The sequence below is a fragment of the Actinia tenebrosa genome, unplaced genomic scaffold (genome assembly GCF_029948245.1).
Source record: "Actinia tenebrosa isolate PJP-AT-01 unplaced genomic scaffold, QUT_ActTen_1.0 PGA_scaffold13__45_contigs__length_12533684, whole genome shotgun sequence".
NCBI lineage: Eukaryota > Metazoa > Cnidaria > Anthozoa > Actiniaria > Actiniidae > Actinia > Actinia tenebrosa.
Window position 1 is genome coordinate 11,203,466 of NW_028292573.1, and position 143,820 is coordinate 11,347,285.

The window sequence follows — 143,820 nt, forward strand, 5'->3', positions numbered from 1 at the left end:
GTTTCTTCCTTAATGTTGTCAATTGAGTCACTTACCCGAAGGAGCTGAATCAAGGATCCGCAGATCATACTTTTCATCCAGTCCAAGTCGATAATAGGCTTCTTGTCCTGCGTCCCAGCAAACAACAACTGTTTGGTTTTTCAGTGGGCTACCATCGGAGAAGGTATCGGTGCTAAAGATTGTTCCAACACCTCCTCCTCCATCTTGGTCGCCCCACGTCCAGTCTGGTCCTCGAACAACTCGACATCCTACTAGTAACGGATCCACTAAGTAGTCAAGTCCTTAAAAGACTCCTCAAAGCGAAATATATTTTATTTACAGTGTGTTCAGAAGCAATTCAGTTTTCGGCTCAAAAGCTTCTAGCACAAGTTCCTAACACTAACAACAAGAGGTCTGAAAATAATCTAGGGAAAATTACCTAATTAAGGTAAGCCAATCGCATATGCATAATCGAATCCAATGAAAACAGATCATATTTCTGCCAATTTGACCCGAATTCTGGGAAATATTGCTAATGATGAATACCAATAACACTATAGATCCATGGAAAAGACAAAAGACAGATCAAAATACCCAAAACAATCACTTTACTCACGATTAGAACATTGTTTTAACTTCTCAATTTCTAAATATCGACGTATTATTTTATATAGCACATGGTTTAAATATTTTTTGAAAGTTCTTTATAGTTGATGACGTGCCAAAGTAACTTGGTAATAAAAAATTTTCGCCAACATAAATTTATTGGAAAATAATAAAATTTCACAGATTTAAAGCCAAGACAATGTTAAAAAAAGTTTTTCAACAATCAAGTCCATACACATTTTGCAAAGGCACGCGAGGCACTCGAAGTTGGATGATATTTTGGCTCTCTCAGAGGGTCAATTTGCTCAAATTGGTTTTCCTCGTTTTTCTCGGAAATAAAGCGATATTTTGGCAAATGAAGTATACCACGGTTTATATCGTATCAAGGTCTTCCTCATACTAAAATGTGAGCAAATTCGATTTTTCGACTGTTGCAGGCGTATGTTCGATTTTTGCATGGCTGACATTCTCTCTTAACTGTATTTTTCATATAATGTGCTTGGATTATCCTGAATTCTAACAGTGTATTTTATCTTAAGATTTTTTAAATGTTTAGCCTATTACGGCCAAAAATCAAACAGTGCTATTTTTAGTTTTTGGCTTTTTTCTCCTCATCCTTGACTCGGAACCATCCTTGACCTTTTATCTTGTTATTCCTATTTAACTGGAAAGAAATAAAGTATGCTTGGCTGATCCATGCATGCATGATGCGTTGCTGAAACAGAGTACTAGTTTGAGAAGATAAATCGATAACTGAATGAATGAACTTTGTTATGTAGTTTGGGCTACCTGTGGTGGTCACGTGATTGCGGTGTGTGACCACATGGCGGGGAGCAACGTATGTAAAACGTTTTAGTTATAATAAAATAAGTTGGATAACACCACGATTACCGTTGAACCCTTAAACATAACATTGGCGACGAGGAGCGGAGTAATCGATTGGTAGAAATGAACGATAAAGCGACGGCAAGTGCCGAAAATCAACCTGGAATAAGCAGTCTTGGCCCAGCAATGGCGAGTTGTTTTGGAAGAATGAACGAGTTCAATCCCGACAACGAAGATTGGTTGACGTATGTGGAGCGGTTGGAAATGTTTTTCATAGTCAATAATGTCCCAGAGGGCAAAAAAGTCGCAAGTTTAGTTACCTTAATGGGAGGTAAGATGTATTCGTTGTTAAAGAATTTAACAGCCCCAACCAAGCCAACCGAGAAGTCCTATAAAGAAATAGTGGAAATCATGGCGAGACACTTGACGCCCAAACCCATTGTCACTGCTGAGAGGTATAAGTTTCACAAGTATGAGCAAGAGGAAGGCCAGTCTGTAAGAGATTTTCTAGCTAAGATTCAGAAACTAGCAGAAACTTGTGCTTTTGGAGCGTTTCGTGACGAAGCCCTGCGAGACAAGTTAGTTTGTGGTCTGAGAGACAGGTCCATCAAAAGGAAATTGCTGGGCGAAGAAGAGTTACCTCTCAAGAAAGCCATAGAAATTGCTGTGGGAATGGAATTGGCAAATAAAGAAATGAATCAATTTCGCACTGAATCATCCCCAGTAAATTATATCCAAAGGGAAGAGTGTTTTAGATGTGGAAGAAGTAACCATTCCCCAGAGAAATGCGTTTTCAAAGATGCAGAATGTCATGCCTGCAAAAGAAAGGGGCACATTAAGCCAAAATGCCCTGAAAAAGGCAAGAAGGGAACAAGAGTCAAAACACAAGATCTGAGGAAGCCAGTGGAGTTGAAAAAGAAGAAGAAAAAAAATTCTAGGATCAAGTTGGTTGGCCACCAAGAACAAAGTAGTGAGTCTAGTGAGTCTGAAAGTGGTGATAGTGACCAATATAATCCCGATGAACGGCCCATGTGGAACCTCAGTCTAGATAAAACCAGAAAACCTGATGCAATTATGGTCCCAATTACTATCAATGACACTCCCTGCGAGCTAGAATTAGACACGGGAGCTGCAGCCACTGTAATACCAGAGAAGATGTGGAAAGATCAGTTCGGAGCAAAACCACTACAGAGATCAGCTGTTATTTTAAAAAGCTACTCAGGTCATATCATACCAGTAGTAGGGGAGACCCTAGTTCATGTCAAGTATTCTGGTCAAGAAGCTGATTTGCCAGTAATCATTACTAGAGGTAAGGGAACAGCATTAATGGGGAGAGACTGGCTGGCAAAAGTGAGATTAAACTGGGAAGAGATAAGTAATATCTATCGAGTCAATTGTCCAAAGCCTACATTAGCTGATTTAAAGAAACAGTACCCAACCTTGTTTGATGGGAAACTGGGCACCATCAAAGGAGTTACTGCCAAACTCCAATTGAAAGAAAAGGCAACACCTCAATATTTCAAGCCACGCCCCGTACCCTATGCTCTCAAGGATAAGGTGGCTGAAGAGCTAAGTCGGTTAGAAAAAGAGGGAGTTCTGAAGAAAGTTGAAAGTTCTGACTGGGCTACACCAATAGTACCAGTATTGAAACCTGATGGTTCAGTCAGAATTTGTGGAGACTTTAAGGTAACATTAAACCTATACCTGGATGTACCTGAATACCCAATGCCTACCCCTGAAGAACTGTTTACTAAGTTGAATGGGGGTGAGCTTTTCACCAAGCTAGACCTCAGTAATGCCTATCAGCAGGTTCTTTTACATGAAGAATCACAGCCCTATGTGACAATCACTACTCACTTAGGACTGTACCGATACACAAGGCTTCCTTTTGGCGTAGCAGCGGCACCGGCATTATTTCAACAGATCATGGATAAGCTACTAGATGGTTTGAGTCACACTGGAGGGATCCTAGATGACTTGATAGTCACAGGAGAGAACACTCCCCAGCATACAAAAAATTTGCATGCAGCTCTGAAAAGAATGGAATCACGTGGAGTGAAACTGAAGACATCCAAGTGTAGTATCATGCAGCCCAAGATCGAGTATTTTGCTTTCGTAGTTGACAGAGAGGGAATCCACCCCTCGCCAGAAAAGGTACGAGCGGTGCAGAGGGTGCCAGAACCTAAGAACAAAACTGAACTGCAATCTTTTTTAGGATTAGTTAATTATTACAGAAAGTTTATTCCTAACATGTCCTCGCTGTCAGCCCCACTCAACCAGCTGTTGGCTAAGGATGTTCCCTGGGTTTGGAGTGAAGAATGCCTGCAAGCTTTTCAAGCCTTAAAGGACACGTTAACGTCATCCAAAGTGTTAGTCCATTACAACCCAGCACTGGAAGTACAATTAGCAGCAGATGCCTCTCCTTTTGGCCTAGGGGCGGTGATTTCTCATGTCAGTCAAGAAGGTGTGGAACGTCCAATTGCTTACGCCTCTAGAGCATTAACATCAGCAGAAAGGAACTATTCAGTGATAGAGAAGGAAGCCTTGGCCATAATCTTTGGCATAAGGAAGTTCCAACAGTTCTTGTATGGGCGTAGGTTCACACTTGTGACCGACCACCAACCCCTCACATTATTGTTCGGTCCAAAAAAGGGAATCCCAGCTATTGCAGCATCAAGATTACAGCGATGGGCGATACAACTGTCAGCCTATCAATATGATATCAAGTATAGGTCCTCCAAGAAGAATGCAAACGCCGATGCATTGTCAAGGCTGCCAGAAACAGAGTCAACCGAACTGGATTTCGAATTCGATGAAGCTGGAGCAGTCAACAAAGTACAGATTGAAAGAGTACCAATTGATGTCAACCTCCTACGCACAGAAACAGCTAGGGATCCTCTACTATCCCGAGTCCTGTATTGGACATTGCATGGATGGCCAGAGAAACATGAAGTGCCAGACAATCTGAAAAGTTATTTCACCAAGATAGAGGAGCTCAGTGTAGAAGATGGATGCCTGTTGCGCGGGACACGGGTGGTGATACCAGCAAAATGCAGAGATCGGGTGTTAGCTGAATTACACTTGAACCACCCAGGAATTGTACGCATGAAAGCTTTGGCCCGGATACATGTTTGGTGGCCAGGCCTAGAAACAGACATTGAACAGCTAGTTCGAAGTTGTGAGCAGTGTCAAAGCTCAAATAGTAGGGCACCAACTACCGCAGATAATCCCTGGATATGGCCCCATAAACCCTGGCAGCGACTTCACATTGATTATTGTGGTCCATTTCTTGGGGAGTCCTTCCTGATTGTGATTGATGCTAAAAGTAAATGGTTAGAGGTCCTACGTATGTCTAGCACTACTGCTGAAGCAACCATTGCTGCAATGCGTATGGTGTTTGCAACACATGGTTTACCTGAAGAACTAGTTTCAGACAACGGTCCACAGTTTATTGCTCAAGAATTCAAGGAGTTTCTGAAATGTAACAAGATCAAACACATCTTAAGTGCCCCATACCATCCCGCCTCTAATGGGGAAGCGGAAAGAGCGGTTCGAACCTTTAAACAAGCAATGAAAACTGTTAGAAAGGAGCCAGGAACACTAAATCAGAAGATAGCCTCTTTTCTTTTGAGTTACCGAACCACACCCCACACGGCTACTGGATATACCCCAGCTGAACTGCTAATGGGTAGGCGTATACGCACTAGACTAGATGTGCTACACCCTGACATGGCAAAGAAGGTTGCAAGGCCACAAAAAGGGCTTTGCAGTACAACACCAAAAAGACATTTTAGTGTTGGAGATCCAGTTTTAGTTCAAGATTACCGATCTAATACTAAGGAATCCTGGAGTCAAGGCGTTGTTCTGACCAAGCTAGGCCCAGTAACCTATCAAGTCCAAGTGGGAGAGTTCATTTGGAAACGCCACATTGACCAACTTAAAGAATTTACAGAAAATGTGTGGCCACCCAGGAGAGAAGAGTTCCCGGAGACGTTGGGAAACTCTTTGTCACCTGTACCTCAAAGGGATGTCAACCCATCTGTACCACAGGGGTATGTAAACTCACCAACACAACAGCTGCCAGTACCCCAAAGAGATAGAGCTCTGCCAATCCCACCTATACCAGTCCAACCTGAAGCGAAAGGGCAGACCCTCCAAGAAACCCCCTCAGAGGTGATATCAACAAGAGATGCAGCAGGGAAACCAAGTCCTAAACCACCTTCATCAGGTCGACGTTACCCACTACGAGCGAGGAAACCACCTCAGCGTTTGATCACAGAGTCATAGGAACATTTGACATTATGATTTAATTTGTTTATATTATTGGAACAGTTGTTGATTGTTTAGAACATTGACTTTCATAAGGAAGGAAGGAGTGTTATGTAGTTTGGGCTACCTGTGGTGGTCACGTGATTGCGGTGTGTGACCACATGGCGGGGAGCAACGTATGTAAAACGTTTTAGTTATAATAAAATAAGTTGGATAACACCACGATTACCGTTGAACCCTTAAACATAACAAACTTTATTTCATCAAGAGGGTAACACACCCGGGGGGGGGGGGGGGGGGGGGTACTCCCCTATATTTGCTATACGGGTATGTGCCGCCCTATAGGGTATGGTTTTTCGGCTTTTGGGTCTGAGGTAGGGTATCATTTTTTGACATTTTGTCTGGGATAGGGTGTCATTTTAGTCTGGGATAGGGTTAACGATTTGGTCGTTTTTGTCTGGCGAATACGCTACGCTTTCTGCCGACACAAAAACAATAAAAACGTTAGTAAATATTGATTGCAATCGATTGTAAAACCGTATTTTCCGTCTTTTAGTCTGGGATAGGGTGTACAATTCTTAGTTTTAGTCTGGGGTAGGGTATGTAAAATCAAAATTTTAGGTCTGGGATAGGGTCAGGGTTTTGAGGTCCTGGCGGCACACCCCTACCCAAGTTGGGGTGGTAGTACCCCCCCCCCCCCCCCGGGGTAACACACGACAGTTATACTCTTTAACAAAATAATTTTGATAACCCAGTGGCCCTAAACCTTCTTTACCATCTCCACTTATTTCATTGTTTAGCTTTTCCTTAATTTAACTAAGGATAAATCGAATTCCGAGCTACGAACAAATCAGTAGTCATGTCAAGTATTTAGTGAAATTTGGGCACTTATAGTTCAACAAGGTTTGATTCTCACGTTCAACTAGTGAAACATTTGGAATTCGCCACTTTAGAAATGAGCGGTAACCTGGGTCGAGTTTAGGCACGCCAAGGCGCTTGGGATCGTTACAAGGGACACCTGCATACAAACAAACATGGCAGAGTGCGCAAAAAATATATATAACACATAAAAATTGAAATAACTGTCACTGAGAATGATATACCTGGCGCAAAGCTCCTCAAAAGTGTTGAAGATTGTATCTCTGTACCCTGTAACAATCCCAAGCGTCATTGCGTGCCTTAACTCGACCCAGGCTACTACTCGTTTTTAAAGTGGCGAATGGTTTGCTTTGGCACGGGATCTTGACGAGATATTAATCGAGCAATTATTTTTTTCAACACGTTACGTCTAAGAGCAAATTAAAGCTAGTTAAAATACACCGATCAGGAATCAAAATAAAAACTTTAAAATGAGGAGTCAATAGACCAGTTTCGAATTCCAAATTACCGCTGTCTTCCTTGATTACAGACTCATTTGCACAGGGTTAGCCTCGTATCAGTGTTTAAATATTCACAAATACCAACGGTAAAGTAAAGAATGCACAACTTCAACAATACAAACACTTTGAAACTCGACGGACCTTGACTTGAACACGTGAATATTCTGCACAAACTCGAGGCTAACCCTGTGCAAATGAGTCTGTAATCAAGAAACACAGCGGTAATTTGGAATTCGAAACGGGTCTATTGAGAGAAAATCACAAGTGATCAGCTATCGCATTCGCTCCGATACGAACGAGAAGTTTATAAAGTTGATTAACTGTCAAGTGCGCTCCGTACTCTTTTAAAATAGCCATGGAATGGTTTGAAGTTTTGGCTTCGAAAAACTGGATATCAATGGGAGTTGCTCCCAGTTCTTGTGCAAGGGGTTTCCACTTCTCTGTCACTAAAATAAAGGAAAAGAATACGAAATAATGAAGCAGTAACTTTATAGTGCAGTTTTCGTACGACTATGAAAAGCTCAGTACGGCGTATGACTGTGAAAAATTCACGGCACGAGCACGGCCATGACACGGCAAGGGATACGCCAGGCCAATCACATTGCACGAGAATTTACTCTCAATCCAATCAAATACCCGGAACACGGCATAAACACGGCGCGGACACGGTCACGCCAAGGTCACGGCAATGCCAGACCAATCATATTACGCGTGAAAAAATCAGCCAATTAAAATTTTAGAAAGCGTCACGGTCACGGCACCTCTTGCTTACGGCACTGAGCTTTCACAGTCATACGAAAACTGCACTATATGTTCATCTTACAGTTAAGGATTATACTTGATTACCAATCAAAGCACGCAAGCTACCCACGAGGAATTAAGACAAAAGGAAAAAGAGAAAGAAAGTACGCAGTACTGTTTCAGGTATTTTTGCTAAAGATTACCTGAAAGGTGGCGAGTTAATCTACTCTTTCTATCGAGCTCCAAGTCCTTTACTAAAGTATTGCCATCAGACACAGGACCTGGAGAACATGTTATAAAAACCGATAAAATTAATGAAAAATAAATAAGATACGACACCCTGTGTTGTGGAATTCCATCGATTGAATTCAGTTCAAACGCCCTGATGGTCACGTGATTATGAAAAAAGGGTGGGTGATTATCTTGGGCTTTCTTTGTTTCTCATTTAGTATAGCCTTTTCAAAAAGGATGAATGAATAGGAATTTGGGGTGTTGCGGAGGGTGGAAGTGAACCGGAAAAAAACCCTCGAATCAAGGGAGAAAACCCAGCAGCTCTACTCACCTTTGATATCCAGTGGAGAAATCTAACCCGAGACCCCAGAGGGAGAAGCGAGTACCGTTGACTCCAACCCAAAGGGTTAAGTAATATGTAAATATTGATGATGGTGCTACTTGACAAACATTATGTTACACAAATATCGATAACTGATAGTACAGTATGTCAATAAAACAAAGAATTTGATGCCTATTACACCTATTTTCAAAATTACGCGACCAGCGCTGCTCACGACTCGTCTCGTTTTCTGTGTTTTCGCTGCCGTCAATCAAATATGAAAACGGCTTGCTCTTGCAAAATCCTTCCTTGGTAAGTTCTGAAACGAAGCAAACTTGTCTTTCTTTCTGTAATATTCAAACGGTTGAAACTTTGAGATCATTTTAAGGCTTTTTTGAATGAAAGCTAATCGTGCGAAGTTTGATTGACGGCAGCCAAAACACAAGAAATACCTTTTAAGTGCCAACTACACAGGTCGCGTAGTTTTGAAGATAGGTGTAAACAGAGCGTAGCACTTTTAGTGCAAGTTAGTGCAACCAATCAACTCCAGGCTTACCGGTCATGCCCTCAGGTAGTACCATTCTTAGAGCATCTACAATATCTGTTCTACCAAGTTCCTTAAGCATGCGACAGAATATGCGGCACTGCTTCATGACGTCTGGAGGAGGGTCTCCTTGATTTACTGATCTCATCACATTCAAAATGCTGGGTAATTTATCGGCTACTTCTTCGGCACTAATCGTTAGTAGCCTCTCTTCCGGGCCGAAGGATGAGATAATATGGGTTATCTGGTTTTCTGAATGTAGAAAAGACACATTAAACGACCGCTGTTGCTGCTGTTAAAACTTTTTCTGCTGTTACTGCTGTTTCTTCTAGCATCAATGCTTCTGCTTCTGCTTCTGCTTCTGCTTCTGCTTCTGCTCCTGCTTCTTCTACTTCTACTGTTACTGCTACTACTGCTGATGCTGGTGTTTGTGCTGCTACTGCTACTACTGCTGATGATGGTGCTACTGCTACTGCTACTGCTACCACTGCTGCTGCTACTGATTCTGCTTTTTCTACTGCTACTACTGTCCTTTATGCTACTATTATTGCTGCTGCTGCTGCTACTGTTTCACATTCTGCTTCTGTTTCTTCTACTACTGCTGCTACTTCTTCTGTTCCTTCTACTGCTACTGTTGCTGCTTCTGTCCCTTTTACTACTACTCCTGTCGCTGTTATTCCTCCTTTTCCTTGTACTGCTACTGCTGCTGCTATTTTTCCTACTGCTCCCTTCTTCTTTGTAATCTTTTATTGTATATACCTTGTCCTTCATCGCTGTCCTCTTCATTATATGATTGCTGCAGCGACAAACTTGCAAAATCATCTGAAAAATCAACAAGAGGTGTCAAAACAATATATTCAACCTAGTATTCACTCGCTACTTTGACTATATATAAAATATAAATATATCTCCATAAATGATTAAGTTTATTTAAAGAAAATATGGTTACTACACAATTTGAGTATATAAAACGCGCGCGCGTGCGTCTGTACAGTGATATAAACAGGCCTGGCGCTGCAGAGCACGAGAGAAGCAAGCTTAGAAAAACGAGGCGTACCCAATTGTTTCCCTTGCTTTTCGAGCGCTCTACAGCTCCCAAAGAGTTTATATCACAATACAGAGAAATAGATAGAAAAGCAGCCGTTTTATATTGCTTTTATAAAATACTTTTAAAGAATTTTGTGCGAGCGTGTCTCTGTCTTCTGATACGAACACGGCAGGCAGGCAATCAGCGTGCGCGTTATATATTCCCAAATATTTGAAAAATTAGGTATAATTTATCAAGTACGTAACCTTTATTATTCTAAATTATACAGTGGCGGATGGCTGCGGGCCGGGGTGTAAGAACCCTTTGTTAATCCGAGGATATTATTTAAGCGCAAACACAAAGTGCTAATTTAAATTGAACTTTAGAATTTGTTCGCTTAATTATCCTATAGTAAACTGGTTGATTATTTGTTAAATAGTTGTGTGTTTTCTTTGTCTTTAGAGATCAAGGGTTGACGCTCGCTGTTTAAAAATCCTAGATTTGTTGTTGTTGTAAATTTGTTGCATTAGATATTTTTCTCTTATTCTCTCTATTTCATTACACACACCGAACACATAATTTATTACTACTATACTAGATTTGTTGTTGTCGCTCTCTCGGCTAAAAATGCAATCCTCAATAACGTCTGATGTGCACTAGATAGGACGAACAATTATTATCTGTACGGCTTCCTTAGTCTGAGTCTAACCTGATTAAACACATCCACAGTTATTGCTTATTCTTACTTTTCATAAATAAGGCGAAATGCATGCTTTGACACGCTTCACTTCATGTGGCAGTACATACCTTCTATACAAGCAAGTTCCCTCATAAATCTAAGGAGTTCCAGACGGTAGTTCTGTTATTAATAAAATTCAAATTCATCTTAAAGCATTTAAACTGGAGACAAGAGGGAGAGAAAAGGGGAGTCGAAGAGCGTTGAGGGGACGAGCTAAGAAAAAGCAGAGACGACGACAGAAGAGGAGAGTAGAGGCGAGGTTAGACGAGGCAAGGCAGGGTTGAGGTGAGGCAAGGCAAGATGATGTGAGGCAAGATGAGGCAAGATGAGACGAGGTGAGGCAAGATGAGACGAGGTGAGGCAAGATGAGATGAGACGAGGTGAGGTGAGGCAAGATGATGCGAGGTGATCTGAGGTGAGGCAAGATGAGGCGAGGCAAGGTAAGATGACGAGAGGTGAGGTGAGGCAAGATGAGACAATGCAATGTGAGGTGAGGTAAACCGAGTTCAAGTGAGGTGAGATGAAGCAAGCTGGCGAGAAGACAAGACAAGAATGGACGGAGAAAAGTAAACACAGGAGAAGACAAGACAAGAGGAGAGGATAAGGGACGTTAATAAAGGAGAGGAGAGGAGAGAAGATAATAGGAGACGAGATAAAGCGAGATGAGATGAGACATTTTTACCTCTGTTGTTATGTTTTCCTGAACATCTAGCTTACAAATGAGGTCATTTTCAGCAAACTCATTGTTGGGGTAGAACGAAACTAGGAGGACTGCATTGTCAACATCAGCCTGAATTGTTTCTTGTTTTCTTTCGATACTTAATTCTCTTATGTAAGATTCGTTGTATAGAAATCTGAGGTGAAAGTAAACACAGGAGAATTAGTGAGTGAGTGGGTGAGTGATCATGGTGGACGGATGTGAAGGGGGGTTGGAGAGTGAGAAAGCGAGGAAGGGAGTGTGGGAGGTATAGGAAGAGGGTGGGTAAGTTAGTGTGTGGACACGGACAAAATGGACAAGGGGCTTGAATATGTGTCATGGGTTGATGAGTCAAAAAGGGGGGTGAATACGTAAGAGGTGAGTTGGTGAGTGGTCATGGTTGGGTGGGTGAGTGAGAAAGTGAGTAAGGAATAGATAGATAGTAGGTGAGTGATCATGGCAACCCGATTAGCTCAGTTGGTAAGAGCGTCGGTCTGTTGTGCGGGAGGTCGTGGTTCAAGCCTCGGCCGGACCAACACTCAGTGTCTTAAAATAACTGAGGAGAAGGTGCTGCCTTTGTAATTATATCTGCAAATGGTAAGACCTTCAAGTCTTCTCGGACACGGCCCTGTCTGTCTTCACTATATAACCCTGTATAAGGCGGACGTAAAAGATCCGTGACAACCATATTCAGTGCCCGTGCTAAAACTCTACAGGGTCCACTGTAATTGGCTATGCTGTTGTGGGGTCCCTGCCCTCATGGGGAAAAGCTAATTAAATTATGGGTGGGCGAGAACGCAAGAGTGGAAAAAGGTAGGAAGTAGATAGGTGAGTGGTCCTGGGTTGGTAAGATAGTGAGTAAGTGGATGGGCAGTTACACTGTGGGTGGATGGGTGAGAAAGTGAATAACTGAGAGAGTTGGTTATCACCAACAAGGGAGAGGAATAGAGGAAGGGAGAGGGTAAGAATTAGGGTTTTTTTTTTGTAAAAGAAAGAAAACTGATACAAGCAAATGGAGTGAAAAGACAGCAAAGAAAAAATTTGAAAAAAGCTTCATTATTTACAGAAGTAACAAACAATTATTAGGAATGCAAAAAACTTTACAATCTCTTTCAACTTGCTGACTTACTGCAAGAAAATATCCTGGTCTTCCCGGCGTGCCTGATATTTTCCGTCCAGCTTTACGAACGCATTGTCATTGGGTCTCATTTTCTTTCTTGCAGTAGTACAAGCCAGTATTCCGTAACCTTTATCTGGAATGGAAAAGTCGGGAAGCTTAATGTTTTAATGGCATCACTGCCTATGAGGGGCTCCACACACACACACACACCTATCATTACATATAACACCTAACTCACAAGTTTTTTGATGTGTTGTTCTCTCCTATGCTACAAGGTTTTTCTCCGGGTTATGCGGTTTTCCTCAACATGTCAACAAGTTAGTCGAGTGTTGTATGTTGTAAATATAGAATGTAGTGGTAGTGCATGTTGAGCAAACCTCACGAAAGAGACCCGTACGTTGAGTGATGGCTGTAAACATAAAACTTCATACTATATGACTGATATATGTGCCAAAATATCATACTCTTTCTTGCAGCTGAATAATCTTACGGCAGGAGTATTTAGTCTCCTGAGAAGGTAGGGATGCCTATTTGTCACTCCTCTCTCTATATGGGTGTACCTTTTGAAGAAAATCAGATACAAGCAGTCCATTATTTTATACCTCTCATTTTTATTATTCTTTCGTCGTCGTGATTTGCCACACATAACAAGGTTATTTTGGGCGCAAGACTTGACTGATACTTCTGTTTGAATGCCGCAAAACAGACAGCTTGTGGACTTTGACACAAATATCGGAATAGTTCGATAAAATTACAGGGAACTGCGAGAAGCCATGGCCATAAACTACGATACAACCAAAAATAGTCACAGTTATTGGCGGCCTGAGCTGGTTTTAAATTTAGTTTTGTTTGGTTTGAGTTTGGAATGTGGATGGATATGTTTTAGTTTTCAGAGAATAAGTTGGGTTAAGTTAGGATTTCTAAGGGTTTGGATTTTGCCTGACTTGGATAATGTACGATTGCTTTGAGTTGTGTTAAGGGATAAGGACATGAAAAGGGATAGGGATAGGGATAGTGATAGGGAAGAGAAGGGATGGGGGATTGGGGATAGATTTTTCAAGTTACTAAGGGTTGAGGGTTTACTTGTATGCAACTATAGCATTAGTTTGAGGCCATTACATTCCTGGGAACTAAATATGAAGGGAGAAATGAAGAGCAGGACTTAAAGTTTAGCCAAACCACAAAAGTACCCCAGTATACGTACCCTGAAAAATGTTGCACATGAAGTTCTATGTAGTGTTGCTGCTCCACACAAATAACATGATCAGTTTGGTCTGTAATGTTCGTCCACTGGTTTTGTTTCAAACACATCAGGTTTATCTGTCCAACAGGGTATTTTGAAGGGCATGGGTGCGGTATTCTTACCAACACGTAATTACGAAAGTTGATGCCTTCAAACCCATTGACGAAAACTATTGGGCAGGGGTAGCCATTAGTGGTGATCTCCTTGGGTATCATTAGTACCTGTCAAAAAAAAAAATCAGATATTACACACTTTTTCTTAAAAGATGAAAGGCGGTACTTCGGCAATATGAAGTAAGGACCACTTTCAGAGACACTATATCCCGCGTTATAGACCATCTTTACAACCAGAAGAGTCGTCTACGTATCTTCTAAAGCTTTTCCTGTCATTGCTTTAATGCAAAATCTTGAGCACTTGGCTGGTTGGCGGGAAAACGTCATTCCTCTAGTCCTTCCTTTTCCTTTCCTAAAGTACCTGACGTTAAATTTGCGCTATGTTGATGTGGTGCAAATAAATCTTGGACACTTGAAATTAGCGAGAACAAATCATACCCGTAGCCTTCCTCGGCCTAAGTAACTAAAGTTACACTTGACATTGCACGTCCTTGATGTGGTGTGAAATCTCAGACACTTGAGTATCGAGAGAATTTGAAGGTAAAATCAAATAAATGCTTGATTTATTTTACCTGCAGACTACCATTGACATTCCTTGTCACAGCTCCTTCAGGAAACTGTAGTATGATATCTTCACAGACAGAAGATCTCAACAAACCTCCTTTTGGCGTTAATTCAAATTGATCTGTAATCAGCCTGCTCACCACTGCAAGGACAGTCAGTTTGGTAATCTTCGCTCGTATGTAGTCTATCGATTGGGTCGCCGTACTTTTGCATTCTGCATGGAAACAAAGTTTGTAGTCATCAGTGCTATTCAAAAGGTTGCCTTGAGCGATCGAGATGATCAGTTGGTTGAGTATCGGACTTTCGTGCGGGAGGTTGTGGTCCCGGCTGGACCAACACTCAGGGTCTTAAAATAACTGAGGAGAATTAGAAAGTACTATCTTCGTAATTACATCTGCAAATGGTTAGACTTTCAAGTGGCTCGAATAGCCACTTTAAATGGCGGTCCCGTCTTCAGCATATACCAACTTGTGTACAGAGTAACTTATTTTATATGAATAATTCAATAAAAACAAACAAACAGAAACTTTTAGCAAAACTTTTAGGCCACACTTCGTTGCCTTTTTAGTATTGATAGGAATGGCACTTACTTTCATTTTTTAAATTTCCTCATGGAAATTGTAGCAAAACGATTGCCTGCAGATGCCGTTTTGCTGCTGACTCCATATTCCGAGATTCAGAGGTGAATATCGTACAAATTCACCTCCAATTAACCAATGAGCACGCGCGTTCTTAGGAAGTACGCAAGTTGGTGTATGCTAAGTATGAATGTATTTGGTTGTATGCTTGGTTTAATGGATGGATGAATGAGTGTTGTATAGGTAGATAGACAGGGTTGGATGTGTGGGTGAACATGTATGAATGTATGTGATTGAATAACTTATTCAAAGGTGGAAAACTAGTGAAAACTAGTGTAAACTGCGTCGGTGTTTTCAGTAAAACAGTTGATAGATAGATAATTTGTAACACCGTATGGTTTACTCCGATGAAGGACTAACGTCCGAAACGTCAGTTTCATTTTTACATACCATACGGTGTTACAAATTATCTATCTATCAACTGTTTATGTGATTGAATGGTTGGTTTAATGGACGGATGAATGAGTGTTGTATAGGTAGATAGACAGGGTTTGATAGATATATGGCTGTATGACTTATGCCATTCATTACCTTCTAATTCTTCCCAGACGAGCTGTTCTTGATTAAATGCTTTCACGATCGTTTCATACCCATACTCTCGTCCTGGCCCAGAATGCAGCAGTGTCGCAACAATAGGTTGTTGAAGGCGAAGACTTTGTGGCCTCAGTTCCACAATATGACTGACAACAGTTTCCATTTCCCCAGCAGGGGAGGACAAAAATTGTTTAGACCTTGCTTTGCACGTTATATTTGTCTGTTGACTTACAGTATTGGGTGGTATATGAAGGAAAAGTCCAAGGTTCAAAAATTCACAAAAAACTCCATTCTCATCGCTGTTGGAAGAAAAGAAAAATTATTCTAAACAAGAAAACAGATTTTATAATTGGTACATAAAGTTAAGAAATTCGACGGGGGGGGGGGGGGGGGGGGGGGGGGGGGGGAGGGGGGGGGGGTTGGCTATAAACTTACAGGGGCTTGAACCACTCTTTAAGGTGGAAGTCAACACGTGATATGTTCCAAATTACCCTTGAATTGTGGATTAGATGTAGCATCAAATATGTTAGTATAACGTCGATACTGACGCTTTTATTTGTTATTTTTAACTTGTTTTATTGTTGTTATTTCGAATTCTTGCCGGCTTGTTTGTGGGGTGTTTAAAATTGAAGGAATTATTCCTGTCGTTTATTGTTGATGGTTTATATGGCTGTCTGTTATTTTATCTCTGATTTTTTATTTATTTATTTAATTTATTTTTATTCTTTTATGGCCATGTTTTAGTTTTCTTTTCTTATTTCTTTGTGAATCTTGTTTGTTCTTCGTTATCGTTGTTTTCGATGCTTTTGTTTCGTAAAATGAATGGTCAATGATGACGGTGCTAGGACTGATTTCAAGGTTATGGCTATCACCTATAGCGTCCTTATTTAGATATTACATTACTCTATATACACCTATTTCAGAAATCGTTGTCGCACCAAAAGCCTCAAGCAACAAGTCAAGACCGCAGAGAACGCCGGTACTTTTAGCTGTAATTAGTTTATTCATGGTGTATTTTCATTTATTGACTTCACAAATTGCTCCAAGCAAGGCTGCTTCAGATGATAATTAGTGGAGAGCTATAGCCACTTGCATGAACCATGAATAAATGAATTATAATTAAAAGTACCGACGTTCTCTGGAGCCTTGGCTTGTTACTTGAGGCTCTTGGTGCGACAACGATCTTCGAAATAGGTGTATATTCTATCATTCTTAAAACTCCAAAGAGGGTGGACCCGCCCTTTCTGGTTTTGTCAGAATGTTTACCTCCGTAACAACCTTAGGTCTATTGATAGCCAGTACAAATAGAATAGATATGAGTGTGAAAGACTACAGAACCAGGCATATCCATTGTACCCTTGGCACTGATGAGCCATCACAGACCGTGAATTTCTCATCAATGAAAATACTCGGACACAGATATATGAGTTCTATTTGTCTCTAATATTTACATTGTAATAACTGCTTCTTTGGGTCCAGTCAACGAGGAAGATCTTTCAAGTGCTACCGCTGAAAAAGAGAGATTGCAAAATATATCATGATTCTTGAAGTTGTGACATTGATTCAAATTTGTATTTAATCAAAAGTAATTGCAATCGTTCATGTTCCTATTCTAGAGATAGAACCGACTATGCTGATACACGCGCAACAGAGACGCGCGGAGTATCGGAGAGAGACCGGCAAGCATTGTCTGTGCGCGCGCCGTTTTTCCTTTTATTCATGACAAAGGTGGGTCCATGTGCTCATGAGCTTGGAATTCTACTAGGATTTTCGAAAAGATTGTAAAGGGGTACCACAATCATTTATGTGATCACTGACAAGTTATTTTACCTTTAACAGGAACGCCTGGAGCTGGTGCCATCGCAGCTCCTCCTTGAGCTGCTGCCATCGCAGCTCCTCCTTGAGCTGTTTTTATTTCCTGAGAAAAAAAATTAATATCAACATTAACATCGTCATCAACATCGTCGTCAACTTCATCAACGTTGTCGTCTTTATCAACGTCGTGTCCAATCCTCATTTTTATTATCATTATTAACGTCGTCATGATCAGCTCTCCTTCATCTTCATCGTCTTTATCATCAACGTGGTCATCAACATTGTCGTCAACTTCATCAACGTTGTCTTTATCAACGTCGTGTCCAATCCTCATTTTTATTATCATTATTAACGTCGTCATGATCAACTCCCCATTATCTTTATCATCAACGGTGCCATGATCAACTCTTCATCATCGTCATCATCAGTGTCATCCTCATCATGCATTATCCTCATCAAAGCTGTCATTATCAACTCGTCATCGTGTCTTCATCAACTTGTCATCGTTTATATAATCAAATCTTCTGTCATAAAGTACTTACCGCAGAACGCCAAGTCCGTTTTACGGCATTAGCTTGTTCTTCGAGTTGATCGAGTTCCTACAAACAATCAATCAATAAATCTAAACAGACACACAGTAATAGGGCGTAACTTTCAAAACTTTAACGTTCAATACAGAGCTCTCAATGAAAAGAGGGTAAAAAAACACACACTCGTTTGCCTCATTGATGAGCAACTTCTTTAGATAAATTATAGGAGCTCATAACTGAGGAAAATAACTACTTTTCCACGAAGGTTACTAACATGTTTTGTTTCTGCACATTTTTTATACTTCAAAACTTCAATATGAAATTTCTCGAAAATGCTCATACAGATTTTCTTCAAATTTTCTGAACTTTGAGCAAATTACTTATTCTCCAATATTTCAAAAGCAATTAAGAAACGTTAGGTCAAAAAATGGAGAAAATAGACAATAAAGTAAACGCACCAACGCTTAACAGCGATCTTATATCAATTCCGATTTCAGTAAAAACATGCTTATTCAAAAATTTCATCTTTCCCTTGAAACTTCTAAAAATAATTTTGAGATTTGCATTGTTTGCGTCCGCGTATTTGCGATTTGAAGTTGAATGGTAGCGCGCGGATAAAACCCTATGGAGCCACCTTAAGTATAATCCAGGTCTCTTTGTGTACAATTTGATAACTTACAGAAAGGAGCTCCGAGTAGAACATCATCAGGTTGACTAGTAGATCATCGAGTTCTTCCCAATCCTGTAAAATACGTGTTTGTTAACATCGATCTGCTATGCCAATGGACTAATATGTGTTGCTTAATTCACTACTAGGCAAAACAAAGTTACACTCGTTCTCGCCAAAGACTCGCTCGAAATTGTACGATTTGCCTTTGTAAGAGAGTGAGTTTGGTGGACGTCAATCAAAGTGTTTTCAAGACATTGATGGTAAAAGGAATATCAAGGACACATTCCTATGGAATGTGATTGAAACGTCTTGAGTGAGTGTTGGCTCTTTTTCAGTATTCTTTGACAATAAATTACGAAAATTAGACAATCCCTTCTATAACATTGTACTATAAATTACCATTCGTGAAGTTGCAATCCTTGGGTCTTCAATCTCTTCAATTTTCTAATTAAAAAAGAAAACAAATGACCCTATATTTAATTTCGTAAAGCACAAGAGAAAACCAAAATGCATTTGTACTCGCAAACACTGGGAGATGAACGCTGGGAATGACTGCTGTCTTCAAATCCCAGACTTAGAACAACCTCACACGCGGGAGAAAGGGCGTCAAACGATTGTTAGCTAACGGTATTTTATATTTGAAATCCGTGCGCAAGCCATCATTCTTACTGATGAAGGACATTGGTAAATGGTCGAAACGTTTACTTAACAATAATAATTAATCAGAGACAAACGAATATCATTGATATTAATAAATGATTTAATGCACTTGAAATCAGACCCACCTTGAGTAATCTACCAAACGTTTCTTCACTAGATTGATTTACTTTTTGCACACCCTATCAATCGATACATTGAGCGAGATAAAGAAGAATAATAAAAATGAATAAAAAAATATAGAAACGTTACTTGTATTATTTTAACAACAGCAAGGTCGATTCAGCTATTTCAAAAACGGTTGGCGAAGATTCTATTGCATGTTGCTTACTAAGCTAAGAACACTTTATATTTATATGTAAATAATGTCAGCACAGAAGAAAATATGCCAGACAAAGTTTAGGAAAATGTCATATCCCGGACAATGATTAGGAAAGTTCATATTGTTGTGTAATTCGGGCGTGGCATGCAACTTGCAGAAAAACCTTCATCAGCCTTTCCAAATAGCTTTATACCGTCTTTAGCACTGTGTCACCAAAGGGAATAACATATTTTTTTTCTTATTCGATCCCGTAATAGTATAATATTCTCTCTATATATAATAATATAATAACTTATTCAGTGTTTATTCAGTGCTGTCAAATGGTTTCTTGGGTGGGCATATGGCAGTGCGTTCAGAACAACAGACAAACATGACTATACGAGATGTCAGTAAATATTTAAAATCATTGGCAGGATCACTATGAGCATACAAAGTTTCATAGTTCATGATTTTAAAAAAATGTAAAATTAAGGATGAATAAAAAGGTAGACTTACTCGGTTTGATCGGACTTTGAGGTGGCGTACCGGTGATTGGATATGAATTTGCGAATTTGGGTATTTTGTTTTGATAAGCAATTATCTCGCGCGTGTTGATTGTTTCAAATTTTATCAGCAATCCCGTACAATGAATAGCATGGCTGGCTTATCTATTCTGATGGTCGTGGGGCAATTATCTCTTTGATCGCAAACGATCACTGAAGATGTGATTCCATATGATCGCTGCGATAGCTGAAAAACGTTTTTTGGCGGGTTTTTTTTTCGTGGTGAACATAAATGGAAACCAGGATACATCATTTTCCCCCATTTCGTCTCTGCTATTTTCTACCAGATGTACTTACTTCTAAAAAATGTGCCTTGGCTTTTCTTACATTTCTTTCCATCTCTTGTTTCTTAACCTACGTTCGAGCACAGAGGACATAAAGCCAAATTATGATTCAGGAATGTAACATGTCTGCGCGTGACTATACATAGATGCGCATCTGGCGTTATCTAGCTACACTTTAGCTTTGCAAACCCTTTAACAAAAGAAGCTTCGCCTCTGAAAAGTTTGAAGGAACATGGATTGAACTATTGTCGAATATTTCATTCGAACTCCACCATTTCATTGCAAGAGCTATACGCAGCCTAATTTTGCTATGATGTTCATTGACACGTCATGACCTCTGCGGGGTTTCTGTTCTTGATGGCTACAACTTATTCAGGTGCAAGCATGTTGCTAGTCATAACATATGGGACACATCTGCCGGTATTTTTCCTCCAACGGGTAGGAACGAAGGCGAGGAGCTCTGGGTACGAGAATTTATTTTCATTTGGAATTGTTTTTTGTTTGTTTGTGAGTGTGACACAAGCATAAGCGTAACGACCTCAGCATCTAGGCTTAAACTTTCTAAAATGTATATCGTTATATATGTACTTGTGTGATAGTACATTTTGTCTACTTACATGAGAAATTGGAAGAGGGTTGAGGGCTTGTATTTCATTCTCAACTGCTACCATTTTCTTAATTGAAAAAACAGCAACACACGTTTAAGACTTAAGTTAGATTTAGTTTCCGAAACGTGTAAGTCATGGCTTTTTTTAAAATTATGTTCTTGTGAAATATTTTATTATAAATTACAGCACCCAGGCCAATGCAATAGTAGCCCTTGGGTCATATTGCCGTTATGCAACAAAATGTTTCATTCGAGTTTGTTTGTTTGCAAGCAAGGATAGGTGGGTGGGTGGTGGGGTAGGTGATTTGTTGGGTGGACGATTGTATGTATGGGTGGATGGGTGTTTAGTTGGATGGTTTGTTGGATGAATGGATGGATTCAAGGGTGGATATATAGACCTATGGGTAGGTGGGTAGATTTTTGGGTAAAAGGTTTGAGGATAAATGGACGGTCGTAGGGCTGGACGGATGGATGGATGAATAGATAAATTACTATATACGAGATCGTAAAGGTTTTTGTAGGTTGGATTCATATTATGAAACTCAAATTGACTCATCAACCTTTAAAATAAAAAATATAATATATATATATATACGAGATGTTAGTAAATATCACTGGTAGGACCATGATCATACAAAGTTTGATACTTCATATCTTTTTTCAATATAAAATATCAGGTCAATAAGAAACTTACTCGATTCAACCGAGCCTTGGCGTCTTCAATTTGTCCTTCAATAGTGTTCCTTTCCTTAAAAAAAACACACAAATCAAATAGATCATTTCTCAAGCTACAAAACAACAGGTCAAAGACATCGAAGGTACAGAAGTGTCTAGGAACTTTTGAATCGGATATTTAATAAATAGTAAAGCATCGTATCTTACACGTAATAGTCGTTCTCTGTTGGTCTCCCTCTTTGCTCCAGTTGGTCGAGTTCTCGATTCCTAGAAAAATAAAAAAAATATTTGTGAGTGACAATTGAGTCATCTGTATGTGCCTTGACAATAGTGCACACCACAATCCCTGGAAAAAGTGCTACAATTTATAGGTCAAATCCAACTAGTTTTCTTTCATCCATGCTGCATTCTGATTGGATGAGCTACTACTAGGCTACGAGTAATATCCTACTAGAAGCGAAAAGTGATGATGATTTATGAATATATATAATCGAAGGCGCTTTACATTGAGAAGTGAATGACAAGTGCCGTCTTTGAAAACCAAAACATTAAATTAAACTTTCAAAACTTAAACTTGTTTTTTGCCATCTATATATTTGACTGACTCGTTAGATTTGACTTAAACAATTAGCTCTTTCGCCCTCGATCATGGCCTACGAGTCAATAGCCCATTCATTTTTGAGGACTAATTGCTAATTAGTAATACGGTGTGCAGAAGCCTTTGCTTTTTCATTATTTGAATAGAGGCATTTAGCACCAAGTTCTTTTTTTCATAGGTTTAGAGTGCATAGTATTAATTTAGTAATCCGTTAAAAAAGGAGTTACAAAATTGAAAAAGACTAAGAACATTATCTTGAGGGAGATTTTAAACTAAAAAGATTTTAATCCTCTAATAATCTCTAAAATCTCTGTCCAAAATTTTTGATTGACGGTCGTTGAAATGCTAGTCGGCGAACAACTCATCAAACTTTGCGGGTCGCATTTCAACGTTAATGGTAGTAACAAGTAAGTTTGTTTAAAGGGTCAAATAAAATCACTCGTTCGCCTTCGCGTGCCTTCTATCTAACTTAAATTTTAAGCAACTTTTTGCTTACACCAGAAGTTCCAGTGCCTGGAATTGTCCCCCTTGGTTCTCCAGGTATCTGCCCTGTTCCTATGACCTCTCTTCCTGGCCGCATTATCTCCCATGGTCTTCCAGTACCAGGTATCTGCCCTGCTTCTGCACTACTTGTCACCTCTTTTCCTGGCATTCTCTTCCATGGTCTTCCAGTACCAGGTATCTGCCCTGCCTCTGCACTCCTTGTCATCTCTTTTCCTGGCATTGTCTCCCATGGTCTTCCAGTACCAGGTGTCTGCCTTGCTTCTGCACTCCTTGTCACCTCTCTTCCTGGCATTGTTTCCCATGGTCTTCCAGTACCAGGTATCTGCCCTGTTCCACTACTCCTTGCTGGTGCAAGACCTTGGATGGTTTCCACAGGCCGTCCAAATGGTGACGGTGGCTCTCTTGTTCTTGACTGTCTTTCCCAAGGCTGTCCTGTATCTCTTGGCAACACTCCTACATCTCGTCCGAGATGTTCCCTTCCAGCCTGAAGAAAGCACATTAGCAAAAATTTTTATAATCTTAATATGAACGTCTTAAGGCTGATTCACACTAGTGTCGTAAGTGCCTGCAGCATTGGACTCGTTTTCTGCGCCAAATGGCCTGGGGATGAGCTCTGTCATTGGTCAAAGCTTCCGATTCCGATTCTTTGGTTCACACTTGACCATAAGTATCATATTCGGAATCGGAGTCGTCAGAAAAAGAAAACCTTTGATTCTTCCGATTCCGATTCCGTCGCCCTTCTGCTTCCGATTCCAACTCCGATTATTGGATCACACTAGATCATAAGCTCCTCTTACAACTCCGCTTCTGATTCCACTTCCGATTCCGTCGCTAGTGCGAACCAGCCTTTACGGAGGAAAGGGGAGAGAGTATGGAAAGGGTTCACCCTCTAAAAATGAGACGCAAGAATGAAGAGAAGGAAAATTAACATAGAAAAGTATGAATTTGGTTAAACTCTGATACAATTTCTGGGCTCATCTAGTCAGGGCACGGCTAGCTCAAAGATCAATCCCTGAAACAACCTCTGTGCTGATCAAAGCCAGCGCATGGCTAACCGGCACAGATTGAACCCTGAAACAACCCCTGGGCTGATCTAAAGCTGATGTTACACGGGACGATTCGGCAACGATTTTTCGCGATACGCCGTTGCGCGAAAAACTGATGCCGCGTAACATGCCATCTACAACGATTTTCAGATTCAGCAACAAGTTGCAAGTTTTTGATTTAGCTTCACAAAACTCGCAACGCTGAATGGCGAATTTTATGCCAGCTGATTCGTGTAACAGCTTCAACGCATACCCAACATGCAGTTCAATGCTCTCAAGGAAGTGAAGCGATGTCAACAAACAAGATGGCGGCTTTAAAATCGCTAAGAAAATTTCCGTGTAACATGTTGATTTTCGAACGAACGTTGCGCGAAAAGTTGACTCGTGTAACATGTATTAAAAATCGACGAGTCGCATCCCATGCAGCATCAGCTTAAGTCAGAAAACGGCTAATAGCTCACAGATCGAGCACTGAAACTGCCTCTGAGCTCAGTGGTCAAAGTCTGAGCACGGCCAACTCACAGATCGAACCATGAAGCAACTTCGAATTGGACTTCAGCTAGTTAGGTTTTGTGGATGGAATCAAAACCGAAACCCATAGGTGAGAGGCAAGTGGAGCTACCACGCCACTATGCCAATTTTGACCCCTTATAAAAGGAAAACTATATATAGGAAGAAACTTACGTATGGAACAGCAGGTCTCTCTCTGTTTCTCTCTGTTTCACTGGGCTGCACCTGTTCGTCCTGAAATAAAACATTGTCCTCAAATATTAGTAAAATAAATACGAATCTGGCTTTCAGACAGACCGACAGACAGACAGACATACCTACAGACAGGAAGACATACAGACGGACATACAGACATACAGACAGCAGATAAAGAATTGAAGCAGAGAACCCATAGGTGAGGGGCGAGTGAACTACTGCTACTGATCACCCTTGATTAATGGTTCAGGTCCTTACTATTGCCCCGTTCACTTCGAGTGTAAAACATAGTTAAAAGTGGTGTAACTAAACGGGTTTAGAAGATTATTAACAAGCGCAACGCAACCTTTGACGCGTAACGACTTGCCTTTATGTTGCTAACAACCATAACGACTTTTTGGTGTGAATGGGGTATACGTTATGATCAGTATTTTACTTACATCGCCAGGCTCACGAACGCTATGTCTAGTTTCCTCTGCACCCATTTTCTATCCCAAAACATAAAAAATAGAATCATTAGTATTTATAACAAAATAAAAAACATAGAATAAAAGCTGCAAATTTGGCGTAAAAAACCGTCTATGTTCCGTACGATCCAGCCAACCGAAGTCCAGTCCATTCCATCTATGTACGGTTCCTGATTTTCCAAAATTAAAAAACACTCAACTTTCGGGTATTTAGAAGAGGAAAACAAGTTTTAGAAGTTGGGCATGTTTTTGCTACACATTAAGATTATCCATGGCCTTTCTGTGGCAGCCCAGTCATAAAATATTTTTGTTTTTTACATGGTTGACTGTGGCAGACCAGTCGTAGAATACCTTTGTTGTTTTTTGTTTTTGTTTTTTTGTAGTGTCCTCGCGAAATGTTCATTCTTGGATTTGAATGACGTGTTCATAGATAAATGGCTTATAGATTGGCCTAGCAGCTGAGGATGTAGTCCGGGCTTTAGAAGTAATATAATTAGAAGATATAACTAGCTAAAAACTAGTGTGTAATATAATTGAGCGGTAAAAGAAGATTTCTAGGATTGTAATTCAGATATTTATTAGTATTAATACAGCTACTCAGTCTGCAGTATTCTGGCTTCAATCGCGTGGATTAGTAGAGCCTAAATGAGAATGCGGCTTTCAGTTTTTAGGCATGAAATGAATATATCGTTAAATACTACTTACTTTGGCCGTAAGTACTTTTCGCTTAGTTTTGAATCCTTTTACTAACCGAGTTTCATTCCACTTCACTGTTTTGGATATTCAAAAAATATATATATTCAATAATGGAGAGATCGAGAACTTCAGAACAGTTAGCGAAAAACAAATAACCATTTCAACACATTTCTAAACGAATTTAGAGTACCTGAAATAAATATATTTATGTCGTCAACGAGTCTTAGTCAGGTCAAAGTCAGGTCAAGAATCTTGTGTATTTCAAGAGAGAGCATATTGAAATTTAGTGACGTCAGTAACGCAACGTTGTTTTCTGTCTACAAAACCGCATCAGTAGTATTCGGAAGTTCTAAAAAATATGCACCTAAAATGCTCCAATAGTACCCCCTCCTCTAAAATAGCGGTACACAACAAAGATTAGGTGTTAAATAAGCTCCAGCATACCAGCACATTGGGCAACCCAGTGCACGCTTCAAGAGCGTCTTGTTTTACTCTAAGCTATCTATTATCAGTTGGACATCTTGATAGTAGCCCGAGTGAACGCACCGACCAAAGTGCGTCTAGTTAACTTTAGACTTCAGACTTGTATAAATGCAGGCTAATTAAAAAATCCTTTGTCGGTCGCATGAGAGTAATAGCAAATATCGTCACGCAGGTCACGACAAGACAAGTCACGCGAAACGTAAGTAATAAAAATGTTTGCCAGCTGAACAATTTTTTTTGAACGCTTGGTCTAACATACTATGCTAATTCTTTATGTTTCATAATCTAAAATCAAAATACAAGCGTAATCAAAAGTTTGAGTAAGTTTACTATGTAGCTACATTTAAAAAATAAACTAGAAAATGACCAATCATAGCGCGCGACACTATTCTTCGTTTGCAATAGACGTCATAGCCGCCATGTTGGAAGAATTTGACAAAAGATTTTTCAATGAATTCTTTTGTTATATCTTCCAACATGGCGGACATCCCTTTTGTTATTGTGCTCTCTTGGGATCGATTGCAAACCAAGAATAATTCAAGTCTAAAATTTTACTAAACTTCCTTTTTAAAACATTATAGATTGCAAACAATATAACCGTGAAACTTTAGTAATACTAAATAGCACAATTTCATGTAAATTCCATTGTTTTCTATTGTTTAATTAGCACTATTTTATACTATTTAGTAATTAGTGTTTTACGGATTAATTGTTTGCACTCTATAAGCATTATATTAAAATATGGATCAAAACACAATTTGTTTCTATCACGCGAACACGATAGACAATCAGATCTAAAAAACTCGTTTTTATAAGGTATATTTGATTCCTCTAGTATGTTATGCTTACGTAACGTGCATTTCTCGAGAATTTCTTTTATGAAGAGGAATAGTGTTAAAAATAATCTGAGAAGTAGCGCTTATTGTATAGACAAATCGACCTCATGACTTTTCGAATTGTGATGTTCAGCTTTTTCACACAAACCAAAGTATTTACTTGACTTTATCCAAAGAGTAAAACTATTCAATCAGTAATAATCATAACATAGACGTCTGAAGCATAATTCATGAAGTCAGAACATAAAACAATTATAATATGAGGTCGACTTTGTATATATTACTGAGAGACTAAGATAGTATTACTGGAGATGGAAGTGGAATAAACTGTCTTATAGAAAATCATCAAGCTACTTGACTAATGCTAAATGACGCTCTTATCTTAAGACTTTGCAGATATATCTAAATTATATAAACAAGAAAAGATTTGACGATGAAAAAACAAAGAATTAGATAATGCTCACCTGTCATGGCGTCTTGGCTTACTTCCTAGAAACATCACCACAGGTCACCCATAAAATGAAATTCAAAATTCACTTACCACAGGGAACCCAGGTAGGGGTCAAATGTTTTTAAGTTATTCTGTTTGCTCGTAAGTGATAGGAACTATTCCCTATTTCTTTTTCCTTTGCATGTCTGCCTGTCAGACAGTCAGTGGGCTGCTAATTTATCATGAAGTACTTCAACTTTTCTTTTTTTCTTTCTTTTTTTCTCTCTCTCTCTCTTTCTTTTCTTTGCCTTCTTCTTTGTTAAAGGGCTTTGAGGAGAGGGGAGAGATCGAAAGAGAGAGAGGGGGGGAGTTGTTTCTCTTATCTCTCTCTCTTCTCTTCTTTCTCTCTTTTCTTTCTTTCTTTTTTCTTTCTTTCTCTCTTTCTTTCTTTCTTTCTTTCTTTCTTCCTTTCTTTTTTTCTTTCTTTCTTTCTTTCTCTCTCTCTCTCTCTTCTCTCTCTCTCTCTTTCTTCCTTCCTTCCTTCCTTCCTAACTTGTCAGTGGTTATTTTCTGGTCTTTTTTTGGTCTCAGTTATAGATAAATGCTAAATATGAAACAAACTGGAGATTGTTGCTTTTATGATATCACTTTAATTATTTTGCGAGCTTATGTAGCTTCCAATTACAGTGTGCCTAATACAAATGTATATTCTACTGGTTTCTTTACTGCAGCTTGAATGCACCAAAGATATTTGACACTCTTGCAACGTAAATCCTGAGACTGTCGTGTGCCTGCAACCATATCTTGTCACCCTTTTCGAGTTAGTACGAAGCCATTACAGGTGCAGTACCACCATCAGCAGGGACAGACAAAGCACCATCAAGACGTGAAACCTTGATGTAAAACCGACTTCGAGAGCTGTGGATCCTCAGTTGAGCATGAATGTAATACACGCCTTTCTCAGGGACAGTTATGTAGCCATTTCTGTAATCCATGCCACCAGATGCGTGACCATTGTTCTCAAGTGTTGGCTCGCCAAAGATATCGATATTTTTCCAGTGAAACTTGCCTTACATGCATCAGGCAATGTATCAGTGGTTCAAAAATAGCCAATCAGTAGCAACGGTTAGCGTGTAGCGGTTGCCTTGGAAACAATTTCACGTTTTTGATTCATATCTAGTCAGAGGGGAGGGGTTGGGGGGGGGGAGGGGGGGGGGCTTGGGGCGGGGGAGGGGGAGCACACTCGAGACAAATTTAAAATTCCAAATCTTTATTTGATATTGTATCAGTCAAATGTGATATTATTTTTCCAAGGCATTTTTATTCTTACAGGAGCGGGCACGAATGGGCACCAAGTAAAACTCCCTAGCACCATCACTGCATATGTATTCAGCTATTGCAAAAAACGTTGGCGAGAAAAGATTTCTTGCATGTTACCTATCAAGAATGAAACTGTATTAAATGCGCAGGCAAAGTTTGGAAAATTCCATATTAAATCAAAGAGTTCCTTGTTGGTTGTTGTTGAATTCATAATAGTTTGTTTTATCAACCATAAATTTAATAAATGTTAAATAAATGTTTAATAAATATGATCCGAGCTTTCCATATTGTTGAGAGCTTAATCGCTGATTGAATCATATTGCCCATAGTGCATCTCGGGCTTTGTATGCAAAGTGAAACAAAATCTTCACCAAAAACTTTATCGAAGAAGACGTAGTTCATCCTTGTTTGCCTTTTTTTGGCCACTTAGTTCAGATTTTTTTTGACAATTTTTGACACATACCTGATCCTCCTTTGAAATGTCGATAACGGTGTTCGTTCTTTGCCTGCAAGTTGATCGACTTGGTACACTGCAGAAAAAGAGTAACAACAAAGGAAAGTCGTGCACAATGTATTTTAGTTGGACATTTTATCTCATTCTATTAAAAATGCAGCCAATCAAAATGCCGAAAAGCCAGTGTCGTATATTTGCCGGTATTCTACGATTTCTAGATTTACGTTCACGGCAAACGTGAAACGTCAGTTGACCAGTAAAAAATCTTTTAAATGACTGAAAAAGAATCGCAAAAAAGTCCAAGTAGTAGAAAAACAAAAGAGTATTTGCACTTGGTGAGAAGGTTTGTAAAAGGTAAAGTTAAATACAGGAAAACTATGAAAACGTGGTCACGTTTGCCGTTTGCGGGGAGAAAAAAAGTCCATCTAAAACTCTCTATTCTACGATTTCTTCCCATCAGGCGTACGGGTTTCTTGACTAAATGCTACTTGTCATTTTTATTTTCTTAGTACTAACGTAACTTGACTGAAGGCTCGAACGTATAGTAGAAAAAGGTGAGTTGTGGGATTATCATATTCAAGAGTGTTCCACGTGAAAACAAGGAAAACCACACAGGGCAATATATCGTTGACAAATATTTACATAACGCGCCAATTTCCAAGTGTAAATAAAGACTTTTTCTTATTTCGCAATACAAATATGGGCCTAAATAATACCAATCGATAGATATTTCGGGCATTAATATCTGGAGGCTACGACGTTGGACTTGATAAAAATACTGTAAATGCATGAATACGTCATATCCAATACCATAACTGGGAGCCATTGTAGTAACACAAGTGACTACGGAAAGGAATACTGAGGGTGGGCTTCGCCAGTTTAGATTGCTAACAAGTTAGTTACTAAATGCTTAGCTGTCCATTGAGCTCCTGGAAATGGCGCTATATAAATTCATCATCCCTTTATCCCTCTCTTTTATTTCAAAGTCAAATATGAAACTTACCGTTGCACAACCGTAGTGTTGGTGGCCGTCTGTACGACGCGATGCACACTACGAAAAAAGAATCAATTAAAAAAAGGGCAAAAAGGGAGGGAAGAGGGAGAGAAAAGGGAACAAAGGAACAAAGGCAGGAAGTAGGGAAGACAGAAAGCAAAAAAATAAGTAAATAAAGCTGAGAAAAAGGATAAATGGAAGGAAAAAAAGAAAGGAATAAAAAATTATAAAGCTATGAAGGATTGAATCGACGGGCTGAAGGAAGGAAAAAAGGTAGGAAAGCAATGTAAAACAAACGAAAAAAATGACATTCGCAACAACAACAACAACAACAACAACAAAAAAAAAAAAAAAAAACCAAACAAAAAACAAAAAACAAAAAAAATCATTAACTATCTAGCTTTGTATAGGATTAGAGCTGATAGCTTTGGGGCGATCGTGTTCTTACCCTTTACTTGCTCCACACCATATTCAATTGAATATTCACAAACACACAACTTAAATTATAAAATACATACGCACCTCCATAGCAAATAGAGAGAGCACAGCAAAAACTCTGAGGCCCAGAGAATTTATGTCGAATGTTCAATTCCTTAAGCAATCACAACTCTGTTAAAACTGTAATTTTTTAAACGATTAAGTAGTTGCAAGGCAGTGCATACGGGAGATATGACAAATAAAGGCAAGCAAACTGAACAAGAAACGAAGGAAGGAAGGAAGGAAGGAAGGAAGGAAGGAGGGAACAAAGAAAGAAAGAAATTAAGGCGGAAGTAGGAACGAAGAGAAAAAACGAATGCACCGGTAAATATGCACCTACTAAACTTGATAGTAAAAATACGTACCTTTTCTATATCAGTACGCGCCTACACTCTTTACTGGTACAATGTTGGGCTCTGATGTTAACTTATATATCATCATCTTAACACAACCGCGATGTCAACAATCTTTTCAAAGAGATGCGGTACATTTCTATTGGTTGATAATATAATAGATTTGTTCAATTTCTCTAACTCTCATATTTGAACTTCGAAAAGGCAAACCGGTACGTTGAACAAACTTTGTCACATACTCCAAACTCTTCTATGATACCATCTCATTTTAAATTTGTTATTGCTTGTTTGTTTTAATGTTAACCATGTGCTACACCTTTTTAGCATACATCATTCGATCATCCATCGATTGACCGACTATTTGCAGCAAACAATAACGTCCCAATGCATCCCCTGAGCAACAAACAGTGAAATTTGATGACTAACACTTGGCGCACTTTTGGGCAATGAGAGGAGTTAAATGGATTTTGGGACTTTCGTATGTAACGAAATTGGTCGAATTTGAATTCGAATTGGAATTAAGTTTCATATATGGTCAGTATTTTCCTTTTTTAGCTCGTGAAGAGCTATTTGGGTGGCTAGATTTCGCATTTTTCGGATAACGCTTCTCAGCCAATCGTTTTGGGTAAATCCCGTAACCATGGAATCCATCGTATTCGCCAAGTGACGTCACTGGAAGAATCCACGCATGTTGTTTGCAGAGGGAGCCATTTTAGATTTTCGATCACTTCATAATCAGCAGCATATTTTGAGCATTCTTAGTTTACTTTATGCTCTTTTAATTGGACCTTGAGATATAAGATTGTCGTATGTATCATTAAGTTGGAAGAAGAATCCGAAAACAGCCTGGTTTGTCATATATTGAATCGATTAGACTCGGTCCAGGCAATGTGAATCGTAGAAAAATTTCGTAACTAGAAATCGGAAAAGAAAGGATTCTAGCCAATCAGAAGCCAATAATCTAATTGATAAAGACAACAGTTTGTTATATTCGCCTTAATCGGGTCATAATACCCTCAATGAAATGAGTCACCAAGAGTCATTTGTTATAATCTATAGTTCATTGGTGCTCAAAAAGCTTCACGAGCTTAACATGGGTTACCTTTGGACCGAATGCATCCATACATGTGTGGCCAATCTCTCACGGCCAAGAAACAACAGGAACCCCGTAACCCTTTCGAGATTAGTTTCGCTGCTCGCTTCGCTCGCATCAACAAAATAGCAATGACATGACACAGTTGTACTGCACTGATTTATCGATTCTTCTTTTCAAAACTAATACATAATATGGAAACTAAAATATTACTGATTCCGCTCCCCTATGCCACTGAGCTAAAATTTTTCCCATTTCAGACCACGTATCCTTCCCTAGAGTATAATTTTTTGTTTAACAGTTGCGCATGATAGACACATTAATATGGATATAACTCAAACAAAGAATCTTATTCTCAAGAGAATGAAACGTGGTCTGAAATAGGAAAACATTACGCCTGAGGTAAATAGGTCTATTGAAATATGCCGCTGAACTGGGAAAAACGCCCCTACTTTTACATCAGGAGTTCAAATCATTAAGAAAATGTTGGGAGACAAGAATGCGATTTCCTCATTAGCAAACACTTTAAAAGCGTTAAAAATATTTCTAAGGACCAACAACAATTTATCGTCCTCATCTGAGAAGACGTGAGGGTGTATTAATTTTCTGATACATTTATAATTAGCAACCGAGCTCTCTAAGAGCCCATCATCTTCCGCAGAACAGACAAATGTTCAATCAAGCCAATCGGGCACTGAAAAATATGAACTGGATAGCCAAATACCAATACAACCAGGCCAAGCAAATTTCAATGTCGAACATCCCCTGATTTAGAACGTCTTGGATTACATAACCGATTGTCTTTGGTAACACTCTCCTCTATTTTTACTACAGCAGCCACTGAATGCTTCCGCCACACCGTCAAAGGATATCAGCGATAGCGTTTGCCTCACTTTCAACAAGAAGTCTGTACAGTGTGTCAATGTTCATGTAAGCACAATTATCGTCCAGTATCTTCAAAACAGGGTTAGTTACTCTTTCTGAGTAAAATCGAATATCAGTATATGTTATTCCGATTTTTTCTGCAAAAGTTTGCCATTGATCGGTTACTGAAATAAAAAAGTTAATAACTTAAATAAAGATAATCGCGCAATTTTTCCAATCGATTGCAGAACGGGGAAAATTGGAGAAATTGGAGTATGGAGATGGTAGATGAGTATGACAGACAATCAGAAAGAAAAAAAAGTACTAACTGGTTATTAGAGACCTTACACATCTTCAAGCATCGAGGACGGCGACGCGAAAACCATGACGCAAGCATGTCCTCAAAACGGTCTTTCACGTGCGCGCCGTCATTCTTGTCGTTGCAATAGCCCACTTCCCAGATATGCTGCGCTTGTCACGCACAAAGGTTTCAGTATGAGGCTACGTGCTAAATGTTCAGTCATTCGTGACAGGCGGTAAGAATTAATTTAATTTAGCACGTAGCCATATACTGAAACCTTTGTGCGTGACAAGCGAAGCATATCTCGGAAGTGGGCTATTGCTGTTTGCTGCAAGGGTGTAAGGCAGAAATGAATTTGCTTATTGGTCTTCCTATGGTACATAATTTAATTTATAGGTCTTACTTGTGGTATGGACGCGCATGCGGTGTTATGATGCTTTGTCTGGGTGGTCAGTCAAATAAAAGGCTTTTTCTTCAGTTAGTATTGGATTTATTGTGCATTATATCACATGAAATGCGAGCCTTCAAAACTTTTTTTATTGAAGGAAATTCTAAGAGGAGAGAAAGAAAGGAAATCACTTTACATTCATTTTTTGGCATTCCTACCAAAAAAATCCAACACGGAATAATTTTTGCCTTGAAATTTAATAAAGAGGCCGTAAGAAGCATTTCCGTGTGTTGGTTACTGATGACAAAATTACAATCGATTTTTCGTAAACCTTGTTTTTATCTAGTGTAAAAGGCAACAACAAGCCTTTAACTTTTGACGACTAAAGATGACTACAATTACAATTATAAAGGTAGACTTTAATACATGTATAAACGATATTCTTCTGGCAATTATTCAAACGGCCTTACTATAGGCTTACTAAAAAAGCCATAAAGCTAAGGCAAACAAATAGATGCAAATAGAAAAAAACAACGAAGCACTATAAGTACTAGATCGATCAATCAATGATTTAAATTATTCCGCTTTTAAGAATTCAAATATTTATTGGAATTGCATATTTAAACCAAATACTTTTCGAATTGGATCCAGAATTTACAGAGTTATGAGAGTAACTTATCCTTCTGCTGTGATGAAATCGTTTTCGAAATTGTAGATTTGATGAGTTTTTGAAGCTACATTATTATTAGCTTGAAAGATCGCTAATCAATTCACTTTGAAGTCCCAACATTCGTACCAAGATGGAAACTTGCGGTTAACAAATCGTTGAAATTTCGTAAAATCAAAGAATGAATTTATAATCACTCAAGTAATAAATCAAAGATGACGGTGTATATAAAATACTCATAAAAATGGCTGCCGCTCGGACGAGAAATGGAGCGAGCACCGGAGAGAGGAATTTTAGGATACAAAACATGGCGTCTTCTGCGAAACTTTACGAGTGTGATATTCCTGGCGCTTCTTTGGAAGGTCGAAAGCCATCGCTCTTAAAGTGTATATGACACGAAAAAATTTTAATGTTAAGAATGTGTAGTTTATTGGCATTAATAAGAATATCACGGTTAAATTTGTTCCAAAAACGTATTTCTCTAGAAATTCAAAAATTTTTAGCACGAGTTGTGACGTCATTTTGTTTACAAGTCTCCAGATTTAGTTGCAAATACATGAAATATGTTTGAATATAGAATCTTAATTTCAAGTAGTACACTTTTCAATTTCCCAACATTGGAAGAGTACTACGTAAGCTATCAAATGAAGCTGACTAAAATATGTCTTTTGTTGTTAATTTATATGAATTACAATTTATATTTAGTACATTACTACTGAATCTAGAGTACGTGTCAACAAAATGACATCACAAATTGGGATTAACTTTCGCAAATATCTCAAGAAATAAGCTTTTGAAACAAATTTTGTTACGATATATTTATTATTACTAACAAACTATACATTTTAAATGATGGAATGTTTTCGTGTCATATACACTTTAAAAAACGACGAATTAAGATTTTGGCTTAAGTGTCGGGGTGATCGTGCAAAAGGTTTGAATACGAAAGCACAACTTGTTAAACGGTAAGTTTAATTTTATGTAGCCTTTTGTTTGTCACGACTAAACTTTAATAAACAAAGCCTGTTACTAAGTCCGAATATTTCGGTTATTTTTTAGTGTGGAGGAGTATATTTCCCAAGGAAAAGATGGAGATATTATTGATCCAGATCCAAACCAAATACTCACAAAGAGAAAGTTGAGCAAAGAAGAGGTTCTATGCTTTAAATTCTCAACGATAGCCCAACCTGGGCTTTCTACAACGGCGCTGCTTGTTGCTGTCCTTGGAGAAGGAGCTGGCCGTTTTCTTGGTGAAGTACGCCAGTTAAACTTCGTAGAGAAGACTTCATTGCGTCTTTTCAAAGACATTTCCCCACCATATCCTTTCTGGATCTCGCTTGGTTCGAAGTGCAATGAGCATACTTTAGTGTTGTTGTTTACGATGAAATTTTTGCCAAGATCTCTTCTGATCTTCGCAAACCAAACCTTCTTTAGCGGTGCTTCTTTTGGGAAACTAAAAGTAGTTCCCTTTTGAGTGCAAAGAGGAACGCAGCAATTTATGTCCGATCACGAAGCCATGTTAATTATGTGGCTAGCCGAGTCCTAAAATGCCTCGCTCCGGTGCTCGCTCCATTCCTCTTCCGAGCGGCAGCCATTTTTATGACATCAGTGTATACATTTGCAATAAATTAGCTCATTAACTGGCCCTGGCAATCTGACGTAGCATTGTCGAAAGGTTTGAAAAAGTTTCATTCCCGCGTCAATTTATGTACGCCACCATCCTTGATATTTACTTGCTATTTTTACACGCTATTTTTCGCGGAAAACTGTATTCGTCAGCACACGTCAATACCACAGGAAGACCAATCAACAAATTTATGTCTGCTGTAGAACGTTAGTTGGTGCTTTTTCACGTCCTAAAGAGAACGGCAATGGCAAGGACGACGGCGCGCATGAAAACCGTTTTGACATGTACTCGCGTCATCATCCTAGCGTCGCCGTCTCTTGCCGTCCTCATGCTGACGGCAACAAGTCTTGGAGTCTACATATCCAACACTGTAGTCTTACCTGATAAAGCTCTAGACAATGTTAATTTTGTTCCATGGTCCAGATTCTTGACAAAGGTTTTTCCATCCATAAGTGGACCTGTGACGGCATATTTCAATGAGCGTGTTAAATAATATGGGCGAAAAGGAAAATCAAGCAAAACTGCGTGCAATTTTCATTTGCTCGTCGGTCTTGGTCATTATAAAAGTGTGATGTGGGGTGGGAAGGGAGTGAGTTGATCGGGTAACAATTCTTCAATCACATGCCCAAATATTTTAGGGGGGAAAAACAGAGTAATAATTAAAAAAGGGCTGATCATAGAGAGGTGTGACATATATAAATTTCCTTTATATCTACTCTCACCTGTCATCCCACTAGGTAATTCATCTCTAAGGGCTTCAACGATATCTTTTCTTCGATTATCTTTTAGAAAACGGCAAAATTGTTGACATTTTTGAATAATTTCGTACGGAGGGTCGGCAATTAAGGTTCTGTCAAGGCCTAAATACTGACGCAATCCTTCTGCCACTTCTGCTGCGCCGAGAGTAGCCAATGATGCTTTGCTAAAACGCGAAACAAGGTCTCGAATTCCTGGGGGATAAATACCAACACTACTATTAAAGTGAATGTTGCACAATGGATTCTACCCTTTTTGTACTCGGTTCGCTGCATTCTATTTCTTGAACTCCGAAGGTACGCCGAGGGAATATTACTACCTCCCCACCGCTTTGTCGGTTTCCATCCTATCCCCCCTTCTACCCCTCCAAACATCGAGACTAGGACCCGCTCCCCTTCCTATCTCATTCAACCGAGACTCAGCAGTCTCTTTGTTTCTGGAGCCATGCAAGGCATACCAGGCCCTTAACCCTAAAACGTTGAGAATCTTTGAGAAAACTGTTGTTACGTACAAATGCCGTAACTTATACGATATTTCAGAAACTGAATGGCCCCTTCTCAAAATTATGTCATAATGCGAAGATAACAATACAAAATTTTTATATTCATGTTACTGAGCTAAGGCTGTGTTCATAATATATGGCAAGAGGGGGGGGGGTTAGGGGGGCAGGTGAAATCTTTAAATGACATAGAAAATTTTAAAGACCCTCCGACCCTCCCTGAAGTCCCCCCAAAAATAGCTCCCCCCCCGGGCAATCTCTTTTAACTTCTTCTAAAAAGTGAAAACATGTTCCATATCCATTCCAATTTATCAATATTTTTGTCAGCCGGGTACGCAAATGACTCCATTGGCAATAAAACTGGATGACGCAGTTTAGGAAGGGGTTGCCGAGAACGGACAAACGCCCTATTCCCCGTGCTAATATTTGGGAGACCCTCCCTGAAGTCCCCCCAAAAATAGCTCCCCCCCCGGGCAATCTCTTTTAGCTTCTTCTAAAAAGTTTGCATCCCCCAATTCTATGATGAAAATTTTCAATCCCACCATTTTACTGGTAAAAGATTTTCCCGTCCGCCCTTAATTTCACCTGCCCAACACCCTCTGCCATACATTATGAAAGCAGCCTAAACCCCCAATCCTAAACCTAAATTCCTTCTATTCAACGCTGATTTATATTAGTGCCTTGTGAGTTTTGCAGCCCGATCTAACTCTATAACAACTATTTTTTCCAAGGTTTTCGTTTCTATTATAACATTTTTTAATTGGTAGGCTTTCATTTATCAATCATCGCTACTATGACTAAAATAATGTTTGAAGTCAGTAGAAATGCTTTCGAGCAGCACGATAACATACCTTCTTCTTCTTCTTCCGACGACACCGATGGCAGATTTGCCACTGCACCTACAAAAATAATGAATAATTTTATCCACCATTTTAGTTTTTCTTCCATTTGACCCCCGCGCTATCCAGGTGATCTCGCGCACGCATTTCCGGTTACTATTAACCAATTAGAAGCATTTTTGTTGCATCGCCAAAAGTTCCATGATGAATTTCAAAATGGAGTCGTATTTCGAGTTAACCTTTTTAAAATACGTCCTGAAATAGAACTTTACATTGAATAATGTTATGTTACATGTACCAAAAAAGCTTCCTCTTGCCCTATCAGCAATTAAAATTAATTAGGGATTGTTCGATTTGATAAATAATCCTTTGCGCGCTTCGAGGCGAGATCTCCTGGATGTTGGTTGATCTTAAAATCAGGGGATATTTTTTGCTGCATCAACTATACATGTCCTCTGTTATTTTAGTCATCATCTGAAATATGATCATAATAAAGCTATATATATATATATATACAAGAACTATTATTTCATTTCTTCTATATTCAGCAGTCCTCAGTTTGGATAATATCTATAATACTAACAACATGTTATTATTTAATATTCGAAACTAACTTTTGCATGATACTTCAAAAACTCGAATTATTTTCACTGCATATTTATTTCAGTTTTTAAACGTAGCGATCTCCATCATATATATGCGTCAGTATCTACAATTAACGGATAAAAGTTCTGTTCCTGCTACAAAAGAGAAACTAGAATGGAAATAGAAATGTAAAACCTTCTAATGGCTGAGCTTGTTCTTCAACTTCCTGTTGATGAGCCTAAGAATTTAGGAAGATATATACATTTGGTTAACCACAATACATGAGCGTTCTTAGAAGATGAAGGGTAAAATATGGTGGAAATATATGAAATGAAATTATTCATGACAACCATCTGAAATAGAGCTCAGGAAAATCATATCTGGAGCTCAGATTTTTCCTAAGCTCTTCATATGGTTATATAAGTAAATATCAGCCTCTAAGTAAATATATTAGTATCAGCATAAGCTATACTTTACTACAGTCGTTTTTGCAAATCTTCCATTTACAATTGTGAAATACGTTTTCCAGCTGATTTCCAAACAATCTAAAGAAGAGTTGGAGTTGTCTTCGGATGCCACACTTGATGGCTCGTGAATGTACGCAGTAAGTTATCATGACTAACACTTGAAAACATGTTCCATACCCATTCCAATTTATTAATATTTTTGTTAGCCGGGTACGGAAACGACTTTCATGGCAATAAAACTGGATGACGCACAACAGTTTATGAAGGGTTTGCCGAGAACGGACAAACGCCTTATTCCATGTGCTAATGTTTGGGAACCCATTTTATTTTTTATTTTTTGATAAATTCTAAATTGCATACTGAAAAATAGAATAAATAATTATTATCAATCCTACTTTAGACAATGTCAATATGACCCACAATGCACTTCGGTCTGGAATGCACTATTCAGTATGCAGTATTCAGTATTCAACCTTTTTTGAAATAGCTGTATGTTCTGATAACAAAAGAGTTGTTTCTGACTAATTAAAATGGTTTTCATCCATTATAGTGGTTTTTAAAAAAATATTTTTAGACTTTTTAAAATATATTTTTACTACATTGTTGCAGTTTCTGTGATTTAGCGGATCCTAGAATTTACAACTCACCAGTGGGGTTCTTTGTCTCTCTATGCCTCTACGCAAAAACACCAAGTTCTTGCTTATTTGGAGAGAAACCAAAAGTACGTCGAAGGGTTCTTCAGGGTTCGGGAAAAAATTAAGGACCAGTTCTTCATGGTTCTCGGCTTGATCAAGTAAACGTAGCTCCTTTCTACAGACTTCATCTTTCAAGAACCTTCAAAAATCAATACGCCATTTAATAGTAACGATTTTGTTTAAATCTGCATAACATGAGCTTTAGTACATTTTTCTAAGTAATACTTGACAGAATGTGATTATCTGGGATACCAATTTGCAAGGCAATGTGAATATCAAGAACAGCCGACAACTTCATCTACAGTAATACAAACAACAACAAGAGCAATATCAACATCGTCAGTAGCATCATTAGCAGAATCAAACAACAGCGAGAACATAAGCTGTAACAAAGGACGTCTAGTTAAAAAAGAAACTACGAAATAAATTCGCAGCGCAAGGGTTGACTGTGACAGCGCATAATTGTACTAACCTTAAAAAAAAAAATTCAATTCTCATGTCAGCACCATTGACCTTCAGGTAGGCTTTATCATCTGGTCTCATTTTTCGATCGGCAGTAGCTAATGCAAGTCTGAAATAGCCCTCACCTTAAAATAAATAAGCCCTTTTTATAAGTCTTGGATAGAGAACCACCACTAGCCCTTCGGTCTGTCTTCTGTCAGTGTGTCACTCGTTCAGTCAGTCAGTTGGTAGGTCGAGGTCAGTCGATCAGTTAGTCTGTCACTTAGACTTTCGCAATGTCCGCTGCCCTCCGCTCGTTCGCCGCGTTCGACAAGTTATCGATTCGCTCCAATAACAAACTCTTTGGGAGACAAGAGAGTGGAATTGGGGCGGGTCTATCGGTCACTCGGCCAGTCGGTTGATCACTCAGTCAGTGGGTCAGTTAATCGTTAGGTCGGTCAATCAGTCAGTCAATCAGTCAGTCGGTCGACTAAATCAACTTGACAAGACCAAGAGTATTCAAGGAAGTCCATATTATATCTACGCCTCTTTCAATAAATAATAAATATATATGTTAAATTCTAAAGTGACAATTTTCTTTCAAAACTTTGAATATATTACTTTACCTTTCATCTTAGATACAGTTTCATACTGCTCATGGTTTGCAACACACACTAACGTTAACTTTGGTGACAGACTTGCGTCTTCGTTAGTGTCCTTGAAGGCGGCGAAACAGACAGCTCGTGGCGGCGAACGTAAATACCGAAATATCGTAGAAGCAAATCGGATTCTTGTCTTAGACATCCACGGCCACAAACTTAAAGACAAAAAGTAATAGAGGTGATTTAAGTAATGAATCAAAGGTTCTCAAACTGAAACCAATTCCAGTTATGCGAAATAAGTTTCGTTACAAAGATAACCTTGTTCTTCAGACATACATAAAATTGAATCCAGGATTAACCCCTCCGGAAGCATCAATGATTCCATAAGTTGGTTCTTTATCAACCGAATTCAATTGGGGCTTTATTACTAAAATAGTAATGGTAAAATAGTTATACAATGTTTTCTTGAGACAAATCATGAAATATCTTACTCAGTGTCATTTCGTTACATACTAACTTGCTTGAAGGCTTGTATATTTAGCAATTATTCGCCGAAGGCGAAGTGAATATCGGGGAATATTTACCGAGACGCGAGTCTTCGAGTGGCGAGGTAAACATTCTCCATATTCACTGAGCCTGAGGTGAATAATTGTTTTAGCATATACCAACTTGTGTACAGAGTACAAATTCACGCAAAACTTTTAGCAAAACTTTCAGGCCATACTTCGTCATACAAAAATTTCCGGATATGTGTGGACGGGGCCTTATACTTGAAAATAAAAGTGACTCGTGGGAACCATTGTCCGGTAAAACTGGAATGTTTTTGAGTTTTTCAGTTATTTCACTGGATAAAACAAAACTAGTTTGAATTTTACAATTCATTTATTTTGATGTAGTCTTTCTCAAGTGAACGTCTTTCATGGAAGCAATTTTGGATGTAAGTCCAAGTCCCAGTATTACCAAATTGCCAAAAAAAAAATCATGCGAAACATTTAAGACAATAAAAATCAAAGCATCGACTTACCAGGAGAAGTGATTTACGTGAAATTCTGTGTGGGTCTTAAACTTTACAATTTTTACTTGATCTGTTACATCTTTCCATTCTTTATATTCCCATGTGTAATCGTCCAAACGAAGAAGCTGGATGTCTTTTGTTGAGTATTCTGCTGTGTTGTTTGGCAAGGGCATCTTTACGATAACAGACTTTAAAAAGGCAGTACTTGAAAAACCATCCGTACAGAGTATTGGACAAGCATCTTTGCTATCGTGGATGTTTTCAGGCATTAGCATTAGCTTTAAAATTAAAAAAAGACTGAGATTAGATTTATTATCACTGTTTTCATAGCTACGCGATGTTCCAGACAAAAGTCGCGACGGGTAAATGCGTATAATACTGTTAGTAGACCACTGTCCATCAAAATAAATCATGTCCATGTATCTTCCCATATGGTTCCCATGTACCTTTTCGTACTCTAACGATTTTTTTTGATTGACTGCAGTCCATTTCCCATTACTCTGTCGCTTAGAGCTGTCATGCTATGTCAAACGTGAAATGATATATGTGTTATCCAAACCTTCATGGTTCCTTCCACGGTCTTGTCTACAGCTCCTTGAGGGAACTCAATCGTGACATCATCGCACACAGAAGACCTGACAACACATCCTTTGGGTGTGACTTGGAATCGATCTGTGATGAGTCTGGTTACAACTGCTAAAATAGTCGGTATATTTACAAGTACTTGGATAGAATTAGTCCCTTTATATTGTTTTGTCCTAAGAAGCCGCATACGTTCTAAAAGAGAGGGGGAAAGTATTAATTATCATTGGAATAATAAAAGTTGGAACGAAAAACTACAAAATTACTTTTAGACATTCTTACGATATACATATATTACATATATTCGTTTGTAATACGATACAAGTACATTGCTTGGGCTTCCTGTGCTTTTTCCACTTCAAGTATCTAACGTAGCGGCGCTATTAGTGTCGATAGTATCAGTCTCTCTCCCTACTAGGTGGCCCGGTGAGGATACGCGACAAACAGCTATTGACGAACTGCAAGGGAGACTACTGACTCGGGTCACTCGTATTCATATAAACGATCTCAATTAGGATATTTAATTCCTGAGTAATGTAAGAGAAAACAAAATACTGATAGCAGGTTTTATGTTTGTAAGTTGTTTGACAATAGGTCCAGGGCCGTAGCCGCTACTTAAGCATTGATTCACTAACTGGCAGCTTTGGCAGTAATACGGCTGGAAAATCCGAAACTTGGGAGTGGTCTGTTTGAAAACCTCTTAACATCAGAATCTGTCCAGCTGAGAAAGTTCCTATGTCAGCGATTCTTCATCAAAACAAATTAAACCGTAAAAGTTGCATGGTGTTCCAAAAAGTGGGTTGGTTTAAACCAAACAACCGGCGGCGGATGCTACAACTCTGAGCTCCGCATTGTATTATCCCATTCACTTCGTTTATATAACTTTAAAATAAAAGAGCGTTTGACTGAAGACTATACTGTAATGAATAATGACGTGTACAATATTCAATAATTCGGACTGCAACAATTAATAAATGTACCTTCACGCCATAACATTTTGTCTTCATCGAAAACTTTCATAACGTTTTCATAGCCAAGTGTTTTGTCAGCGCCAGAATGTACTAGAGTAACAATAACTTGCTGTATTCTTTTCAGTGTGTATGTTGGTGATTCCAACTTCACTATGTAACTGACAAGAGTTTCGTTTTTGCCAACAGGAGAAGGTATGGATTTCGCAATTTCAAAAGGTACAATGCACTTCAAAGTGAAGGGAATAAACGGACGTTTTGGCGGAAGTTCAAGGAAAATACCGGTTTCAGATACATCAAAAGACTGCCCACAAAGATCATCATAGTCACTGAAAAGAAATGCTGTTAGAGGTGAAAACATGAATTGGCATTGGTGGCCGGCCGGTGTAGCGGTAGTGCATTCGCATCTCACCTCCGGGGCCAAAGGTTCAATTGCATCAAGTCGGCATCACATGAGGGCAGAGTTTGTTAGGCCTCCCCCCCCCCCCCCCTTCCTTGATTCTCTGGATTTCCTCCAGATTCTCTAGTTTTTCTCCGTCAAAAAACAAGTCAAACAGTGATTTGACCTGTGATTTAGCCCTGCTTATATCAAATTAAATCGGGGTTGTATGGGTTGTTTCAGGAGTTTGCTTGGTTTGTTATGACAAAATAAGTGCTTTATACACGCAACGGAATGCATGTAGAACCGGCAATCGGTTTTTTTTATCTTCTTCCTTTTTTTGTACAAGAAAAGCCGTATTGCTTTTTGTGAGGAATCCAAATTAAACATTTCAATTAACCCGCAATTAATTAAAGGTTTTAGAAAAGTATTACGTATTTGAACAATGTCCATGGCAACAATGTTGGATCGGATGAGGTGGCCAAAATCTTTAGCTGTTTTTATTCGGCCGGTTAGGATTTGATTTACTTACCTAACATGAAATATGTATTCATTTTTATTTTTCTTGTATGGCAATGGAACTACAAAAGATATAAAATAGCAACTATTATAATTATAATAATAATAATAATAATAATAATAATAATAATAATAATAATAATAATAATAAACTTTGTTTATAGAGGATAACACTTGACAGTAATTCAACTGATAAACTCGTGGTCCTCTGTTAACGTCTCTAGTTAATTAGGGACGGGACCGCCATTAACGTGATCATCCGAGCCACGTGAAGGTCTAACCATTTGCAGATGTAATTACAAAGGCAGCACCTTCTCCTCAGTTGTTTTAAGACCCTGAGTGTTGGTCCGGCCGAGGCTTGAACCACGACCTCCCGCACAACAGACCGACGCTCTTACCAACTGAGCTAGCCGGGTGGCGGTAACTATAAGGCTATTTGCAGACACTGATTTCACTCTGCGGATCAATCCAACCGGGACCACTCTTTTGAAACAGAAACCCTACATAAAACGCTTTTCATTGTGAACAAGAGGCAAGCCTCACAAAAATCAACTTCACACTGAATTCTTTCCCGATAATGTCTGTAAAGTAGTCAATATCTTTTTAATACCTAAATTTCCCCAGTCAATCCCTCTAACACTGAGCCAAGAGGAGAGGAAAAAAATATATAGGGTCATACACTATCAAAACGACCTCTTGAAATAATGAAATAATAAAACTTTAAAAACGACTCTCAAAGTACTCTCAAAAAACGAAATAAATAAGAAGGGTCACCAACTTTGTTTCAGAGCTTTAAGAATTTGTATAGGAAATCGCACGATCTCGAGTACAATTTGGAAATTAATAGACACGAGTAATGTTTTGAAAGTTCTTGTAATTGCACGAGCCTTTAGGCGAGTACAATTAAAGAACTTTCAAAACATTACGAGTGTCTATTAATTCCAAATTGTACGAGAAGATCGTGCGATTTTTTGTTTATAGTTCACTCAACAAAATTTCAGTAAAAAATGCGAAGCGACGCCGTTCATCTTTGTCTATTTGGCGGCCGATTTCCAGTGCATAGTGCAACTGAAATGCATAAAAAAGATTAGTTCTTACAGCTTTAAAATTTTATTTATGCTTTTTAAGTACAAAAAGATAGAAAATAATTGTTTTGACATTGTTTTGGCCGTGTTGCCATAGCGAGTTAATTCGGTACTCCTACGGAGTACAATTAACGCTATAATTGTACTCCTCTCGACCAATCAGAGTCGAGTAATTTTGTTGAGCGTACTATAAAAGCAGTAACGGAAAATTTTGTTTTCTTGATATTTTTTTCCTATTAAAACATTCAATGAGCGGACGTGCAGTAAACCGTGAGCAGAACGGATGCTCGCAAGCTAGCCCATGAAGGATGTCTTTAAAATTACTTAGAGAAGAAAAAGGGAGACGGAAGGAGAGGAAAAGAGCAGACAAAGAAAATTCTGAAAATATAGGTAAAAACCCTTCACCGTACAAACGGCCAATCATGAACAACAATTCATAACCTCTACTGTGATACCTTTTAATGGGCGAACAGTAATCCCTTCTGAATATGACTGAGGCATATGAAGAGGCATATGACCTAACAAGAAATCCAAAGTTTGAAGAAGAAAATTAGTTTGTCGTGATCGATAAGAATATTTTGAAATACCTTTGGATGGGGGCTTTGGCGTGTAGTCCTAGTACGATGTACCACAAAATGTGATTTTTCGTTATTTCCAATCTTCAAATCATTTGAAATTTTCCATAAGGTATTGATATGCATTTGAATGACCGTCACCAAGGTAAGTGCACGCGCACTAAACACCTGCATAGAAAGGATGCGCGCGATAATCTATTAGAAATGTAGTAGTAGTAGATGTGTGTCTGTAGAGTATGTCTATAGTCTCTAGTTAGAGAGACTTGGTAACGACTCCCCGTATCATTTAGTAATGAGGAAATTTATTTAAGATCTAAAATATACCGCAACGACCAGAATCTTTTGCGAACTTTCTTGTCTGCTATCTGTGCCAATCTCTAATCTTATCACGTGATAACATTTTGGAGGAAAAAAAATGCACGGAACATTTTGGCTTTGGTAGTAATGTGTAAATAAGAAAATGTAAACTTATTCATCTACGAGTGGCCCTGCTAAATATGGCGTCATCGTGCAAATAGTGTTCACTTACTTGAGCCTGATTCGGCTACAAACGATTGCTCGCCAATATCAATATCTTCTGCAATACAAAGTATAAACAGTTACGGATGCCAAAGTGAACGTTTCATTACTCGCACTTAATATATTCTACTGAAAGTTCTTTTCCGGAAAGCCTGATGTTGGCAAAGAACCAGAAAAATTACAAAAGACAAACAAACAAACAACTACGAGTGGCCCTGCTAAATATGGCGTCATCGTGCAAATAGTGTTCACTTACGTGAGCCTGATTGGGCTACAAACAATTGCTCGCCAATATCAATATCTTCTGCAATACAAAGTATAAACAGTTACGGATGCCAAACTGAACAAAATTCATATGCAAAATTTCTTTGCTGTATTATCTAGCCCTACATGGCCGCCGAAAACAGGTGAATGACACTCCTCAAAGACCCTTTGCTTCTCTTCACGTCCTCTGATTACCACTCTCTTTTCCCCTTCTTTTTCTACGTACCATAGTACTACGCGATGCTAGTGAGTTTCTTCGTGCCCAATTATTTCGAGCGAGAACTTCTTGTAGATTCTCCGTAAAACATATTTTTCTTTATTCACAAAATCAGGAGGATATTCCTTTCGGCATAAATAGTTAAAAACATTATCATACTGTGAAGCTTCCATGATTTTTTGAATTCGTTCGTTGAATTTAGATTTGAAGAAAATTCTAAGATTTAGCCGGTTTGTAAACCGAAAACCAATCATTTATAGAGATTCCTTGACCTGGGGGAGAGAATCGTGTCAAAAGATGTTTCATAGGGAGGGGAGGGGGGAACACAAAACACTAGTGCTCAGTGTTGGGGGAACACATAACTCGGGGGAACACAAATCCCTGTGACACCGTAACGAGCGAGCGAGCGAACGAACGAACGAACGAACAAAACAAGAAAACCGGTCTAACTAACCAATTAAATAAAGGAAGATCAACTTTTGCTAACAGAATCAAGTACCTTCGCTCGAACTAGAAGCATGTAGACTACAAGGTTTTGCTGAAATTTAAATGACAAGTTAGTCTTCTTTTTAACAACTCGTTGCGCAATCGAAAGAACAAAGATGGAAGAGGAAGGGCAGCTCGGTTTACTAAAGATATTAAACATGCTAACATTTTGACTTCCCCTTGAGGGTGTTACGCCATTTGAAACTGAATATCATCAAACAACCCTCACACGCACACACAAAACCGCAAACAAAAACAAAAACAAAAACAAACAAAACAAAAACAAAACAAAACAAAAAACAAAAACAAAAACAAAACAAAAACAAAAAAAAAACAAAAACAAAACAAAACAAAAAACGATCTTTTTACAGTGAGGCCACTGGAACCGTGAATCTTCAAGGTTGCTTTCAAAAAATAAAATAAATAAGAGGGGTCACCAACTTTGTTTCAGAGCTTTAAGAATTTAAGCAGTGACGGAAAAATTTGTTTTCTCGATATTTTGCCTATCAAAATATTCAGTGAGCGGACGTGCAGTAAACCGTGAGCAGAACGGATGCTCGCAAGCTAGCCCATGAAGGATGTCTTTAAAATTACTTAGAGAAGAAAAAGGGAGACGGAAGGAGAGGAAAAGAGCAGACAAAGAAAATTCTGAAAATATAGGTAAAAACCCTTCACCGTACAAATAGCCAGTCATGGACAACAATTCATAACCTCTACTGTAATACCTTTTAATGGGCGACCAGCAATTGAAGCAGAAAATGTTTCATGACGGAAAATTTATTTTATCTCATCTTAGAGATATTGATCAAAAGCTTTCAACTTTCTTGACTGTTTTACTGACAATATTTACCTGCTAGATTGATAGGAGTAATTCGTCCAATAATGTATTTAACACCTTCATCTGCAATCGAATCAAAGAATCAAATACCTTTGATTAAATTGAAACGTTGTTGGAAATGACATGTAGACAAACAACCTGGGAAGTGCCACTGACCTTTCTATGTAAACTTGTAATTAAAACATAATGATTAGCCTTCTTTTAGTTTACAGCTCATTGCGCAATCAGAAGAACAAATATGGAAGAGGAAGCGCTGCTCAGTGAAAACCAATTTTACCAATAACATAAAATGTTGCCAACATTTTTACTTCACCTTGATGGTATAACAATATATCTGAATCTAAATTCCAGTAACATCTGATAATATTGCAGTATTCTAATTTGAGTATTGTATTAGCGCCGTAATCTTTGCGCAATTCTTTGCGCATAACTATCATCACAAAACAGTACAAAACAAAAGAGGAAAATGATCGTTTTAAGTCTATCTATCGAAATACTGTGGAAACAGTATAATACACCCGTTCACTGATAAATGATAAAGAATGTGATCGAGACTGCGCGAGGCCATACAAGAATATAAATACGAATATTCCTTTGAAACTATCTAGAGAAGAAGAAGGGAGAGGAGACGAGAGGAGACGAAAGCAAAGGAGCAGACAGGAGCCGAGAAGATGCATGGAGACCAGAGAAGGAGAAAAAAGGTAGGGAATAAATACAATACCTTTAAGTGGAGTATATTCTGCTGATTGACAACGAACAGCTGATAACGAAAAATAGCAGAAGATCAGATACAAACATGCATCTCAAATAAAAGTCAGACAATATTCACCAACCCGGGTTCTTTTCTGGTTTCAATTATAAAAGATGTGCTTGCTGTCGTAATAACATACATGAAAAAAAACTACTCAATTCTGATTGGCTTAGAGCAGTATTGTTCAAGCGTAATACCGTAGTGCAAAAAAGCGTAATTCAATGCAGAAAGGTGTATTATGAGATAACTGCTCTAAACCCGCGTACTGATTGGTTGGGAGCGCGTGCTTTAGGATAACACACAGGACGCGCGCGCACTTTCAGCTTCGTCATTCATGTAATTTATATTTTATAAAAGAAATTAAAAACTTGCTTGCAGTACGCGCGCGCGTTTTCTACTTCTTCAATACAGTGCAGAAAAGTGAAACACAGTGCAAATTACAAACGGAATTCTCGCTTTTGATTAGATACTAAAACAATAGGAAATGATTTTAGCCAATAAGATGACAGATTATTGTGACGAAAAAGCAAATCGAGGGAAAAATGGCAGTCATTTCATTTTAGGCAAAAGTAATCAAAGATTTTGCGGATTTTACTATCAAACAACTAAAAAATAGTTCAAAAAAGAAAACGCAAGTAAAAGTACATCGTTTTGGCTGAATATATGGAAGAAATAGTGTAAGAAGGAAACAAACTATGACATGAATTGAGGGAAATGAGCCAGCCGATCTAAAGAAAATACTCGAGCGATTCTTTGCTGAAGTAAAACCTGTGACTTTGTCTGTGACTCTAGGACTGTTTTTGACTATCGAAATGCCGACTGGATAAGTCTTGATTTGAAGTCCTAACCCTAGCCGATCTTTCACCCTCGCCTATCTCTAATCAAGATGTCGACACAGACTGGCAACGCTGGAGTGACACATTTCTTGCCGCTGCCTCTGAACACATTCCATCGAAGACTCTTAGACGACGCAACTCTCCCCCGTGGATTGACAATGACGTTAGGCATCTATTAAAGAAAAAAGAGACAGCTCGGAGAAAAACTAAAGCTAAAACCAACTCTTCCAACTTATGGGGAAAATTTCGCATGTTTCGTCGGCGATCAAAGGCACTTATTGCCTCCAAACGCAGAGAATTCTATCAAACTCTGCCAACGTTGCTCAAATCAAGCACAAAGAAATTCTGGTCGGTATTCAAATCAGCTTCTAAGCACTCAAACGTACCTTGCACAATGGTTTGGATACGTGATGATAAGACTACTACAGCTGCTAACAACCCTACCGAAGTTGCAAACCTATTGAATAGTTACTAATAGTCATCTACCACCTCGCGGAGACCATAGTGTGCCTTCAGCCAGCACCATAAACGATATCACTCTCGTCAACTGATGTATGTGACATTCTACTATCTCTAGATGTTAACAAAGCTACTGACCCTGACAAGATTCCAGCTCAGTTGTTGAGGAGCTGTGCTCCTTATATTTGCTCGTCCCCGTGTAACCTCTTCGACAAATGTTTGACTCTAGGGAAGGTCCCATCGGAATGGAAACTTTCTAACATCGTACCAATCCTAAAAGATGGACCTACTAAAGAGGTTTCCAACTACAGGCCGATCTCCTTATTACCCATCGTCTCAAAAGTAAATGAATGTTGTGTCTATAACAAACTCATCGATCACATCTCCCCCCAGCTTCATGAGCTTCAATTTGGCTTTTTAAAGGGGAAATCTACGAGTACCAGCTTCTACGAGTCCGAGTCCTCTATGAAATTGGTGAACAACTCGACAAGAGAGTGCAGACCGACGCTATCTATCTGGACTTTGCCAAAGCCTTTGATAGGGTTGACCACCAACTGCTTCTCAGGAAACTACAAAGCTTCGGGATAGATGGAAATTTTTTGAAATGGTTTGAAAACTATCTGACAGATCGACTCCAAGGAGTCACCGTCCTTGGTGAAACATCTCCACCACTCCGAGTTATATCTGGCGTGCCTCAAGGATCGATCCTCGGTCCTCTTCTATTCCTGTTGTATGTGAACGATTTGCCCCAAGTGGTAATGTCATCCGTTGCCCTGTTTGCAGACGACACAAATTGCTATTGTGAAATAAAAAAACTCTGAGAATGGGGACAGCCTTCAGCATGACCTTGACCAAATATGTGAATGGTGCAAGGTATGGCGTATGGATCTCAACCTTTCCAAGTTGCTGCCTTTTCTCTATAACGAGGAACGTTTCGCCTATCTGCGTATTCTACCACCTAATGGATTCCACAGTGAAGACAATCATGGGGTCCTTGTCTCCACCGACCTCAAGTGGAACTTACATGTGAGTTACGCAACAGCTAAAGCCAACAAAATGCTCGGCTTTGTGAGAAGATCTCAGCGATCTGCGTGTACGAACTGCATTGTACTCTTCTCTTGTCCGTAGCAATTTTGCTTATTGCTCGCAAGTCTGGGCCCCGCAAACAGTTTCTCTGATCCTCACAATGGAAAGAGTGCAATGTCGAGCAACCAAATTCATCTATCGCTTCTATTCAGAACAGAGGTAACCTACAAAGATCGCCTTCTTAAGGTCGGGCCGTTACCAGTAACATACTGGCTTGAAATTTTTGGCTTGGTCCATCTATACAAATGTCTGACTTCAAACAGCGATCCCAATATTTCTATCAAGACATCCAGAAGAGTCACCAGAAGTACATCCAATTGCGTGTTACTAAATGTGCCAAAATGCAGTACTGTAACTTTCTACAACAGCTTCTATTGTAGAGCCACAAGAGTTTGGAACATTCTACAAGTACAACTCGGAAACATTACAACAGTAAATCAATTCAAGAAGGAACTTTTCGATCACTATATGCAATTAACCAAACAGTTTTATAACTTCGATCTCCCACAATCATCATCATCCCTTCAATCTGCATCAAATGCCACTCGAGCCGTCCAATATGTACTCTCAATGATCGTATGTGTTGTAATTTCATATATTTATATTATTATTATTATTATTATCTTTATTTTTGGGTCCCCGTAGTGGAGCTTTGCTCTTTGGGGTTTCCCTGCCCTTGTGGCGAAGCTTATAAAATAAAAATAAATAAAATGAAATATAAAACAAAAACGAAAACAGAAACGAAAAAGACTATGAGCAAGACCACTATACACGATGTGGTAAGTGCTTATATTTTGGTCTACCAGATTTCAAGACTGAGCCGCAAAGTTTTCTTAACAAGTTCAAAAACAGTCAGGTATAATTTTTTTCAATACTACTCCAGTTAGCTGCAAAGTCAGCCAATCCAAATGTCTTCATTTATAGTGATTCTTATTTAATTAACAGTAAAAAAACTTTTTACATTAGACAAATAGCCAAATTTTGGTTTAAAATGGGTAAAAAAACTCTTTGAATTACATGCATTTGACACCAAAATCGCTTCGACAGCAGTTTTTTGTGTCTGTCCTCGATAAATTGCGTCATCACATTGTCAAAGTAGTGTGGATCCACGAGGCGTAGCCGAAAAGCCATGAACACCACATTATAAACATTAATTTTGTATAGTGTTTTCATATTGTTAAAAAAGTAAGTGACCTCAAAATGGGGGGAAATATTTGTCTTTGCATCACAATAACCATCATGCCATCACAACCACCATCACCATCGTGCTATCCTTATCATGGTGTCACCATCATCATCGTAGCATCACCATCACCATCACCACCACCACCACCACCACCATCCCCACTGATCACCATAATGAATGACAGCAACATATTTTATAATAATTCACCTACCACACCGATGTAAAGTTGGTAATATTTCCAGAATGTCTTTCTCGTGCGAGGCGACGTTTCTCAACAATGGATAAAGCTGACCCCAATTCTGTTTCATATCTAAATGAAAAAGGATGAATAGTTACTACTGCTTTTACTCGGGTATTTTTTTGAGTTCCAAGGCTCGGTCTGACTTTGTAAGATTTAGTTCTAACGCTCTTGTTGGTCGAAATACCATATGATTTTAGAAGAGAGTATCTAAATTGGTAACGTCATTTCTTTTTCGGGCTTAAGAAAATTCGCACTTTCATTTAAAAAATTTTTTTACGCTTGTTCTTTTATAAAGGAGATATAAAACAGTTTTACATTCCACATACTCTGATCTATACCCAGTAAACACTTGGATAATTAGACAAAACGAGAGACGTTTCGCGCCGTGGTATCCTACGCTTCTCTCATGTTCTCTCAGTATCCTAGCGTTTAAATTATAGTATTTAAAATGGAAAACTGTTTTATATCTCATTCATAAAAGAACAAGCGTACAAAGTAACAAGACATACTGTTTTATTTTTACTTTATTTTTCGCATAAAGGTGATGCACAGTGATGTGTACTGTACAACGGTTTACTGAACAAATATATAAATTAGGGAATTTGGTTTTGCAATGATCTTCGTCCCGCACCACTCACCTCTCTTGGTTTCCATAAAATCACTTGACCTCGCCCCAAACAAGCTCAACGCATTACACGCATCATTCCACTTAATCTCGAACTCAGCTTCTCCAATTTCCGTTTCAAGTTTACGGCCAACCTCTTCACGCAATTCACCTAAATACTTTAGAGCCTTGATTTTGCCTCTTCTAATAAATAATGGCTTTTCTAAATGTAAAAGAACTTTAATGACAAGTGAAAGGCTCCATTCTAGTGTGTTGCCAGACTTTATTGCGTCAAGCTCATGTGCAAGGGGATTGGTAAACAGTCGTAGCAAATCCTCTCCATTTTTTTCGCAATCAGTCCAGCGTTTATGGCCTTTAACGGCTTTCCATTTGTTGATGAAGAATTGACGAAGCTTGGGTTTTCCAACTTTCAAGAGAAGAAGGACCAGTCTACAAAAATTCCTATTAAAATCGAAAAAAGGAAAGTGGTATGATATATCAGTTATATTCAGATTATAACAAATTACGAATTTTGATCTCCACATGCACTAATAGCATAACCCTCCAACCTTCGTCCGGAACGATACGGCAGTTGCATGTTTTAATGTTCTATTCGTAACTGTCCCACTGTACCCTTGCTTGATAATTGCATAGGCAAACCTTTCAGATCTCTCCAAAGATCCAATTCAAAACAGCGCAAGGGAAGAAAACCAGGGAGAGAAACGCAGATCAGGAAAGAGAGTACCAAATCGACATTCGACCTCATTTTTATTTATATTCTATTTATACCTTATTTATATATTAAATGTTAATTAATTAGGAAACTTTCTTAGAAAGATAATTGTTACAGAATTTAACGCTGATTCCAAAAATGAAAAGAAAAATGGGGTGTGCCCAGCTTGTTTTCGAGATATTAAATTTTGAATATTACCATCTTGACAAGTTTTCGAAAGCTAAGAAAAATGGCGGAAACCACAATAAAAATATGATTCAGAACTCAAAAAATAGAAAAGCTACGGCAGTAGTTTTCTCAGGATACTAATCTATTTTAAACACTATTTTCGATAACTAGATTAAAATATCTTAAGAAAGTTTTAAGAATAAGCTCCAAATTCAGCATTATGTTCTGTGCTTCATGAATCGAAAATCGCAACAAAAACAAACACAACGGTTTTTCTATAAGTTCTAACTCTCTTGGTTCTAATAATTACGTTCTTTGAAACTTTGACAAAATTTCGCTTTTTAGGAAATTCAAAGAAAAATATAGAGTCCCGTGCAAAATTTTAGCTAGGGTTTTGCCCTTTTGTCATGTATGGTTCCTCAATACAATTTTGAAGGTTATTTAGCGGTTTTGAGCTGTATTTGTGTGTACGCACACCGTGGGCTCAAACGGAACCCCAGGCAGTCATCTTAAAGTGATTATGGCCTAAAGTGATTATGCTAATCAGTGACTTCTCATACATGCATACTAGTGAGGCCATTGTGAATAGAAAAGTTAATTGAAGATGTACTTCTTGTTTACCTCGTATCTGCTTGAAGGTCCATTTATCTCTGTCCTGATGAAGTCTATTTGAGACAATTGCACATTGATGTAATGACTTTGCTATTTTGTTTTTTCTCATTGTTAATTAATGGATAAAGTAACAAGTGACAAATGTAGAACACGATCGAATGGAATAGAATAAAATAGAATAAAATGGAATGGAGTGGAGAGGAGTGGAGTGGAGTGGAGTGGAGTGGAGTGGAGTGGAGTGGAGTGGAGTGGAGTGGAGTGGAGTGGAGTGGAGTGGAGTGGAGTGGAGTGGAGTGGAGTGGAGTGGAGTGGAGTGGAGTGGAGTGGAGTGGAGTAGAATAGAATTGCAGAGCAGAATGGAATAAGATAAAATGGAATAGAATTGAATCAAATAGAAAAAAAGTAAAGAAAAGAAAATATAATGGCTTGAGGTGCATGGAAATTGGATAAATATACAATAAAATTAAATGGAATAGACATATTGAAAACGATGAAAATTTTAAAAAACCACACTATTTTATGGGTATGTTTATACGTCACTCACCTTTGAGCCTTGAATACCAATAATACAGAGCACTGAGAAGAATTTGAATTAATTTTCATCTGATTTTAAGTATAAAGAATGCCAAAAGCTTCAAGGAAAGCCTTGTTGATAACATTGGCTATTTCCAGGGTAGACAAACCATCAACTTCATCAACTTCAGAAACTCCATACATACAAGGTCTCCCCTTAAGCTTCCTTGGCAGGACCAGCTCACCTCTCTCTTGTAAGAATTAGAAATTAATGCTCTCTAGGTGAAAGAATAGACCTCTTTAGCTTGAGTGTAATGTTTTACCCATTTCAGATCATGTGTCATTCCCTTAAGTATTATTTCTTTGTTTGGATGCAAATTAAATAAGTAACCTATTCAAAGGATTGACAATTGTGGTCTTAAATGGGCAAATTACAAATGCCCAAGCAATTAATAAAAATTATATTTTATGTTATAAAAGCACAAGAAATCTTGGAGGAATTTTTCCTACACACCTTTCTGCTGTTACACCGTGCAATTTTTAAGTAAGCTTGAACTGGTTTATGATTATTGCTTTTATTGTGTTTTTATTGTGCTTTACAAAACTTGCATTTCTTCATGCTTTTTTAGGTACTATTTTTATGTATTTTATACTTTCAGGATCTTTTTGTGACTTTAATGTCTCTTAAAGTGTATATGACATGAAAACATTTCATCGTTTAAAATGTATAGTTTGTTAATAATAATAAATATATCCTAATGAAATGTTTATTTTTTGAGATATGTGAGAAAATTAAGCCCAATTTGTGATGTCATTTTGTTGACACGTACTCTAGATTCAGTAGTAATGTACTAAATATAAATTGTAATTCGTATAAAATAACAACAAAAGGTATATTCTATTCTGCTTCAGTTGATAGCTTACGTAGTACTCTTCAAATATTAGGAAACTGAAAAGTGTACTACCTGAAATTAAGATTTTACATTCAAACATATTTCGTGTATTTGCAACTAAATCTGGAGACTTGTAAACAAAATGACGTCACAACTTGTGCTAAATTTTCTTGAATTTCTAGAGAAATATGTTTTTGAAACAAATTTAACCGTTATATTCTTATTAATGCCAATATACTACACATTTCCAACATGTAAATTTTTTCGTGTCATATGCACTTTAAGGTTGTTTGTACCATTTTTAAAGTTCAGTTTGGTTTAATCTTAAGAATCATGGTTAAAACATGTTAAAGTAAGCTTTATTAACCTATGGAAACCCCTTACATTTTAAAATATCCTGATTCACTTAAATGATCATCAAACAAAGATGGTTTTAATGGGGGTTTGACAATAATGTCCAGTAGTTGTATGAAAATATCAAACGTCAAGCCTGAATTAAAATCACTTTAAATATTGTTTGCATTTATTTAAGAAAATTTTTATAAATTTATGTGTTTTGCCCTGTTTATTGAGAGAAAAGCTGTCTCAGGGACCTGAGACAGCCCTCTCCCATGGGAGAGCATTTATATAGTTTCAATTCTTCAGAAAAACTTGGCTTTCAAAGTCACAGAAAGCCTCCAGAATACCCAAATGGCATGTTACTCTAGGTCAGATTACATATTATGTGCACACATATTTCATGTTTTGAGCGGTCTCACCTCAATTACGCTAGTTAAGTGATTATATAAGAAAAAGTTGTCTCGCCTCACAGGGTTACTCTACCAGCCTGGATAAATGGGGTCCTGGTCTTAGTCCTGAGACAACACTGCTCCATATACACTCATTTAATAAAGTTAGTCACCAAAAACCTAGAAAGTTAAGATCACTGAGGATCATGGGAAACAATTCATTTCAAACAAGTAAAGCTTTTTTGATACAGACTGCAGCTTGAGGATGCTCAGGAGAGGTGAGACTATAACTGGTAAAAGATGTGCAAGTCCATCAATTGTTATCAAGCAGTTGAAACATGTAAAATGTATCTACCCATAATCCTTGTCGGCCTCAGCTTTATAGCTTTTCAGGTGCCTAACTTTATTGAAATAAGTATATAAATATCAATTATAGCAAATCTGAAAAAGTACACATTGGTACTCTAAATTAGATGATCTTTAATGGATATTTCAATATAGTCTAGTTCATTTAAGCATTACAAAGTCAACGATGTCTTCATATAAGCGGTTTTGAACAAGATCCAAATTTTAATAATAGTTTGACTCGTACACAGACCAATTCGGCTATTTATAACGCAATGCTTTAATTAACTCAAATCTACTGGGAATACTTTTCTTTGTCTATAATATTTACATATATGCATAACAGTACTTTATTGTCATTTAAGACTTAAATATAATGTACAAAGTAAAGTATTCCCAGTAGATTTGAGTTGGGTAAAGCATTGCGTTTAAGACGAATATTGCTCTTACCATGGATGTTCCGATGAAAGCCAAATTCTTATACAGTTATGTACTGACTCATTTGAAAATAAATAAGAATTCATGAAAGCTACAAAATTGGTTAAATAATGTTCTACTTACCAATCACTATAACATTAGGATCAAAACAGTCTTTTTTACAAATTGATGATTATGATAACGTGTTTATATGAGTTTCCATATCTCGAGATGAGTCTTCACGATAACAAAGCAGGAAGGCGTTGGAGCGGAGGACTCTGGGAAAGTTCTGAACGGAAGATTACATTGCTTACTATCAATCACGTGACTTTTTTGGAGTTGACTGGGGGGCAAACAAGCGGTTGACTTGGGGGCAACTAGCGGATGCTAAGTCAAAACATATCAAAATAAGTCCTCAAACTATTGTATTTGACTATTTTCACGACATCAAACCAGAAAACAAGAGATCAAAACAACCTCCAGGATTCTACAAGCCATCAAAAAAGAGCTATTACCGGAAGTGACGTCTATTGATAGCAACCTATTGCAATCAGTTGATGTAACGTATTTAGAAAATCTATTGTATTTTGTCGTTGTTTTATCTATTGTATTAGTATAATTGTATAATTATAATTTTAGTGCTAATTATTGCTATAATTGTGCAAAGAGACCGCGGAGCGAACTTTTGATTGGGAGGGGGGATTATGTTTTAGAAATCGCTCCCAATTACTGAATTTTATGTCAAATTACATTGAAAATGAGCAAATAAAAAAAAAATAAATAAATAAAAAAAAAATAAACTGAATGGCGGCAAGATTGTTTAGGGGGAGGGAGGGAGGGGGGCTATGATTTATTTGGGGGGTCCCTTTCGCAGCAAAGTCAACTTTCACCGTTTTAATTTTCTGCGAACAGCACGTAGAGACTATTCAGATTACAATTCATGAAGCCCATTAGTAGCGCATAAACGTTTAAGGGTTGCTATTTGTGAATATTGGATACTGATACGAGACTCGAGTCTCAATAATGAGTAAATGAGTCTGTGATCAAGAAATTAAACACAGCGGTAATTTGGAACTTGAAAAAGTGGTTCGTAATCGTACTAAAAATGTTCGATAAAAAGGAGACTGATAATCAGTAAGTATTACATTTAGTGTTTCGATTCATATTCAGCTAATTCATGACTGTTCTTCTCCCCATTCCCTGTTTTAGTAACATCCTGACGATCTCATACTGCTGCAATCAATATATATTCCTATGGATTTGACATAAGTAGTTTGCAGCATATTTTGGTATCTCAGTAGTGCGAACAGACAGGTTTTGTGCGAACAGGCCCAATTTCACGCGGCTTGACCGCTGTTTTAAAGACAAGACAAAATCCTGGCTACATCCCTGCCTATTCATTGGCTCGAGAGCCAAAGGCTAAAACATCGTGATCTTAGCATCATCATTAATTCTAGTACTTAATGTGTATTTTTTTATTAGTAGCTTTTAGTTAATGGGATCCCTTCGTGCTCTAAATATTCTAAACCCAGATCGAAGTCCTTTTGTATGGATTATAGTTGCATGTAGAAGAACAGAAAATTTCCGCAAGTCTTCTCACTTGTGTACGCCCACATATAATACACAATTCTAAAAACTAAGCGCGTTCTCTGATGCTGTTGTACTGGAAAAGCGGGGAAAACAAACAAACAAACAAACAAACAAACAAAAAACACACATACACACGCACGCACGCACGCACGCACACACGCGCGCGCGCGCGCGCACACACACACACACACACAACACACATACACACATACACACACATACACAACAACACACATACACACAACACAAATACACACAACACACACACACACATACACACATACACACATACACACATACACACATACACACATACACACATACACACATACACACATACACACATACACACATACACACATACACACATACACACATACACACATAACATACACACATACACACACACACACAAACACACATACACACATACACACACACACATACACACACACATACACACACACACACATACACACATACACACATACACACATACACACATACACACATACACACATACACACATACACACATACACACATACACACATACACACACAAAAGACTTTTTTTGGTAGAGAATAAGAGAAAAATATCAAATACCCTTTGCGGGAATCGAACCCAAGTCTTCGGTATTCTAGTCCGATGTGTTAACCACTACACCACAAGGACCAACCACGCTGGTAACGCAGCCGGAATATTAAATGTGGTGTACCCGTGAGGATCCCAGGGCAATATTTTTTCTCTATAGGTAAGTTGAACACCGTAAATATATACGCAAAGAATGGACATAGTATAGTAGTAATAAATTATTCGTTCGGTTCTTTTTTTTTACATGATTTTGTAATAATCGCCGAAAGTCCTCAAATTTTTTTATATCAGTTACAAAAACAACAGAGGTACAGAGGCTAATGTGAGGAGCTAAGAGGGTCGCTTGTGAATTCAATGCATACCAATATCTAAATTTGTGCGTGATCGCAGGCGTGCTGAAACATTGTATCGGTATTTTTATCTAATAGCTATTGGACTGGAGATTGATAATTATTATCTTGTTTTCATGAGATAAGTAGTGGTAATTTGAAGACGGATGTCTTGCTTAGTTCGTCTTTTATTAGAACATTCATTCGCTCTCTCATAACAACATTAAACCTAGGGATTTACCACGTAGCGCTTTGGAGAGTTGAGGTGATTGACGCATTAGTATCGCATGCCAGCCGTGCTCGCTTAAAAATTTGAAATGATGAGAACACAGCGTTGGCAGGCAAACATGAGAGTATAATCGATATATATAGCAGTAATAACGATCCTAAGCTTTCGCCCTCTTTTCAACGATACACAGCGCATGGTAGCACTCATTTTGTTCCAATTTCAAATGAATAATTCCTTTCATGAATCATGCCAGGTAGGGGGTGCACTACAATTATTGCATCAGTATTCATCATTTATTGATATTCACCATAGCACGCGCGTATCACCAAGCTAAGTTAACAAGTTTTCTATGACACGAAAAATATATCTCGACGTGACTTGTGAGATCCTTCCTCTCTGGCCGATTATTGAAATTTGTAATTAGTGTTTTTTTTACTTTCACCACTTTCATAATTCAGTTTTTTCTGATAGAGAAAATGAAGTCTGTTTACCAGAAACTATAATCAATGCTATTTGAGAAAATACTTCATGAAAACCATTTCCAGAAAATTTTGTAAAATTTGACTGAATACCAAAGAAGTTATGAAAGAAAGAAAATAGAGAGTTTTGTATGTATTTATCACTGGAGGCCTAAGTGACCTTGTTTTGGTGCATTTTCAAAACATCAAATACTCACATCTTGCCAAGGATTTATTACCTTCATTAGAAACTCACACACATTATCTAAATCAACAAGATCAATGATTCAAAACGGTTTTCACTCCAAAAACATTGATTTTTAATGTTTATGTAAATTAGCAGCAGCCAGTTATGAAAGTGGTGTATAGGGGTGTTTTCAGGGTTTTTGGATTAAGATTTACGTTTGAGAACACTATCGCTATATAACGGTAACTAAAGAAACACTAAAACCAATTAACGAAAAGAAAGCTTCAGAATCATGCTTCAAATGTTTACTTTCAATAACAAGCCTGCACTAAATAATGTTTTTTTATTGAACTAGACGTGTTTACCTTTTCTACTCAAGTCTGTTATAAAAAATAAAATCAGGTAATCTAGTTTCAATGAAAATTGAATACAAACTTTATTGAAGAAAACTATCAAACGCTTTCGCCTCTTTATTCCTAAAATTGACTGGGGAAAAAAAAACTGTCGAAAACTGGTTTGAGTGTACGTACTGTTGATTTGACTGCAGTATACACCTATTTCAAAGAACGTTGTCATCGCCAAAGGCGATAGGCGCTAGGTCATTCCGACATGGAAGTGGTTTTGTCGACTACAGACAACATTGCATCAGTATCAACACTAGGGTCCATGCTCTCGATGAGAATAAGAAGCAGAAACAAGAGTCATTCCAGCTATTCTTGGATCTTGGAATGACCTATCTCCTATCGCTTTTCGCCTATCGCTTATTACCTATCGCCTTTGGCGATGACAACGTTTATTGAAATAAGTATATGAATAATAGTGGAGGTAAAAGACCTTGAATAGACATTCCAAACAGTGTGACGAATGAATGAAGTTATTGGAAACGTTACTGAAAAATTCTTGATTTTGACAAGGCTATAAATCAAAACTCGAAACAACGAACGTTTAGCTGATGAAGGAATAGAGAATGGTAAATTCGCTTTTTTAACCAGTGATCAGCAATGAAAATCTTGACGGTAAATAAAAAAATTATGGGAATAAAATAATTGAAAAGCAAAGTTTGAAAAAAAACTCACCGATTTCGCACTTTTCTCCTGTAAAGCCTCTTTTGCACAAACAGTTGTAGTTTTGTGTGTTACCCTGAACTGTACAGACAGTGAAGTTTGGGCAAGGCCCTTCTTCACAAGGGTTCTAGAAAGAAAGTAAGGAATTGTGTTAAAACCTAGTTGTAGTTATATAAGACTCTAATGATCTGGGATGATTATTACATGAGGGAGCATTCATTTTTTAGGAGGGGAGGGGGAGGGGGTTTGGCCGGAGGAATTCAGGGGATGGCCATTAAATTTCTACTCAGTCCAAAAGGGGTCATCAAATATTTTATACAACATGAAGGGGAGGAACAAGAATTCAAAAAATTTCAGGGGGAGGGTACTTTTATACAGAAAGAAGAAAGGGAGCCTAAAGATTTTAGGTTACTGTTTATAGGGATTCCTGCGGCCCACCCCATCCTTAAACAAGAATGCTCCCTAATGATGAAATAATTCTATCATTGGTCTCTCAAAAAGAACTCGGAAAAAATCAGAGTCCGTGATACAGGAATCGAAATTATATAATTGTGACCTTCTCGATGGCGGTCGGATGCTCTAACCACTGCGAAGCAAAAGAAAGACTCATGATGAGCCGTCATTTCTTGGGTTCATATTATAATATACGTCCTGCATACTTCTAGGTTTACTGTAATATGTCCACATTCAGTTCAGAATCCGTCTAATTGTATCTATATTTAATCTGGGATGAGTTCCCTGACTCCAAATGCCAAATTTCTGAAAATTTATTGATAAAAAAGCTAGCAACATTTAATAAACAATTAAAAATTACCTTGATGCTGTAATGAATATAATTGGCGTCTCGCTTGAGGCCTTCCTTGTTGGCGTACTTATCAACAGATATCTGTTCACACACGTGAAGGCCATCGCTCTCAGGTGTGATCTTAACATTGACTGATCGACACCAAGGCACATCGGTGCACGAAACGACACAATCCTTTTTATCACGGACTTTGATGGTGTTTTGGGACACTCCACTTGTATTGACAGAGAGTATCTGACCTGGTAAAATATGGAACTTGATTTCTTCGAATTCCTTGCCATTTTTAACATCATCAAGTATGTTACTTGTACTATAGTGAACAAGCCATAATAGCACAGTTATTGGATTTAGTAGGAACAGTTTCATCTTATAAGTAGACTATAAGTAGACTACAACTGTTGAAGCTACCACAGGAATGATTATTAAAGCTTGGCTAATGATAAACACATTCTATTTAAATACCCTTAAACACCCCACCAATTAATAATTGATAATTTAGGCGTCAGTAGGATGGCTAACTTTTCGCATTTTAAATTAGAGTGGTTTTCAAAAACCCGTGAAACAAAGTGTAATAACTAGGGCGTAATAAATTGTAATACACCGAAAACACAATAAAGAAAATCAAAAGAAAAAGTTGACAATAAAGTGTATTAAAGTGTAATACGCTAAAGTGTATTTCACGGGTTTTTAAAAACCACTCTAAGAATTCCTAATATGTAATTTAAAAAATATTGAAATTAATTGCCCTATTTCACTATGACGTCACTGCTTGTTTATGTGGGGGATAGAATCGCCAAATCCAATAGAAAATTCAACAACATTTGCTCCTATTGAAACAGTTTAATCTAAAATGGCCTGGTTTTCAGATATAATATGTGTTAATATGTACTAAAAAATATTCTGAGCATTTGCTGGCTATTCTACTTCTCTTCGTGGATTGATACGGGTTTTAGAACAATTTTCGGTGAATTTGCGTTGCTTTGATCCCCACCGACGACCATGATCCCTTGCGTTGAAATAATAGATTGTTTTGATGTGACGTCATAGTGAAATAGGGCAATTGTCTCATTATTTTTCTAACGAAAAATGGTGATACAAAGCGAAACAAAACAAAACCGGCTAAATCGGCGGCAGATGCCCTTGAAATGACGTCTTGTTTTTCTCGAGTTTTTATCAAATCTCGAATGATGGACGATGTTTACCGTGACACTCAATAGAAAATTCCAGACTCTAGACTCACTTACGCTGTTATTGATCTCCCGCTGTGGCTGGTGGGTTGGATTTAGTGAGTTCGCGAAGTATCGAGAGAATTCGAAGGATATTTTTGAATTTTTTTTTGGACGATTTTGTGCGAGCGTCTAGGTCTTCTTATTCAAACACGGTAGCCAGCCAATCAGTGCGCTCGTTATATTTTAAATATTTTAAAACCAGTTGATCTAAGAAAATTTTTTACCCAAGAAACTTTTGATCCAAAAATTTAAATGATTCCTCATTGGTACTAATTTTTGCGGGACTTAATTTTAGAGATTCAGTCAAAAAGATAAAAAGGATAAATTATCTCACAATGCGACATTTATTTTCCTGCTTTTAAACCGTTTCTTAACTTTGTCGTGCCTTTACATATAACTATAACGAGACGGTGCAATTTAAATATAAATGCTTAATGCATTTTAGGCATAGATATATCGTACCCAAAACTAAACAAAGCACCGCTAACGTTAACGCGGCAATCGAGAAACATCCATATTGTGCTGCCAGTTAAGCCTGGTTCACACGAGCCTGTACTTCAAACAAGTTAAAAAGTAAGACAGCAAACAAATAAATAAACAAGCAAACGACTAAGCAAAGCGTATTAAGTAAATACTGAAAACAAACACAAGAAAAGCAAGGATCCGGAAACAATATACGTAATTTAACAAAACCAAAAGCAAAATACTAAACATGATAAAGGCTTTAACAACAGTAGGCCGATAATGACCATTCTCTATTGACGATTATTATAAACTAATCTAAACTACTTATCTAATTGGCTGTCCCATACTTGCATTGAGCAGTTTTATCTACATCTTTCCTAGTCACCGGATTTCTCTAGTCTCTCCTTGTGGAGGAATGGGTGAAATTAGTATCGGTATTTGGTAGGGTTCGTTTTAAAAGAACTTAAAGTGCCTATTACCCTTCTGACAATATTCTCAGTATTAATTTTACATGGGGTAAGATGTTGAATATTCAACATCTTACCTCATGTAGAATCAATACTGAGAATATTGTCAGAAGGGTGATAGGCACTTTGAAAAGGTTTGGCATTTGAAATCTCCAGAAACAGGGTAAGCAGGAGCAGGAGATGACAAAGTAAGTTAAATAATAAATAGTACTCTGTCGGCAGTTTCTGGGAATCAAAAAATGAGTTTTTGAAAGTCGATCTTGGAAGCACAACACCATTCCAACTGACTTGTGTTCTTGAGTATCTTTCGCAGAACTCTGCCAATTTTAAAAGAAAAACGTCCTGAGAATTATCAGCTTCAACATCATCATCAACTTCATCACTACCTTGTCACAACCATTATCATCAGAAATATATTCAGAATCACTGCCTTATTATCATCATTATTGTCAGAATAAACAGTATCATATCTACCTCGGCAGGACCCTATTGTAAAACACATTATGTGAAGTAGGCTTCCTGAATAAAGATTGATTATTATTACCTTAACACCACCGTCATCATCAGAATTATTAGCATCATCTCCACCTTGTCATCACCTTTATCATCATCATCATCATCTCCACTTTATCACCATCATCATCATCTCCACTTTATCACCATCATCATCATCAGAATTATCATTATCGCCAACGTCATGCTCATTATTACTAGCATCACTAATTTATCATCATCAGCATCAGCATCAGCATCACCATCACCATCACCATCACCATCACCACCACCATCACCATCACCATCACCATCACCATCAGCAGCAATAGCAGGATATATTTACCAGTTTAGGAGGCATGCAACTCCATTTGCATAAATGCAAAAATACTTGACCCAGAATCCATCAACACCAATGTAAGCACAGCTTTCGGAATCATATGGTTGCTGTGCACTCCAGTTAGTGTAGTTAACTGGCGTCCCATCTATCCACACGAAGTTGCCATCTTGATTGGGTGCATGAAGTCCCAGCCACAAGTAATAATTGGAAATGCCGGTTATCTCCCTTAGAATCTCGTTCTGCTCCGCGGAATGAATCGATGGGAGATCCACTCCGAGCCCTTGGCATACTGCTCTACCATCTTGCATGTTATAAATTTTGATTTCATAGCGATATTCTACAATAAGAGAAAACACCATTGGCTATAAAATCGGTGGGAAGATATCACAAAGAAAGAAAGCAAAAGGAAAGGAAATAAAAGAAGAAAAGGAAGAAATCCAGGTAGGATCGGAAGGTAACGGAGGAAAGTAGGAGAGGGAGGGAGGGAGGAATGAATGCATGCAAAAAGGCAGTGACGGAAGGAAGAAGGGAGGGAGGGAGGGAGGGACGGAGGAAGGAAGGAAAGAAGGAAGCAAGGAAGCAAGGAAGGAAGGAAGGAAGGAAGGAAGCAAGGAAGGAAGGAAGGAAGGAAGGAAGGAAGGAAGGAAGGAAGGAAGGAAGGAAGCAATGAAGCAAGGAAGCAAGGAAGGATGAGATAGATAGATGGATGGATAGAATGAAGGATAGAAGAGTGAAAGGTATTAAAAATTGGAAGAATGAAAAGGAGGAAAAGAAGGAAAATTGAAAGAAATGAAGAATGGAAGGATTGAAGGACTAAATGTAAGAACGCAGAATCAAAGGAAGGTAGGAAGGACGAGGAGAAGGAAGGTAATGCAATATATTTTCATACTTGTTTGGCAGTTTTTCCCCAAGTATCCGCTTGTTCCATTTTTAGTACAATTACACTGATACAGGTTCATGTCCAGATCATTTATGCATGTAGCATTGTTCTGACAAGGGTTGGACTTGCAGTAATCAATCTCTGGAACAAAATCAAAATCAAACATTTACATGATATACTCTTCAGTAAATTTTCTACCGTGCTTTCTTAGCTTGAAAACCAACATCTGCACAATACACATCGTTTATTTACCGAAAGGAGATGCGGATAGGGAAACACTGTGCCAAGGACTCGAATAAACGTTCTAAGGTCGTTAGATCGACTTTAAGACGGTAAATAACATTTCTCTTCCCCCATTTTATTTTTCGACTTGTTTAGCAATTGCATCCGTTATCCCATGCGCGCGAGTGGACCGCGGACAGATCGACTGACAAAATACGCGGGCCCGCTACAGACAGCCAATCAAGATTTTTAGGATACTGCTTTTTAGGATAAAGATAAATTATAGTCGATGATACTCACCAATTTCGCACTTTTCTCCTGTAAAGCCTCTCTTGCACAAACAGGTGTAGTTTTGTCTGTTACCCTGAACTGTACAGACAGTGAAGTTTGGGCAAGGCCCTTCTTCACAAGGGTTCTAGAAAGAAAGCGGGGGAAAAATGCGTTAAAACATGCAGTAGATCGGCCCTAAACTCCATTGACTGGATATTGATGGTTTTCAACCATTCCCAAGAGAATTAAATAACAAAAGAGACGGCGGCCATGTTGGAGGATATAAAAAAAGAACTCATTGACAATTCTTTTGTTAAGTTCATCCAACATGGCCGCCATGAAAACCATCAATAGTCGCGTCGTCACGTAACGCTTAGCTTGTCTTCCCAAAAAGACAAACGTTGCGTGATTACGTGACAGGCTGGTTGGCTTTAGTCCATCTGAACAATAATCCTAAATTACAAGCAAGAGATGTAATTAATAGAACGCTCCAGAAAACAAAAATTACCAAAACTAATTCCAACTTGTGAAAGCTACAATGATGCGTGCGACCCACTAACTCCCGCTCAATCAACCAACACAAAATTAAATGTGGAAGAAAAGAAATGGAAGAGAAAGCTTGCTAAAAAAAGGAAAAGCGTTTTTTTATCGGCAAACATTTCGAAAAGCATAATGTTACGGGGACACCATTATCAAACTTGCAGGAAAGGACGCAAAGCGTTTTCTTTTTCGGAAAAAAAAGCAAGCGTATGTCACCACCTAAAAATAAAAAGTTTGAAAAAACACGCGATTGCACCCAACGACCATTACCGGGACTTTGCTAATACCCTGATATCCTTACGAAAACCTATCCAATAGTTGGATCATGCATCTTTTTTTCTTAATACAAAATTTCAAAATTGAATTGAGAATGAAAACCGAAAACAATTTACCTTGATGCTGTAATGGATAAAATTCCCGTCTTGCTTGAGGTCTTCCTTGTTGGCGTACTTATCAACAGATATCTGTTCACACACGTGAAGGCCATCGCTCTCAGGTGTGATCTTAACATTGACTGATCGACACCAAGGCACATCGGTGCACGAAACGACACAATCCTTTTTATCACGGACTTTGATGGTGTTTTGGGACACTCCACTTGTATTGACAGAGAGTATCTGACCTGGTAAAACATCGAACTTGATTTCTTCGAATTTCTTGCCAGCATCATGTATGGGTATGGTACTTGTACAATAGTGTACGAAACATAGCAAAAAAGTTACTGGACCTAGTAGAACGGAATATTTCATGGCAAGTAGGTCAGAAGCACTAATTTGAAGCAGATCCCAGAGTAAGGCTGGCTTAGGTCTGGCGGTCTGAGAGATGCGGAGAGATTAATAATCCAGGATTGCAATAAGTGAGTTTTAGCATGATTTTAGACTTGAGTTTCTCGAGCTGTGATTGGTCGAGCGACCGGTGTTTTTCTTAGACGATAATCATCACTGGAGCGGTGATTATGAGATTTTCCAAAGTTTATTGAGTCTACAAACAAACAATCTTATGTTTCAACGGTCAAAACTCAGACTAATTTCTACGTTCAAAATTGCAGTATTTTCCCATTGTATTTTCTTTGCATTTGAGACAATACTTTAAGAATAATTTTAGTCGGACCAAGAGAGTAAAATCCTGCTTTCATTGAATATCTGCTCTCTCTCCAAATCATTTAGTACATAAACGATATACTTAAAATTGTATGGAGGAACTTCCTTTCCAGTTTTTTTAGATTGAAATATAGAAAAGACGTATTGTCACGCCTCTTGTGGTTGGCTTCCGGTTTTCACAGTAAACACTAATTCATCATCCTTAATTATCCATGCGGAAAAAAAAAATCTAGATTATCAGCAAAACGTTTGTCGCATTGGAATGGAATTTTAGTTTCATTACATTTTAATATCGCCTAGATTTTTTTCCTCGTGTAAAGTTTGCATTTAAAAAAAAAAACTTGTTATTATTATTATTACTGCATTTTAAGAGTATTTATATTTATGTAGATGCTAATAACTGGGTGATATTAATTTTAGGTTCGGGTAATTTTTATCGTTCAATTTCGATATTGCAACAAATTTTTTTATTTCAAAACTCGTGTCATTCCCTTGAGTATGTTTCCTTTGCTTGTGATCTAGATCGAATATGTCTTCGTGAGTGCACACGGAATGATAAAAAAGAAAAAACAAACAAAAAACACGACACTAAACCGGGAAGACATTGAGATTGAAAACTATGATTTCCTTTGTCTCCAAGGTGTCCGTGAGTCATCCAAAATTACCATTTAATGTGATTCGACTAAATACTACTCACTAGGGGGTAGAACGACGACGAACAGTTCGATAAAGTTAAGTGAAAACTAAAACGTAGCATACAAAAGGAAACAGCTGTGACGTTAAACTCAACAAAGCCTTCAATAGACTTAATGACAAGAGGGGTGGATTCAGAAGATTTAGTTGGCAGTTCTCGGATGCTGAGTATCTACCCTGCTAGCAATACCACTGTTTTATCCTTTTCGTTTAGAAAGAGAGGAAATTACCTAAATAAAATATAGCTATTCATTTAGAAAAGAAACGGTTGTGCTGTTAGGTTGCGTTCATAATGTGTGGCAGAGGGGGGGCAGGTGAAAATTTGAAATATCCAGAATAATTCTTAACACCCCCCTTAAAGTCATATGCAAAAAAAATATGATCCCCCCATTTTTCTGATAACATTTTGCCCATCCCCTCTTTTTCCTACCAAAATTTTCCCGGTCTCCCCTCAATTTCACGTGCCCCCTCCCTCTGCCATACATTATGAACGCAGCCTTGTTTGGACTTATAATTCGAAAACTTTTTTTTCTACCTTGTTCTACCCTGATGGCAATCTTAGATAAAGTTCTTCATCAAGGATGCTCGTGATTTTCACAAAGTTAATGTCTAATGGCGGGCTTAACTGCAATCGTGCAGTTTGCGCATGTGAAATCAAATAAGTATTTCTTGTTCAAACTGGTTTAAAAACAGGTTTCATTTGTTCAAAATTAAGGGCAAGGAAGGGTGCAAGGGCTGTTGGGTCTTCTAGATTTAGGATACTGACCCCTACTTATAGAAATTAACTAAGTATGCCGTATATGATAATGCATTAGAATTTAAAATTTTAACAGTGAATTGCCTTGTATTGATCCCTGCTTGTCAGGACATCTCAGTCAGGCCTATCAAATCAAACCATTTACAATAAAAATCAGTAATTTTGGTTATAGAAACATTTATTTGACAATGTCCATAAAAACCATGCAACAAAGAAGTTTAACACTTACGGATATTTAAACCGGATTTACTTGAAGACCCTGCGTGACTCTCCAGCGTGGGGTCAAACCAACAATTTCTCGCGGAACAAGGCTTGTAGCATCAAACCAGTAGGACTGACCAGTGGGCGCGAATAAGGTTATCATCATTCGACTCAAATGTAGTCCGAATTCTGATTGGTTGCCTGAAATAGAAATAACTGCGTACAAATAAGTTTGAGCATGCGCAGTAAATACAATCCGTATTCACTCAACCCACTCCCCGTGCGACCAAGTTTGGAAAAACCTCGATTCGAATAAGTTAGGAGAAAAAATAGGGACTGTTTATAGTCTAGCTCGCCTAATTGTGATGTAATTGTAATGTTGAGCAAAATAACATCGTGATTTGTTAGTAGCGAGCAAACAATGATTTACCGATGCCGAAACATACCAAGTCATGGGGAAGCCAGCAATCAGTGTGTAGACAAATGCAACGTTACTGCGCATGAGCAGAATATCATTTATATAACTAAACTGGGCGACGACACGGAATCGTTTTATAGGTCATTACGTCGGTACCAACGATCATCACGGTTCAAATATTATGGTTTATTTTTATTATTCAATTTTAATATAATAAAATCATATAAATATCAAGTATTTATATGTTTAGTAAAATATAGCATATTTTTTTATAGTGGCTATGCTAGCCTACACTGGAATCGAAAAGTGTTGTTCAGAAAATAGTTTTAGATATAATACATATTATTAAAATACAATTACAAATACAATGTAATTTGCCGTTTCGACGTCGAGGGAAAAAACTGGGTTAAGCTGACAATTCCATGCATTGTGGTAATGCTTTTGGGGACATATTTCCAAGATGGCGTCTATTTTGTCTATTTGAAACAGTCCCACAATGCACTACAATGACAACTAGACCCAGTTTTTTCCTTAACCCTCGAATGGCTGAAATTTGATTTTTCTTCTTAGTTTTGAAAAAAATAAAATATAATAATATCAATAAAATAAACAGATAAAACTAAAAGCAATAAACTCTACTTACTACATTTATCACCATGGCTAATCTGAGTGGCCAAAATCTTATTTTTACTTTCTAGACACCTTTCCAGAGTTCGCTCGAGTCGACAGGTTGGTACTCACGTTTTCATTCATTTGTTACATTTTATCATTTCCAACCTCGACCTGGAAACATTGCTTTATATTCACTCGAGAAAATTCGGGAAAGGTGAATTTATTTTTATTATTCTAACTATATTTTTAAATTACCCACCCCACTAACCCTCTGACATCATTTTACAACAGTTACACTGTTAAGCACATTCATTTTTGAAAATCTTGGATCCGTCCTTGCATGAACATACTATTACTGATTTAAAATTTCGAGTAATTTTATTTGGCCGTGAACCAAAATCATATATATAATCTATAGTGACTAACAACAGTCGCGAGTGTAAAGGAGCGATTACACGGAGCAAATTTCTCTTCAACTTCCCTCGAAACGGCGTTGCGAAACAATTTGCATGAGGCATTGCAGCGTGTAGCCGATTGCGTCTCTGTTGCACCGTGTAACACTATTGCAGCTTGGCTTGTTGCGAGACAAGTTGCAGAGAAAATTGCTCCGTGTAATCCCGCATGGAGGGGAATTACTGTCTACTCATCTATTTTGCTTATTATCTTTTCACGACAATCACTGCGCGATAGCTACGCCAGTCCCCCCCCCCCCCCCCCCCCCGCATTTTCCTGTCGTATAGGTAGTTTGTTCTTCACTGTTTTTCTATTTTTCTATACCCACACAACCTTAAAGCATCAAATATGATCTGGCTTAGCTCGGCTCGTGGGTTCGACTTGATTCGGCTCGTCGGCTCTGCTCGGCTTGTATTAGCTGTGCAATTTTATCTTTGCATTTTTCCGTCGTATAGGAAGCTAGTTCTTCCCCTGTTTTTCTATACCCACACAACCTTAAAGCATCGAATATGATCTCTAATGTAGAGCTCTCATCTGATGTTTCGATCCACTCTCTGAGCATCTGGATTGTTACTTCAAGTGTATCTCCCGAGTAATCTTCCCTACATTTCTTCAATATCTTTTCATCGACTTGTAAATGACCAGCCAAAGTCTCCCAGCAGATATTCGGGTTTCTACTTACAATTTCTATGGTTTTTTCTTTGAGCTCTTTGTTATCCTTGAGAGGCGTAGTCACTAACTCTTTACCTGGGGAGAAGTAATGGTTAATATAACATTTTTGTGTTTTTTTTCCTATCTTTCCGTCAATTGCTAACTTCTTCGTGTTGCATACGAGTCTGAATTTGGGTAGATATTTAATCGAAGAGGAGGACGATGTTATGATGATGATGATGATATGATGATGATGTTGGTAATTAAATGATGATGATATTAGGATGATGATGGTGATCATAATGGTGGTCATAATGATCTGATGATGATAACGATGATATGATGATGGTAATGATGGTGATGTTGGTTTGATCGTAATAATAATACTTTATTCAAATAATAATAATGATGATGATGATGATGATGATGATAATAATAATACTTTATTCAAATCGGACATCATCAAGGAAGACCTTGAGGTTAACCTAATATAGACGGGTCCCCTAACTTAACACATTAAAAAAATGAGGAACTTACCAACGCCTAGCAATTCTAATAAACCAGACATTGCTACTGGAAATTTTTCACATAAAACGTCCACTAGATGTTGTAGACAATCTTTTCTTGGTTTATCGCAACTTTTCTTTGGAAATTTACGAAGAAATTTCTCTGGTTTCCATGGTGCCTCTTTTATCCATTGTATGTCTTTATGGTCGAGGTACGTTGACATTAAGTAGAAAATATCCTCTGGGAGGTCATTGAAATTATCAGTAATAACAATCCCAAGACACTCTACTGGATCCTAAACAAAGTAAGGTTAAAAAGAAGCTTTACAAGTTGACAGAGACTTTCTGTGGCTCACCAATTGTTGGAATATTAGTGGATACAATTGACACAAAAATAAATGGAAAGATAGGATATATGATTAGAAAATGGCAATAATGAGGAGTTGACTTACTAGGACGGCCATGAAGGACATTGTCCTCCCTAAATAATCATAAGAATGTACCATGCTAAAATTTTACAAACCTCGTCTGTAATTGGTGTAATATCTTTAACCTGTAGAAACGATGAAGAGACAAAAACATCATTATCAGAAAAGTGTGCTAGTGATGGGTCAATCAGTAATTCAAACAAAGTCAGTCATTCAACTAACCATCAAACGATCGGTAACCGGTACTTTTATGGATTTTGAGTGTGACAGACATTTAAATGAATCTTTTGACACCCCTCCCCCACCCCCATGGGTACTCTCTTTGTCCAAATGGTAGAGGTGATCGGCGGCCGCTTTTGAAAACGACCCCTACAAGTTACGCATAAATTGAAAAAGCTGTTGCAGAGATGTTGATTTTAACCACTAAGAGGTACGACTGTATATTATAGAAAGTGATTGTGCTGATATCGTAAAATCAGTGACTAGACAACATCTTTCCTTTGTTCTTCAGTTTATATTTGATCAATAAAGGAAATAAATAACAATTGACCCTAAAAGGTACGCAGTCTTGTAACATAACTGGTTACGTTAAAGTCTCAATAAAGGACTAATATTTTCAACCCTAAAAGGACAGCCGATCATCCCCCGCTGGGGGGATGGGTTAGGGGGGGAGGGCGGATGTGACGGGAAACTCTAAAGATGAAATTTCTACACGTGCGTATTGACGGGAAATTGGTACATCGCCACTATGACTAAGAACCTGCTACGCCCCTTTACGTGTGGAAAAGACTCATCAATACGTAAATAAAATAACTTTTTCCAACTCTGTCAAAAAAACCTTACTTTTTGTTCCACAGTTTCAAGCCTGTTTTCGCACTTTTCTTGTTTTTGTGCCACAACTGCTATCTTTTTGTCGCTATATTCCCTGTTTTGTTCCAAAGCTGTAACTCTCGTATCCAAAGCTTCTAACTTCTTGTCTTTGTCTCTATTTTCCTTGACGAGAATGTCTAGGATATCGCGTAAAGTAGCGGCTATTTTTTCAGCTTCGTCTTTCTCGTTTGCTTCCAAACGCTTTACTTCTTGAGACAACCGTTTAATTTCTACTTGAGCAAACTCGATAAACTTTGCCAAAGAATCTGCACCAACACCTGAAAATATACTGACTAAATAAACAAGTAGCTCTTCAGCTGGCAATAATCTATAATAGGACTATAGTTTGCGAGGGAAAAGGTTTAAATAAACTCAACTTGTTCATGTAAGGAAAGAGAAAGGAGGAAGAGCGTGAAGGACAAGTCAGGGTGGGGAACAAGGGGAGAAGGATGAGTAAGAAGAAGAAGAAGAAAGGAGGAGGGGAGGATGGAATAAGGGGAGAGTCGGAAGAAGTGAGTGAGTGAGTGAGTGAGTGATACTTTATTTATACTCGAAAAAAATTCTATCAATATAAAAATTGCTTTACAAGAATGTCGAGTTAAATAAGAATACAATTTAGACAGCTAAAAAAGTTTATGAGAGTCCAACAGAAGAAAGCTTTCTTTTAAATTCCCTTATACTTCTAGCTGACTTAATATCTGAAGGCAAAGAGTTCCATGCTTTTGCACCTTCATAGGAGAACGCACGTTTGAGGTACTCAGTGTTTGGTTTCGATAATTTTAAACACTTTTCTCCCTTCCGCAAATTATATTTTGTAGTTTGATACTCAAAGCGGTCTCTTAAACTTTGAGGTGCAAGAGCATTCAAAGTCTTGTACATTATTGTGGCTTTATGTTTCTTCCGCCTGTTTTGAAGATTTTCCCATCCTAGAGACATTAAAATGTCGCGCGACCTAGTTTCATAATTACTCTTAGTTATAATTCGGCCTGCGCGATTTTGCATTTTTTGGAGTCTGTCAGCTGATGTTTTTGGTAAATTATCCCAAACCACATCGCAGTAGTCAAACCAAGGAGTTATCAGCGAATTATATATTGCAATCGCCGTCTCCTGGGGGACGTAATCACGAACCTGTCTAAGGCCAGCCAGGCCTGATGAAAAGGAAGCAGAAAGGGAGAAAGGTGAAAGAGAAAGGATGAGGAGCAAAGAATAACGATGGGAGATGGGAAGAAGGAGGAGAGAAGACGATAACCTGAGGCAAGGAGGAAATACAAACTCTGTATAGAAACTCTGTATTAATTTGTTTCTGTTAATTATAAAATAGTTTACCTATAGTTTCCCACTCTCCCAGTTCGTCCGTTATTCGTTTTTCATCGTCCTCAGGCAATTTTAAAGCTTGAAGGAGATCTCTCATCAACTGAAAGCACCTTGTGAACTTTGTGTCGTCCCACTCCAGAAATTTACAGTGACCCCAAGGATTTCTGACGTCACTTCTTACGTCACTTGCCAACTTTTGGACGTCAGGAGGAAATACGCTGGCGGACGAGAGAATACCAAGAACAGCAGACATGTCACAAGTATCATCAAAACCTGCAATGACAAACAACGAGAAATATTTTAGCCATTTATGACGAGAAATTTTATTTTTTTCAGCTTTCCAGCAACTAACATCTGGATTTAATATGTCGAAATGGCCAGTATTTTTTTTACAAAAGGTTTTTTTCTGAAGCCTATTAATTTATAAATATCATGAAACAACCTTATGGCCGATCTAAGTCAGCAAACGGTAACTAACAGATCGAATTGAATTTAGCGCGTTAGGTTGACAATGTGTGGAGGGAGGAAAACCCTCAAATCTAGGAAGGGACCAGACAAACTCTGCTCAAATGTGATACCTAGTCTAGAAATTGAATCAGGGGTGAGTTTACTACCGCTGCGCCAAAATTAATTCAATAAAGTACAATGCATAAAAAGCTGCAGCAACAACTGGATTGATCGACGTGAAGACAAGGCAAAAGCTTATTTAATTCAAATCTTTACGAATGATCGGTCAGAAAAAAATAGGGGCTTTTAAGCGGTGGTGCTAAGATATGAAGTTTGTGTTCGAGTGGTGAAATATTTTTCAACAAAAGATGAACTTAATGCCTTGTAATTTTATTATCATTATATAGACACATCCACAAACAAAAACTTGTAGCATGTAGCATGCATGCAGCATGTACTGTAATGGAAAACATCGGAAGTGACGTCGTCGATATCTTAACTATCGGTTGCTATCAATAGACGTCACTTCCGGTAATAGATCTTTTTTGATGGCTTGTAGAATCCTGGAGGTTATTTTGATCTCTTGTTTTCTGGTTTGATGTCGTGAAAATAGTCAAATACAATAGTTTGAGGACTTATTTTGATGTTTTGACTTAGCATCCGCTAGTTGCCCCCCAGTCAACCGCTTGTTTGCCCCCCAGTCAACTCTAAAAAGTCACGTGATTGATAATAAGCAATTGATATGGAAAATACATCACTGAAATCAAATGAAAAATAAGAATGGCGTATTTCCCAACAAAACTATAGTGTCTATTTAAAAATTTATAATATTAGGGACTGAAGTTGTCTCACCTGTGAATTTCGCCATGTATGGCTTCAAATACAATTTGCCCAAGTCTTCTGCAGATTTCACATTGTAGTCGTAGGGACGTGTTTTGTTGTTATTTATGCTCTTATAATGAAATTGTTTTCCATGATCATCATTTAAGTGCTTCCTATGACTTTGATTGTCGATGCTGTGTTTGGTTTTCAGATCATCGTAATGTTTGTACATTTCTTTCTTGAGGAAATCTCGTAAAGGTGGCAAAAGGGTTTTATTTAGGCCAATTCCCACAACGATCCACCTCTTTTGCTCATTACTGAGCTCGAGATTAAGATTCGACGCCACTGCAAATCAAAAAGAAAATCCAAATATATTTTTCTTTCTTTATCATTCGTTAAACCGATAGTTTTACTCTCAAACTCGAATAACTTTGTCAGCTTTTGAGCGAGCAACAACCCACTTCCACTTTCATCAGACGTTCAACTCAAAGCTTAGAAAGAAAATGTTTAATGGAGTTAAAAAAACACAAAGATTCAATCTAGTAAAGGCCCTGTTGTACTGCAATTTTTCATCAATAACGCGGTTGCGTGACAAGTTGCTGGAGAACTGCACAGTGGAACACGGGTTAACTCGTAATTATTTTGTTGTTGCGCGTACCGTTGCACGAAGAAGAACTCAGTTTTACTTTTCGCAACGGATTGCAGTAACTGGCAACGCCACTGCAAAGTGTATGATCTCTCCAACACTTTTTTCTCACAATTTTAAGGCAATTTTTTTAAAGAGCGTATGTCCAAATTTCTTTTTTCTTTCCGCGGAGTCAAAAAATTTACTAGTTGCCAAGATCGCGTCGCAGTGCAACAATTCAACTCGGCAAATTGCAACGCTACATCTTTTCAAGCATTGCGATACACGTTGCTGAGAAGTTTGCACAGTGTAACAGGAACTCAAGGGATCAATAAAATTCTCTAAGCTATCACATCTTAGCTCTCGATTCTTTCTAAAAAAATTCAAATATATTCTCTCTAATGCAATGGCACGACATGTCGAACCGTATCAGTTAGGTGTAATCAACCCGGGATTATATGAAATATGCGACTTGAGTATAACTTTTGACTTAATTATAGAATTTCGCGCGCTGTGATTGGTCGAGCGAGAAGTGATTCTGAGACGATAATCACTGCTCGAGCGGTGATTATGAGGTTTCCCAAAGTATGCCAGAGTGGAAGTAATACTAAAACGTTTTTTTTACCCTCAATTACGTCTTTTTTTCTGATATTCAAGTCTAAAATTTAAGAAGAAGACTGGCGGCTTAGTAAATGTTCCCCGATATTCACTTTGCCTTCGGCGAATAATTGTTAAAAAACAGCCTTTCGTACCTTTGGTTGACCATATCGGAGGCGATGGAATATCTTTAGCCTAAACAAACAATGGCAAACAGGAAAAACAATTACCATCACCATAATGTTTATATTTACTAATGTCAACCTGAAGACTTGTATACTGATGCTTCTTGAGCAAATGTGAACCAAACCAGATAAAAATATACACGAGACGATTTGCAATTTTTCGTACAACATTGTTTTGTTAAAAGTTGGCCTTGTGTAAGATGGCGCGCCGTTACAATTTTTAACGATATTTGTTGCGGCAACATGTTGGAGGTTTTTCAACGAGCTTTAAAGAACTTCACCATCGTTGCCATCAGTTTGTGTTGCCGCGCGCGTTATGCTACACTTAGCCAACTTTTGACATAACAATGTTGCGCAAAAAATCGTCTCGTATAATAACACCTTTATTCTCACCTTGTGAGACAGTTTGCATAAATGACGCTTTTCATCATTTTCGGCGTGAAAAAAAACTTTAAGCATTTCTTCGCCGTCTTTATAGATTCCACCCCTTTTGCAAATATAAACGTCATTTTTATACACCTTCTTTCCTAAAAAACTAAAACACATTAAACCAAATTAAATCACACGATTATTAAATCTAGGATGAACCAATACGGGAGGCGCAGGCGGTGATGCTAAAGGTGATGTTACGCTAGCCGATTTTTAGTGGCAACACTGTTGCACCAAACGTTTGCCTCTTGTAAAGCTAGTGTTACACTAGACGCTTCTCAAAGACTGTTCAAATTCGCGAAAGTGTTGCTCGAAAAATTGTTCCCGTGTAACATGACATACGAATTTATAATTTTTAACGATATTTTATTGCAACAACATGTTGCAGGTTTTTAAACGACCTTCATACATCAAAACTAACAACATAGTTGCCATTTTTGTCGTCGCGCACCATGTTTGATGCGCAGCCTATCAATACGGCAAAAAAAATTTCGAAAAAAAGTTCTAGGCCCCGTCCACATTATGCCGGATGAATTTGAATCCGAATTTTTATTTATTCGGTTAGGCCTAACGTCCACACTAGTAAGGGTGAATCCGGAACAACTCTTCACCTAAAACGGAACTTTTCGAATACGGTCTCCAGAGTGGAACAATTTGAAAGCATCGGCTAGTCGTATTAGTGTGAACGGAGAACATTTCGTATTCGGAACTTTTCGAATACGATGACGTCATGATTGTAATGGGAACATGGCGGGAAGGCTAAAAATTCACCGCAGGCTCAATTTCAGCTTCGATGCAAATGCTCAGATGTGCAATGAAGCATTTTTGCCGCCTCTGATCGGACTAGTATGGATGCGAAACATTTCATCTGTTTTTTCATGAGTGGACGGAATACTTTTTTTCGGTTTCGGTGTGAAAGTTGCGGATTCAAATTTATCCGCCATTCTAGTGTGGACGGGGCCCTAGATATCGAGCTGGGGGCCAACGCTTTAGCCATCCATGACCGCTGTCGGACTCGGGAGATTGAGAAATCATTTGCGACTCAATCCAAGAAAAAAAATATATATTCCAGAATATATATCAGAATAACAGTGCTGATGTTAGATTTTGTAGGCTCTGACTGGTTGTTGTGAGGCTTAGCATCATGTGACATAATCGATAGGTTCTGACTTACCAAAGAAAGACGGGTTCCGCGTCTGATTCATCCTGTTTGAAGTCTCCCTTTATTTGAACATAAGCCTTTTCGTTTTTTCGCATTGCTTCTCCCGTTTTGAGACTTAGTTGTGAGTTAACTAAATAACAGTAAAAAACGTTCGTGTAAGCTTTAAACGAATTACAGAATTGCGACAAAAATGTTGCATTTTTTTGCTTTCTTGAAACTGAACTTTAATTTTTTTTGAAAAAAATAACTTGACGTGAGTGAGTTCGATAAATTAAGAAGAGAGGTGAACGCTTTAGTCATAGCTCCTGTTACGACAAAGCAGGCTTTGGTGGACGTCAATCACAAGGGGTTTCCATAGTATCCTTAGAAAACAGAAGGGCGTTTAACTGAAATTTCTCTGCTCAAAAAACGAATTGATGTTCTTGGTTCCTTTCATGAAAAAGAGAGAAACTTTCTTCTTATGAGGAAAAGCCTTCTAAACATACTATACCTTGCAACTCTTCAAGGCGTGTGTTATCAACACACAATAGCCCTAATTGAAAGCTGTTGAATGAGTCTCCGGTAATTTTAAAGGCTGCGAAACAAACAGTTGTTGGAGGTGAATAGAGATATTCGTAGGCTGAAGATATGTATGTTATGGGTGGGATGTCTTTCCATTTCCAACCAGAAAACCTTTGAGCAAAGGAAGAAGAAAAAATATCACTGACTATAACGCAAACAGATATTCAAAACTACAGACTAAAATTTAAAAATGTGAAAATATACAAAGAAAAAACAAAACTTTTGAATACATTCTCTAATCTATATTTACCAGGAAAAATGTGTCACATGTAGTTGTATAGAATATTCATTCTCTTCGATGTGTATTTTCTCTGTGATGTCCTTCCATTGGCTTTCATTTTTACTTAGAGTTTTGCTATCCTCCAGACAGAGCACGCAGATCTTACTTTCAGAATATTTTTCAGGACAAGGTTGAGGCAGTTTTATTGTTGGCAGTTTCTTAAAGTGAACGTCATCAAAGCCATCTACGCACAGTATTGGGAGAGGATACCCATTTTCTTTCTTCCAATAATCTACGAGTATCAGCTGCAGAGAATAAGATGGTAACAACATAAATGATACTGGCATTCATGATTCACTACTAATTACGCTGATTACCGTATATAAAGCGAAATAAGTAAAATACCATTAAATATGCCACAAACCTTCATGGTCCCTTCCACGGTCTTGTTAACAGCTCCTTGAGGGAACTCAATCGTGACATCATCGCACACAGAAGACCTGACAACACATCCTTTGGGTGTGACTTGGAATCGATCTGTGATGAGTCTGGTTACAACTGCTAAGATGGTCAGTTCACCGATCTGTACTTCAACGTAATCTTTTCTGCAATCTGCTGATTCCTTCACTTGTCTGCGATCTAAAACTTTATTCGATAAAAAAGACTTTGAATTTATTCGGGTACCCTGAAATAACCTCTACGTTGATCTAAGTCAGGGCACGACTTACTCGCAAATTAAATCCTAAAGCAACCTCTAGTCAAAGTTAGTGGTAACAATTTGTAACTTGAGTTTGTAATTTCAGTAAATTCGTACCTTTTGGCTCTTGCCAAGTTTCATTGTCCTGACTGAGTGCCTTCACAATAGTTTCGTAGCCATATTCCTTTCCTGGCCCAGAATGCATCAGACTAACGCTGATCGGCTTGTTTAGTCGAATAGTACTGGGTTCCAGTCCCACGATGTAACTTACGACAGTTTCGTCTTTCCCAGCAGGGAATGTCACGAGTAAGGATTCTGCAGTGTATTTCTTACATATTAGAGTGGTAGCTTGCGTGACTGTGTTTGGTGGGATATCGAGGCGAATTCCAATCATGGGGATGTCAAGAATTCCGCCTTCTGGATTTCTGTTCAATACAAAGTTGAATTAAAATTTAAAAAACTAATGAAAGAATGAATACTGAAATCAAACGGAGCAGTAGCAGAAACAATAGCAATGACTATTTTATACTTACATCGTAATGCATTGTGGTGGAATTTCATCAGTTATTCCAGTTACAACCGAAATATCAAGGTCTTCCTGGACAGGATGTTCAGTGTAAGCTATTCCTGGTTCAGTAGAGGTGACAGGAGTATCGTCTGGTTGTAATGGAACACCAGGCAAGTCTTCCTGGACAGGATGTTCAGTGTCAGCTATTCCTGGTTCAGTAGGGGTGACAGGAGTATCGTCTGTTGGTAATGGAACATCAGGTAGGTCTTCCTGGACAGGATGTTCAGTGTCAGCTATTCCTGGTTCAGTAGGGGTGACAGCAGTAACGTCTGGTGGTATTGGAAGGCCAGTTAGGTCTTCCTGGACAGGATGTTCAGCGTCAGCTATTCCTGGTTCAGTAGGGGTGACAGCAGTAACGTCTGGTGGTAATGGAAGACCTGGTAGGTCTTCCTGGACAGGATGTTCAGCGTCAGCTACTCCTGGTTCAGTATAGATAAGAGGAGTTTCCTCTGTTATATCACCCTGGATAAGATAATCAGAGACTTCCTCTTCCGTTGGCTCTTCAGCAGTCTCGAGGTGTTGTTCATCACGTCCTCTTGTCGTTGGAGAAACTTGTGCTGCAGGTTCTAGGATGGATAATTGTAGAAGATATTCAGTGCCATTCAATACTCCCATCCCTTCTCCCAAAAAAAAAAAAACAAAAAAAAAACAAAACACAAAGCTTAGCCTAAACAATTTAAAAATAATAAAAAAAATAATAATAATAATAAAAAAAATGAATTCGAAAAAGATATCTGCACATAAACTCAAAAACGCTTATTTTTGTGCTTCAAGCTTGCGCAAATAAGCTACTGTAAGTGTCGTCACCGTTTTTTTGCCTTTCATTCGTTTCCATGAAAACAATTTTTATTTTTCTACTAACCAATTATGATCACTCGATATCGAACTCCGCTGTTGCAAAGATTACGACCTTGAGCAATTTATTTTTCTTCAATTTTTTTAAAAATTCTACACTGAAAAGTGGTTTCAAAACGTTGGACCTTAATTCGGGAACCGAAAGTGGTGTGACAATTTGCATTTTTTTAAATATTATTATTTAGATACTTGAAATAAAAATAATGTAAGTTACAGTAAAAAAAGTGTTATAAATGTTGAAGATGACAAAAAGGTACCTTCAGGGTGTGGCTGAGAGCTTTTAATCTGTAAGATAACATTTAAGAGTATAAAAACATCAGTAAATATGATCCTGATGGAAAAAAAATATACAATGGATTTAAAAATGGAAGTGGTAATGAACAGATCTTGAGTCTGCAAATGAAATGGGAGGGGAGGGGAAAGGAGGTGGGAAGTGACATCTTGCTGAAGGCCAGCTATTTAGGTTTCAAAAGCTGCATGCAGATATGGTTTTAGGTGTAGAAGAAAAAAATTTCTTTCTTTTTACTTATTTTTTTCTTTTGAAAAAAAATACCTGCTTCATTGCTTTGATTCTTGGTCCATACTCTTTCAGTTTGTTTTTCTTGTTCAGTTTCTTACACATTGCTTCAAGTCTGTCACAAAGTAGTTTTCTCACAACGCTGTGGTTGTCTTCAGGTAAAGACTCCTCCATTACAAAAGCTTCTTCGTAACTTGCTAGAGCTGCTTTGTGGTCCTTTCTCCATTCATGAATGATCCCAATCAGGTACAGAATTCTCACAGTCTCTGGGTGTTCTTTAAGCAAACAATATCTTGTTTTATAAGACTTCTCGGCATATTCAAGTGCTTTGTCATAATTTTTGAGAGCAATGTTAAGATTTGCAAGGTTTCTTTGAAATGTTGCTGTATCTTCTGTATCACAAACGCCCAGATTTTCTTGAAGATCTAATGCTAATTTCAGTAAGTTAGCTGCAATCTCATATTCTTTTTTTGCTCTCCTTTGGTAAGGAAGTAGTGGCCCCATCACCTTTTTCAGATCAAATGGTCCTTTCATTATCTTGTCTCCCATCATTTGGTGTACTTGAGAAAGCTGGTTATAGTAATGGACTATATCGTCATGTTTCTCACTACCAATGAGCTTCAACTTCATGCACATACCCTCTTGGTAGAATAATTCTGCTTTCTCTGGTTCAAACTGCTGCATGTAACAATTACCCATTAGATCTAAGGACCTTGCTGTAAGGCTATGGTCACCATAGACTTTCTGATGAATCACTAGTGACTCTTCTAGGTCACTGAGTGCCTCTTTAAGAATCCTTTTGGTCATCTTTTTTGTTTCTGAAGATGACTGGTCAGTGAGGTTTCCAGCCTCTTGGTATTTTAGATGTCCTTTAGAGAATAGATACATTCCTCGTGTCATATCAAAGAGTCCTTGATTTGATGTCTTCTTATGAACCTGATCCAGAAACCTTTTTGCTTGATTTAGTGTTATAAAACCACGTGAAATTCCCTCCATTTCTGCTGAAAGAAGGGCCTCCCAGCATTTTATGTATGCACTTATCAACAAATTCCCTATGAAAAAAAGTAAGAACTTGATGAAAAATGTTAAATTGCAAATGCAAACCCACAGACTGGACAAACTATATTTTGAAGCATAAGCTCAAACAGGACTGATATATATGCAAACTTGTTCACGTTTACGGGATATCTTCTTGCCCAATCAATTAGTATGAGAAAAATGGACTTTGATAGTTGGTATATAACAATTATTAGTAAGTCTTGTAATCATAAATAATCACAAAAACCCAGGGTGGTGTAGGATAATTAAGTGCACTTGTCTCTGGTTTGACTCCTGAACTTGGTAGTTGGGTCTCTCAATTACAGTAGTGGGTTCCTCACCTGTTTCTCCATTTTTCATCTAGTAAATTCAAAACCCTTTGTACTAAATTGTAAATTGATCCATGATTTAAAATGTAGCTTACCCTGGTTTTGATCAGCTCAGAGGTTAGATCTTGCTCTCGCCCACCCTCCCTCCCTAGAAGAGATACTGTAACTAGCTAAAAACTAATGTGAGCTGCATTGGTGTTTCTAATGAAACAGTAACGATAAAAGGTTAAATTTTACACCACGAAAAGATGAAAAAACTTACTGATGTTTTGAACGCTAGTCCTTCGTCAGAGTAAGAGAGTTGGCTGGGAATTTTTCTGATGAAGGACTAGCGAAGGACTACATGTAGTGTCCAAAACGTCAGTAAGTTTTTCATCTTTTCTTGATGTAAAATTTACCCTTTTATCATTACTCCCCTTAGATAACAAATATTAGTAAAATGGAAAAGAGATTTATTTGCGTCCCAAAATTGTTCAGCATTTAAATAAGTTAGTATTTTATGGATACTATTTTATGGATATATGGTTTGAACTCTAAGATGGAAATGTTCATTTTGCTTGTCAAAGTTGAGAGGTGGTAGGGTTCATATTTTGGCCATTTGGTGCTAAATGGCCTATTACACATGATTTAGAATCAGATCATTTAATGTCTGGGCCTGGTTGTACGAAGGCTGGATAGTGCTATCTGCCGGATAAATCCTTATCCAGTGGATAAATCAATGCTGTTATCCAATAAATTTATCCGCTGGATAAGATTTACAGCTATATCCGTTGGATAGCGCTATCCACCCTTCGTACAACCGGGCGCAGATGTATAATACATCAGACACTTCATATATTTCTACTAAATTACCTTTTTTCTCTGAATTTTCTGACCAGCTTTTGAACAGTTCCCTTCGTTTTTGATTATTTACTACATACTTGAAGAGCAATGAGAGAAGACCAGCTTTTTTCAGATCATCAGAATAAAAAAGTAAATCAAATGATTCCTCTTCAATTATGATATCAATCGTTTTTTCAAAGTTTGGCCTGTTGTCTTCCAGCATCTTGAACATTACAACAAAGTCACTTTCTAATTTTTCTGAGAGTTTTACCAACTCATCAGAAAAATTCTCAGCAAACTTTTCTTTTCCTTTGCTGAGGTGTTCTTGGGAGACAGGATCTTCTTTACACAAATACAAAGCAACAAACTCTCTGAAACGATCATGAACATCATATTTCCTTTCTCCATTCACATCTTCGGCAGTGATTATTTTTTGTGTCACTAACAACTCCAGATCCCATTTTGCGTCATATTCTGAAGACATCTCAATAACTTTCATTGCAGTGTAAACAGAGAAAGGACGCTGAAGTAAAGAAATTTTTACAGCAATCTGTTTCAGGTGATCATTTGGTAGAGATTCAAACAATGCACTGATGCAGGCAAATTGTTCTGGTACCCCTTTTTCAATCTGTGCAGCTATTTTTTCCAATACTTGAAGAGAAGTAGAATACTGCTCTCTCTTTAATTGTTCAGCTGCACGCAGTAAATAGATTATATCCTTGCAATGATCTGAAATTTTCACTGCAGCTATCTCCTGCCTTTGATCTGAATCTGCATCTTTTACTCTTCTACTAATATACTCTGTCGACTCTTTCTTGCTGAATGGTTCGAGTTTATATTCAACAAAAAGGGCATGCTTTAATTCTTGTTCATCTATTTGGATTCTAGAAGTGAGTAAAACCTTTAAGTGTCCATTTTTGCAGGCATTAGACACTGTGATGGCTTTAAGGAATTCTAGGAATTTGCTTCTTGCTTCTTGGTCAGCCTCCTTTTCCTTGGACATAAACTGTTCAACATTATCAAGAAGGAGAAGTGTTCTGTTGGTTAAATTTTGAAGATGTGTGTAGATTCTTTCTTTATTATAATCAGATTTGGCCAAATTAAATGATTCTAGTACCTTAAAGTAAACATTATTTATATCTTGTGTGCCTCTCAGATCAATAGATAAAGTTACAAACTCTTTCATATTTTTAGAAACCTCTTTGGCTAAGGTTGTCTTTCCAACTCCTGATTCTCCAAACAAGTTTAGTCCAGGAACGCGAGGATTAGACAAAAAATTTAGAATTTTCTTCATATCTTTTTCTCTTCCAAAAATTTTTTCCTGGATTGGAAACTGAGATTTATAACTTTGAATTAAATTCACCACTTGTTCCTTTTTTCCAGTTTTCTCATCAGCCAAGACTCCCTCAGCCAACATTTCCAATAACTTTGTTTCTCCATCAGAAATGTCTATGTATCCAGACTCGTGGAATTTTTTTAAATTTTCAAACAAAATTTCTTGGGTGTCAATAGAACCTTGGGTCTCAATAGAATCCTGCGGTCTTTCGTCACTACTAAGACTTCTTTTTATCGTATCATTTGCCTTTGTAGCTGCACTTTCTGAGAAACAATTTGAGAATTCTTGCAAGCATGGTTCAACATTGGGAGCCATTGCATATAACCTTGACACTTAATACTACTCTAAGAATAAGCGTAGGCAGTTAGAAGTCCAATGTAAGCTTCCTAGAAGCTTTAAGTCCATTTTAAGAGAAAGAGGTCATTCATTTTGATCATACACTTGCTGCATTCAAACTTTTCAAAGAATTTTGCTGCTCGCAGAACCTCACGGGTATTAAAAAGGATCCACAGGAACTCCACCCTAAAAATATGTTTCAATTTTACTTCCGGTTGGACTCGTAAATGTAATCAGAGGAACAACAGGGCCGTAACTAGGGGGGAGCACAAAAAAGCTTAAGGTCCGCTCATCTATCTCCTTTTGCTTTAAAATTGCATGTAAATGTTTTTTGATTAAATTAAATGAAGACCACTTTCCATCTGCATATTGTAGCAATTTTAAGAATCACTCACCCTTCCCATTATTCTTTTTTGGTTCTGTTTTGTTTTTGTTACCTTTTTTTTTGGGGGGGGGGGTGGGTTTCTGCAAATCATTGCCTATGTACCTCCCCTGCAAGGTCCCTGGTTATGCCCCTGACTTATTAATTAGAAAATTAATTCTTTTATACAAAAACCATTGGTTGATTTGGTTTTAACACTGTTAGAGACAATTGAGCAAGAAGTAGTCGGTGGGGATACTCTGGAACTTTATTTTTTTTTACTGCAAACCTTTTCAAAAGTAAACTAAAAATAAATTCTTGCTTTTCTTTTTTGTTTGTGGTATGTAAAACAACGTATTCTATATGAATAGAGTCACCATAGACAACCATTTATGATCAAGCATTTCTAATACTGTCAACAGGTGGCCAAAACACAGTGTTTGTCCATTTAATACATGTACGGGGTATTTAGGGACCGGTTATGATTTATAGCACTTTATAGCCTGGGGGCTCGGAGGACTTTTGTTGACACTATTAAGTCATAAGGATTAACTGACCCCCTTCCCCCAAAGATGAAATATTTTTGATGATATTCCCTTACTATTGGTTTCTGCTTTCTCATTTTTGCAGGGTTCCCCTCTCTCTTGCTGCATGTCAATCAGGGGTGGATCCAGGATTTTTTCAAAGGGGGGTTGTAGCATTGATTGAGGTACTTGTTTGGCGGGAAAGTAGCACAGGGTTCCCAAACGGAAGTAGTCTTATGATAATGATTATTTGCTGCAGGTAAGCATGGTTGTTTCAGGACCCACACTCGGCGTATAGAAAAAAGCGAGCGAAATGTGTTCGGTACCCCTGTTTCAATAAAACTCGCGATGCTGTTGGTGTTGTCATGAGAAAAAAAAATCACGATGGCTCTCATAGGGGGGGGGGGGGGGGTGGGGGGTGTTGTAACTCCCAAAACCCACCCCTAGATCCGCCACTGTCAATGTGTATACCCCTTGAGTTCCAGTTGCTTAAAGATTATGTAATCCTCCCTAAATTAAATAATCCTCTGACTCCTCTCCGTTTTGGGTGATAAGTACCTTTGATTGGTTCAAAGGAGTGCGATTAATTATATCCATTTTGAAATGTTGTGAAATTTTGGTCTGAAATCAAACTTGTGATTAACAAACTGCACTCTCGCGCTACGTGGTCTTGCCATGTTACAATTACTTGTTTGATTTCAGACCAAATTGCACTTTACTCAGTTCAATATTATATAGTTGGGATAGTAGGCACGCGCTGATTGCTCGTAAACTGTGCTTTATTAGTGAACGGAGTACAGTGCTGACTCCATCTGCATGCGCGAAGTGCTGTTAGATCCTGCGACCCTTTTTCTTTTAATTTTGCGTAAATAAATCCAATACCGAAATAAAATTAGTAACTATATAATAAAACCATTAAAACAGCTTTTTCCTTGCTCCGTTCAAAAATAAGGCACTTAGGAAGCGCCGTAAACACTCAAGAAGTGTGAGAAACACTCGCTTAAGGCTCGTGCTTCTCCTTACACATCTTTCGTGCTTACAACACTTCCTGCGTGCTTTGTTATTGAACGGAAAACAGAAAAAGCTGTTTTATTTGTTAATTATAAACTATTTGAAATATAACGCACGCAATGATTGGCTGGCTACCGTGTTTATATCAGAGGACAGAGACACGCTCGCGCGTTTCATATTCCTCACTGAAATCATATCATCAGGCATATCGTTGCATTTGAGGCTAAAGAGCATGACTGGTGACCCATGCGAGAAGACAGTCATCACGTTACTACTATGATCAAGAAAAGTGTGGGACTCTATTTACGTATGCACGTTACTAGTAATTAGTCCAGAAATGGACCGACTTTTCTCAGTAGCTACAATTTAAATATCAACAATACTATATCGCTCTTAAGGTGGCTGCCTACTTTTGAACGTTCGAATTGAGCCCACGATGAGCGCGCGCTCAAAAACCGCTGAAAAATCTACAAGATTTTATTGAAGAACCATACGCGTTTTGAGCTTCAACACGGCAAAACCCTCAAATTTTGCACGGGACTCTATATTTTTTGATAGCTCATTCGAAGAAACTCCTAAAAATCTAGGTTATATCAACATTTTAGGAAAAGTTTAAATCAGGAACACGTGAAAAAATAGATTTTTGTAGGGATTTTTGTTCGACTTTATGAGATTTTTTAAGAGCACCGAAACTACAAAATATGACAAATCAATGTATCTCTCTGTCTTTTTGTCGAAAATATCCATGTATTATTGTAGAATGATTGACTAGCCTTCATTTATGCAATCATATAGTCTGCAAATAACTATTATCTTATGAATCTTAATTTTTTCTAATCACTTCCGGTGGCGCAATTTTTACTCCAAAAGCTCGTGCGTAGGCTTCCATTAAATGCTGATTATCTCGAAAACGAGCTCGGGACACCCTATTTTTCTTTCCAGATTTGGAATCAGCATTAAATTTCAATTCGGAAAATCGAAGTTTTAAAAAAAGCTTAAATCAATTTCCAAAAGTAGGCAGTCACCTTAAGGCAATGATGTTTCGGCCATTTTGATTCTCGTGCGTTAATTTTTGTAAGTGTGATTTATTCGCCGAGAATCGTTGGGAAACTTACGTGTGAGACAATATTTTGTGTGCTGTGGGGTGAGAAATTTTCATTCTTGGTGAAGTTTCCTTTTTTTTGAGCACGGTTGATTCTCTCTAAAGAAGCTATCTCTCTCACCTATTTGTGTCCATATTATTTCCTTCAAAGAGTGCCTGCTCTTTTACCAAGCCGCCGCTTCGTGCTCACGCACAGGAAGGGGAAGTTGGGAGGGAGAGGGGAAATCAAGTTCGACGGAAAACACCTGACATCCAACTGCAGTTTAAGGTTTGTTGTCCCTAGCATGCATGGTGTTAATGTCTCTATTGTCTTCAACAGGCGTGACACAAGATGTTGCTGATTTGGTGTCAAATTCCTCGTTCAAGGGTGACGGTAAAATTCTGTTGTTTCTTCTAAGGCCTTCCTGCAGACTTTCTGTACTCTTGAACTCTTTCATTTGATGCTTGTTACTGTACTTAGCTGAAATATCCGTCTTGAACTTCGAACAACCGAAGTTTACTCTTCTTGTCAATTGCCAACGCTCAAATTTCCTCTTAAAGGCTGCGCGTACGTCTCTGCTTCTTAAGACGTGGAACACAAAAATGAGAAAACCCTAAAATATAGAGAAATTAAAATCGTAAAAGTCAGGGCCATGTACATTATTTTAAAAAAGGTTGTCAGATCCAAAGTGGGAGATGGAACCCGTTTCAAATTTTTTCGGCTTGCTTTGTCCCAAGTTAATTTGTAATGCCTACTTATGTATTATCGAGCTGGCAAGGGTGCATAACAAAAAAAAAATTCTCAAAGGCAGTTTGTCAAGTGGTTTAAATTGGGAAAAGATTAAGAAAAAATTGAGGATGAAATTTCTTAGTCAAGTAAAACCTTTAAGAATGGGATTTACGCAAAGACAGATCAGGATGGAGAATTTCAAAGGTGGTGGCAGTTATCTACAAAGGCAGTACATATATTTTTTAATCATCTGTTTATAGAGTTACTTTTTGTTCTTATTTGCAAAACTGTAACTGTAGCTATAGATAGGTACCCACCTAATCCCCCCTCCTGGAGCTACCATTGAATTTCAATATATTGGTTAAGTGGATATAATCAGGGATGAGAAGAACAAAGGGACGTCTTTTAAAATGGTCTGGATGGTTAGCAGTGGTGATGAGATGTGTGTGGATATAAGTGGATATAATCAGGGATGAGAAGAACAAAGGGACGTCTTTTAAGATGGCCTGTGTGGTTAGCAGTGGTGATGAGGTGTGTGATTGTGTGGATGGGTGGCTGGCATCAAAAATTGCAAGTTATGACGAATGGAAGAAGGGAGATATTACCGGCGTTTGCATTGCTACGCGGCCACCCCAGACAAAAATCGCGACGTGCACTTTGCAATAGACTGCCGTCAATCAACACACGCGTTTGGATCGGCCCGGATAGGCCCGGGAGTGTGGCTCATAATACTTGTAAACAATCGCGACAAGTTTTGGCGCCTTTTGAATCACACACGCGTGTAAATGGCGTCAACGTGTTTGATTGACGGCAGTCTATTGCAAAGTGCACGTCGCGATTTGTCTGTGGTGGCCGCGTAGCAATGCAAACGCCGGTAATGTTACAGAAAATTTGCACTGACCTGGAAAGAGTTAAGTATTGTAAAGATGTACTGGAAGATAAGAGCCGCGTCTGTAAACATGAGGATGCCAAACACCCATGTCAATCCAAGCAAGGGGAACAATACCACACTTGCCTTTATACTTTGCCTTTTGAAATAAAACAGGATCAATTAGTAATATATTAAATATAATGTAATATATTAATAAGATTCAGGCTCGCTACCGGAGCGATACGATATGATAGTAAGAGTGATGTGGATGGTTATGGTACAAATATAATACGCCATGGGCTGTGGATAGGACTATTTTTCCTGGTCTTCCCACCATAAATAATGTACTAAATTTTGTCTTGACTTTTTGGCCAGGAAAGAGAATAAGGTGCAATTAATATGGTTGAGTTAAAGGATAAGTGTCTCATTGGTCGTACGTGGGTCCAGCAAGGCTAAGTCACCACATCAATCGTTATTTCGTTCTATCTTCTTTATAACCGTAATTTAAATAAGAAGACTTACACGAAAGATGTAAATGTAGTAACACACTAAACTATCCATACTCACATGTAAGAGCTTGCGTTCTGTGAATTCGTCTTGTTTAACGTTGCCAATTCGCGTACGACCCGGCCAAGGATAACCACATTCATCTAAAATACATTAGAAACCAAGGGCATTAACCATCATCATCGTCGACATCATTATTACCATCATCTTCTTTATAACAACCACTATCACCATCACTACCACCATCACCATCATCATAGTCCTCATCGTCATCGTCATCACATCATCTTCATAAGAACCAACATCATCACCATCATCACCACCATTATCATCATCATAATCGTTATCATTATCAACATCACCTTCATAATAACCAACACCCCCACAACCATCATCATCATGACCATTACAATCATCATCATCATCATTTTTATCTTTATCATCATAATTGTAATATCATCATCATCTTGATTATCGTTTTTATCGTTATTATCAATATTCTAAAAGTGCGGATGCCAAATAAACAGTTTATATGACTGAGCCAAGGTTAACATGGAACATTTCTTACATGCTACATACCAATGAAATGATGAGAACTGGAGCTACGAACGTCCAAACTAGTCCATTAGAAAAAGAAACCCAGCAACTGAGGAAAAAATATCAATAGATCAAACAAAAGACAATTAAATAACAACTTCAATTGGCTGTACATATGTACTGTTTAATAAACGAGCAGGAGTGTTTTATCGGGTATAAAACACGAGGCGTAGCCGAGTGGTTTTAGACCCGATAAAACACGATCTGCGAGTTTATTAAACGGCTTAAAAAACTCCTGATGTATGTTCTCATACTGTACCGAATTCTTTACGAAATGAACCAAGTTTGATAGAGAAAATCCAAGTTAAAGTTTATGCAAATGAAGACGAATCTATATCAGATATAAAACCTCCGTCATGGTCATGATTTCTATTGTGTTTCCTTCATGAATTATTAATGAGTTTTTTAAACAGTACATAACACAGGCTATTCTGAATAAGTGCTGACGATGCAAGTATGTGATTAATTAATTTCTTTTGAAAAAAACTTACAAATTTCGTTGTGTGTAACTGTGAAGTCCATTTACAAAAGAAGTAGCGATGCCAAGAGATGTTAGGACAACAGCCAATGGAAAACCTATTAAAAATATATACAGTCAATGTCATTGTCCACTGAAAAAAGACATTTACCTAGATGAGCCTAGCTCTTGGAGAGAACCCAGAGACTAAATATTTAAATAAATAAATAAGTAAATAAATAAAAATATATATTTACACATTAACACATTTAGACTAAAAGAAATATCACGTGTTTCCTCGAAGGTTCTGGCATAAAACAAACGCTGAAATACCATTCTCCATCTTAAATCCTCACTAAATGGTCGGGGCATTCTGGATTTTCGATTCACGAGTTGAATTTTACATTTAAAGTTCAGGTTGACGCACACAGGGCAAAGAATGCATAATTAAACACGTGATATTTCTTTTAGTCTAAATGTCTAAATGTGTAAATGTCTTTTTTCGGTGGACAACGTTAATGACATTTACTGTATGTGTATCAAACAAACAAAAAAGGAAACAAGTACCAACGAACAAATGAAACATTTTTTGTAAACGTTATGTTTTTAAGGAGTTTCATTATGGCCATCAGTGCTGTCGTACAGGAATATCATGAAACTAGATTTTATAGTTAAAAAGAAAAAAAGTATAGAAAAGAAAGAAGTAAAGAAAAAAGATAAAAGAAAGAATCTCTATGCCATTGTCCTCTTGTGTACTGATGAAGAAGATTTGGATTTTTGTAGCTGAGTGAAAATTGTGCTAACGTTGCCTTTATCACTATATTGACTCGTAATCTCTTTTAAAGTCTATATTTTTTAGAGGTTAAGTGCAAGGTAAGTGACCTATAAGAAAGACGAGATATCATTGAAGTGATAGAAAACCTTACCCCATGAGAAAGCGTAATAAAACTTCATCCTAACCACAGTATTGAAAACTTTGACAACCATAAGATAAAGATAGACTCCTTCAAACATCATCCAGCCAAACGCTACCAGGTAGAAATAATGGATCATAACAGCCACAAACGTACAAACATTCTACCAAAATGAGAACAAAATATAAAGTCATTACAACAAGTACATGGGCGTGCGCGGCTGCCACGATTGCACAATTTTCCGTCGCTACGGAGTTGATTTTTATGGATGTCAACTTTCAGGACGTATCCATAGCATACTAGGCGCGTAAATTCAGAAGAAGAACTTCATGCTTTTCGATAATGTTATGGAAACACTTTGATTGGCGCCTAAAATCTGCTGCGATCCTGCGCGTCATGTTAAGTGTAAAGCTGATTGTCAAACCCCTTTTCCAACAGGAAAGTGGAAAGAAAAGAGACATTTTAATTTCATTATGGAACAAAAGTCCTCAATAAATTAGCAAATAAAATGTTGTACCCGCGCGCGCTTAAGCAGTAGTTTTATGAGAATATTTTATTATACGTTGATAGCATTTTTCTTTATAAATATAAAAAAATACCTGGTTTTCTGTGGAGGTGATTCCTGACAAAAAGAAGATTTGAGCCAAGGCAAGTGACAGAGCAAGATTAACTCTTATTTGAGACTGCTCTAACTGAATATTCCTGTTTAATGGTCAATACAAAATAAAGCAAAGAGAAAACGTCAAGATATTAGATATTTCTGTACTTCTAAATAAGCATATGCAGACAACAACGGTTCATTATATCAATGTAGCGGCAACGTGAATGAGTGAATGATGGTGTTCTCAATAATCCCCTTCACACTGTTACCTACGACATTTTGAAATAAGGTAACCGTGCATCGAAGAGATTTCAATGATATCGATAGAGACCTTTTTAACACCTTGTATAACTATTCACATGTCTCTTTCATCAAGATAACCGCCGTTGTCGCTTCGATGCACATGCACGGTTATCTTTCAAGATGGCGCAGGGAACTGCGAAGGGGACTAATAAAGTACAAAACTGCCAAATCTGTGCAACACTTTTATGAATATATCATTTGCTAGCCACTTTGACTAGGCGCAACGCGATGTGACATAAATGTCGAATTTCACCGACTAGAATGTAATCATATGGGCCGAATTGTAGTGGGAAATCAAGCCATTTATGTGGCACGTGCCAGGGGGAAGTGGTGAACCTCCCTAGGTCTAGTAATACTTACATTAAAGTCATGTAAACTAATACGGTGAGTAATTCGCCAAGAAGTGAGAAACTGGAGCCAACATACGTGATGTGACTTAACGCAAGTTTGTGCGTTTCATCCACCTGGGAAATTAGATGAATTGGTAAAAGAAATTGATAAAATGTTTGGATTTGCTGCATGCCATCAAAATCAAAGAAAATCCAAAACAACCGACGGAACGTCAATGGACAAGAACCAACAATTAAACTCAGACCTCAAGGGCTTCAGAGAAATATCGAAATTTTTTATGGAGATTAGTGTATGGAGAACGGGGACTTTAGCGGGAACTACATGCCCTCCAACTGCTCCCATCTCCGCGCTCCCTGACGCTTTCCGTTGAGATAGAGGAGAGCAAAAACAGGAGATCTCTCAAAGTATAGAAACTGTCTTACCGGTTTTTCTTGTTTGACTTGCATCAAGAGAGCAAAGCTTGTCAAGTGGTTGCAGGTGCAAATGGTCATTGTTTTGTTGGCCCTGACCAAAGTACAACCGAAGTCGGACCATTTGCCACCCAAATCATTCCTGAGGACAAACATTCAAAGATATAAGACCTGTGCCTGTACACCTATCCACCTCGCGCCTAAATGGCACATAGGACCCTACAAACATATAAGACACAAGCAAGTTTCTTTTAGTAGCCCTAGTTTACCAAACAGCTACTGCGATTAAAGTGCAAATGAACCCTTTGACAATACTTTCAGTACTGGTTCTGCATAAAGTAAATAGTTGAATGGTAAAATATTTATTGATTTGAGTGATGCGTCTCTAAGTTATGAAGGTTTATACTTCCAATATGTTAATGATGATGACGTCAGGTAAGGTATTTGAGGGTTTTTGTTGTAACTAGAAATACTAAATGCTGGCCATTTTGAAAATAAAAATTTTAAATAGTTTTCATGTAAACCATGAGTAAAATAATGATGCTTTTTAAATACTGTTTCTATGAACCAGTTCGATTTTGTATATTTAATTAAGCCTTAATAGACGTCACACTCATTAGCATATTGGAAGTATAAACCTTCATAACTTAGAAACGCATGACTCAAATCAAGAAATATTTTACCATTCAACTATTTACTTCATGTAGAATCAGTACTGAAAGTATTGTCGAAGGGTTCATTTGCACTTTAACATTCGTATAACCTTTGCTTTAGAAATTTTCACCCACAAAAGAATTGCATTTTGTTAAAAAAGATCAACTATCAAAGCAAGCTTGTTACAGGAGATCTCTCGCCATGCGACCTTTCGCGCGTTAACTTTTTTTAAAACAGGAAAATTTCCAAACATATGACTTGTTAATGGCGTTGGAACTTAAAGTCGACTTTTTGCAATCGCCTTTTTTTTTTCTTTTTTAAATACAATGAAAGCGAGGTTATAGAGAGTTACAATGCAAAGTTGTTGCAAACATCTGTTTCGGAATCTGTTAATTTGCCATTAAATGTGTCATAGAGGAATGGTACTGCGTGCATCCTCTTTCCATGCAATGAAGTTACGGCACTCCAGTAGCTAGGCTTTCACTCTATGAACTATTGAATACACAGTGCGAAATTACAGATTTCCGAAATCGGAAATATTGTCGGAAATTTGATAGTTTGGAATTTCCGTCAAATTTACGGGTACGGAAATCCACTTTTCTGAAAGCCAGTCCTCCTTCACATTTCCGTTAAGCGTTTAAAGGAAACAACGCCGTATACACATTGCTACATGTTTCCGTTCCATTTAAGGCACACGGAAATTGAATATAATTGTGAACACTTAGAAAAAATGTAACAGTTAAATGTAAATATAAAATATGCATGGATCGATATCGTGCAAGAAAATGCAGAAGGTCTACGAAGGATCTATGTAAGATCTAATCAGCTAAAGTGAAAATCATAAAATAATTTGAATAACTGAATCATACTAGGCAGAAACTAAAACGGCTTGCCAAAAAGCCATGCAGAAATAGCCAGTATTTGGTGAACAGCAGCGCTGTTTCGTCCTATTTGAGTTTGTCTTTTTAACTTCGTTTATGCGAACTACAACTTAAAACACATTATTTTGTGTCATTGCCATTTAATTAAGTTTTTCTTTATATTAGATTTCGAGGAAAGGGTTATATTTTTGCAAGAGAAATTACAAATTTTGACAGATATAATTTGCAGCTATTTCAAAAATATGTTCAGTGGTGTAGGATTTGAAGTTCGGTGCAATATTTATCAAATGCTATACTAGGTCTTCACCTTTATTCGAAAAAGAAGAACAAATGAAGTGATAGTATATACCATAAAAAAGCATCAGAGGTTCTATTTCTTTAATTTTGATTTGATTTACTGAACATTGAAAAATAATTTCCAACTAAATTAGTTCCCGAAAAAGCGAAGCAAGCGGCTTATAACAATCCGCTCTTGCACCTTTGGATTAACGTAAATCAAGTATGTTTAAAATTAAACAAAGTGTTCTGAGGCATGGATCAGCTTGTGAAAGAAAGAAAGAAAGAAAGAAAGAAAGACTGAATAATAAATTAATGAATAAAACATTTATTTTGTATTTTTTTGAATAATTTTTATTACTGAAACATGTGTCTAATCAGGGGTGAGACAACGATTACATGTTGGTTTTCGCTTCTGTGTTCTCCGTAGACAAACCTTGAGCTTATTCTCTGAACTGGAATGAATGTTGCTGGCCCTGGTTCCTCAAAATGTTTTGCTTCCCAAACACTTAATGGATTGCGATATGATGTGATATGATTATTCTTTTGGTACCATTGAACGGCTGCAAGAATATGAGTTAATTGATCTCCATTGATCACAATAGTATGGCACAAATAAAACAAAACAAAGCCGGGTCTGCCAGTAGATGTTGCCTCAATTATTCCACCATTACCTGCCCATGAGGCCATGATCTTTCCTGAAGAATCAAGACGTGTGTTAAATCTTGAACCTAGTCTTTCGTCGAATACTGTAACTGACTTATACTTTCTAAAGGCTCGGTTCACTCGCTGACGGTCAAAATTCACTGTTGGATAAAGTTTCCTATACATTTCTTTTAGGTTGAATAAGTCGTCGTTGTCAAACGAAGAGATCACGAAGCTATTTGGCAATGCTACGTCACTAAAATCTGTCCACACATCTGTAAGGCTTTCTATTGATCCTCGTATTGCGATTTTAAATTTAGAAAGTCTATCTTGATTAATTTCCTCCTGAATATTATCCACTATAGCATCCCTCAGAAGAGCTCTGCAAAATGGAAAGAAAACTTCGCTGTATTCTTTCGACAATGTATACTGCAAGTCTGCAGCGCTGCTCATGCAAATAAACTTCCTCATTAATTGTGATTCAATGAACCTGTTATTGGTGTGAAAGTTGCCTAACAATCCGTTATAACGCTCAAAGCTGAAACACCAAAAACCAAACACACTTCCATAGTTTTCAACACATTTCTTTAAATGCATATGTAGATGAATATTCGGAGTAACGGCTTCTCTTCCATAAAGATTTTCAAAATTTATTGCAAAGTCTAGTAGTTTTCTATCAGCTAAAAAGAGATCAGTTTTCGAAATAGAGGTCTTGCACAGTAGCCGACAGGCGATTACAAAAGTTTGTAAACAGTTCAAATGTTCTTCTGGGAGAATTCCTTCGAGACAATACAAAGAATAATAAAGAATCCAGTTTTGCCACTGAGAAGCTGTAAAACCACCATAGTTTGTTGTAATTTTATGTGGTAATCTACCAAGATCAGAAGTGGAATTAATGTTTTGTATACGTCGCTCGATTTCAATAATATTCTCTCTTGAAAAAAGCTCGTTATTGCTCCAGAGTTTAAAAAGGTGCTTAGCAGTACCCAGAAATAAATTGTGCATCGGATCAATCACACACATTGTGATACTACCGTAATACGGAAGTCGTAACAATTCGGTGTATCTTGTTCCAAGTTCTTTTTCCATTCGTTTCTGTGCAGTCTTATTTTTACATCTAGTGGTTTTAAGAGCATCTCGTCTATGCTGCTCATCTGTTCTTTTTGGCCAGTTGTCCCGATCTGTGAACCCGCTGTAATCCTTCTTTTCTCCAAAACCCCCAGGAAAGGTTTTTAGGCAATGACTACATCCTTTGTGTGCAGCGTGTGATAGAAATCCGCATAATTTTCTAGCAGCAGGAATATCAGATGCACAACAGAGAAGAGCAGCTCTTATCTTTATTCCACCTTCTGGTGCACCATGGGCATTGACTTTTACACCTTTCCATAAAGCTAATAACTCGTCCACCATAGGTTTCAAAAAATGCGTAAGCGTTGCTGGTTCCTTATTTAATGCAGGTATTATTCCTACCAATATTATGTTCTCTTTCTTAAAACGTTCAGCTCTTGGTAAGTTAATCAAAGCCAAATACAGAACTCCTATAGAATAATCACTGCGTCTCTTAAATGGCTGAAACCAGTCACAGTTCAGCATTAAACCATAAGAGTGTTTAAGGTTTAAAAAGTCTCGTCCTTTATACTTTAGGAATGTTTTCCAAACGTCTCCATCCATAACGTCTGCATATGTATCTTCATTAACATTTCGTTCACGCCATTCCTCACATTTTTCCTTGAATCCTGGTCTTTTCAATATCGTCTCTAACGAATCTATAACACTCCTAAAGCAATAAGTATATATTGGGTAAAATTTGACTGAACCATTATTCAGGAAAACTTTTTTAACTAGCTGGCCTCCGCAGGGTTTTCGTCTTGAAGAGTGTGGAAAAAGTACATTGTCGCAAAGTTTTGCTTGGTATTTACCATTTACCTTCTTGACACAGTCCTGCTCTTTAAATAACTTTGTGCACTTTCCACAAACCACAAATTTTTGAAAGTTGTCCCTGTCTATACCTAGATATCGTCTCAGAGAATACATTGTTACAGGTATAAGTCCAGCCAAGGAAATCAATAGGTCAGATCCTGCATTTGCTGGTAATCCTTCGCCTACTTTGGAAAGTAGTGCACTTAGGTACTTCAAAAGACCTTCGATACCTCTGTCACTGATAAGATTGTAGTATTGCCAAAGAAAAATAAAATATAGGAGCCACGTTAGAAATGTGCGTGATTTTTGCCTATTGTTGATACTAAACTGCTCCTCCGTGACGTGATTTACAGTGCCATCGGAATTTTCTTCATCAATGATATCGCGCAAATCTTCTTCACTTAATTCATCCCAATGTTCAGGCGTTTCATCAGCATTCGAGTCTGAATCATGTTTGTCCTCATCACTCTCGTCCTAAAAGTAGGTAAAACAAACGTTTTTTCTATTATTATCAGCCCGTTTAGTTTAGTTTCATGAATGTTGAATAAGCCAAAATTATCGAATGTTAATCTCAGAACTGGATGTAGAAAGTCATCACTGAGGCAAAAATGAACTGACGTTTTCAATGAAGCCTTCGAAAATTGTCTAATGACTGAAAGCTTGTATATGACACAAATCAAGATTTTCGTCCGATTTTCGGAACAAGAGTTTTTACTAATTTGTGTACATTCACTTAAAAATAACCGTTTCGCAAGTAACAGAGCGAAACTTCCATTTTGCAAATTGTTTCCGTTTTGATTATGTTATTTTTAATTCACTTTGTAAATAATTTGCTAAATAGCAACATGGGCGAAGGTGTTTCATTGTATAACAAACCTCTTCTTCGCTTGAAGAGTCGTCCGATGCCGCGACTGATCCTGATGTCATATATTGATCTAATGATTAAAATAATCTGGTTTAGTATTCAAAAATAATTGATACATGAATAATCAATGATTGGATTCTTTTCCAAATCCATATAACAAAAGTTTATCTATCAGTACCTGAATCTGTACGGATGTTGTGTGGTCTTAAAATTGGCCGTTCTTAGGCATGTACGCATGTATGCATGATTTATTTAAATCCGCTTAAAATGAGGATATTACTAATATAATATAGAATAGAATAGAATAGAATATATAATAGGATAGGATAGGATAGGATAGGATAGGATAGGATAGGATAGGATAGGATAGGATAGGATAGGATAGGATAGGATAGGATAGGATAGGATAGGATAGGATAGGATAGGATAGGATAGGATAGGATAGGATAGGATAGGATAGGATAGGATAGGATAGGATAGGATAGGATAGGATAGGATAGGATAGGATAGGATAGGATAGGATAGGATAGAATAGAATAGAATAGAATAGAATATACTAATATACCTGAAGTTAGTGTCCGGTCGTAATTAGAAGCATTATTTTCTGTTGGGAGTGTACAAGTCTCATCTGAAACAAAAAATAATTGAAAGAAGATTGAGAGAGAAGAATTTAAAGATTTTAGATATATTTATCTTGAAAATTTCCGCATTTTCCCCCCAGAATTTGTTAGTGGTAAAACTTATGAAAAGTCTCCTCAAATTAATTCTACGTACTCCACGGGTAGTCCAACACTGACACTCATGAACTGCTGTTATTGAATTACTTTTTAGTTTGGCATTTTTATACCAGCATTGAACATAACACGATTTCTCAAAGTACACAGAGTCCGTACCCCGCTTTTCAAAGGAAACATTATTCAATCGGAATTCCTGATTACAATCCAAAATCATTCTCCTCTCTTTTCTTCCCCAATACCGGCCTAATGATATACTACTGACAACAATACATTTGATAGATTAAGTATTAACTCGCTCGGCCAGCTCCGCGCAAATCGATCTCGCAATCTTTCAAAATCATTACCTTCACTTGAGCTACCAGGCAAATCTTCAATAACTCCACTAGTGACTGCTTGCTTTTGTAAATTCCACATATTCTTACTGGCATCGTAAAAACGCCTTTTGTGTTCATAATACTGACTCTTACCGAGCCGTTGTCCACAATGAGGACATTCAAAGCCTTCGCTGTTTTTAGATGCCCCAGAAGATCCCTCATTATCTACTGCTGACTCTTCAACGTCCGTCGTCCAAATGTTTTTCGCATAGTCGTAGAATCTTCGCTTATGTTCAAAAAACTGTCTTTTGCTGAGAATTTTTTGACAATGTCCACATTTGCGTCTTTTGGAATCAATTGAATTTTGCACGTGGCCACCTCTAGAGGAAGGGCGTTTTGAAGCTCTACTAGACATCGGTTAAACTAGTGCTCGGTTTATGTGTATACGTAATGGAACTTAAAGCTAGAAGTCAAAAACTCTTAGCGAATCTCAATCAAAAGCTAGTACAGAGCTCGATTTAAAATTTCTCACAACACGCCAAAAATACAATAAAGACTTTTAAATACATGTTCTATTGACCCATAGGTGATGACAGAAATGTCACTGTACACCTTTTGCTGTTCCTTAACCGCAAAGGAATATTCATTGAAGCGAAGAAGCATTGTCATTAGAGCGAACAGGCATACAATAAGGCGAACGGAGTCTTAATAGTGCGATTGAACGTTCATTAAGAAATTTAGCATTGAATTTGACAATCATGAATATGTTAGCGTGGGTTCATCAACGTTTTTGAACTTTCATTAGCGTTTTGGTGCAGACAATAAACCACAACACATATTCAATACAGTGTTTTGGACATTTATTTACGCAATACAAATAAGTATATTGTGCTTTTACGATTGTGGATTTTCAAAGACAAAAAAGTGAATTTAAATTGATGAATGTGCTCTCTATTTAAACATCTTGGACGATATGTTTACATGTGGTCGTACCATTGTATGCATTTCTGTGGATCTTCATAGGCACTCAAAAGACGCTAGTCTGACTCATTTGGAATTTGGTTTATTTGTTGAACCATTGCAATATCCAAAAAAGAGGGATTAAAAAACTCAAAACTGACTGATATTTATACCTAAGGGCGCTTTGTTTGTACGAAATAGAGTGCATTTAGTAAAAGCGTGAAACTTTACTAATACTAAATTGTACTATTTTGTACAAATTAGTAATTAGTAAATTTAGTGTGCACGTGCAATCAATGAACCGCGATTGTGCGAATAATCAAGTCGAGCGCAGTCGAGCGCGTTTTAGAAACGCTTGTGTACAAAAAGCAACGAAACCACTAGGTATGATTACTTTTGTGATACTGAATGCCGTGTACATTTATTGACGTTTACAGCCAGCCAGAGTATTTGTAAGGTGAGCGAGCTGTAATAGAGTAAGTAGCACTTATTCTTCTAGTGTGCCAAACCATTTCACTTGCGGTTATTTTAGCTTTAGGTGTGTCTTTTGTCTTGATTTTGCAGCAGCGCGAGAGAATAAAGGCTTTAAAACCATTTCACTTGCGTTTTGTGGTTATTTTAGCTTTAGGTGTGTCTTGTGTCTTGATTTTGCAGCAGCGCGAGAGAATAAAGGCTTTAAAACCATTTCACTTGCGTTTTGTGGTTATTTTAGCTTTAGATGTGTCTCTTGTCTTGATTTTGCAGGAATTGATAAAAACTTTCAAACCATTTCACTTGTGTATTGTGTTATTTTTTATTCGACGCACGTGCGCATTTGCTCTTCACGCTTCAACTAATTTTTAACAAAATAGTACTAAATTGTACTATTTAGCAATTAGAGTTTCACGCTTTTATTAAAAGCACTCTAATATTCACGGCTTGTAAAAAAAATGAAAAGACAGTTAAAATCCTAAAATTCCTAGTGGAAAATATACTTATATTGTATTGCGTAAATAAATGTCCAAAACACTGTATTAAATGTGTGTTGTGGTTTATTGTCTGCACCAAAACGCTAATGAAAGTTTGAAAACGTTGATGAACTTACGCAAACATATTCATGATTGTCAAATTCAATGCTAAATTTCTTAATGAAAGTTCCATCCCACCTCCGTTCGCCGTATTGTATGCCTGTTCGCTCTAATGACAATGCTTCTTCGCTCCAATGAATATTCCTTTGCGGTTAAGGAACAGCAAAAGGTGTAGTATTTTGATATTTGCCAGATAAACACACCCACGTTTAATTTTAAAAAAATTATTTTACTTTTATTTCATATAGCAATGACTGTTTACAATAAAGAAAATAATTTTTTTTGTAGAAAATCTAATATAGTTCATGCAGTAGTTCAAAGTTCTGTGTAAAGAACTGTCTGAATGTTCTGTTTACTTCTCTTGCAATGAATCGAATTTGTTAATAAAACCCTGGATTGATAACCTCTTTACAGCATCATCGGTATAACATTCGTTAGCAATTTTTTCATACACTTTACATGATCTAACCTTACGGCATATACGACTAGCTAACCGTCCAAAACTGTAAGCATCAGTTATAGCAGTTGCTATTGCTGTGCCATCTAACAATTCCGGGGCAATATGAGGATATCTTTGTTTATCTTCCGGATCCCTATCTGTGTTACGGGAACGTGGTTGCATTGAATGTGTGTGAATACTTTTTCCAAAATCTACAACAACTGGGCACCACACACCATTTCTTCGAAACATTAATACGTTACTGCCATGGATATCGCAATGGATAAACCCTTTCGAGTGCATATGAGCTATTGACATTGCTAACGAGTAAATAATTGTAGGCCAACAACTGTCATCTGTTATTAATCTTGTTAGCAAAGCCCCATTCAAAGTTAACACTTTGCCATTCTCTTCACAAAACTCCATGACCAGCAGTATATTTCCATTCTTTTCACAAATTCCATAGAAGTACGGGAAGCCTGGATGATCATCTAAGTTGGAAAGTAACTGCGCTTCTTTCTCAATCAAATAGCAGTACTTTTGTTGCTTTATTGTCTTGACTGCTACTAAATTAGTTCTGTACCTCATCAGTCGAACGATACCAAATCTTCCTTCTCCTAAAATAATATTCTCGTCACATTCTTGTAACAATGTGGGGTTCAATGAGTCTGTCGGACATGGGCTGATCAGCGAAGATGTTGGCTTTGTGGGGTTTGGCTGAGTAGGATGAGGTTCATTCAAACGGAAGTTTCTCTTCAGCTTTGCCGATGATTGTCCAATTTCTGGTCTAGCTGCCAACAAAACCTTTCCTGCGTAAGTAGAACCCAATAAACGGCTATTGTTCGGATTGAGAACAAAACCTTTGTCGGGTTTGATTTTTTTATCTGTTTGATGTGTAGTACTATTTGCTGTGGATACCACGCTGTCTTCACTCTCTTGTACTGTATCCAGTGCGCTTTGATGTGTACTGATGTTTTCTGAAGATTTCTTTTGTACGACAGCTGTCTTCTCCTGTATACGTCGCAACGCCTGCTTTTTCCTTAAATTTTTTCGGCGCAGTGACCGTTTCTCCTTTGAACGTGTGTATTTCTTGACTGGTTTCATGATAACACTAGTAAATCATCTGAGAACGCATAGGGTAATTGGGCATTATTTCAATCCGGAATTGTGTACCACCCTCTAACAACCGATGACGTCAAACGTCGAGAAAAGGCGGGAAATGCAGTTGTTTCAGACCAACGTACCGGTAATATCTTATTCGTGCTTCTAAATATATTTCTCTGTACTAAAACTATCTTTCGTCAAAATGATTGGCCTTGAGGATGAAACAACTGTTAAAGAACTACGGAGAGAGGTGGAATTGCTAAAAGGAGAGATGAAAGCCCTCAAAGAATCGAGAATAGAAGATCAACGATCGCGAAGGCAAACAACAAGCAAGAAGCAAAACATCGACCATGACTGCTCTGTAAGTAAATTAAATTGTTGCAATACTTAGTGGAAGGACTAATTTATTGGTTATCTTGTATGCAGTCTATATTTCTGCGATTGATACATATGCTAAGGAGGAAAGTGAGTTTATTTTAGATTACAATTAAAATGTGCTTACTTGGGTAAATTTCGCGCGCTTTTTAAGATCTATAATTTATGCAGTGCATTAATCAGTAGCCGTTTCAATTGCGCATACATTATGAACATACTAAAGTCAATAGTAATCAATGTTTGACATCAATTCGGGCCTATAAAATCTCGAAAGGCTATAGAAATCATTACAATCAAACAGTACAGTAAAAACCATAGTTCTTATGACTGGCGTACAAACATAATCATGTCAACCTAGAGAATAGAGTATTTATACTTGGGTTTCCTGTGGTCAATTACCTACGGACGACTGTTACACGGTCTTTCATCACTTCAACAAGATTAATGTCATAATTTCTATATCACGTTAATTTTCTTTTGTCTTCGAGAAAATCAGTTTGATATCAAATTTTTGACATCAAAAAGACTGCAAAGTTTAAGATCACACTGATTGTTGTTACTAACTTAACGAAAATATGATTTTTTATGTCGAATATTTGGAATGAAATGAGGTTTTAGTCTCGTCGGATATGCGATGAAAGGAAATCAAAATATATTTCTTCGCCAAGACGCTTACCAAAAACATAATAATAATTTTTGCATCTTTGCAAAGTCACTATCATGGATGTGACATATTTGACAGTACGAACGCTTTTCTTGAAAATAAAATATTGCATATCACGCTAGAGTGTATACCATCTCGTACATTTTTCAGCGTAAAACTAAGCGAGTTTTGTCCCAAAACAAAAAAGGTGTTTATTCCTATATTATGTCATTCAATTATTTGTTGTTTTTTTTATTTTTTAGAAAGCAGTACACAAAGTGTACCGTCAGCTCTTAAAGAATGCTGACTTTAGTGAATGGAGCTTTCAAGAAGGGTATAGTACCGTTTTCAACAAATCATATGAAATAAGTTAGTTCGTCTCATTCGACAGGCCATCCGTCTTTGAGCGGAAAGCTAGTCGGTGCAGTTTAGCCGTCTTTGAATGGCAGAACAACATTGAGACATTTTAATTGAAGAGCATGTGTATGTAGGCATCAATAGATTGCATAGTTCGTCTCATTCGACAGGCCATCCGTCTTTGAGCGGAAAGCTAGTCGGTGCAGTTTAGCCGTCTTTGAATGGCAGAACAGCATTGAGACATTTTAATTGAAGAGCATGTGTATGTAGGCATCAATAGATTGCATAGTTCGTCTCATTCGACAGGCCATCCGTCTTTGAGCGGAAAGCTAGTCGGTGCAGTTTAGCCGTCTTTGAATGGCAGAACAGCATTGAGACATTTTAATTGAAGAGCATGTGTATGTAGGCATCAATAGATTGCATAGTTCGTCTCATTCGACAGGCCATCCGTCTTTGAGCGGAAAGCTAGTCGGTGCAGTTTAGCCGTCTTTGAATGGCAGAACAGCATTGAGACATTTTAATTGAAGAGCATGTGTATGTAGGCATCAATAGATTGCATAGTTTGTCTCATTCGACAGGCCATCCGTCATTGAGCGGAAAGCTAGTCGGTGCAGTTTAGCCGTCTTTGAATGGCAGAACAGCATCGACGATTCCGGTAAGTCATCTGTGCATTTTCATTTTTTACGTTGCCTGCATGTTTTGTGCTGAATTCTGTTCTCTTGTCTTTCCGTGTACTTTTCCCCCTAGATTTTTCTCTGATAGCAACAGGGACACCTCGCGAAAACTTAGAAGAGAAGTGAGAGGTCTGTACGGAGATGGTACTTGGAAGAAATCCGCTTTAAAAGGTTAATTTAATGTTTATATTTGTATCGAGTTGTACAATTCTGTTCAAGGTACTTGAAAATATGCAGTGCAAACAAGACGCTATGAATTAAAAAGCACATCTCCTTGCCCTCAGATAAGAAATCCCTATTTTTAACTCCGCGCGAACCTAAATTACTTTTATCATTATGATCTAAAAAATCAAAACTTTTGAAAGTGTTTATATCTGCCGAAACATTGTCCATTTCAAACTCCAATAGAACCCTATTCAACTGCAATGCACTGAGGGTCAATGCCAATTTAATTTACAGTATAATGCATTGGATCCAGCAAATTTTTAACAATTATCGATATATATGTGTTTCAATTGTAAATCTTACAGTTGCTGTTCATAATATGTTCAGATTCTATTCACCGGTACTGCAAATCCCTGAGGGACGATCAAACAAGACGGAAAAACCAGAAGTTTATGGAGCATAGGAATAACCTACGACAACAACAACGAAAAAAAACGGGTAAATGAGTACCATCAGATGTTTTCCCTTCGTCTTGCCTGAAAACACCGCTGATATTTATTAATACATAGTTCTATACTTCCTTTGACAGAAACTTGAAAGACGAAGAAAAGCTCTTGCTTCCGTTGAGCTGTCTACCGGCGACAGGGAAAAAGCAAAAGAGATAATAGAGGGGCCATTCGCACTTGAGTGCATGTCAAGCGAGGAGAGCTGTGACGATGAGGAAGTGGAAGCTGGCCCAGGTCCCAAGCCTCGAAAGATTCGTAGGCTGTCCTGGGAAAGATCGCGATTGCATAACATCAAAAAAGCGATTGATGATCATATCAAAAAGAATCTAACAGCGGCGCAAAAACGGCTTAGTTCCAGGACCATCATTGCAACTGAGAAATCGAATCGCACAAAGCCTAAGGAAATACCTTCTTGGGCAGCCAGAGAAGGCAATGAATGAAGGCAGATTTGTCTTCTCCTTTACGATTGTATAAGAGCGATATCACATAAGCAATGTTTTACATGCAAATGAGCTGCCCAGTGAAATAGCATGATAATGAAGTGAACCAGATGAGTTTTGTAAGCTAAAACGTTACAACAATTGCCTTGTATTGGAAATATTATTTTTGACAAACTAAAGATCGATAGGACTTGAACTGTTTTCTAATACTGTGAAAATTGTATGATTCACGCATATCTCATTTTTAAACAGTAGTGAATATCGGACTGTTTTCCCACCTATACTATGCATGGTGCAATTTTTATTATTCACGACATCCAAAAAATATTGCTGTGCTTCAAGGACTTAATCAAAATTGAATATAGCAGTGTAAAGCCGTTTTTTGTTCATTATCATTTTCGTTAGAAAAGTTCAACACGTCTTTCGGCCATAAAAGCCACAAGCTCAGTAGTGCAAACAGCATGTGCACACTTCATTAGCATGCTATTTCACAGGGCAGCTCATTTGCATGTAAACATTGCTTATGTGATATCGCTCTATTGTATTGTTTCTATTGTATTAGAGTACATGTACAAACCCTAAAAGCTTGCAAATTTTTTCACTATTTAGTACAAATGGTACAAATTAAAATATAGAAAACAAAATAATTACGAAGTGAAAAAACATTCGACAGCCGGACGCGATCTTCAAATTACTAGATGTCCACAGTCAAATAATTAAATGGTTTAGTCAAATAATTGGCATAAAATATAACTATACATTACTGTTTATGATCCACGCTTTTGATGTTTATACTTTAAGTATGTCAGAGTATGTTGTCATAATTAAGAAGACATACACTATATAAGAGAAGCTAAACTCAGCCCATTCATCAGCATTGAATTGTCCGTTTTTCTCCTCGCATACTTTGCTTTTGTGATTCCTTTTTTTTTTTGTTCATTTTTTCTTTAATGCAATTTGTACTTATATCGCGTATTTGTTTATTATTTCTTTCGTTTTCAATTTTGATTTCTATAATTTGTAAGCTTGATTTGTTGTTATCGCTAAATCTAAAGTAGTTATTGCATTATTGATTGACTATTAATTTATACAATTGTAATATTTATATATAAAATGAAATGTAATAAAATATGTATTTTTTAAATCCCCTCGTGGATAAATGTCTAAATACGGATTGCAGCAGTTGCGTGAGGATATGAATGAAGTGAATAGTAAAGTGAATAGTGAATTGAAGTATATAAACCACACAATCATGAAAAGTAGCGGCTTGATAAAAAATCAATACGGCTCTTATTGATGCGTATATAAGCCTTTCTTATTATGAGTATAAGTCTCTTATTCATGAGTATAAGCTACCAAAACACGAGTATACGTTACTCGTATACTTGAGTTTCAGATGACTTAAACTCAACGGAAACAGAGTGCGGTTTTTAGTGCGTTTCCGTAGTTTACGGTAAAACGGAAACATGACATTACGACACGTTTACGTCAACTTATACAAATGAATAAGCAACGGAAACGTTAACTTATCCTTACGATTCCATCAGCTTTCCGTTGACTGAAATTGAGGATTTCGCACTGTGATATGGAATCTAGGAAAACCATTTACCTTTCACTGACATCCCAAAACACACAATGTGCAGGTCCTTCGTTAGGAGATCGAGATGATATCTTCAAATCAGAAAATAACATATTAAGCAACTCACTTTATGAACCCTTCTGAAATGGTCTCTTTAATGCTTAGAATACAGCATGCTGGACAAGGCGCATGGCGTATTAATAACGCTATTATTATCGTTAATTATGCTCTAAGCATTTCATTTTCATTTTCATCATCGACTCTACAACATATTCATGATACCTCATCATCATCTTCGATCAGTGGCAACATGCATGCAGTACTCCAACCATGCGTTTTTCCATCAGTATCAACATTCATAACGTTATTATGATAAACATCATCATCGTCAGCACCACCGAGCTCATTAGCATTGCTGCCGTGAATTTCATCAACAGCATCTCCATGTTGATGACCATCATCATTACTGTCATCATCAATAACGACTTCATCCTCATTAAAAGTTGTAGTTTATCTTTCGCTGAAATGAAGACATTTGCCAATAACCTATCTTATTAGCAGCTACGCTTTCTCCCTGATCATGTATTAGACTTACAATAAGCGCTTATTCATGTTTCTTAGCGTGGATGTACCTCATGCATGTGCGTGCCTTCGTATTTCTTATTACCTCATGGATGTGCTGTAGAATTATGGTTACATTTTCTGGAAGAACACCCTCTGGTGGACTGGGGTCCAACGTACTGGAAATAACATCACTGTTTATCTTGGACTTTCTGCCAGCTTCTTTGAATATACTGAATGAAATGCAAAAATAAGGGATCGATAATAGAGTTAAATATTTCTGGTTCAGTTAACGCTCCTTTTTTCAATCATGCTGATTGTGCAAAAATCTTCAATTCGTAGACGTCATTCCATCTCTGATTTTCACATACATTTGTCTTTTTGTATTAGTTTATCACAAAGTAAGATTATATATGAAGGAAACTAGGACGAAGTTCTCATCCAGCTGAAAACCCAGAAAACAAAGTAAAAAGTAGAAACTCTACTAACAGTTGATAAAGGGTATATAGGGATCGATCAAACCCACAACCGTTTGCAAAACTAACATTGATATAACATGCAGTGCATTTAAAAAAGACTTACCTGTTGTTGCTTAAGCAAGCCCTAGATGACATATACGAGCTCATACCAAAATAAATAGCACTCACGACAATACGATCTATAAAAATCAAAAACTGTTATTAAAAAGAAAATTCCCAATAAGACATTGAATCGGTAACATTTGGCTAATGCCGATTCTTACCTTTATTGGCGAATAGTTTGGAAGGCAATGTAATAAATGTTCGCACTTTCGATATCGAGCTCGCAGTTTTAAAGCTTTCATCTCCTCTTGTTGGAAAATGGAAATCTTCTAGTTTAGTTTTTCTAGGGATTTTGAAGATGCTAAGGACTGAAGTGGAAAAAGGCGGTAAATTATTGAACAGCCGTAATGATATATAGTGTACACTAAAAATTATAAGTTATATGTTAAATTTGTGTAAAACGATTAAATGTTAGCAACACAGCTGGCATATGCCTGTAGACAACCATTTTGGATAGACCTGAATACTAACGTCATTGACGTAAGGGTTTCATTTAATTACCGAAGTTGGTCCTGTTTATTGTGACAGAATTGACTGCTGAGTGGTTAAGATGATATCTTGCATATATTTTTGCAAAATATTCGAAGTATGACGTTGCGGTCAAGATAGCATCTGTCTCACTTTGGTTTTTGTAGTACTGCGCTTCTGATCTTAAATTCTTCAGTAACACTTCTGTAATGTCTGCTACTTCCTACAAACATAAAAAATAGCTTAGGTATGCTGAGGTTCCACAACAGCAGCAGAAGCAGCAGCTGCAGCTCCAACAACAACAACAGAATCAAAGCATAAACAACAACATCAACAGCAGCAGCAGCAGTGACACCATCAACAGCAACAACAGCAGCAAGAACAACAAAGACATCAAGCAGCAGCAGCGATACCAACATTACCATCTGCATGACACGAGTTTTTCATCAGTGGCTGCCTTTAATTAATTTAAATTTGTTACTTTAGTTACGTACCTCTAAAGATGTTGGGTCTTGTATTCCAAGTGAGCTCAGTTTCATCACATAAGCACGCACCTTTAATGTTAAACAAGCATAGTATATCTAGCAAAACACCATAGTACATCCAGCAAAACACACTGACTTTTTGGTATAAATGGTGATATAAATACCTTCTCATTCGAAAATGATGTTTTGGGTTTCCAGTTGACATACTGGGTGGATTTCAGAACTTCTGTGAATACGGTTACATCAGCATTTGTGTGTTTGGTTGGAAAGGACGTCCCCTTGGTAGATGCGGTTGGTATGGTCGTCCTCTTGGTAGATGTGGTTGGTTTGGTACTTTTGGTCGGCATGGTACTTTTGGTTGGCTTGGTACTTTTGTTCGGCTTGGTACTTTTGGTCGGCTTGGTACTTTTGTTCGGCTTGGTACTTTTGGTACTCATGGTACTTTTGGTTGGCTTGGTACTTTTGGTCGGCTTGGTACTTTTGGTCGGCTTGGTACTTTTGGTCGGCTTGGTACTTTTGGTACTCATGGTACTTTTGGTTGGCTTGGTACTTTTGGTCGGCATGGTACTTTTGGTTGGCTTGGTACTTTTGGTTGGCATGGTACTTTTGGTCGGCTTGGTACTTTTGGTTGGCTTGGTACTTTTGGTTAGCATGGTACTTTTGGTCGGCTTGGTACTTTTGGTCGGCTTGTTGGTACTTTTGGTCGGCTTGGTACTTTTGGTCGGCTTGGTGCTTTTGGTGGGCTTGGTAATTTTTGTCGGCATGGTACTTTTGGTTGGCTTGGTACTTTTGGTCGACATGGTACTTTTGGTTGGCTTGGTACTTTTGGTTGGCTTGGTACTTTTGGTTGGCTTGGTACTTTTGGTCGGCTTGGTACTTTTGGTTGGCTTGGTACTTTTGGTCGGCATGGTACTTTTGGTTGGCTTGGTACTTTTGGTCGGCTTGGTACTTTTGGTTGGCTTGGTACTTTTGGTCGGCTTGGTACTTTTGGTTGGCTTGGTACTTTTGGTTGGCTTGGTACTTTTGGTCGGCTTGGTACTTTTGGTCGGCATGGTACTTTTGGTCGGCTTGGTACTTTTGGTTGGCTTGGTACTTTTGGTCGGCTTGGTACTTTTTGTTGGCTTGGTACTTTTGGTTGGCTTGGTACTTTTGGTCGGTATGGTACTTTTGGTCGGCTTGGTACTTTTGGTCGGCTTGGTAGTTTTGGTCGGCTTGGTACTTTTGGTTGGCTTGGTACTTTTTGTTGGCTTGGTACTTTTGGTTGGCTTGGTACTTTTGGTTGGCTTGGTACTTTTAGTTGGCTTGTTATTCTCCGTCTCTTTCATTTCGATACTCCTTTTAAATATTACATTTTTACTTTTAAACGCATTCTTGAAAATTCTCAAACTGAAATAAAATTTCGAGTTCGTTACAACCTTTGTAATTTCAGTAGTTTTATCAGTCTTCATAATACTAGTAAAATAGGGTGTTTGAGTTGAATCCTCTGTTTTCTTCTTTTTCCTCCAAGTTTGCGTATCTTAAAGTTAAAAAAGGAGAAAATATTTATATTCTACTTGATAAGAATTCAAGATACTGTTTAACGAATTGAAAGTCTTCGCGCGGAAATATTTTTAAAATACTTTACTGGTGAAATTTTGGTTAAAAAAATGAAAAGCTGATATAGTTCCTAACCTATAGAAAGTCGAAGCTCTCACTTTTTAATGCTTGATTTTTAGAGTATATGTCCTTTTAACAAATAGGCTCAAATTTCCGGCCGTTGGGGTTTCGTGCGCCTTTATCAACTCGTTTTAGCAATTTTGGTCCACATGTTGTAGGAAAAAATGCACTAAATCAAAAAGAATGAAGCTAGGCAATTCAACCATTTTTGAGTAATTCAGAACTTCGGTTTTAGAAAAAATCAAAAGAGATTTAGTAGAATATGAACATTTTACAAATCAAATGTCTGACAACTTTTCCACGATCGTCTACTCTTCTTCCGTTGACGTGCATTTCAGCTCCATAAAAAGTGTTTGCATTTGACTGGCATCTCGCTCAGTCGCCTTGAATTTACTTTTTTGAGCTTAGGATATTTTTAAGAGCCTTGAATTGATTGTGTTATCTGATTCTAGGTAGCAGTGTAAGTCAACGGTGCAAAAAAATATATTTATGACTAAGACCATTCATGGTGTTAATTCCGATTTTGATCAGCGCAGAAGTTCCTTCGAGGTTTGATCAGGGTTAGCTGTGCTCTGAATTTGATCAGCTCAGAAGTTGTTCCAGGGTTCGATAAAACTTGATACAGCTTTTGCGGCCAACAAACATTACAATGCAGGGTTGAAACCGAGCGATTCCTTAATCGAGGTTCCAAGGGGATGTTATGTTTTTTCAAAACTTGTAAGGCTCGTGATGTCGCTCTTTCTTTAAATATCCGCAGGAGAACAAACGCCCCTTCTGGATTAACTGGGACTCCAGTGTAACCCCAAAGCTTCTGAACTGAGTTCAAGAATTGAATTATTGAATGTGTCAATTCAACAGGATCATGCATTTAATAATCATGGTTTTCAATTTATTGATTTATCTAAGGGTTTTTCATTTTTGTTGGTCAAGAGGATAAGCTCACTGCGTTTACGTAATAGTAAAATAATAATAAAAAAACAACATCCAATTACACCGAATCGAAATATGGCTACCAATTTGAATAACTATTGTTCTGCACTGGCTAACCTCGTATTCACGTAGAAACACAAATGCGTTTACCTATTTACGTGTATGTGAGGCTAATGAGTCAAGAAGAATAGCTATGCAAATTGGACTCGCAATATTTCAAGATATATAAGACTTATAGTGCACCTATTGATAATCGTGTATATTATGTTATACACACCAAAAGGACAACGATGTTAAATATATATAGGTTAATTGTTCATGTAAGGAGTAAAAGTTTCATATAAAAGTTCAGATCATGATAAGGTTTGATAAACGAATGATTTTTGAGTTTGACATGCATCCCGCATTCGGCAGGTGTTGATAGTCTATTTGTCTGACGAGGTACTGATTTAAGTGAAATGCTGTAATAGAATAACCTGGTAACGACTCAAGCAGATTGGATGGATTTTGGCATAAGATGAAATACCAAAGCTCCATTTGGCAAGTAATAGCTTGTTTTTTTCAGGTAGGTGCTTTTTCAATACCATATTATACACAAGAAAAATTTACTACAGAAAAATAAGACAAGCATTGTACATGTTCCATGACATTCTTTAAACGACAAAAAATTCATTTCGATTTCAGTATTTTCAATTTACTTTAAGGCAGAATTAACTGACAACATGTTATCCTAAAGTCAGCAAATGTATTGTTTTAACTCTCAAGATATTTGTAAGGTTTCCGGCTTTTTGTATTAAGTTTATTTAGAAAGTGGACGAAACGGAAAAAAAGAACAATGAAAAAAAAAAAAACATCCGCAAAAATAATATAACTCTCCCTTTTTACCTTGTTTTCCTTTTTTGGAAATTAATAATGGATCAAACCATTTAAAAAATAAAGACAAGAAGGAAAATATATTAAATAAAAGAATAAATGAGAACTAGAACGATAACGATAACGAGTGCAAAAATAAACTAAACAATACGAAATATCTGCAGAAATTTTATAAACTTGTGACATTCTCAGAATGTAATCAATTGCATTCCAAGCTTGCTCCTTTTTTAAAAAAACACAGTTTATTGTGATATATATGTATATATGTATATTCCTCTGAGACATGGTGGTTTGAAAATTACTTGGGAAAGAATGCTACCTAAGCATGTCTCTGTTTGCTTCCACCAAACTATATTTGCTTTTCGTTTCATATTTGTTTTAGGGATTATTTGGTCTCTTTGGGAAAATATAGCAGAAAAATCCCAGAGATAATTAAGAAAATCCCTAGACGGATAAGAAATTGTTAACCCTATTACTATACACAGTAGATGGGCAAACAGAAAAGAACAAAAGTATTTTATAACAAAAACGAATTAATACGAAAAGCTGCTTTCTCAGTACATTAAAAATCTTTACAATTGAGTCTTTTCGTTAAATACTGAAATTTGAAATTACTCACTTCTAATTGACAGGAATAAAGCAAGGAAGATTATCATCAACTGCAATGATCGTGTCGTCTTGTATTCAATCATATTGTAGAATTTTATGTTAAGCCAAGACTGATTAACAGTAGTTGTGTGTCATTCATAGAACTCAGAGCAGTGCGAACTTACAAGTCAGTTCGAGTAGCTCGATTGTTATTGGCTCTAGTTATTTGAATAAATGTACATTATTAAAAGCTTCTAATCAATTTCAACAACACAATACCGTAAAATTGATTAGAATTACAATGGTTATAAATAATGTTTTATATTTAGAAGATTTGGCGGGGAGAAACGACATGTACAAAGAATAGATAATGCTATAGATATATCACCTATAAAATATCTCTTGTGCTACTCGTGACTCTTCAAGGGCAGACCAAACGGGCATTGTGAGATCTCCTCGTGACTCACTACAAATTACATAATAATAATAAAAATAAAAAAACAACAACGAAGTTTTTTAAACAGATAATCTGCCTCCTTCACCTTCTCTCTTTAGGTGCGGTTAACTTTTAAAGAGCGCAAAAATTAGTGCACAATGACGGCCATCTCCTCTATCTCTAAGTAACCCTTAGACCTTTCTCTAGTGTTAGTTCCCTCGTCCACTGAACACAAGATGTCCGCAGTTGTTTACTTGCACCATGTCATATACTGCTAAGCAGATTAAAATATACAGAAAGTGTTTTTAATAGACCATTTTCCAGTTCCAAATTACATTTGTGTTCCTTGATTATAGTCTCGTTTACTCAGGCTTTAAGCCTCGAATCGGTGTCTAAATATCCACAAATACCAAGACGGTAAAGTAAAGATGCACAACTTCAACGATACAAACACTTTGAACAATTCCACAGACCTTCACTGAACAAGTTGACTCCTGGTACGCAATGATTCTTCACAAGCTTTAGAATTTTACTCACATCCCGGGGGGGTGGGGGGGGGGGGGGGGAGGGGGGGTACTACCACCCCAACTTGGGTAGGGGTGTGCCGCAAGGACCTCAAAACCCTGACCCCATCCCAGACCTAAAATTTTGATTTTACATACTCTACCTCAGACTAAAACTAAGAATTGTACACCCTATCCCAGACTAAAAGACGGAAAATACGGTTTTACAATCGATTGCAATCAACATTTACTAACATCTTTATCGTTTTTGCGTCGGCAGGAAGCGTAGCCTATTCGCCATACAAAAACGCAAAATCGTTAACCCTATCCCAGACTAAAATGATTCCCTATCCCAGACAAAATGTCAAAAAATGATACCCTACCCCAGACCCAAAAGCCGAAAAACCATACCCTATAGGGCGGCACATACCCGTATAGCAAATATAAGGGAGTACCCCCCCCCCCCCCGGGAAGTTGACTCCTGGTACGCGATGATTCTTCACAAGCTTTAGAATTTTACTCACATCAGCATCCCTACCGACAAATTTATCTTTGCGTGACGAAGACGCTTCTTGGTAACCACGAGTAAATTCACAATCACCTTGTTCTTAGCTGTCTTATAAATAATGAATAAATAATAACTTTATTTAAAGAGGGTAAAAACACTTTACAGTTATAAACTGATAAACTAGTGGCCCTCGAGCTATATATAAATATAATAAATTACAATATATATGTGTACTAAAAAGTTCTAAAAATATAAATACATATGCATACATATATATAAATTACAACATATATGTATATATATATACAGGCATATACAGCCATTTGCAAAAATTATGGTCGTTTCAAATATACATACAGGTATATCAAAAGTATATCAGACACGGCGAGATATCTTTCTTGATATTTTTTTCGGAAAGCCCAAGTGATAGACAACTCGAAATGAATATCAGTGATGATATCCCATAATTTTTGACATGCTTTTGATATAATTGTACATATATGTGGAAGCGGCCATAATTTTTGCAAATGGCTGTACACACACGTATATATGTATATATACACACCCGTACACACGACGTACATACATACATACATACGCAAGCATACATATGATAATCAAGAAAAAATATAATAATATTTCCAATATTTTCAATAATTTCTGATCTCCATCATCATCAATCCCTTCCAGTGCTTATAGTTGTTTCAAGGCCTTATACAAGTCATAGTCTGATCGAAAGAGTCTTTTTTGGTTGTATAGAGTCTTTTAATTAAGCGAACGTCTGCTGCTTCGACTTGATCAAACTTTATAGAAACCTGACGTAAAAGCGCGTCAAATGATGCAGTCCTAACGACACGACTTCCTCTGTGATTTTTTCATAAAGTTATATCACAAATTTATAGCCTGGAAATTCTATTTTTAACGTTTACGTTTTTACAAAAGCCAAACCATTACTTAATCTTGAGCACCAGCATCTTGCATTAGTATGAATATCAATTTCAGGACGTAGACGCGTCTTGATCTATGTAAACATTGATTTGTAAGAAACATCACGCCATCCACTTGTCATTTCGTCAAGGATAAACTACTTCCGTCTACACGATCGCTGATGCGTGCTTCGTTTGAATATTGGCGTAACGATTATCAGAGTATTCACCACCAAAATAGCCATTCATCTCTTTGGCACGGTTATGTTTTCGGAACACGAATTTTGACGAGGCTGTGATTACTTTATTTATTTCAACAATATTTAAATACAGGGATGTCTCATTTGGCTGAGCGTTTTTAAAATGAACCCTGTTAAAGTGTAAGTACAGTGTAAGCTACGTTACTGAACTTTTATTCTGGGGAAACATCAACGAAGGGGAGATAGATGGGGTCAAAAGCCCGTTTAGCAAATGAGGGCGCGCAACCTAAGATTTTCTCGCTTAAACTACCGACCACGGGGTATGCAAAGTGCCTCTCACCTTGATCACACTCCTAAAAAAGCATGCTAAGATTCCGCACTTACTTATTTCATAGCTGTTTTAAATATAGTAAGTAGATGTTCCTTGATTTGTGGTAAATAAACGATTGTAAAAAATGAGACCACATCTAGCGGTGTAGATCAAGCATTTACATCCTGTCCACAATTGGCAGGCGCGATTTTTTTTTAAATTTACATTTTGGTACAACGATACAACTATTTTGGTACGAGTGATGATAATCCTTCGAAATATTTCCAAAGCCAAGGCGAAAAAAGATGGTACAACATAACACACCATACACTATCTATATGACCTACCTTCTTATTTAAATTTTTTCTTAAGTTTGAAAAACTTTATTGAAAGAATCAAAAGATAATTTATCTAACGTCTTTTGGAGTCTGAGATTCTAAATGAAATACACGTTTTTAATTACCAAGAGCCAAGGAAGATGCATCTACTTACTCTATTAACTGATTGCGCTAGGCTCAAACGAAACACTAGTCAGCGGTCACGGTTATTAAGAGACGGAAGTAGATCATGACCACCTATAGTGGTTGGCGTGATGTTTCCTAGAAATCAATGTTTACAGTATAGTAGATGAAGGCGCGTCTATTGAAATTTTTGTATTCATAATCACTTGGCTTCTCTAAGACTGCAAACTTTACAGATTGAACTTCTAGGCTGTAAATATGTGATACAACCGCAAAAATGGCAGAGAGTGTCGTCGTTAGGACTGCATCATTCGACTCGCTTTTACGTCAGTTTTCTACAAAGTTTGATCAAGCCGAAGCAACAGATGTCATCCTTGAACTGAAAAGACTCTATCCAACCAGAAAAGATTCCTTCGACCAAACTAACTTTTATGGAGCCTTGATACAACTTTACGAACTGGGAGCGATTGATGATAATGGAGATCAGAAATTATTAGAAATTGTGGCTAAGAAGACATCGAAAAACAAGGAAATTGTGGAATTAATTAGTGGCTACAAGAAAGGTTCTTCGCCAAGCAAAGATGATTTTGTCGGTAGGGATGCTGATGTGAGTAACATTCTAAAGCTTGTAAAGAATCATCGCGTACCAGGAGTCAACTTGTACGGAGATTCAGGAGTAGGGAAGACCACTTTGGCCAAAGAAGTTTCAAAACGTTTGAATAGTTTTGAAACTGTGTTTATAGATGTGAGAAATATCAAGTGCCTAAAGAATGTTTATTTTCATATTTTACAAGCACTCCATCTTCCTTCGTGGGACGACAACAATAGAGAGAGAATCTATAAGCACCTAGAAAATTTGAACCGGAAAACTGTTTTGATTCTGGACAATATTGAGCAGCTACTTCAAGAGAGTGATGCTGAACAGGAAACGAGAGCAGATTTCTTGGAATTTCTAAACGTCATCATAGGCAGTGAAGCAAGTAAAAGAGGACACTTGAAGGTCATCCTTACCTCAACCACAGAATTGAATGAATCAAAATTGAAACATAAAATGTTTACAGAATACAATGTTCAACCATTCAGCAACGATGTCTCTAAAGATTTCATCAGTAGAAGAGCCAAGAGCGATCTTTCAGATGCTCAGCAGGATGAAACAATGTATGAAATCGCTGATCTGTGTCGTAATAATCCGTATTTATTGCATGGAGCAGAGCAGATGATGAGGGAAAATTTTGCTAAACCTGCAGATGTGCTGCGAAAAATAACTGCACAACTAGAATATGGGGTACCAAAACAATTTGCTTGTATCAGTGCATTGTTTGAATCTCTACCAAATGATCACCTGAAACAGGTTGCTGTAAAGATTTCTTTACTTCGTCGTCCTTTCTCTGTGTCCACTGCAATGAAAATCAGTGCTGAAATCTCAGCTTATGATGCAGAGCTTGACCTTGAATTGTTAGCAATACACATAATCATCACAGCAGAAGATGCGGAGCTAAAAAAACCTAACGAAACGAAGAAGAAGAGGAAGTATGACCTCCATGCACTGTTCAGGGACTTTGTTACTTCACATCTGTGCAAAAAAGATCTAGTCTACAAGGAACAGTTGAAAAATGGGGAAAAACAGTTCTTTCAACATTTTTCTGGGAAGTTAACAAAGCTTGCAAATAATTTGGAGAGTGAGTTTGTGAAAACTTATTCCAAGTTAGAGATAAACAGAGCAAACTTCGAGCTTGCTATTCACTTATCCGAGGAAAATAAGGAAACCTTGGACCTGTTGCTTCATACTGATGACCACAACCAGTTTGCACTTATGGGAATTCTCTTTGAAGTTTTAAAAGATGAAAGAGAAAGAAGAGAACTTTTTGGAAAATGGGCCGAGGCAGCCGAAAAACAGGGTATGCATATGTTATTTACCTTACTAAAGTCGGATCCGCCGGATAGGGAGAAACTGTGGCAAAATTCTTGAATATCCGTTTTTTAAGACCAAGGGCACAGTTTTTCCCTATTTGGACCTAACTTTAGGATGGTAAATTCATTCGTTCGTTCGTTCGTTCGTTCGTTCGTTCGTTCGTTCGTTCGTTCGTTCGTTCATTCATGCATTCATTCATTCATTCATTAATCCATTCATTCATTCTGCATTCATTCATTCATTCATTCATTCATTAATCCATTCATTCATTCTGCATTCATGCATTCATTCATTCATTCATTCATTAATCCATTCATTCATTCTGCATTCATGCATTCATGCATTCATCCATTCATTAATCCATTCATTCATTCATTCATTCATTTTCATCTATCTATTTTTTTATCTGTTTGTTTCTTTATTTGACTATTTATTTACTTTTCCTTCCTTTCCTCGTGCTTTTGTATTACTACCAATTGTCTTCGCGCTCTTGTCTTGCGCGCGCTCTTTGATTATTTGTACACGTACACAACCGTTCGGAACATCGCTCCAAACATTGTACCCTGATGATGGGCGCTTTTTCCGAAAGCTGGGTTATTAAATTTATAATAATTTTAAGGTTGTTGAAGCAGTTGATCTACCATAATGATACCAACCTTCAAGAAACACTTACTTTGATAAATAACTTGATTAGTTTTCCCCTTTATATTTCCACTTCTTTCGCAATCCGTTATCTCATGCTCGCGAGCGGCGGATGAAGTCAGAATACCGGACCGAGGGCAGATACTGAGAAAATATCGCGCTCTCAAACAAGCAATCAGAAAGCACAAATTTTAGGAATCTGGACTGGAAGTAAAATAATTTTATTTATCTCTATTTGTATGCATACGCGCTTTGTTGGCGACTAATTTAACTAATTTAATAGTCAGTAATGATAAAAGGGTAAATTTTACATAGTGAAAAGATGAAAAAAATGAAAAAACTTACTGACGTTTCGGACACTAGTCCTTCTAGTCTATTAGTCTTTTTACTCCGACGAAGGACTAGCGTCCGAAACGTCAGTGGGTGTTTTCATTTTTTCATCTTTTCACGGTGTAAAATTTACCCTTTTATCATTGCTGTTTCATTAGAAACAACGACGCAGCTCACGCTAGTTTTTAGCTGAAGTTATCTCTTCTAGTTTAATAGTCACTGTGTTTAGTTTCTCTAATGGTTTGACATTTACATTAAATCAGAAAAATGGTTTACCAGTGCACTAATGAGATGCTGGCAGTCCATCCAAGGCTCCGATTTGGAAGGAACACTCAACGAAGAGATGTTAGAAAAGGCAAAGACGTCTATCGAAAAACTGCAACCTACCAGTCCTGAAAAGTTGAATGAGGTCAATAGTTTGTTCTTGCATTGTCAAGGGAAAATCAAGTGGATGAAAGCAAAGAAACTGTCTCCAGAACAAAGAACAAGGAAACATGGCAAAAAGCTTCTCGAAGAAGGAATCGAGCATTTCAAGCAATCAGTAGAATTGAGAAAACAGTTGAATGGAGATAGCACTCTAACTGCTCGTGCATTAAATCTCATTGGCAATTGTTACATGGAACTTGAGGACCCTATAACTGCCAAGACGTACTACCAACAGGCAATGGATATGAAAGTAAGGCTTGTCGGAAGTGAAAATCATTGGGAATTTCCAACATATTACAACCAATTGGCTCAAGTTCATGATAGTTTGGGTCGAAAAGAAGAAGAAAGGTACAAGTGGTACCATCGCCTTTTTGGTTTCAAGGGAGGAGCAAAGAAAGAATATGGAAAGGCAAAAGAGCTGATGGAAAAAGCACTGGCTTTGCAAGAAAAGCTGAGAGTGAGCGAAACAATCCACACTGCCATATTTCAAAGAAACCTTGCAAATATTCTTATCGGTCTTGGAAAGTATGACCAGGCCCTTGAGCATGCCCAGAAATCCTTTGAAATAACAAACGAGATCCTTGGTAAGCATCCAGACACCGTGAGGATTCTGTACCTGATTGGGATCATTCATGAATGGAGAAAAGTTCATAAAGAAGCTCTACGAAGTTATGAAGAAGCTTTCGTAATGGAGGAGTCTTTGCCTGAAGACAACCACAGTGTTGTAAGAAAACGACTGTGTGACAGACTTGAAGCAATGTGTAAGAAACTGAACGATAAAGACAAACTGAAAGAGTATGGACCAAGAGTAACAAGGATGCGAAAGGTGAGGGTACTTCAAAATTTGTGATTCATAACGTCTGTCCATCATCCCTAGCAGCTGGATCAGCTCATTGCATTCTCCTCTTAGTATAATTTCATGCTTTTTAACCTCTCTCATAAACACAACATTATTCTAGTCACTGAGTTTTGCTGTTTTTCTTTAGGTTGAAGATATTCCATTGAGGTTACAGCATTCATGTAAAGGTACTTTTTTTAAACCGCTTCATATGTGATCGTTAAAACCTAAGTAATAAATCAAAATTTAAAACGTTAGAGACCCCACTATAAATGATCTTCGACCAAATCAAAATAAAGTTATTTTAGTACTCTTCGGTTTGACGTCCTCGTCGTAGGTTTTACAAATCGTTGAACTGTGGGAATTCGTTTTAAAATGACACTGCGTATTTTATTTATAACAAATAAAACAGCTTTTTCCGTGCTCCTTTCAGTAATAAAGCACGCAGGAAGTGACGTAAGCACGAAAGATGTGTAAGGAGAAGCACGACCCGTAGGTGAGTGCTTTTCACACTTCTTGAGTGCTTACGGCCCTTCCTAAGTGCATTATTACTGAACGGAGCACGGAAAAAGCTGTTTTAATGGCTTTATCATGAAGTTACTAATTTTATTTCGGTATTGAATTTATTTACGCAAAATTTGAAGAAAAACGGTTGCAGGATCTAGTAGCACTTCGCACGCGCAGATGGAATCAGCACTGTGCTCCGTTCACTATAATAAAGCCGCACAGCTTTCGACCAATCAGCGCACTATTCTAACTATATATAATGAAAATCACTAGATGGTAGTTCGTTTTATTAACCCAAACATATAATATATCATATATCAATTACTAGTACTTTTCCCTGATATACATGTACTCTGACATGTACTATAATATATTGTATTGAATGGTTGATTCCAGACATTCCAGATATTTCAGCACCATTTTCAGCAGACGATTATGATGACCTTAGCGTAGCTGAGATTTCAATGTAAGGGTTATTTTTCTCTATTTGTCAACTACTTTGATTTTGTTGATCGTTATTTTAAAACATACTGTTTTACTGCGTTGTCTTTAACAGAGGCGAAATGGGAGGTTCATATACTATTTCGAGGATCGGCGTTTTTCTTTATTTTCCTCCCAGTGCTGTAGCTAAACGCACGGTAGTCACATGCAAAGTTCGACCAAAAGACTACTCACCTTCCTCTGCTGGTGCTAATGAGACTCTTGTTAGTAATATCTTGGAACTGGGTTCTAATGATGTAGATATACTTCAACCAATCAATGTGGCCTTGATGCATTCTGGGCCTGGTAGAGATCTTGGTTACGAGACGGTAGTGAAAGTTTTCAACCAAGACAAAGGCGAATGGCAAGAAATAGAAGGTCAGCTTTCAACGTACAATGTCTTGCTTAGGCTCCATAAGTTTTATTTTTTTTAAGGAAAAAAAAAAAAAAGAAAAATGAAAATGAAAGACTCACATAAATATGCGTACTGTATTCTTGGTTTTCACGTGACGTCATCAAAAAACTAAAATCCAAAGCATTAATTCACCCCACAAAACTGTTTGTCGAATATTTTGTTTATAGCATTACAAGAAACGTTTTACCAAAATAATTTTGAATTATCGATGTTTGGTTTTAGATTTATTACAAGTTCAATTCTGTCACGCAATTGTAAAACCTTCTTTTAGCTAGAATTTTGGCTAAGATATATAGTTTCTGTTACTCTTTCGGCCTGTGGAAGTATTGTGTTTTATAGGTCCTGGCAAAAATTTTTATGATGTAGGTGAAAACTAGGAATGCATGCAGCTGTTTAATATAAAGATTTGAGAACTGAGGTTTTGTTGATCTTGTATGCTGCATACCAAACCCAAAATACGGTCGACTATAGGGGATGTAAATGCAATTTGCCAATTAACGGTCATAAGAATATGGAACTGATTTTTCCAAACTTTGTTTACATGTATTAAATGCGATATGCAACAAAACCTTCGCCAAACCTTTTTTGAAAGAGCTGTGTTTGGATTTCAGAATTTAAAGACAAGTCACATCTTCCTAAACACTGCGAGTGTGACCACATTCAAGTACAGATAAGTAAGCTGTGTATCTTAGCAGTCGTAACTAGACTCATCACAGATCGATTCCAAGTCACACCCAAAGGATGTGTTGTCAGGTCTTCTGTATGTGATGATGTCACGATTGAGTTCCCTCAAGGAGCTGTTAACAAGACCGTGGAAGGGACCATGAAGGTTTGTGGCATATTTAATGGTATTTTACTTATTTCGCTTTATATACGGTAATCAGCGTAATTAGTAGTGAATCATGAATGCCAGTATCATTTATGTTGTTACCATCTTATTCTCTGCAGCTGATACTCGTAGATTATTGGAAGAAAGAAAATGGGTATCCTCTCCCAATACTGTGCGTAGATGGCTTTGATGACGTTCACTTTAAGAAACTGCCAGTAATAAAACTGCCTCAACCTTGTACTGAAAAAATATTCTGAAAGTAAGATCTGCGTGCTCTGTCTGGAGGATAGCAAAACTCTAAGTAAAAATGAAAGCCAATGGAAGGACATCACAGAGAAAATACACATCGAAGAGAATGAATATTCTATACAACTACATGTGACACATTTTTCCTGGTAAGTATGAATTAGAGAATGTATTCAAAAGTTTTGTTTTTTCGTTGCCGGCATCATTCTTCACTTTTTTAAATCCTAGCCTGTAGTTTTGAATTCTATTTGTGTTATCAGTGACATTGTTTTTCTGAATTTGCTCAAAGGTTGTCTGTTTGGAAATGGAGAGGCACCCCACCCATAAAATCGAAAAATATCTTCAAATATTTTTCACCTCCAAGAAATGTCTGTTTCGCAGTCTTTAAAACTAACGACGACTCCTTTAACAGCTTCAAACTAGGACTTCTGTGCGTTGATAACAATCACATAAAAGAGTGGAAAGGTATAGTATTTTTATAAGCCTTTTATACGAAGAAAGTTTATCCCTTCATCAATTCTGAATAACACACTGAGTTATCGTACCATCCGCGACAGTGCAGGCTTTAGTGGATGATGTCAAACAAAGTGTTTCCATAACATTGTCCGGGGAAATCAAAGATGTTCAAGGTGTGCACTTGTGGAATGTCATGGAAACGCCTCATTGACACTCACCAAAATCGTCTTCGTTGCGATGACGATTCCACGCGTGACGACTTTCATTTATCGAAATAACTTACTACTGCGAGAGTTGTTGAATATTTTGACTAAAATTATTGCTAATAACTAAAAGATATAAAGAACCATTAAAATCTACCGTAAAAACTTTTAAAAGACTAATAGCGACGACGTTTCAACGCTAAATGAACTTCATTATCAAGTCAGTAAGTAAAATTCAGTTTCAAGAAAGCAAAAAATTGAAATTATGCTGTCACGATTCTCTCTGTCATAAGTTTAAATGAACGTATTTTCCTGTTATTTATGTTACCCAGAACTAACTCCACAAACAGGGTGGCGAACGATGCGAAAACGTGACAAGGCTTACGTTGAAATAAATGGAGATTTTAAACAAGACGAAATAAACTCTGATTCTGTTTTCCTTCGGTAAGTCACATAAGATCACTGTGACCTCAATCTATCGGTTATGTAACATATCTATATCTGTCTGTCTGTCTGTCTGTCTGTATATATACATATATATATTTGTTTAAGAAGAAAAAGTCAAGACAAAATGTTGTCTTGACTTTTTCTTCTCAAACAAATATTCTGCTCTACTTCTATCGATGTATTGAGCACTGTTCTACGGAAAATTGATTCACAGATTTCTTATATATATATATATATACTAGTGCTCATTACAAGCAGACAGGGTAGAAAATATCTTATATCTTATACTATTATTACAATTTATTTCGCGGGAAGTAATGGTTCAATCTCCCGAAGAAAGAGCTAAAAACTAAGAGCGTTCATTGGAACGGCTCGAAATGGAATTTAGAAATTGAGTTTTGCTGAGGGCCCGGCTCTACTCACACACGGATAATGCGAAGGTCGAACCCACGACCACCGCGACAATATCCTTCGAGATAGCAGGACCGTCACGCCTCCGTCAGGTTTATTAATCGTGTTGTTAATTTGGATTAATGCATTTCAGTTTTTTAGGAGAGCAAGTGTCTCAAGATTACGTTTATATTTGCAAAAGAGGAGAGATAGGGGATGATGCAAAACTTGAAGTCTGTTTTAACGCCAATAAAGTTCAAAAGCTTTGTTTATGCAAACTGTTTTATAAGGTGAGAATAATATAAACGCATATCATGCTTAATTCGATGTTTTTTTTGGCCTGGTTCACATTATGGTAATTGTGTTTCCTTTTTGGGCTTGTTTGCTTAGGCTAAAGATATCCCATGCACTTCGACTCGTTCAACCAGAGGTACGTAAGGCAATCTTAGCCGCATTTTTGTATGATCTCTGACCATCTCTAACTGATACGTTTCGACATACGGATGCTATAAGAAATGTGATGCCATAGTAATACACCTATTTCCAGAAACCTTGTCGACCGGAATCTGAAAACTGAGACCGAAATAAATTGTGGGTAATAAGAATTGAATTGTTTTGTTGTTAGTTATTTGGTAGTTCGCAAAAAGTTAATATCTAAATATGCCAAATTTAAGCTTAGATTTCAAATCTCCGACCGACTTTCTAAATTTCACAATTATCGAAACAAATTGTGATAAGTCTGATGAAAGTGTAACTGGGTAACAGTAGCAATGCTGATCGGTAAAGATGTTGCTCGCGCAAAAGCTCCATTTTTTGAAATAAATTTTGGATTTTCTTCTTTGATTCGCAGTGACACTGAATTTTAACCTTAGTGATGAAGAGAAAAGGTGGACTGTGGTTGGGATTGGACTAAATAAAACCCTTTTGCCACCTTTAAGAGATTTCCTCAAGAAAGAAATGTACAAACATTACGATGATCTGAAAACCAAGCACAGCATCGACAATCAAAGTCATAGGAAGCACCTTAAGAAAGATGGAAAACAGGATTTTCATTATAAGAGCATAAATAACAATGAATCAAAAAAGAACAAAAAACATCCCTACGACTACAATGTGAAATCTGCAGAAGACTTGGGCAAGTTGTATTTGATGCCATGCATGGCGAAATTCACAGGTGAGACCTCTTTAAATTGTAATGTTAGAAAATATTAAGTCTAACCGTTCTATCTGCCACTAATCACTAAACTATGGCCATTTCCACATATTTAATCCAGATCTAAGTTGCTGGAAGGTGAAAAAAAAAACTTCTCGTCATAAATGGCTAAAATATTTCTCGTTATTTGTCATTGCAGGTTTTGATGATACTTGTGACATGTCTGCTGTTCTTGGTATTCTCTCGTCCGCTAGCGTATTTCCTCCTGACGTCCAAAAGTTGGCAAGTGACGTAAGAAGTGACGTCAGAAATCCTTGGGGTCATTGTAACTTTCTGGAGTGGGACGACACAAAGTTCACAAGATGCTTTCAGTTAATGAGAGATCTCCTTCAAGCTTTAAAATTGCCTGAGGACGATGAAAAACGAATAACGGACGAACTGGGAGAGTGGGAAACCATGGGTAAACTAGTGTATTCATATTTCAAAGTTGATTATTTTGTGCTGCTTTGAAGAAGTTCTATAGAAATACGAGTAAAAGTTGGATATTTTATGATTTGGAAAATAGAACGCGAGGCTTGTATTTCTTAATTTGGTAATTATATTATTTTGCTCAATCGTGGTAGTCTTGATGATATTAATAATCATGATATTGATATGATGCGCATGTCCTGCTGCAGCTGATGTTCTTGTTAAACACTCATGTGACCCAGACAATTCAGTTAATTGTGCTTTCATGGGTTTTTTTCCTTCTTAATGCCAATCTGCTGCAAGCGCCAACCTACTTGTAATTTATGGGCGTAAATCGTGAAAGAATGAAATGTTACTTAGATTTCTTGCTATAGAATTGTTATTTACTGAATCTGTATATTTTCAGGTATGGATCTTTTTGTGGGTGGAAAAATTGATGTCTTGTTAAAGTTTTTCGAGATGGTCAAGGAGCAAATTACTCGGTTGTTAAAAGAAGTTAAAAACGAAGGAGCGGGACAAAGAACCAGACGTATTTGTAAAGCTTTAGAAAATGTCAAACAAGACATCGATGTTCTTAACCAGCAAGTCCAGTGTCAGGGCAGAGATCAAGCATCCTGAAGAAGAAATTAAAGCTATTAAATTTGCAAGTCGAAATAAGTAACAAGCTAGACTAAATGCGGTCCTCTCATTAAAGATTTTCTAACGATAAATTGATGGAACGTTTTCGGTAGTCATATTATACTGAAAATAATAATAATATTACATATATGAATGTAATACCCACAGAAACATCTCTCACATACGACACAGGCACGGGAATCGAACACGGGTAGCATTGGTGGAGGCGACACGCAAGACAGAACCAACAAACAATTCGACTCACATTCATCGTACCGACCCCGGGAATCGAACCTGGTGCCGTATTGGTTAGAGGTAGAGTATTTAGAGCAGCTCATCCCACCAGCGCCAGCGCTTGCCATATTTTCGTCAGATGGCAGTCAATGAAGACCGTCTAAAAGGTAAATATAAGGCACTAAAAGGTTATCGACTAATGAAAAACCAACGTCGGTGAGTGACGTCCCTTAGAACAATAAAACTTTTATTAAAAGATAAATAATAAAATGTTGTTAAACAACCATTTTTAGTATTTAACAAATGATGAAATATGAGCGATGATATATACGTTATGCAATTTAAAATGGCAATGCAAAATATACAAAATGGCAGTTTGTCTAAAAATTATAAAACAAAAAAATATTACTAGCGTTTTGAAGAAAAAAAACGCATAAGGTTATGCTCCTGCTAGGCGTACTTTGCAGCAATGTCAGTCTACATCGGACAACAGAAAGCTAATTCTCCTGTTTTTACAACTTTATTATATAACAACTTCGATAAAGCGGTAGACGTGCTCCAATATTTGCCGTAGACAATTCCACACCACGAGACATTCACCCCCGGCCACGACAGCATTCCGAGGCTTCGACGGTAATTGAGGGGAATTCAAGTTTTTCTTTTCCCGCCAAAACCCTCGAAAAGCTGTCGGGGCGTAAGTACATCGTACGTGGATCGTGAGTATAAGGTCGTGCGCCGTACGTTCATTGTCGTGAGTACCAGAAATATCATAAAAAATGATAAAAAAAGTAAATGCCCGATACGCGGTTTGCATTCTTATAAAATTCCAAGCACTTCAGACTTCAAGAAAGAAGCGAGCCAGACTTTCGAGTTTAGATAAAGAACCATACTTCGGGGGTAAATCGGAAAGCAGCCAAGCGAGATGAGACCGTGCATGGTGCGAAAGAATTTGGTGTTATGATCATTAGCAAACAATAGAATTCCCAGAGCATACGTCCATAGAGCAAAGAATTACAATAGTCAAGTTTAGAGCTAACAAAAGCATGTATTAGAGTTTCTGTAGAGTGCTTGTTAAGATGCTTCCTTATTTTACTTATATTTCTTAGATGAAAGTTTGCAGATTTGCATAACTTAGAAATATGGTCATTAAATGAAAAATAGGTGTCAAAGATCACGCCTAGATTCCTAGCAGACTTCAACAGAGCTCAGAACTGGCCCAGCACAAAACTTGGAGATGAAAACAGGAAGTTCCGATTTATCCTGGTTTAGCTTTAGCCCATTATGAACCATCCAGGTGTTAATATCTCTGTCTTGTCCAGATTCTGGACAAGACAATACGAGAGGCTTGATTATTCGCTCGGCTCAATCAAACAAACGGCGAAGTGGTCCAGAGTTTCTTTCTTGATAACGAAACCTAATATATATATTTAGGTAGTCCCTAAAAGCGGAGCTCCCGATACGCAAGTCATAGGGAGCCCAATTTGAATGAAACTGAAAGGTAAAAATAAGATTGGGGGGGGAAAAAAAGTTAAGCAGTACTGTATCTCAGTTACTCTGCAGGATTTTGAGTAGCACTCAGCGCATGAGAAACACACATATTCATTTTCTTGTACATGTGTTATTCCTGTAGCAAACTCGTTACCACGTCTCTTTATATACATTTGAATTCCATATCCAAAAGCTCAAGTTCAAAGATTATGCTTGTTGTAAAACTTGACTACCGTGACTTGGCGGCTACGAGATAGTTAATCTTGATCAATGTCCATTGGCGCTGAGCACTGGTCAAATATTGAGGAAGTCGAACCACCAAAAATGTCATCCAGTCCATGAGTCACGTTTTGAATTGTACCATTATCAATCTTATGCATAACATCTCTGACAACGGACGAAATCAAAGTGCCATATTCTAATACATGAGACTTATTGGTTCCCTGAAGAGGAATCCCACCGCTGTGGAGAACCACCAATAGCTTTTTCTGCATCAAAATCCCAGGAGATCCAGAAGACCCATTGAAAAACGTGCTTACATCGTAGGTAGCACAATCTGGATGATCGTAGGCCTCTTGAATCATAAACAAATGATTATCATATAGATTTCTTTCGTTTTCGGATATCTCCTTTTGTTTTCGAATATCTTGTTGTAGTACGATTGGACACGATACATCTATTTGTTTCTTCAAATCTCTAGGGTGCCCAATGAACGTTAAACATTCTCCACCTCTAAGCTGACGACCAGGTGGGGCAATATTAAAACCTAACTCAGTCACACTCGGAGGAACATCCTCACCATCATTTGAACACAACTCGAGAATGACATAGTCCAGCTCATCAGAGGAGACCAACACAGGGTCAGGTGAGGCCAAATGAGCACAATAGCCTTGTTGTTCTTCTTTATAGTTGAAGTCAACATGACACCTACTCAATGGGATACGCAACTTGCGTATTTCATTAATGACATGCTTGTTGGTAATAACGTACTTGGTTCCGATTCTGAAACACGTTGCTTCAACCTCTGGCACATTACTAATATTCGTAGCAATTATTGCACCAATGGCATGTTTCAGTTTGATAGTCTCTTCCAATTCGGAAACAGACACTCGATGTTGTGGTTGATCCAAGGCAAAATTTTCATATTTACCAAAAAAGTCATCAATATTATCACCTGACCAAAGACCAAGCTCCTTTTTAATAAACTCTACGCCTTCAGAAGAAGTTAAAGTCTGCTGAAATGAAAACAACCAAACAAATGATCATTAATAAAATTTTTACGAAAAGCCTGACAAGGAAGGAAGGAAGGAAGGAAGCAAGCAAGCAAGCAAGCAAGGAAGGCATCCAAAGGAAGGAAGCAATAAAGCACGGGAGCAAAGGAAGCAAAGAAATCATTATGATTTCAAAGATGATTTCAAAGATGATGATGATGATGATGATGATGGTGATGATAATAATAATCTTTTTATTTATACTCGGATTTGAGAGTAGCAGAGAATGCTAATATCTCCGAGTCCACTCACACGCACTACCACAATGATTATTATTTAAGGTATATTTCACCATACCCTCGTGCCTTCTGTTTCACCAGTAGAAAGTTGGCACAAAAAGGAATTGTCAATTTCTTTGTAAAGTGAAACAATAAGTTCTCTATCCCTGTCGTTTTCATTCTGAATGTCGTCTGTTCTCCGACAGACATTTATCTCTGCCACAAACTTTTCGTCTTTTAAAAACCTGACGAGGAAAATGAGAAATAAAAATTATTAACAACACTATTATTGTTATCAAATAAAACTAGGCGGATTAATTAAAAAATAATTTACTTTATTATTGACTTTCCCAATAACCAAATTATGCATTCATTTAATGTGAATATATGGAATAAAAGCACAAATGGGTTTTTCCATTTGTTTATGTTAACAAAGAAACGTTTAGACAATGAAATTATACTCTACAGAAGAACACGCGGTCTGAAATAGAGAAACACTACGAATTTGAATCGTATACTTTCCGAATTTAAGATATCGTGAAAAAAAATTTTCGTTTTTGTGTTCAGATGCTGAAAAAAAACCTTAGCCTTTATGTAAGCTTTATTTCTGTAAAACGTTCACTTACACAAGAATGACTTTTTCCTGCTCGTTCCTTTGGTATTTTTCCTTAAAGTCTCCTCCTACCTTGACCAAGGCTTTGTCACCTTGTCGCAGTGGACTCACCGAGGTTGCAATAGCCAGCACTTCATGAGATTCTTATGTTAAGACAAAGAGAAAAGCGTATCACATTTACGGTGATTAAGAAAGAAAAGATATATAAAAGTTGTTGACAAACATGGCTTACATAAGCACACAAGCCGTATAGACCTCAAAAGTACGCGTAAGTACTGCAAAAATAACGATTTGAAAATTCAAAATTGATTCAGTTCAGTTGATTTGACAACTTTATAAATGACCAGCAATAGTCTTTACTGATGCACTCAGGAATACTGAGCTTCATGGAGGGACGCATGCAGGGAGAGATATGTAGTTATAATCATGTTGGACTGCAGAAAGAGGAGCACGCAACAGTTCACTTGTACCCGCTGGAAAATTGGAAAGGTTGTAATTTCATATTTACCTTTCATCTCTCTCATGTGTCTTTCATCGTGGTTAGCAACACAAGCTAGGGTCACTTTGAGAGCCTTCAACATACTAACAGGCCGTCTATGCTCATCTTTCGCTTTGAAAAGTCCAACACGAACAAATAAGGGCGGCGAAGAAATCAGATCTCTCACAATCATTTGCAACATCTGCAACGGCACGGATGGTACCCAAACCCACAGCCTTAGAAATAAAAAAAAACCACTTCAAAATTAAAAAAAGTAATTAAACACATACAAACAGACCAACATTTTTAAAAAAGGCTTGCCATCAATAGGTAGTATGGAAATGTTTTTCTAAAACTCATCAATATTTAATGAGGAGAAAACAAAGCAAATCACTACTGTGACGGTGGTTTGGAAATGTGTTCTTAATTTGCATTAAATTTCGTAAACTTTTTCTTTGATTTTCTCCAAGAAATATTCATGAGTTTGAGAAGTAATTTGAAACACTTGAGAGAGTTCTTCCTTCGATTTCCAAACACCTCAAAGTCAGTTAAAAAAACTCGGCTGCGCCTCGTTTTTTCATCTCACTTTTCGGTGTTTGGAAATCGAAGGAAGAACTCTCTCAAGTGTTTGAAATATTACTTCATGGATAATTACTGGAAAGGCTTACTATGAGCGTCTACTAAAGAAATTCTTAGCCAGATAAGCTTAATACGCGCACAAGCTCAATACGTTACCATGAAAAACGCCGCACTTGTAGCTCTACAAAACATTTCTGATCTGTCTTTATTTCTTTGTAAATTATCTGGTCTGTAATGTCCTCCCACTTATTTTCAAGAACGGTTTCAGATTCACTTGGAAGACGCATTAAATTTACTCTCTCCACAGGACATTTCACGGGACAAGGGTGTGGCATCCTTATGGTGACGGTTTTTTGGAGAATAACACCTTCAAAACCATCCACCAATAATATTGGGCACGGATATCCATACTCATCGTTTTCAAGGTACTTCCTCTGTGTCATTAGTAACAACTAGGATATAAAAGTAAAGCATTAAGAGTCATTTGCATGTGTTTAATAATACTTCGACTGACAGACTACAGAAAAGCGATGCAACAGAATTATTGATTGATAAATACTTTGCATGCCATTATCACTAAATTTGACACAATTTACAACCAGATTTTTAGACATAGCTTTGCATCAATTCTGAACATAAGTACAACGTTTACGAGGTATTTTTACTTCAAACCTCTTGCAAATTTTACTTACTTTCAATGTCCCTTCTACGGTCTTGTCTACAGCTCCTTGAGGGAACTCAATCGCGACATCATCCCATACTGAAGACCTGACAACACATCCTTTGGGTGTGACTTGGAATCGATCTGTGATGAGTCTGGTTACAACCGCTAAGATAGTCAGTTTACTGATCTGAACTCTAACGTAATCCTTTCTGTATCGTCCAAGGGTTGATTCTTGTTCTGTAGCTGTAATAGAACAAAAGATATTTGCCATATTGTGATTACTTCGATTAAACAATTATAATTACACTATTTAACTTCGTTTCTTATTGTGCCGTGCCGTGCACTCCATTGTGGGACAATACTTTATTATTAATATTTTTTTATATATGTACATATATATTTCTCATTTCCTTTTATTATATTTTATTTTATTAGATCGTAAACAGTGCCTTTGGACTAAAAGGATTAAGGCGTTATATAAATCTTGTTATTATCATTATTATTATTATTATTATTATTGTTACTTGGCAACCTTTCACATAGAGAAGTCTCTTGCATGCATGTTATGACATAGGTGGGCGAAAGATAACGAAATTCGTTTTAGGTGCTTAATTGTTATTTAAGGTGACTGCCTACTTTTGGAAAAAAGATGACACTTTCTTTTAAAAACTTCGATTTCCCGAATTGAAATTTATTGGTGATTCCAAATCTGGAAAGAAAACTTGGGTGTCCCGAGCTTGTTTTCCAGATAGTGAGCATTTAATGGAAGCCTACGCTCGTGCTTTTGGAGCAAAAATTGCGCCACCGGAAGTGATTAGAAAAAATTAAGATTCATAAGATAATAGTTATTTGCAACCTCTATGATTGCACGAATGAAGGCTAGTCAATCATTCTACAATAATACACGGATATTTTCGACAAAAAGACAAAGAGATACATTGATTTGTCATATTTTGTAGTTTCGGTGCTCTTAAAAAATCTCATAAAGTCGAACAAAATTCCCTACAAAAATCTATTTTTTCATGTGTTAGAATGTTTAACTTTTTCTAAAATGTTGATATAACCTAGATTTTTAGTAGCTTTCGTTGCAGACGTCCTGCGGGGTTAGGTTCGGATCCCTCCCCCACAAACGTCTGCGCACTCGAGCGAGGTTTTGTGTTCCGTCAATCAAAAATCAGCTCTGAAATTCCCGGATCTAATTATATATGCATAAAGTTCATAATCCAAAATGGCGGACGATAGTCAAGACATGTTTCAACAATCGTGCGCTAATGTCGCCAACAGAGAGTTTTAGATTTACGTTCACGGCAAACGTGAAACGTCAGTTGACCAGTAAAAAATTCTTTTAAATTACTGAAAAAGAATCGCAAAAAAGTCCAAGTAGTAGAAAAACAAAAGAGTATTTGCGCTTGGTGAGAAGGTTTGTAAAAGGTAAAGTAAAATAAAGGAAAACTATGAAAACGTGGTCACGTTTGCCGTTTGCGGGGAGAAAAAAAAGTCAATCTAAAACTCTCTAATATTTTCAAAGTCAGTCAACTAAATGACTTTCAAAAGCAAACACTGAGTGCGATAGTATTACGGAGACAAGATACCTTTGTAAATCTGCCAACTGGGTTCGGAAAATCCATGATTTATCAGGCTCTACCGTTGTTCGGCGGCACTCGAAGTATTGTCATTGTGGTTTCGCCACTCGTAAGCTTAATGAAAGATCAGGTCAGCTATTTGAACGCATTGGGGATTAAAGCAACCAGTTTATCGCTGATTGAAAATGAAAGCGATAAACGAGACATTGAAAAAGGAGCATTCTCAATAGTTTACGGATCGACAGAGATGGCACACGTTATATCAATGAAGCAATATTCAGGCAACTTTTACCGTATATTTTGATTTTGTTTTTTTCTCGTTCCGATGTGTGTTTTACACATAAAACAAATATCATGCATCCACAAGTTTTCTTTGGAGTGTTTTGACCCGAGTCATAGATACCCGCCATATGTGTTATTATTTTGCTCATGATCTGCGAAATAACATGACATACACTTATATAACAAGCATCCGAATTGGCTTATCTTGCACAATGTCGTTACGTCACGGAACACAAAACCTCGCTCGAGTGTGCAGACGTTTGTGAGGGAGGGATCCGAACCGAACCCCGCAGGACGTCTGCAACGGAGGCTAGATTTTTAGGAGTTTATTCAAATAAGCTATTAAAAAATAGAGTCCCGTGCAAAATTTAAGGGTTTTGCCCTGTTGAAGCTCAAATCGCGTATGGTTCTTCAATAAAATCTTGTAGATTTTTCAGCGGTTTTTGAGCGCGTGCACATCGTGGGCTCAAATCGAACGTTCAAAAGTAGGCAGCCACCTTAAATTGCCAACCAGAAATCTATTGGACAATCCAACGAAACAAAGTTACAAAATATATTGATAGAAAGGATATTCAATAGACAGGGGCTCGGGAAAAATCCTAGTCCAACTGTTTTTTAGAATGGTTGACACATTAACATCAAAATGACGGTGTTTATAAATATGACATCCACCTATACCTTTTAGTTCTTCCCAAACGTATTTGTCTTGATTGAAGGATATAACAGTAGTTGTATAACCATATTCTTTTCCAGGTCCAGAATGCATTAAAGTCACAGTGATAGGCTCATTGAGTTCCACAGTCTTACTGGAACTCAATTCCAAGAAATAACTAACACTTGTAGTTATTCCTGCCATGGGCGGTTGACAGCGACAAGGGTCAACTTTGTACTTGACTTTAACTGGTGTGTTCACGGCATTGCGTGGAACTTCAAGAAAAAAGAAGTCGCTTGAGAAATCATAGTATCCTCCTTTGTCGTCTCTGTAAAGCAACGATACCAACACAACATTAATTAAGAATACCAGTCAGGGGCGGATCCAGGATTTTGTTCAGAGAGGGGTGCTGCGCACAAAGTTAACCCAGAGAGGGGTGCACCCCTTAGAATAAATGGTAAAAAACAGTATTGGTTATCTTCAAAGTAGGGAAACAAAGTGGAACCAGGGAGGGGTGCGCACCCCCTGCACCCCTCCCCTGGATCCGCCCCTGACAGTTAGAGAAGTAAACACGATAATAAAACAAAAAAAGAATCCGTAACGCTTACAGTGTTATTACGTCTGTCCCCTCTCCCGCTTCAGCATCAGCATCAGTATCAGCATCAGCATCAGGGTTCTTTCCAGCATCGGCGTCCGTCTTCTTTATTGCAACAATAAAAAGAAACGTGTATGACGAATGTAGGTTTAACATCCAAAACTTTCTTTTTTTACACCACTAACATTTTGTAAAGACGTTCACGATGACAGGAAGACGTTTTCGAATTTGAATTTGCATGCAGTTCATGTGGGTATGTGCTGACGTTTTCAGTCGGAAGGCAATATGCAATAATGCATGGAAACTGGTGAGTATAGCCATTGCTCACCAATACTACCATGCAGTTGAGTAGGCAGTATATTATTTTCATTTCCTAGGATCCTCCTAGTTTGTGCAATGCCTTGATGTTTTCATTGTGTTTACTAACTACAGATCTTTTATATAACTTAACTAAAATATTTCCTTACCTTGCGAATTTTCTCCATTTTTGGTCCATACTCTTCCAGTTTGCCTTTCTCGTCCAGGTCCTCACACATTCCTTTAAGTTTATCACAAATTCTTTTTCTTACAACACTGTGGTTGTCTTCAGGTAAAGACTCCTCCATTACAAAAGCCTCTTCATAACTTCCTAGAGCTGCTTCATAGTCACCTTTAAGTTCATGAATGACCCCAATCAGGTACAGAATCCTCACGGTCTCTGGGTGCTTACCAAGGAGCGCGTTTCGTATTTTGAACGATTTCCCCGAAAACACAAGGGCCTGGTCATACTTTTCAAGTACGATAAGAATGTTTGCAAAGTTTCTTTGGAACGTTGCTGTGTGGACTGTGTCATTTACTCCAAGTTCCTCTTGCAGACTTAATGCTTTCTCCAAGTATTGAGCAGCCTTTTCATAATTCTCATAAGTCGCACTCCAAGACGTTTCTTCCTTACCAAGTGCTTCGTAGACCTGTGATAGCTGATAGTAGTATGTTGGTATATCGAAATGTTTCTCATCACCAACAAGTTTGACTTTCATGTCCATGGCTTCCTGGTAAAACGTCAATGCCTCTTTTGGCTTACCACATTCCATGTAGCAATCTCCAATAAGATTTAATGTCCTTGCAGTAAGGGTATGATAACCGTACACCTCCTTGTGTATGGCAAGTGACTGTTTTAAATCGCATAGAGCTTGTCCGAGAAGCCGCTCCTTTTCAACTTTACCCGATTCGTCTATCAGGTTTGCACTGCTTATGAACTTTATTCGACCACTGCAGTACTTGCACAATCCTTTTGCAGCCTTCAGCTTCTCAGGCTTGAGCATTAACATGGCTTTTGCTAGCGACATTTCAGCTCTTTTTAGTGCTTCACAAGCACTTTGTGTTCCCTCCATGTCAGACAACTGGATAGACTCCCAACATCTAAAATTGGCACTAGATAACCAGCTTCCTGTGGAAAAAAGATAAAATAAAATAAAATAAAATAAAACTTGACTTGACTTTCTTCTTCTTTTGTCCTAGTTTGGATGAATTGACATACAAAATAAGAAGCCTGCGTACATCCCGACATTAACTCCTAACCACAGCTAATTACTTTCGGCTGCACGCAGGCTAAAAAAACATGAAACAATGAAAAACAATATCAGACTGAGTAGCATGTCTAACTATTCACATCTTGATACGGCGAGTCATTGCTGCCAATGTTTATGTATATAATACACAGCACACTGACCACATAGATCACATGCTGGCAGCTTTTGCATCAACAGCAGTCGAACTCGCGACCCGACCCGTAGGACTCACAATGGTGATATTTTACTTTTATGCCACCCTTAATTAACAGCAAAAGAAGGAAAACACTAGTAAACAGTAAACTAAAGGAGAATCAACAAACAAATACCTTGCTCACAAATTATTTTGAAAATTAGTTTCAATCATCATGATGCAAAACATGGTTTAATCAATATATACCTTTCTTTTCCATAATCTTTGCCCATTCACCAAAAAGCTTTCTTCTTTCTTTAGTACTCTTGAATGCCTCAAACAGCATAGCCACACTTCCTGTCTTCTTAACATCTTCAGATTGAAGAATCAAGTCAAGAGTTTCCTTCCGGGTCGTAAGGTCAATGAATAATTCGAGATTGGCTTTGTCTTCTTCAAGCTCTTTGTATGTACCAACAAAATCGTTATCTAAATTCTTTGCAAGTTGAGTAAATATCTTGGAAAAGTGTTCGGCAAACTGATTTTCTGCTTTCTCGTACGCATGTTTGTAGACCGGGTCTTTATTACACAGATACGAAGTAACAAACTCTCTGAAGAGTGCATGAAAGTCATACTTCCTCTCTCCATAAACATTTTCTGCTGTAAGGATTTTGTGTGTTGCTAACATTTCAAGGTCAAGCTCTGCATCATAACTATTTGAGGAGGATTCAGCGATTTCCATTGCAGTGGACACAGAGAAAGGCCGTTGGAGAAGAGAAATCTTTACAGCAACTTGTTTCAGCGTATTACTTGGCAGAGAATCAAACTGTAAACTAATACAAACATACTTATCTGGTACCCCCTTGCTTTTCAGAGCATTCAATTTCTCCAGCACTTTTGAAGGTTTGGAGTAATTTTGCCGCTGCAATTGCTCTGCTCCCTTAAGTAGGTAGGGTATACTGCGACAAAGAACAACAATTTCAACCAGTGCTTTAATATCCTGGTCATCACTGGACTCATCATTTAGTCTCCAACTCATCATCTGCCTGGAGGCTTCCTCGGTTAAAGGCCGCACTTCATATTCACTGAAATGTATAAGCTCCAACTTGATAAAGTCCTTTATCTGTATCCTGGAGTATCACCTTCAAGCTCCCTCTTTTACTTGCTTCAGAACTCATAATGGTTCTGAGAAATTCCAAAAATTCTTTTCTCCTATTTTGATCAATTTCATTCTTATTTGTCAGGAACTGTTCAACATTATCAAGAATTAAGAGTGTTTTAGTTCTTAAATCTTGAAGATGAGTGTAGATTCTTTCCTTGCTGTAGTCCCATGGTGTTAGCTTGAACTTCTGGAGTACTTCGAAATAAACAGTCTTTGTGTCTTTTGTACCTCTCAGATCAATAACAACAGGTTCAAAGTCTTTCTCCAGCTTTTTAGAAACTTCTTTGGCCAACGTGGTCTTCCCTACTCCTGAATCTCCAAACAAGTTGACTCCTGGTACGCGATGATTCTTCATAAGCTTTAGAATGTTATTCACATCAGCATCCCTACCGACAAAATCATCTTTGCGTGACGAAGAACCTTTCTTGTAGCTAGTAAGTAATTTCACAATTTCCTTGTTCTCCGATGTTTTTCCAGTCAAGATTTCCAAGAATTTCTGATCTCCATCTTCATCAATTGCTCCCAGTTCGTATAGTTGTTTCAAGGCTCCATATAAGTTAGTTTGGTCGAAGGAATCTTTTCTGGTTGGATAGAGTCTTTTCAGTTGATGGATAACATCTGCTTCTTCGGCTTGATCAAACTTTTTAGAAATCTTACGTAAAAGCGATTTGAATGATGCAGTCCTAACGACGACAACCTCTGCCATTTTTATATATTATAGTTAAATCCTTACAGGTTAGTCCCATAAAATCCAAACGATTGACGATTGACTGTGAGCACGATCTTGTCTATCTATATTTAGAAAACTCATTAATAATTCATGAAGAAAACACAATAGAAATCATGACCATGAAGGTGATTTTATATCTGATAAAGATTCGTCTTCATTTGCATAAACTTTAACTTGGATTTTCTCTATCAAACTTGGTTCATTTCGTAAAAAAATCGGTACACAATGAGAACAAACATCATAAGTTTTCTAAGCCGTTCAATAATCTCGCAGATCGTGGTTTATCGGGTCTAAAACCACTCGGCTGCGCCTCGTGTTTTATACCCGATAAAACACTCCTGCTCGTTTATTAAACATTACGTAAACATTGATTTCTAAGAAAACATCATTCGCCAAATTCTGCAGGAATAATTCGAAAAGGATACCACATTTTACGCTGCCATTTTCACTTTTAAGACAAATAGGAATTGAAGCAAAACGAGGCCTTCAAGAAGTAAACGCCATTGAATTAATTAAATATTAGCGAAAAGACGCCAAACTGAATCAATGTAGCGTTTCTTTTTCTAAAGAGTCCGAAAACAAAGACGTAGGCTTTATCTAGCTAAATCCTTGAGATAGTATAGTAGTAATAAATTATGCGTTCGGTGTATATATAATGAAGTAGAGAGAATAAGAGAAAAATATCAAATGCCCTTGGCAGGATTCGAACCCACGTCTTCGGTATTCTAGTCCGATGTATTAAAGTGCACCTACACCCTATTTTTTTAATATTCTTAACTGTTTGTACGGAACTTTTTAAAATGTTTTGTGGTATTTCGGTCACATTTGAAAAAAAAATTGA

At 37.6% G+C, this 143,820-nt stretch overlaps 9 protein-coding genes, 1 long non-coding RNA gene and 1 pseudogene across 15 annotated transcripts in view; 3 read left to right on the top strand and 8 right to left on the bottom strand.

Moving 5' to 3' along the window:
• Window positions 1-5,698: 5,698 nt before the first annotated feature.
• On the bottom strand, window positions 5,699-27,505 carry LOC116293163 (uncharacterized). 3 transcript variants are annotated; one of them, XM_089028834.1, is made up of 25 exons: window positions 27,472-27,505; window positions 24,967-25,018; window positions 24,506-24,565; window positions 22,768-23,259; window positions 21,881-21,940; window positions 21,693-21,746; window positions 21,009-21,065; window positions 20,405-20,461; window positions 19,372-19,425; window positions 18,986-19,030; window positions 18,596-18,658; window positions 17,929-17,985; window positions 17,402-17,489; window positions 17,023-17,080; window positions 15,569-15,870; window positions 14,408-14,613; window positions 13,684-13,943; window positions 13,082-13,263; window positions 12,489-12,612; window positions 11,345-11,516; window positions 10,731-10,782; window positions 9,656-9,718; window positions 8,909-9,148; window positions 8,003-8,080; window positions 5,699-7,504 (listed from the first exon to the last, which is right to left on the bottom strand). In XM_089028834.1, exons 2-25 carry the CDS (start codon window positions 25,009-25,011, stop codon window positions 7,317-7,319), a joined length of 3,057 nt encoding a protein of 1,018 aa, XP_088884960.1. In that variant the 5' UTR covers window positions 25,012-25,018; window positions 27,472-27,505; the 3' UTR covers window positions 5,699-7,316. The 3 variants fall into 3 exon arrangements, with proteins under 3 accessions (XP_088884960.1, XP_088884961.1, XP_088884962.1); XM_089028835.1 differs by having other exon boundaries at window positions 24,967-25,014; window positions 27,473-27,500; XM_089028836.1 differs by lacking the exon at window positions 8,003-8,080.
• Window positions 27,506-28,739: 1,234 nt separating this feature from the next.
• LOC148911837 (uncharacterized) lies at window positions 28,740-31,131 on the bottom strand. Its single transcript, XR_016119536.1, has 5 exons — window positions 31,049-31,131; window positions 30,729-30,824; window positions 30,216-30,263; window positions 29,222-29,288; window positions 28,740-28,875 (listed from the first exon to the last, which is right to left on the bottom strand). It is a non-coding gene; the product is annotated as an uncharacterized LOC148911837 (long non-coding RNA).
• Window positions 31,132-32,274: 1,143 nt separating this feature from the next.
• Window positions 32,275-63,365, bottom strand: LOC116293177 (uncharacterized). 3 transcript variants are annotated; one of them, XM_089028941.1, is made up of 24 exons: window positions 63,144-63,365; window positions 62,342-62,456; window positions 55,528-55,774; window positions 54,993-55,036; window positions 53,505-53,932; window positions 52,837-52,935; window positions 49,029-49,067; window positions 48,320-48,370; window positions 47,483-47,521; window positions 46,759-46,806; window positions 46,513-46,560; window positions 45,864-45,926; window positions 44,337-44,385; window positions 43,438-43,754; window positions 42,435-42,652; window positions 41,885-42,153; window positions 40,885-41,075; window positions 40,290-40,404; window positions 39,770-39,956; window positions 38,851-38,893; window positions 38,083-38,130; window positions 36,699-36,926; window positions 36,357-36,434; window positions 32,275-33,178 (listed from the first exon to the last, which is right to left on the bottom strand). In XM_089028941.1, the coding sequence occupies exons 4-24, from the start codon at window positions 55,013-55,015 to the stop codon at window positions 32,991-32,993; spliced, it is 2,769 nt and encodes a 922-aa protein (XP_088885067.1). In that variant the 5' UTR covers window positions 55,016-55,036; window positions 55,528-55,774; window positions 62,342-62,456; window positions 63,144-63,365; the 3' UTR covers window positions 32,275-32,990. The 3 variants fall into 3 exon arrangements, with proteins under 3 accessions (XP_088885067.1, XP_088885066.1, XP_088885068.1); XM_089028940.1 differs by lacking the exons at window positions 62,342-62,456; window positions 63,144-63,365 and adding an exon at window positions 58,024-58,456; XM_089028942.1 differs by lacking the exons at window positions 55,528-55,774; window positions 62,342-62,456; window positions 63,144-63,365 and adding an exon at window positions 58,024-58,457.
• Window positions 49,945-52,301, top strand: LOC148911838 (uncharacterized; annotated as a pseudogene).
• A 1,982-nt stretch (window positions 63,366-65,347) lies between the features above and the next one.
• Window positions 65,348-68,932, bottom strand: LOC116293165 (neurocan core protein). Its single transcript, XM_031700560.2, has 5 exons — window positions 68,432-68,932; window positions 67,530-67,644; window positions 67,017-67,148; window positions 66,134-66,464; window positions 65,348-65,612 (listed from the first exon to the last, which is right to left on the bottom strand). Coding segments are annotated over exons 1-5 (936 nt in total). The 5' UTR covers window positions 68,789-68,932; the 3' UTR covers window positions 65,348-65,611.
• Window positions 68,933-72,544: 3,612 nt separating this feature from the next.
• Window positions 72,545-87,697, bottom strand: LOC116308573 (uncharacterized). The gene is made up of 17 exons (XM_089028784.1): window positions 85,947-87,697; window positions 83,764-84,779; window positions 83,468-83,495; window positions 82,321-82,921; window positions 81,905-82,212; window positions 81,515-81,735; window positions 81,121-81,395; window positions 80,800-80,981; window positions 80,322-80,439; window positions 79,112-79,253; window positions 78,689-78,728; window positions 77,342-77,656; window positions 76,055-76,315; window positions 74,702-75,006; window positions 73,954-73,983; window positions 73,462-73,726; window positions 72,545-73,020 (listed from the first exon to the last, which is right to left on the bottom strand). Exons 1-17 carry the CDS (start codon window positions 87,565-87,567, stop codon window positions 72,632-72,634), a joined length of 6,117 nt encoding a protein of 2,038 aa, XP_088884910.1. The 5' UTR covers window positions 87,568-87,697; the 3' UTR covers window positions 72,545-72,631.
• A 1,202-nt stretch (window positions 87,698-88,899) lies between these two features.
• LOC116308565 (adhesion G protein-coupled receptor D1-like) lies at window positions 88,900-113,656 on the bottom strand. Its single transcript, XM_089029278.1, has 16 exons — window positions 113,167-113,656; window positions 113,012-113,071; window positions 112,551-112,740; window positions 112,211-112,357; window positions 112,051-112,126; window positions 111,575-111,701; window positions 110,938-110,999; window positions 96,319-96,448; window positions 95,906-96,009; window positions 95,241-95,343; window positions 94,654-94,804; window positions 93,762-93,846; window positions 93,253-93,319; window positions 92,734-92,816; window positions 92,197-92,323; window positions 88,900-91,179 (listed from the first exon to the last, which is right to left on the bottom strand). The coding sequence occupies exons 1-16, from the start codon at window positions 113,653-113,655 to the stop codon at window positions 90,850-90,852; spliced, it is 2,331 nt and encodes a 776-aa protein (XP_088885404.1). The 5' UTR covers window position 113,656; the 3' UTR covers window positions 88,900-90,849.
• LOC148911839 (uncharacterized) lies at window positions 98,475-103,013 on the bottom strand. Its single transcript, XM_089029130.1, has 4 exons — window positions 102,629-103,013; window positions 102,113-102,175; window positions 101,559-101,617; window positions 98,475-101,156 (listed from the first exon to the last, which is right to left on the bottom strand). The coding sequence occupies exons 1-4, from the start codon at window positions 103,011-103,013 to the stop codon at window positions 98,475-98,477; spliced, it is 3,189 nt and encodes a 1,062-aa protein (XP_088885256.1).
• Window positions 113,657-119,653: 5,997 nt separating the features above from the next.
• On the top strand, window positions 119,654-127,481 carry LOC116308548 (uncharacterized). Of its 2 annotated transcripts, XM_089028695.1 has the most exons (9): window positions 119,654-119,802; window positions 120,630-122,291; window positions 123,541-124,529; window positions 124,690-124,729; window positions 125,445-125,514; window positions 125,605-125,906; window positions 126,555-126,772; window positions 126,892-127,167; window positions 127,308-127,481. In XM_089028695.1, exons 2-8 carry the CDS (start codon window positions 120,671-120,673, stop codon window positions 127,027-127,029), a joined length of 3,378 nt encoding a protein of 1,125 aa, XP_088884821.1. In that variant the 5' UTR covers window positions 119,654-119,802; window positions 120,630-120,670; the 3' UTR covers window positions 127,030-127,167; window positions 127,308-127,481. The 2 variants fall into 2 exon arrangements, with proteins under 2 accessions (XP_088884821.1, XP_031574865.2); XM_031719005.2 differs by lacking the exon at window positions 119,654-119,802 and having other exon boundaries at window positions 120,531-122,291.
• A 3,723-nt stretch (window positions 127,482-131,204) lies between these two features.
• Window positions 131,205-143,033, bottom strand: LOC116308557 (uncharacterized). The gene is given in 11 exon segments (XM_089028701.1): window positions 131,205-133,710; window positions 134,044-134,209; window positions 134,591-134,720; window positions 135,086-135,291; window positions 135,791-136,086; window positions 136,327-136,541; window positions 138,842-139,143; window positions 139,424-139,515; window positions 139,878-140,836; window positions 141,358-142,177; window positions 142,179-143,033. Coding segments are annotated over 11 exon segments (4,941 nt in total). The 5' UTR covers window positions 142,956-143,033; the 3' UTR covers window positions 131,205-132,732.
• Window positions 143,034-143,739: 706 nt separating this feature from the next.
• Window positions 143,740-143,820, top strand: part of LOC148911840 (uncharacterized) — a 1,968-nt gene continuing 1,887 nt past the window's right edge. The window contains exon 1 of the mRNA XM_089028698.1: window positions 143,740-143,820. This exon is cut by the window's right edge and continues 461 nt beyond it. The gene's annotated coding sequence lies outside the window, so the exon portion shown is untranslated.

Excerpts from the sequence above, each read along its gene's own strand:
- LOC116293163 (XM_089028834.1), bottom strand. The coding sequence starts at position 25,011 with ATGGGTGCAGAGGAAACTAGACATAGCGTTCGTGAGCCTGGCGAT. Across the intron at positions 21,941-22,767 it reads CAGGCACTGGAACTTCTGGT|GAATCGAGAACTCGACCAAC; the intron begins GTAAGCAAAAAG and ends TTATTTTTCTAG. Across the intron at positions 15,871-17,022 it reads AAAGAAGCAGTTATTACAAT|CGATGAGAATGGAGTTTTTT; the intron begins GTAAATATTAGA and ends TTCTTCCAACAG.
- LOC116293177 (XM_089028941.1), bottom strand. The coding sequence starts at position 55,015 with ATGGACCTTCAAGCAGATACGAG. Across the intron at positions 53,933-54,992 it reads GACCTTCAAGCAGATACGAG|GAATTTTTGTAGACTGGTCC; the intron begins GTAAACAAGAAG and ends CGATTTTAATAG. Across the intron at positions 40,405-40,884 it reads AACTGTATCTAAGATGAAAG|GTGAGGGCTATTTCAGACTT; the intron begins GTAAAGTAATAT and ends ATTTATTTTAAG.
- LOC116293165 (XM_031700560.2), bottom strand. The coding sequence starts at position 68,788 with ATGAAATATTCCGTTCTACTAGGTCCAGTAACTTTTTTGCTATGTTTC. Across the intron at positions 67,149-67,529 it reads AGGAGAAAAGTGCGAAATTG|AGATTGATTACTGCAAGTCC; the intron begins GTGAGTATCATC and ends ATTTTGTTCCAG. Across the intron at positions 66,465-67,016 it reads GGGGAAAAACTGCCAAACAA|AATATCGCTATGAAATCAAA; the intron begins GTATGAAAATAT and ends CTCTTATTGTAG.
- LOC116308573 (XM_089028784.1), bottom strand. The coding sequence starts at position 87,567 with ATGGCTCCCAATGTTGAACCATGCTTGCAAGAATTCTCAAATTGTTTC. Across the intron at positions 78,729-79,111 it reads TATGCAAACTGTCTCACAAG|GCTAAAGATATTCCATCGCC; the intron begins GTGAGAATAAAG and ends TTGTTTGTTTAG. Across the intron at positions 73,021-73,461 it reads ATTAGAATTGCTAGGCGTTG|GTAAAGAGTTAGTGACTACG; the intron begins GTAAGTTCCTCA and ends ACTTCTCCCCAG.
- LOC148911839 (XM_089029130.1), bottom strand. The coding sequence starts at position 103,013 with ATGTCTAGTAGAGCTTCAAAACGCCCTTCCTCTAGAGGTGGCCACGTG. Across the intron at positions 102,176-102,628 it reads GCCTGGTAGCTCAAGTGAAG|ATGAGACTTGTACACTCCCA; the intron begins GTAATGATTTTG and ends TTTTTGTTTCAG. Across the intron at positions 101,618-102,112 it reads CGACCGGACACTAACTTCAG|ATCAATATATGACATCAGGA; the intron begins GTATATTAGTAT and ends TTTAATCATTAG.
- LOC116308565 (XM_089029278.1), bottom strand. The coding sequence starts at position 113,655 with ATGCTAACCAAAAGTACCAAGCCAACCAAAAGTACCAAGCCGACCAAA. Across the intron at positions 92,817-93,252 it reads CAGTTCTCATCATTTCATTG|ATGAATGTGGTTATCCTTGG; the intron begins GTATGTAGCATG and ends AATGTATTTTAG. Across the intron at positions 91,180-92,196 it reads CAATACTTAACTCTTTCCAG|GGTTTTCTCATTTTTGTGTT; the intron begins GTCAGTGCAAAT and ends TCTATATTTTAG.
- LOC116308548 (XM_089028695.1), top strand. The coding sequence starts at position 120,671 with ATGGCAGAGAGTGTCGTCGTTAGGACTGCATCATTCGACTCGCTTTTA. Across the intron at positions 122,292-123,540 it reads CGAGGCAGCCGAAAAACAGG|AAAAATGGTTTACCAGTGCA; the intron begins GTATGCATATGT and ends ACATTAAATCAG. Across the intron at positions 125,907-126,554 it reads CGAATGGCAAGAAATAGAAG|AATTTAAAGACAAGTCACAT; the intron begins GTCAGCTTTCAA and ends TTTGGATTTCAG.